The sequence below is a fragment of the Hevea brasiliensis genome, chromosome 8 (assembly GCF_030052815.1).
Source record: "Hevea brasiliensis isolate MT/VB/25A 57/8 chromosome 8, ASM3005281v1, whole genome shotgun sequence".
Taxonomy (NCBI): domain Eukaryota; kingdom Viridiplantae; phylum Streptophyta; class Magnoliopsida; order Malpighiales; family Euphorbiaceae; genus Hevea; species Hevea brasiliensis.
Window position 1 is genome coordinate 3,942,259 of NC_079500.1, and position 102,055 is coordinate 4,044,313.

The window sequence follows — 102,055 nt, forward strand, 5'->3', positions numbered from 1 at the left end:
CTGGGTTTATAAGTTGGTGGTTCATAACCCCTAGTGACACGTTTTAAAACCGTGAGGGCTTCAGCCCAGAGCGGACAATATCACTAGTGGGCCGGGCCATTACATTTGTGGTATCAGAGCCGCTCCGCGTGCAACCTTGAACGGTGGTGGGGCAAACCTCAGCGAGGACGCTGAGTCCCATAAGGGGGGTGGATTGTAACACCCTAGGCAAATCCCACATCGACAAAACACGGGAGAGATGCTGGGTTTATAAGTTGGTGGTTTGTAACCCCTAGTGACGCGTTTTAAAACCGTGAGGGCTTCAGCCCAGAGCGGAAGCGTTGTGGGCCCATAACCCACAGGTCCCTGGATCGACCCGTGACATTAGGTATCAGAGCTGGTCTCCCTCTAGTACGGTGTGTGGTGCGAGGACGCACCAAGCGGAAGTTGGTGGGCTTATCACGACCTAGGGATGGGGTTGGGACGTGCTTGTTCAACCAGCTACGCACTGGGGTGGAAACTTCGTGTCCCACATCAGAAACGGGAAGAAAAGATTTGGGCCATATATGTGGGAGCCTTCCTCACCTGGTCAGCGCGCTTTTGGGAATGAAACCTCCCAAGGGACAAATCCGTGAGGCCCATGGGCCAAAGCGGACAATACTAACTGGAGAAGGATCTGGCTGTTACACTTAATAGGTATGGGAATTCCAACTTCACCCACATACCATATTTTGGTCACTAAACTTGTTGGTTTTGGTCATTTTCTCAAAACTTAGGTCTTTTAGGCAAAATTGCCAAATTTTTAGTTTTGGTGTCCCTAATTTTACTGTTTCATTGGTCAGTCTACTGTTGGAATTTGGCAAAACTTTTTTCATAGAAAATGTTCCTTATTGTCTTAAGTTTATTATTCTTTTTGAATCACCCTAATTGGAGGTTTGTAGCTCAAGTTATAAGCAAATTACATTTACTGTTCATGTTGCAGAATTTTGTTCTGGCAGATTATTAATTCCAAATTCGTTTAGCAATTTGATCAAGTTAGGTCCATAATTTGGTCTAACTTTCTTCATATGAAATGTTCTACTATGCCTTAGGTTTCCATCGGTTCAAGAATCACCTAAATTGGAGTTTTCTAGAGAGAGTTATAGCCATTGAAACTTTACTGTTCAAATGGCAAATCTGCAGTCTGCAGATTCAGTGATCCAACTTGGCTCAATAATTTGATTGGGTTAATGGCATAATTTGGGTTAGTGTTCTTCATAAAAGTTTTAGGTCTATATCTCATCTAACCACTGGAAAATTTTCAGGTCATTTTGACCTGCCTAGCTCAAGTTATGACCAAATGAATAAATACTGTTCATTTGGTCAGTTTGTGCAGGGCAGCCTGCGATTTTTCAAATTTGATCAATTTGTTCACTAGGTTTTAGTCACTTTTTGGGCAGGCTTCCTAAATGAAAATTGTGTCATTTAGTGCCTATTTTCATCCCCAATTGGTCCCATATCCATTGGACTTGTAAAATTTCATTTTTGGTCTCTCAAAGGAGATTTTAGTCATGCTGCCAGCACATGACCTTATCCAATCCGAATTGGCTTTTAATTCCAACACTTCTAACACACCTCATTTGGTCACAAATGACCATTTTTCACTTCACATTAGGTCAAAGACACCATTTATAAGTTTTTCATATTTTTGGTCTCTAAACCCTAATGTCCAAACCCTAATTCACTAACCTCATGCATTTACTTGATTCCATGCCTCTAACCATAGTCATTCAACTAACTAAGGTTTATATACCCAATTAAATCCATCAAACCATGCAAATATACTCCCATATACATGCTGGCTGAAAATCATTCATGGTCCCTCAACAAATTTTTATTTCATTTTAAGCATTTTTCTAAGTTAACTAAGTTATAAACACAAGTAATAAACTCATTTGCAACTTAAATCACTAACCTTTGTGTAGCAACTTCTAACTCCCCTTTTCTCCAATTTTCTTTCTTCTTTTCTTCTTTCTTTGATGACCAATCTTCTTCTCAAGTTGCCTAAACAATCTTTAACTATGGTGGCTTACTTTTCTATGGTGAAATCTTATAATATGCAAGCTCAAAATTGAGCTTTAATGGAGGTTTTGGTGTGGGAGAGGGAGAGTGACGTTTTTGAAGAAGACTTTTGTGTTTTATTTTTTTTTTCTTTTCTTTTATGTCTTAAGAAGACCAAAAATCAATTTAAGTAAATTTATTAATTATATTCTTTATGGCATCATGCATGATGTCATGCATGATGTCATCTCCCTACACCTTTTTCATTTTCTCTTCTTTTTTTTTTTTCTATTAGTTCTTTAATTTAATTCTCAATCCCAAAGTTTTCTTTTCTCCAATTTTATTTAACAGTTAGGTCAGGAGTCAGCTCTCGGGGTCAATTGACCAAATTGCCCCTCGCCGGTTCATCCCGGTTTGCAATTAATTTCATATTTCTTCCGGCTCTCTGATCTAATTATTTGACTGGCTTAGCAGTTCTTTTTCATGATTTTCTCTTTTCCACTGTGTTCATAAGGGTCCTAAGGACCGCAGCGTCACTTTTTACGGTTCGAAATTTGAGTTTAAAATGACTTCGTAGTCATTCTCGAGAAGGTCACCCATCGCTGTGACTCTCGGCTCGTTTAACTTCTTATGTTCTGTTTTTCTTGTTTATACTTAACTAATTGGACATTACTAATTATTTATGTTTATAGCTTCTCTAGTTGTCTTAAGTGTGGCTCTAATCCGCTTAATTGTCTGGATCGACACCGGTCACCGAAACAGTGAAATATACCAGGCTATACAAATACGGGTGTTACAATGCGACGACAGGGAGATCTTCAGATGGTGACGAGGACGACGAAGCAGCAACAGCAGCAGGTGTTTTTCATTTAGTGCGAGCCATAAATGGGGAAATAGAGACGATGAAGAATGGGGAATTCTAAAAATGGTTGTTGGTGCAGTGAGGAATGAAGGAAAAATTAGAGAGATAAGCGTTCTGATGAAAATGGGTTAGATTTGCTGGCAAGAAAATTTGGAGTAATGCCGTAAGCCAATGCAGAGGAGAGAGAGTCAGGAAAAAATTGATGGGTGACGGTTTCGTGTAGCAGTGGTTTAAGTTTCTTGAGTCCCGCGCTTTTCTATTCTAGTGTACCTTATCTGAACTTCATTTTTTTTTCTTTCAAATATGTCTATCTATCTCTATATGCATATATATATATTTCTATATATCTGACACAGCAAGGACAATGTGAATAGGTAAGTGCATTGTTTGACGCGCAGAGAGTTTCAAACACAATCACTTTTTTGTTTGAAATTTGAACGATTACGATCTGACAAACTAATTTTAGTCACGCAACATTAGCATACAACTTAGTAAACTAATTTCTCGAGTACACAAATAAGTTAGCTAATTTTCTTTAGAGTTTTCTCAGCAAATTTATATCACAGCAAATTACTTACACAATGGATAATATGCAGATATATTAAATTACTATGAATTAAATTTCAAGCAAGTGGTTCACTCATGCCAATTTCCCTTCTAATTTTACAAAAGGTTTCCTCATTAAGTGGTTTTGTAAAAATATCAGCAAGTTGATTTTCAGAGGCAACAAATTCTATTTTGATATCTCCATTTTGAACATGATCTCTAATAAAATGATGTCTGATCTCAATATGTTTTGTTCTTGAATGTTGGACTGGATTTTTGATCAAGTTTATGGCACTTGTGTTGTCACACCTAATTGGAACAAGATTATATTTTAAACCAAAATCTTCCAATTGTTGTTTCATCCATAAAATTTGAGCAACACAACTACTAGCAGCTATATATTCTGCCTCAGCTGTAGATAGAGCTACTGAAGTTTGTTTCTTACTGTGCCAAGAAACTAGTACAAGACCAAGAAATTGACAAGTACCTGAAGTACTTTTTCTATCCAATCTACTTCCAGCAAAATCAGAATCACTATAACCAACAAGATTAAATGATTCACATTTTGGATACCATAAACCAATTGAGTGCGTGCCAATGAGGTATTTGAATATTCTTTTAACTGCACTTAGATGGGATTCTTTTGGACATGATTGAAATCTTGCACACAAGTAAACACTAAAGTGTATGTCTGGTCTAGATGCAGTAAGGTACAAAAGAGAGCCAATCATACCTCTATAAAGCTTTGTATCTACTTCTTTACCTTTTTCATCATTGTCCATTTTAATTGTTGAACTCATAGGAGTGCCCATGCTCTTCAAATCTTCCATTTTAAATTTCTTCAACATATCCTTGATGTACTTTGATTGATTTATGAAGATGCCATCTTTCATTTGCTTAATTTGAAGTCCAAGGAAGAATGTGAGCTCCCCCATCATGCTCATCTCAAATTCATTCTGCATAATCTTAGAAAATTTCTTGCAAAGAGATTCTTTAGTAGCATCGAAAATTATATCATCACCATAAATTTGCACAATGAGCATATCATTATGATGCTTCTTAACAAAAAGTGTTATGTCCACTTTGCCTCTTTGGAAATCATTTTGTAAAAGGAATTTGCTAAGCCTTTCAAACCAAGCTCTAGGAGCTTGTTTTAAACCATATAAAGCTTTAGTAAGCTTATAAACATGATTCGGATGCTCATGATTTTCAAAGCCTGGAGGTTGTGCAACATACACCTCCTCATCAATATAACCATTTAAAAATGCCCTCTTGATATCCATTTGATAAAGCATAAAGTCCTTGTAACATGCAAAGGCACACAACATTCTAATAGCTTCAATTCTAGCAACCGGAGCAAAGGTTTCATCAAAATCAATCCCTTCCTCTTGGTTGTAGCCTTGAGCCACTAGTCTAGCTTTGTTTCTAACAACATTGCCATTTTTATCCATTTTGTTTCTAAAAACCCATTTAGTACCAATAATTGAATGATCTTTTAGTTTAGGCACCAAATTCCAAACTTTATTTCTCTCAAATTGATTTAGTTCTTCTTGCATGGCAAGAATCCAACTTTCATCATTTTGAGCTTCTTCAAAACATTTAGGTTCAATTTGTGAAACAAAGGCAACATTACCAAAATATCTTCTCAATTGTGCTCTAGTCATCATCCTTTGAGATGGATCATCAATAATGTCTTCTTGGGGATGATTTCTATGGAATCTCCATTCTTTAGGTAAATCTTCATGTTGGGGCTCATTCACTTGTAATTCTTCCAAATTTGGCATTTCTTCGTTGATTTGATCATTATTGGCGTTATGGACATCTATTGTGGTATATCCTTGAGTTTCTTCATCTTTGTCATTAATTTGTTCCATTTCTTGACTTGATATTATATTTTCTTTTCCAAACACCTGCTCATTATTATCATCACAAAATATTTTTCCTTCTAATAAAAGGGTTAGTCTCATCAAACAAAACATGAATAGTTTCCTCAATAACTAAAGTTCTTCTATTAAACACTCTATAGGCTTTACTCTTTGTTGAATACCCAAGAAAGATTCCTTCATCGGATTTAGCATCAAATTTCTTTAAGTTATCCTTCTTATTGTTTAAAATATAGCACTTACAACCAAATGCTCTGAAATATGAGATATTTGGTTTTCTTCCTTTCCACAGCTCATAGGGGGTCTTTTTCAAAATTTGTCTAATCAAAATTCTATTCAACACATAGCAAGATGTATTAATAGCTTCAGCCCAAAAGTACTTTGGCAAATTATTTTCATTCAATATAGTTCTAGTCATTTCTTGCAAAGTCCTATTTTTCCTTTCTACAACCCCATTTTGTTGTGGTGTTCTAGGAGCTGAAAAATTATGGTTGATTCCATGTTTATCACAATATTTCTCAAATAAATGATTTTCAAATTCAGTTCCATGATCACTTCTTATAGATGTGATGCAAAAACCTTTTTCATTTTGAACAATTTTACTAAAAGAGGTAAATTTCTCAAAAGTCTCATCCTTGTGAGCAAGGAAGAATGTCCATGTATATCTTGAATAGTCATCAACAATAACTAAAGTATATGTCTTCCCACCAAGACTAGTAAGAGATACGGGTCTAAATAAATCAAGATGAAGCAATTCTAATGGCCTAGTGGTAGACACAATATTTTTAGATTTAAAAGATGCTCTAGTATGTTTTCCTAGTGCACATGCCCTAATTGAAATTTATTTTCATAATTAATCTTAGGAAGACCATTAACCAGTTCTTTCTTAGACAATTTTGAGAGTGTATGCATGCTTGCATGACCTAGTCTTCTATGCCACAAATAACTAGAGTTATCAAAAGATACTAGACATGTACCATGATTAGTTTCAAAATTATTCATGTCAAGCAAGTAAACATTATTAGATCTATTTGCAATGAACAATGTGTCATTATCTAAGTTATTGATTGTACAAAGAGAAGAAGTGAACTTTACCTCAAAACCTTTATCACAAAGTTAGCTTACACTTAGCAAGTTATATTTCAAACCTTCAACAAGCGACACATATTCAATGCAAGGTTTGGTTCCAATTGTGCCATTTCTAATTATTTTTCCTCTTCCTTTATCTCCAAATTTTACATGTCCTCCATCTTCCATTGTGATTTTTGAAAACTTGTCCTTTTCACCGGTCATGTGCTTTGAATAACCACTATCTATATACCATTTTTCACTTTCCTTCATCCCTTTGAAACATACTTGAAATTTAATCATTGAGCTTTAGGTACCCAAGCAACTTTGGGTCCTTGGGGGTTAGTGACCTTAGGTAAGGTTCCCTTTGGCACCCATACCTTCTTTACCTTATGAAGATCCTTCCTAAGTGCACAAAAACTATTCATATGACCTCTTTTATTGCAATAATAACATGTGATATTGGGCAAAGAGGATGCAGATGCTTTAATGAAATAATTCTTGTATTTGCCATAGTTCATGAAACCATCAAAACCAATTCCATATTTTTCATTTGAAATTCTTTGGTTTCCAAGAAGTACATCTAGAGTTTCTTTTCCTTTTATAAATTTTGCCAAATCATTTGTCAAAGATACTATTTTAGCTTCAAAAACTTTATTTTTCTCAATAAGCATTTCACAAGTTTCTTTTGAGATTTTCAACTTTAAATCTAGTTATTTAAACAAGGCAATTTGTCCTTTGTAAAATTCATTTTCTTTATACACATTGGACATGGCAATATTTTATGATCTCAATGATTCAATTTCTAAATTCATTTTAGTGTACTTTCTCTTGTAATTTCTATACTCATCATATACTTTAGCAAATGCAAGCTCAAGTTCTTCTACATTAGGAGATTCATAAGAGTTTACCTCATTGTCACTTTCTTCTTCCTTTTGTGAACTCTCGAATTTCTCTTCAAATGCCATCATACAAAGGTGAGCAGTCTCCTTGTCACTTGATTCATCATTTGAAGATTCTTCATTGTTGCTCCATACTACTTTCATAGCTTTCTTGCTCCTATCTTCTTTTCCTTTCTTCTTTTTGAGTAATGGACATTTGCGCTTGATATGTCCAGGTTTGTGACACTCATAACATACAATTTCTTCTTTTGAATCCCTGAAATGTTTATCCTTGGGAGTATACTTTTTCAAGAATTTCTTGTATTTGCTTCCTCCCTTCTTGAAAGCTCTTTTGAATTTTCTTGCAAGCATAGCCATTTCATCATCATCATCACTTGAAGCACTTGAGTTGTCACTTGAGTCAACTTTGAATGCAACTCCTTTCTTCTTATCTTCATCCTTGTTTGACTTGAGAGCAATGCTTTTCTTCTTCTTTTGCTCATTTTCAACTTCATCTTTCTTATATACCATCTCATGTGCAATGAGAGATCCAATGAGTTCATCATAAGTGAATGTTTTAAAATCCTTGGTATCTTGGATAATTGTTGTCTTTGCTTCCTAAGATTTTGGAAGTGATCTAAGAATTTTCTTCACAAGTTCAGCTTCCTCAAATTTTTTACCAAGTGCTTTGAGAAGATTTACAAGATCGGTAAACCTTGTACTCATATCTGCAATTGATTCTCTTGGCTTCATTTCGAAAAGCTCATAATCTCGGATAAGGAGGTTTGCTTTGGACTCTTTGACGACATCAGTTCCTTTATAAGTGACCTCAAGCTTATCCCAAATTTCCTTAGCAGATTGACATCCTGAAACACGATTGTATTCATTAAGGTCAAGTGAGCAATGCAAAATATTAATAGCTTTAGCATTTATAGAAATTTTCTTCCAATCATTGTCATCATATTCATCTTCATGTTTTGGTACTTTTGTAGCTCCTTGACCATTCTTTTGAGGAACATGTGGACCATTTTTAATAATTCTCCATGCATCAATATCTACAGATTGTATGAAATTTCTTATTCTTACTTTCCAAAATGAATAATTAGTGCCATTGAAGAGTGGTGGTCTAGTGATTGAGTAGCCTTCAGCTAGTGGTGCGGGTATACCGGCAGTGTTGCTAGATGAACCAGCCATTATGGATCACTCCAAGGTTGTAACACCCTAAGCAAGAGAGACAGGCTCTGATACCAATTTGTTGTCCTAAAATAGTTCAAGAGGGGGGTGAATTAGACTTTAACAATTTTTCGGCCCTTGCTTGTAGCCTAATGAAAAAATGTGGCTTTGTTTAACTAGGTGCTCCTTTATATATAATGAAAGTAATATGTGTTTCAATAATGTGTCCCTAAATTGCAATTCAATCTTTAATCAATATTTATAGCAATTTTTAACATAACATGCATCACAAAATATTCAACTAATTTCTCAACTTACTCAATATATCCTCAAGTATATCAACTCAATCTATTCAATCAACATTCAATATCATGTACAAAAATTAAATTGCACAAAAGTAAGGAGGTCAAGGTTAGAGAGATCAAACACAATGATTTTTATAGCGGTTCGGCTTAACTAGCCTACATCCACTCTCTCAAAGAACACTTTTTGAGTCTTCTCTCCACTATTTGCTCTTTTAAAGGCAAGAGACCAAAAGCCCTTTACAACTTTTCAACACCAAGCTTTTACCAAGGTAACTTGAACCCTTGACAAGTGCTATCTCAAGCACTCACACTCTCAAGCTTCAATAGGTGCTTGTACAACCTCTTTTAAATGCAACTTAATGTTTTAACACTCACTCTTACTCAATACAAATCAAACTATAAAGAAGAGATGAGTTGATTTGCCAATGGTAGCTCAAAGACTTTAAAGCTCTTGAATGAAAGTAATAAATAAAAAATCAAGGTTGGAGTTCAAATGTAAGCTTTCATCAAGTGTAAAATGAAGTAAAGAAAGTGTATTTATAGTCCCAAATCATTTTAAACCGTTTGAAACCTTTTTGGAACGTTATACACTCTGTTCTAGGCGAAATAGCCGTTATTTTATCTTTTTGTATGAAGATAAGCAACTCTAATCATTTAGCAAACTAATGAAATTTTGGCAACAGTAGTAAACTAGTTAGTAAACTAATGTTTTAGCAAACACATTAGCAAACTAATATTTTAGCAAACAGGTTAGCAAACTAATTTACCATATGCCTGTTTCAAATTGTAATCTTAAACAAATGATTTTAGACCATAAGAAAAATATATATATACTCCAATAGTAATATCCAAGGTCATGATGAGAGAAAAATTTATAAAATAATTAAAAGATAAAATTTCATTTTTGAGCTCCATTCGACTAAACTTTCATCTATTCTTTTTACACAAGTCTTAAGACTCAATTTCTAACTCTATGACTTTCATACCTTTACTTTGAGTCTTGGCTTACATAATCTTGTTCTTTCTCATCTTGGATTTGTCTTGAGATGCCTTTGAGTATTCTTCCTCCTTAGATGCAACTTCAAAGATTCTTTATGATTTTTATTGCTCTTTGGAAGCAATTAACATTATCGGGATTTTTTATGATTACTTGTTGTATTTTAAGTCTTAATTAATTTTTATCAGTGCCCAAGAAACCTATAACAAATTATAAAAGCTGGATGCACTGGTGTATACTGGTTAGATAGCCATATGTCTATCCAGCATACGTCTGTCAAGCACGAGGCCAGCTGTCGGGCACGAGACCCGCTATCAGGCTTGTAAAGCCAGAAATAATGTAGGCATAATGGCCAGTAAGTAGGCATATAGCCTGTAGAACAATCATACCAAACATATATTGTCAGTTCATGATTTTATCGGTAGGCAGTACTGCTATCTGTAGTCCCTAATTGGTATACCAATTTATCTAAACTAAATAAATACGTCTAGATATACTATGGGCAATTAAACATTTTTAATTATTTTAGCACTATTTACTGTTACTATTTTCTGGTACTGTTCATTAATACCATTAATTTCATATTAATAGGACATTAGTCCCAATTTACATATTCATATCATTTTTAATATTTAATTATCCTTATGAGTATTTTAATTATCATATATAGCATTTTTCCCATGAACCTTTCTTTAGGTTCATGTTACTGTATTATTTTTATCTAGGAATTTGACTAGGTTAGGGTGTCTATTTAGTCACACCTCCTTCATAACAATTTCTCCTCTATGTTTAAACTTAAAATTTATTTTTTTGAATCACTGAATTTGGGGTTATAGAACTCAAGTTATGGTCAAAATACCATAACTGGTCCCTGTGCCTCTAAGCTGTCCAGAATTTATAATTCTTGGTCAATAAACTTTGACCAGTCATTTGATCATTTTATGGTCATTTTTAGACTTAGGTTCCTTCACAAGATATGTTCCTCTATGTCTTAGGGACTCCCAGGTACAATTTCATAATTTTTCAAGTTGGTATAGTGAGTTATAGTCAATGTATTAACCTGGACTCTCAATCCTATAAAGGCAATAACCAAACTTCAGGACAGTATGTCTGACCCTCTTTTTAGGGTCTTTACACTTAGAATTTGGCAAAGGTGTCTAAATCAATGTTGTAGCCCTAAGTATCATGTTTCCATATCATATTGGCACATCTCAAATGGAATTTCCTAGTGGAAGTTATGGCCAAATGAACACACGGGTATCAAATGACATTCTGGGTTCCACTTAACATTTTCCAGATTTCAATTCCTAATTTTGGCTAATATTTTCCCTAGGATGCAATGGTTTCTAGAGCTTGGTCAAAACAAAAAAATTGTTGTGCTATGTCTTATAAAACTTTTGGCACTAGTTTCACTCAATTTTCAGCTTTGGAGACCAAGTTATGGCATTTTTACCAAAACTAGTCAAGCATACCAAAGGAATAGTATTTTGGATAATTTCTGGGTTGGCAGTTTTAGTGACCCAACTTGTGCTAATAATTTGATTTGGTTAATGGCAAAACTGGGTCAAGTGGTCTTCATGAAAAGTGCAGCCCTATGTCTAAGCTTTCCATTGATATAAATTTTAGGTCATTTGGACCAGTATAGAGAGAGTTATGACCAAATGTTCATTTGGTCATTTTCTGAGTTTCAGTATTTGGTCATCCAGGTTTGGGCAGAGAATTTGTCATGATTTTGGCAAAATTTAGGCATGGTGTCTATATGAAAAATGGGCTATTTTGAGTCTATTGTCACCTCCAATTGGCCTCATACCAATTGGAGTTACACATTTTCAGTTATGGGTCAATAAATCCAATGGACTCATTGAGTCCAAACCTACAGAAAATTGAACACTCCCAATATCTTAATTCTTTCAACTTTCTTACTTCAATTTACATGCAATACACTTCTATAAGCAACAATCTCAACTCAATAGGTCAATTTCAATATTTACACCAAGTCCTCAAGCATTTACACAAACCCTAGTTTTTAAAGTTTTAAATTTTCAAAAACACTACACAATCAAACACTCAAACATTTTAACTCATCACACATTCTCATGGAACTATTTTTCATCACTTAAAAGCAACAAACTTCAAGTTCCATGACTGCCAAAAATTCAAGGGTTCTTTCCTCAAGATTTTCTTTTTGTTTCATGCACATTTTCACTTGATTTAGCATGATACTCATGCTTAAAGAATAGATTAAAAGTTTAAAGCACTAACCTTTGTGGTGACCCAACTTCAAGCTTCCTAAACTTCAACTTTTCTCCTCTTTATGGGTATCTATAGCTTCCTTAGGGTGTGGAGAATATTTTTTGTGAAGTGGGCTATGCGTTTTGGGTGGATTAAGCTTGAGAAATCAAGCTTTGAAGCTTGACATCAATGGAGGAAAGAAGGAGCAAAGGTGCCAGCTCCAAGGGGGAAAGAGAGAGAGAAGAAATGGAGGAAAAAGATGGAAGTGGGTGGGAGTTTGTCCTCTAGTGCCTATTTATAATTTTTTTTAACTTTTGTACTTTAAATTTTTGAATTTTCCTAAGCTTTTTCTTTTCTTTTCTTTTCCTTTCTTTTCTTTTCTTTTCTCTTCTCATTTTTCTAATATATTTCATAAATTTTAATTAATGTTAATTATTTTATTCTCTAAATTTTTATTTTGATATTTAGGTCAAAATTCACCTCTAGGAGTGAAAATGACCGAAATGCCCTTCATAATGCATATCGAGTCATTTTTATTATTTTTGTACCAATTTATAAATCCTCTAAACTTTAATTTATTTTTTTCTAAATTTTTTTTATATTTTCTTAACATTTGTTTCTTCAATTTATGCCTCCTCACTATAGTTTAGTGTAGTTCCAGACATTTTTGACTGTCCGAACAGACATGAGTCGTCGGAACAGTAAAATGTATGGACTATCTATGGTGAGGGCGTTACACTTTAGATCATTGCACCACAACCTGTAGCCTTTCACTCCAGATGCATACCCTAGAAATATGCATTTTCTTGCCCTCAGCTCAAGCTTACCATCTCTCACATGAGCATAAGCAGAGCAACCAAATACTCTTAGCTGAGAGTAATCAACAGGTGAACCGGACCAGATCTCAAAAGGAGTTTTGTACTCAATAGTTGTAGAGGGAGATCTACTAACCAAGAAACAGGCTATATTAATTGCTTCAGCCCAGAAATCCTTTCCCAATCTTAAATGTGAGAGCATGCTTTGTCACAAAGCGTCCTATTCATGCGTTCTATAATACTATTCTATTGTGGTGTCCTTGTGCAAGTGCTATGTCTCACTATACCTTCATTGCTGCAGAATGCATCGAACTCACGTTTGCAAAATTCCAACCCGTTATGAGTTTTAAGACGCTTGACCTTCTTTTCTGTCTGCTTCTCAATCATCGTCTTCCACTTTACAAAGGTTAAAAATGCCTCATCTTTTGTTTTTAGAAAATACACCCACACCATTTGAGAGTAATCATCAATCAAAGTCATGAAGTACCTGGCACCGCTCTTGGAAGGGATTCTGTTAGGACCCCATAGATCTGAGTGGATATAATCCACCGTTCCTCTAGTCTTGCGCACTGCCTTTTTATCGAACTTCACCCTGGTTTGTTTGCCAAACACACACTATTCACAAAAGTCCATAGATTATGTTTTCTGCCCGTCCAACAAATCCTGCTTGCTTAACGCAGATAATCCTCTTTTACTCATATGACCAAGACACATGCCACAATTGAGTCTGATTCTGATTATTGCTTCCGGATGCTACTGCAGCTTCCCTTGAAACTTTACTGCCCTGAAAAAAATATAATTCTGAAACCAAACTACTCTTCATGAGTACTATAGAGCCCTTGCACACTTTGAGAACTCCATTCTCTGTATGGTATCTGAATCCATGAGAGTCAAGTGTCCCAAGAGAAATCAGGTTCCTCTTTAGTCCTGAAACATGCCAACACTCTATAGTTCTGACAACGCCATCAAACATCCTCAATCTGATGTTACCAATTCCTTCAACAGATAATGCACGATCATTGCCCAGAAACACCTTGCCACTCATTTGTTTGTAAGTGACAAACCAGTTTCTATGGGGACACATGTTATAAGTAGCACTAGTATCAAGAATCCAGGAATTTTGTCCATGATTTGAACTCACGGATAAAATTTCTCCAGCATTGTCATCACCATCAGAATCAATAAAACTATCAACCACATTCGCAAAACTTTCTAGTTGCTTTCCCTTTTTATTTTTTAACTTGGGACAGTCTCTCCTGTAGTGACCTTGCTCCCCACACTCAAAACAGTTAGCCTTTTTCATTCTCGACTTAAATCTAGCCTTAAATTTCTTCCTGCTAGAAGAACCCTCCCTTGAATGTGTTTTTCCCCTGCTCACCAAACCTTCCCTCTCAAATCTTTCTCTATTATCTGAAAATTTCTTTTTTAACTCTTTCAATTTTAGAGAATTACTAACATTGTCTAGTGAAATACTGTCTTTCCTATACAACAGAGTATCAACAAAAGTTTCATAGGAGGGTAGCAAAGAATATAACACAATAATGGCCTGATCCTTACTATCAATCTCAATATCAATATTCTTCAGGTCGATAATGATTGAATTAAATTCATCCAGATGTTCATTAATGGGCGTACCTTCGCTCATTCTTATATTGTAAAGCCTTTTCTTCAGATACAGGCAGTTGGTCAGCGATTTGGCAGAGTATAACTCCTCTAATTTCTTCCATGCAGCAGATGCTGAGCTTTCACCAGCAATCTCGCATAGGACATTATCAGTTACGCTCATGAAAATCGCACTCAAGGTTCTCTCCTATAGATCAGCCTTCTCTGCCTCTTTTATACCTTCTGGAAAGTTATCCTCGATTGCCTTCCATAGACCTTGTAGGATCAAAGAAGATTTAATTTTAATCTTCCATAGATTGAAACTCGATCCACCATCAAACTTCTCCATCCCATACTTCGTTGAAGACGACGCCATCTGTAAACCCTAGGTTTTGTGCACAAAGCTCTGATACCGGTTTGTTATAATAAGCACGCAAATCTAAGGCACACACACAAATCGCACAATCACACAATATTGAAAAGAGAAGAAGAATAACACAGGATTTAACGCGATTCAACCGTAAGGTCTACGTCCATGGGCAAGATAAGAGAAAAAAAAGTTCTACTATGATGAAAAGAGTAAGATACAATCAATCAGAACTCTCAAACACTAACCCCAGTGTATTTCCCGAATATCTCACAACTCTACCACAAAGGGTAGAATATTACAATATTTATACTGGTCCATACCGCAAGAGTATTGCCTCCACACCCCCAAGGAGATCAAAGGTGGGCCTCGAGCCCGAGCCTATCAGCCTGTGCCCTCTACTACCACCACAGATCTCACTTTTTATCCTAATCGGGTCGCAGCGTGAAAACTTTCGGGTTAGATCACAATTCGGGTTCATGAAAAAATATATCCAAAATTCAACGCCCAAAATTTCTGTATCAAAGATTTCTTCTGTCTTTGGATCACAGAAAACTAGCTCTCCACCTCCTTATGCCAATAGAATCATACCATTTAGCCTATAAGCTACTAAATTTTGTATCCCTTCCAAATGTGAAATCTTGCAAATAAGCTACTTTCACCAACTTATAATCATCAGTAGTGGAATCAAAGCCAAACCCAAGTGAGTGTATATAGGGTCCATGTGAGATAAATGTAACATTAGGACCAGGAATGGCAACAACCTTTCTAACACTAGCGTTCCATAAAGCAGCCCCGTCAGTGTATTTGCCATCAACATCATAGATAGACAAAAGACCCCATTACAAGCACTCACTATATTAACAAAACGCTTTAAGCCTTTAAACGCTTTAACCCAATGGAAAATTTTCGTTCTTGCTGCGTCTACTCTGTTTCATTGAGCCATGGATCTACTGGCTTTGAAAATATACTGGGCCTCAGATAAGAGGTTGCTGGGAAGTCGCAAGCCCATCCAGTTTAACAAATTGGACATTTGAGTTTCATCTTTCTAATTTGATTCTATTTTCAAATTTCTTTTGCTCATTTTAAAAATATAATGGAATTTAGTTCATTACCCTTATGAAAAGAAATTGAATTAAAAAAAATAAAGAGAAAAGAAATGAAAGTAAATCTAATCTCTATGATAAATTATTAAAATATGATAGAAATACAATTTTTTCAAAAAAAATAAAAATATAATTACACTCTCTTTTCTCTATTTAAAGACATTTAAATAAATATAATATAACACATTTATTATCCTATTTCTCTCTATTTTACTCCATTTGGAAGAAAATATTTTAGGTCAATTAAGAGGATTTGAGAAATGAAAATTTTCTTTTATTCTGTTTTATTTCTCCTCTTTTCTCTTTTCTTTTTATTTTAATATCTAAATAAAAGATAAATATTAGAGAAATTAGATTTCTTTTCTTTTACCTTCCATTCATATTTCTCAATTCAAACAAAGGGTTAGAGTTCAAATTTCACATATTAAGAAACAAGCATAAAATAGAAAAAAAAAAAATCTAATTTCAAGGATTAAAATCTCAGTATCTAGTCTAAAACACCATGCAGATGTACATTCTAACATTTGAAGATAGAGTATGTTTCATAACATTCAAAAATCAAATGGGAAGACCTAATCATTTGAAAATATGCATATGACATGTTGTATTTGGGACTAGCTAATGAAGATTCAAGACACAGAGCTATGTTTTAAGAGTCGATATATTAAAATGTAATGCTAGAACTAAATTTGCAATAACAAAGGCTCGTTAATGCTCCACTGAGCTTATGCACGGTACTACTACTTCTGGTCCATACTAGCACAAGAAGACCATTCGAATATTCAGTTGCCGGAATTTGTACAATGTTTGCAGCAGAATCGTGCTCCCCAAGACACCATTTGCTTTATTCTGTAGAAATGGACTCTCCCTGTGCTTCTTCCTTCGATTCTTCATTTGCTTCATCAATTACTATTTGTGAATTAGAAGTAGATGCAACCTCCTCGAACATTTTATTTGCTTTATTCAGGATAATAGGACTGTTGGCATTCTTGTTTCCTTTACTGTTGTTCTGCAAGTCCTTGTCCACACCATTAGGAGAAGAAGAATCCTCCTTTGAAACTCCATTTGTGCCATCATCCTCAGAGGGTTCCTCCTCTGCAAATGCATATGCTTCATCAAGTAAAACAAGACTCTCCACTAAAGCGTCCAAATAAAAGGAGTTCTGTAGCCGAGATTTCTTTTGTAGAACCTTACCATTTTGCCTAAATGCAACTAACCTTCGTATTCATTCCAAATGTGAAATGTTGAAAAGTTTGGTCCAAGGAATAAAGACTACAATGTAGGAAAATTATTTCTAAAAAGTTAGAAAATTGAATGAAAATATTTGAACAATTGAAAAAAGAAAAGTGTATTTAAATTTAGTCTTTATACAATAAAATTTTAATTTTCATACTGAAATATATTTTTCATAATATTATGTTTTTCAAAAGATGGAGACCAACTAAATAGTAGTTTGATTGGTATTAAAATATATTAACTAAAAATTTGATGAAAAAGCTAAATAGTTTAGTGAAATCAAAATATAAAATATGAATAGTATATTTTTAAAATAGAAAGATTAAATAATTAATTTTATTAAAATAAAAAATTAAATAGTAAATTTTGTCATAAGATAATGATTATGTATTTATCAAAAAAGATCACACATTTATTTTTTAAAATAAAATATTGAATTGAAAATTAGTTTGTCAAAAAAATAATATTATTATTTAGTAAGGTTGCCTTCAGAAACGTTGTTGTTTATGGTTTTTTATATTGTTTTTGAGAGAAAAACATAAAATTTGTTGAGTTAAATTATTATTGTTTTCTCTTTTAAGTATTCTCTCGTAACTGCATTTCATTTTGTGGTGACTTTTTTTAAGTGAGAGCCCTTTCTATGGAGTAATTATATGCTATTATCCTAATTTCACGTAGGATATTCTACCTAAAAAAGTAAATCAATAATATAATAATAAATTAGCAGTGGTAGGTCCCATTAAAAAGTATTTTCTGATGTATTAAAAACAATTTTTTCTTAAAAAAAAATTACAACTACTTTTTTCATCTAGTTGTAATGTTTTAATTAGTTTGTCATTCCATGTGTTAATCCTACATGGAATAACAGAGCTATAATATAATTTTTCTTTTCTATCTCTTATGTACATATTTATGTGCAGACAGCTAGGAATTTTCTAAGAACTCAGATGTACATCCTGAGAGGAAAATAACATTCAAAAATCGTCAAATGTGAAGATCTAATCATGTGAAAATATGCAAATGATGTGTTGTATTAGGGACTAGCTGATCAAGATTCAATACACACAGCTATGTTTAAAAGTTGATATTAAAATGTAATGCTAGAACTAAATTTGCAATAACAAAGACTCGATAAATGCTCCACTAAGCTTAGGTACGATATTGCTACTTCTGGTCCAAACCCGCACAAGAATACCATTGATTAGAACATTCAGTTGCTGGACTTTGTACAATGTGCGCAGCAGAATCATGCTCCCCAAGACATCATTTGCTTCATTCTGTAGAAATGGACTCTCCCTGTGCTTCTTCCTTTGATTCTTCATTTGCTTCATCAATTACTATCTGTGAATTAGAACTAGATGCAACCTCCTCCAATATTTCATTTGCTTCGTTCAGTATAGTAGGACTGTCCGCAATCTTTTTCCCTTTACTGTTCTTCTGCAAGTCCTTGTCTATGCCACCATGAGAAGCAGAATGCTCATTTGAAACTCCATTTGCTTCATCGAGTAAAACAAGACTCTCCACTAAAGTGTCCAAATAAAAGGAGCGTGCATTGCCCAAAATTTCAGTGGCCGAGATTTCTTCTGTCTTTGGATCATAGAAAACTAGCCCTCCAGCTATGTTTGCCAATAGAACCTCACCACTTTGCCTAAATGCAACTAACCTTCGTATCCCTGCCAAATGTGAAATATTAAAAAGATTGGTCCAAGATCCTGGAACACCATATTCTTTCATCTTCCAAACTGAAAAGCAGCCTTCCTCAGTCAATTTCGTAATAGCAACCAGCAAAAGTGATCCATCAGAAACTGCAACATCAATAAAGTGATATTTCTTAACCAAACAATCTGGTACCTCCATTTCCCCAAACACCTCTTCTCCCAAAGAAAACGACACAATCGCATCGCATGCACCAGGCCCATTAGGTGGCTTAGTGGCAACCCAATGACAAGTTCCATTCAGAAAAGCAGACGTTGACAAATCAGCGATGACATATTTCAGATCATTATTATCAACCTTTCTCCAACCCCTACTTCTCAAACTGTAAATCTCAACCAAAGGCGGAATCTTATCAAATTTAAAATTACTATCTGGCAAATACACTATTCTCACAAGCTTATAATCATCAGTAGCGGAATCAAAGCCAAACCCAAGTAAGTGTTTATAGAATCCCAGTGAGGTAAACGTAACATTAGGACAAGGAATGTTAACAATCTTTCTAACACTAGGGTTCCATAACGCAGCTCCATCAGTGTATTTGCCATAAACACCATAAGATAGACAAAAGACCCCATAAGTGTATTTGCCATAAACACCATAAGATAGACAAAAGACCCCATTACAAGAACCCACTATATCAACAAAACGCTTTAAGTCTTTAAATGGGTAATCAAGTTCTTCAATAGGGTTTGCAGGGAAAGACTCATCTGGGTATAGCAAATAACGCACATTTTCTTTAAATGGCCAAACAAGTCCTCTGGTGCTGTAACTAAAGAAAAGTATTCCACTGTTTCTTACAGCGGTTTTCTTGAGATGGTGGGCTATGAAAGAAGGGTTGGTGATTAAAGAGTACCAAGTCTTGGAAACGCACCTGCATATGAGGATTGACTTCACTCGCAATCTTGACAAAATTTCTTCCAGCAATTCTCGAGTCAGATGATCAGACATTTTTCTTTTTGTTCTTCTTGCTGCGTCTGCTCCGTTTTATTGAGCTATGGATCTACTGGCTCTGAAAAAATACTAGGCCTGCTGAGAAGTGGCTTGCCCCGTTCAATTTATGGAATTGGCGGGAACAGTTATCGAGCTAGAGTGTTGAGCTGGCAATGTAGTTAGGCAGCAGTTATATCTTTCTTTGTATATAAACAATAGAAGATTCTGGAATAGAGGCCGTTACTCTTTCTTTCTACACATAATTTTTTTTCTTCTAGTAATTTCAAAATATTCTTTCATAATTTTTCTACACAAAATATTAAATTGAATATTAATTCCAAAATAAAAATATTATTTAATATTATTATTAAAATATAAAGATTTTCTTTTAAGGAATTGAAGAAGTAGAAAATTCAAATAAAACTGAGAGAAATTCTAGAATTGTAGTACGTTACTGCACATATTCTTAATTATTAAATAAATTTTAAAGGCTTACGATTAAATAATTAAACAAATAAAACCCTCATTTTATTATTTTATATATTTGTTTTTGTTAATTTAATATTTAAGAAATTTTTAAATAAAATGAGGTTTTTTTTAGATAGAATAAATTAGTATTTAGTTCTGTATTTTAATAAAACTAATTATTTAGTTTTTATATTTTAAAAAATATATTATTTAGCTTTTATATTTTACTTCCGTTAAACTATTTAGTTTCTCCATTAATTTTTTTGTTAGTTAATACTGATTAAGTTACTTTTTAGTCTCTTTATTTTAGTAAAATTAATTAATTAATCCTTATATCTTAGAAAAACATATTAGTTGATCTCTATAATTTGACTCTATTAATTATTTACTCTTATAATTATTTTTTATTTCTAAATTACCCTAATCATTTTCCTTCTTATTCTCTCTTCATAAAAAATAGTATGAGCAACCTACATAAAAAAAAAAATCAATTTTCTTAAATTTTTAAATAATTAAGAAAAATTATTTCCCATCAGATAAGCACACAAAAAAGATGTCCAAAAAATTAAAAATTTAATTTTCACGTAACAAAATTTAAATTTTTATTGAGGAGTATATTTTTTAAACTATTGTATTTTTCAAAATATATAGAAAAATTAATTAGTTTCACTAAAATAAAGAAACTGAATAGCGATTTTTTAAAATACAAGATCAACTAATTGATTTTCTTAAAATAAAAAGACTAAATAATAATTTAAATAGCATAAATATTAAAAAATTTAACAAAATGACTAAATAATTTAACAAAAAAAAGTAAAATATATGATCTAAATAAGTGTGTGCATTAACTTTATACAAAACAGGCTATGAGTATTCTGAAACTCGGTATTTAGTCTAGAACACCATGCAGATGTAACACGTATGTTACATAACATTCAAAAGTCCAATGGGAAGACCTAATCATATGAAGATATGCACATGACATGCTGTATTAGGGCCTAGTTGATCAAGACTCAAGACACAGAGCTATGCTTCAAAATGCTAGAACTAAAGCACAAACTTAGGTGCTAAATATTTTCCTTACCATAATGAAACTTTAACATCCCGTCAAAAGGAATTAATTTACAAATAACAGAGACTTGTTAAAATGCTCCATTAAGCTTACATAGGCTGCTGCTACTCTGGTCCATATATGCTAGCACAAGAAGACCATTGATTTTGAATAATGTTTGCAGTAGAACGATGCTCCCCAAGATACCGTTTGCTTCATTCTGCAGAAATGAACTCTTTCTATGCTTCTTCCTTTGATTCCATCATTTGATTCATTAATTAACATGTGTGAACTAGAAATAGATGCATCCTCCTCCAAGATTTCATTTGCTTTACTGTTCTTCTTCAAGTCCTACTTGTCCACACCCTCAGGAGAAGAATAATGATCCTATTTTCAAGTTTCTTTTGCTGATTTTAAAAATATAATGGAATTTAGTTCTTTACCCTTATGAAAAGAAATTGAATAAGAAAAATAAAGAGAAAAGAAATGAAAGTAAATCTAATCTCTCCAATAAATTATTAAAATATGATAAAAACAATTTTTTTTTGGAAAAAAAAATATAATTATTCTCTCTTTTATGTTTAAAGATATTTAATAAATATAATATAAGTAATACATTTATTCTCCTATTTCTCTTTTTTTTACTCTATCTAGAAGAAAATACTTTAGGTCAGTTAAGAGGATTTGAGAAATGAAAATTTGAGAAATGAAAATTTTCTTTTATTCTGTTTATTATTTTGTAATTGTATTTGAGTGAAATTAATTATTAAAATTAATTATATTTTTAACTTATGAGTTAAATTAAAATAATTAATTTTTTTTGGTAAAATTATGTAAAAATAACTTTTAAATATTTAAGTATGTGATTAAAAAGTATTTATATTTTTTATTTTATTAAATAATAGTTTTGAAATAAATAGATAACTTATAAACAAGGCATCCTCATTTATGACTTTTGACTTATTTTAATTACTTTTTTTAATTTATAAATCAAATCAAATGCTAATTTACATATAATTTTTTATTTATAAGTAGTTTTGATCAATTTTTTCATTGGTTAATAGATTTTAATTCCAATGAAATTATTATTTAATTTCTTTATTTTGGTGAAAATATTTAGTAAGTTCTTGTATTTTAAAAAATACATTAGTTAATCTTGTTATTTAATTCTATTAAAACTTTAGCTCTTCCCATTTTTTTATATTCAAATTTCTCATATTTTCCCTTCTTTTTTCTCTTATCTCTGCTTTATTTTTCTCCCTCCATGCTTATTTCTCTCTGCAACCACACTTTTTTTTTCTCTCATTTTATCTTTATTTTTCATCTTTTCATAAATGCTATGAGCTTTCTGCTTTCAATGTAAAAAGATTAATAAGTTGTCTTAGATCTCCAAGGAATAAAGGCAATAATACAGAAAAATTATTTCTCAATAGAAAAAGCATAAAAAAAATATCTAAAGAATTGAATGAAAATATTTGAATAATTAAAAAAAAAACACTTGTAAATTTAGTCTTCGCACAGCTTTTCATTTTTATTTATAAATATGTTTTTTATAATATTCTGCTTTTCAAAAGACATAACCTAATTAATTAATTTTATTAAAATAGAGAAATTATATAATAATTTGATTGGCGTTAAAATTTACTAAGTAGTAGAAACTTTAACAAAAAATTTCCAGAGAGACTCATTTATTCATATATACAAGTATCTATGCATGCAATTATTAGGACCTAAATATGTAAGATACTGCTACTTCTGGTCGAAACTAGCACAAGAAGACCATTTCCTTCATTGTGTAGAAATGGACTCTCCCTGTGCTTCTTCCTTTGATTCTCCATTTGCTTCATCAATTACAATCTATGAATTAGAACTAGAAGGAACCTCCTCCAAGATTTCACTTGTGCCATTATCCTCAGAAGCTTCCACTTCTGTAAATTCATCTGTTTCATTGAGTAAAACAAGACTCTCCACAAAAGTATCCAAATAAAAGAAGTGTGCATTGCCCCAAATTTTTGTATCAAAGATTTCTTCTGTCTTTGGATCATAGAAAACTAGCTGTCCAAATAATTTTGCCAATAGAACCTTACCACTTTGCCTAAATGCAACTAACTTTCGTATCCATTTCAAATGTGATTCAAAATCAGGAATATCGAAAAGCTTGGTCCAAGATCCTGGAACACCATATTCTTTCATCATCCAAACTGTAAAACAGCCTTCCCCAGAAAATTTAAAAGATGCAGCCAGCAGAAGTGATCCATCAAAAACTGCAACATCCACAAACTGGTATTTCTTAACCAAACAATCTGGTACCTCCATTTCTCCAAACACCTCTTCTCCCAAGGAAAACGACACAATCGCATCGCATACACCATGCCCATAACCTCGCTTAGCGGCAACCCAATGACAAGGTCCATTCAGAAAAGCAGAAGTTGAGCGCGCAGTGATGACATATTTCAGATTATTATCAACCTTTCTCCAACCCCTACTTCTCAAACTGTAAATCTCAACAAAAGGCCGAATCTCACCAAAGTTAAAATGCGAGCGCACTATTCTCACAAGCTTATAATCATCAGTAGTGGAATCAAAGCCAAACCCAAGTGAGGGTATATAGGGTCCATATGAGGTAAACGTAAAAATAGGACAAGGAATGTTAACGATCTTTCTAACACTAGGATTCCATAAAGCAGCTCTCTCAGTGTATTTGCCATAAACATCATAAGATAGACAAAAGACCCCATTACAAGAATCCACTATATTAGCTAAACGCTTTATGCCTTTAAATGGGCAATCAAGTTCTTCAACAGGGTTTGCAGGGAAAGACTCATCGGGGTATAGCAAATAACGCGCATTTTCTTTAAATGGCCAAACCCATCCAGTTTAACGAATTAGACGTTTCAGTCTCATCCTTTTAATTTGATTCCATTTTTAAATGTCTTTTGCTGATTTTAAAAAATATTATAGAGTTATAGTTCTTTACCCTTATGAAAAGAATTTGAATAAGAAAAATAAAATGGGAGAAATTAGATTTCTTTTCTTTTATTTTCCATTCATCTTTCTCAATCCACACAGTTCAAATTTCACATACTAAGAACAATAAAAAAATAGAAAAAAAAAATTAAAAAATAAAACGTCAAATTTCATTAATTAAAATCCCAGATAATTGATGCAACTTGCTTGTTTTTTGGATCACTACTAACCCAAAGGTAACGTGATGATTATATTTGCCCTTAAGGACGTAGTATGCTAAAGGAACCTTGGAACTGATTTCCAATGCCAAAATGAACCATCAATATCCAAACAAAAGTAACAAGCTCTCCACCTTTGGTTAATTGTCGAACATGGGAAGTCGCAGTGCAATGATTTCCAGCATATGACATCATCTCCACCCACACACTGCTCAGTATCTTCCATTTCTGTTATTTCAATTTTTTCAGTTCTTTGGCTAACGCACTTGCAGTGAACAATACAGATTTGCTTCCATCTCCCTTCACTTCTGTTGACTGAAACTCTGTATTCACTTCAAGAATCATTTGACATGCTTTCTTTAGTTTATATGATCTTATGCCTTTCTTTCTAAAAAATCTTTCAGCATCAGCACAGGTATCTTTAAACCTTACCTTACAAATTCCTGCCACAGTAGCCATCATTGTCGACTGCATAATTAGAAGATACAGCATGTAATCTGGCAAAATCTTACTGAATTCTTTTTCATCACTCTGATTTTCCCTCTCCTTTTTATCATTGATCAAGAGCTTAGTTGCAATGTGCCACATCAGGATGCTCTCGTCATAAGGGACAGCAAGAACATAAGATATTAACTCGTCATTCCTTTGTTTATCCGAACAATTAGTTTGAAGAACCCAGTCACCTCTAGCTGAAAATATTTTCCTGACAGTTTCTGAATCATCTATCAACCGAGATTTCTTTTGCAGCTCACTGAAAATATATTCCCAGAGCTCCATTGTCAGTGGCTCGCTGGAAACACATGTTATCTCATCCAGAAAATCCTTGAGGCCCACACGATCGATGAGTCCATCCTTGAAAGTATTCAGGCCCTGGATGGCCTTATCAATTCACAATAACTGAGTGAACTTTCTGGGTCTAGTCTTTATGCATTGACAGAAATTGTTGGTGATGCCATATTGACGAAAAATTTTATCAATTCCCAAATAGGAATGATTGAGATTATGGATCTTGCTTGGACATTCTGTGAAACAGTATCTTGTCAAGTTATGGCCAGACACAGATTCAGGCCACCTGCGAAAAGGAAGGGGCGCTGTCAAATTTTTATGTTTGTCTGGTTCAAGGTCAACCTTCTTTGATTTCTTTAGACTGAGGAAGTTTCTGAAGAGATTCTGAAGAGATTCAATGCCCAATGAGGTGATCTTTCTCTAGGCCAGGTGAATTTCTCCAGGACAGTCATCACTGTCCAGTTTGAGAAAATGGCCATGAGGAATGATAATGTATCGAGTCCTATGGCACCAAACAGCAGAGAATAAGTAAGCTCAACATCAAACTTGTCAAAAGCATACTTCTTTACCTGGAAATGGAAGATGGCAAGGGCTACCACGACTTAACTAAATGATATGAAGCGGAAAAACATGCCCACTTTGAGTGAAAAATGACTACTTTCATGTAGAGAACTTCATAGAAGAAGCTGAGCTCTACTGCTATTACTTTGAGAGCATCTTCTGCAGATATGCTATTGAAAAAGTTTCGGCTCTCATCGCGCTCCTTGGAGCTGAGGATGAGATCAACAATCAGTCCCTTGAAGATTTTGAAGAACTCGCAAGCGTCCTCCACCACTTTGACATCGTCTAAGCCTCTTTTTTCCTGACGCATATCTGTAACCTCGGTTTCTCCTTCAGGTTCAGACGTTTTCTTTTTTCCGATTTCGTCTGGTTTCTCTTAATGTACCTCCGAAAGCTTGGCATAATTGACACCAGGATCCGGATTTTTGAGCATGGAATCTCTGAATTTATCCTTGCTCGCAAAATACAAAGAAGTAGTGCCCTCCAAATATTTGATTATCCCTGCCAGAAACAGGAGTACTGTTGGGATCATAACCCTGTTTCTGGGAAGTGTTTTAATGAACACTTAAACAGTAGCAACGGCCTTGGTTATGAATGCAAGCGAGTGCCTGAGCCACAATTGGTTATCCTCAGTAGAAAAAGCAATGATAGTGTCCGGGCCACCAAGATGCACCAAAAGAAAAGGAGCCCTAAACGCCAAGAGATCACCATTTTCATAAGAGCCAAGATAATCATCAGAAGGGTTGCTTTGGCTGTTGAATATGGTTCCATTAAAACTTTAGCTCCTTTGTTTTTTTTTTTTAATTTATTTATTCAAATCATCCTGATCTTCTCTTCATTTTTTTCTTACCCTGCTTTGTTTTTCTCCCCCCATGTTTATTTCCCTCTGTAACCACACTTTTTTTTTCTTCTCTCATTCTGTCTCTATTTTTTATCTTATGATAAATGCTATAAGTTGTATGTGCAAAAAGATTAATAAGTTGTCTTAGATCTCCAAGGAATAAAGATGACAATGCAGGAAAATCATTTCTCAATAGAAAATGCATAAAAATAATACTTAGAGAATTGAATGAAAATACTTGAATTGTTAAAAAAATTTAAATTTAGTATTCATATAGCAAAATTTTCATTTTCATTTGGAAATATGTTTTCATAATATTGTATTTTTAAAAGGATATAGCCCAACAATTAATTTTATTCAAATAGAGAGATTATATAATAATTTAACTAGTATTAAAATTCACTGACTAATAAAAAATTTGACAGACTGATACATTTATTCATATATGCAAGTATCCATACATGCAATTAGCAGGACTAGAATATGTACGATACTGCTACTTCTGATCGAAACTAGCACAAGAGACCATTTGCTTCATTGTGTAGAAATGGACTCTCCCTGTGCTTCTTCCTTTGGTTCTCCATTTGCTTCATCAATTACTAGCTGTGAATTAGAACTAGAAGCAACATCCTCCAAGATTTCATTTGTGCTATTATCCTCAGAAGCTTCCACTTCAGTAAATTCATTTGTTTCATCGAGTAAAACAAGACTCTCCACAAAAGTATCCAAATAAAAGGAGTGTGCATTGCCCCAAATTTTTGTATCAAAGATTTCTTCTGTCTTTGGATCATAGAAAACTAGGTCTCCAAATGATTTTGCCAATAGAACCTTACCACTTTGCCTAAATGCAACTAACTTTCGTATCCATTTCAAATGTGAAATATTGAAAATTTTGGTCCAAGATCCTGGAATGCCATATTCTTTCATCATCCAAACTGTAAAACAGCCTTCTCCTGTCAATTTAAAAGAAGCAACCAGCAAAAGTGATCCATCAAAAACTGCAACATCCATATAGTGATATTTCTTAACCAAACAATCTGGTACCTCCATTTCCCCAAACACCTCTTCTCCCAAAGAAAACGACACAATCACATCCCGTACACCTGGCCCATTGCCTCGCTTAGTGGCAACCCAATGACAAGCTCCATTCAGAAAAGCAGACGTTGAGCGCGCAGTGATGAAATATTTCAGATCTTTTTTAACCTTTCTCCAACCCCTACTTCTCAAACTGTATATCTCAACAAAAGGCCGAATCTCATCAAAGATAAAATGCGAATACACTATTCTCACAAGCTTATAATCATCAGTAGTGGAATCAAAGCCAAACCCAAGTGAGGGTATATAGGGTCCATATGAGTTAAACGTAAAATTAGGACAAGGAATGTTAACAATCTTTCTAACACTAGGGTTCCATAAAAAAGCTTTCTCAGCGTATTTGCCATAAACATCATCAGATAGACAAAAAAACCCCATTGCAAGAACCCACTATATTAACAAAACGCTTTACGCCTTTAAATGGGCAATCAAGTTCTTCAACAGGGTTTGCAGGGAAAGACTCATCTGGGTACAGCAAATAACGCACATTTTCTTTAAATGGCCAAACAAGTTCTCTGGTGCTGTAACTAAAGAAAAGTAGGCCACTGTTCCTTGCAGCGTTTTTCTTGAGATGTTGGGCTATGAAAGAAGGGTCGGCGATCAAAGAGTACCAGGTCTTGGAAACGCATCTGCATTTGAGGAGTGATTTAACTGGCAATCTTGACAAAACTTCCGCGAGCAATTCTTGAGGAAGATGATCAGACATTTTTCTTTTTGTTCTTCTTGCTGCGTCTGCTCTGTTTTATTGAGCTATGGATCTACTGGCTTTGAAAAAAATACTGGGCCTCAGATAAGAGGTTGCTGAGAAGTAGCAAGCTCATTCAGTTTATCGAATTGGCGGGAACAGTTTATTGAGCTAGAGCGTCGAGCTGGCAATGTAGTTAGGCACCAGCTGTCTGTTTCTTTGTATATAAACAATAGACGATCCTGGAATAGAGGCAGTTACTCTTTCGTTCTACACAAAATTTTTTGTCTTCAAATCCAAATCTATTTTCAAATTTCTTTTGCTGATTTTAAAAATATTATAGAATTTAGCATCCAGCAAGTCATCAGCAACATAAAGAACTTCTTTCAGTTCTATGAGCCAGTCCTTGACCTCATTATTCAAGGCAGACTTCTCCTCTGCATCAAGAAGAATAGCATGGATTGAGGAGACTCCTTTCTTGACTTTCTCGAGTTCATTCTTGACACCCCACAACAGCCAAATCTCTTGGAGAAAGATAGAATCCAGTTTGTTAATGATGTCTCCAGCAAAATTGAAGAGAACCATTTCAGTCATTTTTGGAAAAAAGGGTAGACGGATGTGTTTTGTGACTGCAAAAAGAGGCAAATGTTGTCGTGAAGAGATAGAGACTAGTGCATTACATCTGAACTCTATGCCTTGCGTCGACAAGTCATCAAATGTTAAGGCTCACCATTTTATACACACACACACACACATATATATATGTATACGTGTTTCTTTAGACTTTAGCCATAAAAATATATCAAGTGATATAAATTTATGTCAAAGTATATAATAAATAAAATACATTAATCTTATTTTATGATGTAAATGATTTTTTTTTAACTCAAAGTTTTTGTAATTAAATTTATTATTTACAAATTATCATATTATTTTTTAATAAAAATAAAAATATTAACATTTTTATTCAATCTTGAAAGAATTTCTGTAATCACATCTTGAGGAAGATGATCTGACATTTTTGTATTTGTTCCTCTTGCTGCGTCTGCTCTGTTTTCTGTGTGACATAACACAAAACAAAGCTACGGATAATAATGGGCTCGTTCCAGTTTGAGGCCTGTCTTTAAAAGCCCTGTTCAGATGAATTTTATTATTAATAACTATTTATCAATGAAAATTATTCATTTATTATAATGTTATCAAAATATATTTAAATTATATTATAATTTAATTTAATTTTAAAATTAAATACACAAGTATTTTATATACAAATATTTTATTAAAATTAATAAAAAAATAATTTTAAATTTATTAAAATTAATGTAAATAATTTATTTAAATTATCAGAGAAAAATAAAATTTTTAAAGTGAATATAATAACAAATACTAATAAAAATTTATAGTGTAATTATAAAATTAAATGAGTTCATACTAACTAATACACTATTTTCAATTGAAATTGCCATCTCCTTTCCACGCTTCCAAATTCCCTAGGTTTTTCAAATGATCCAAAGCTATCTTCCATGAGTTGGTTTTCATCAATCTCGGTGAAGACATTGTTAGAGTTTGATGGGGAATTAGCAACAGAAAGCTTCCATGACATTGAGATCCCATTGGAGCTTCTTAACATCGTGGATTTGAGACCCCATTGTCGACCTGATTGAAAATGATTCTTATGGTTTGTGCACATCCTGCTGCACTACTTGCAGTTTTTGTCAAATGAATAATTAAAAAAATCAATGTGGAAAAGCATATTTCTATTGTTCCACTGGAGCTAGTTAGTGCATATTAGGTAAGTTACTTTTTTTCTTAAAATTATTACAAAATTTAACTCTGTTTGGTGATCACTTATAATGTAGCGTTTAGTATTTTAATTTAGTCAAAACATTATCGACATATTGAGAAAGTATTTTATGAAATGTTACCCTTATAACTTTTAGAGATTTAGAGACTATTTTGACTATGATAAAAAAGATAATACCGCTATTTTCACATTTAACAGCTAATCAAACAGTTATTTTTATCGAATATTTCTGTTTTAAATCATTATATAAATAATTAACCACTAACCATTAATATTTAACAGCTTATAGCTATTAAAACAATTAACAGTTACTAAAATAGTTAATATCGGTGAATTCAAAAGATAATGAAACCCAAAATATGCTTAACATAATATGCAAAAAAAGTATCTGGTTGTGCATAAAAATCACTTGAATGCGAATAATTTATTTAAAGTTGAATTCAAGTTAGTATAATTCAACTTAAAATTGATTTATTTAAATTAATTAAAATAATGTTATTTTAATTTAAAATTATTTTTTAAAAATTAATGTTTTAATTTAAAAACAAACTCAAAATCACATATTGGTTCAAATATTATTTAATTTTTTATTTTGATGATACTTTTTTTTAAAAAATTAATTCCTTGCCTTCAAAATTAACAAAATTTGTAGAATATTAGAATAATTAACTCAATAGACAATTATCAATTAAAAAGTAAATTTAGAATAATATAATAATGATTTTAATATATTGAAATATTATGTACTAAAATATATACAGTGACTATGGAGGGACGGAATGTGAGGCTTCTTTCTCTTTTCAATTGTCATTCAATAACTATGAGACAATGGCAATGGTGAGGGCCAAGATTTATCATTTTAATTAAGTTTAATGGAAAAAAAATTAATTTCTTTAGCAATGTTAATTTGATTTCAAAAATTTATTGTATTGATGATTAACTATTAAAATTAATTTACATTATGTTTTTAACGGTTTATCTCTCCAATTTTAACAATTGATTTCTCTAATTTCAAATTGTAGTTATAATTATTATTGCAGTCCATGAAAATTTATTGTGGACATGAACTTGCAAAATATAAAATAAATGGGTCATAAGTTCACTGGGTATAGACCCGGTAAGATAATCCGACGCTTAAGTTAGAGCAGATACGAGTGAATAGTATATTGGATTGATTAAGGAGAAAGAACATACCCCTATAGATGATATGATCTCTTTACATAGGATATAAACAATAGTTGATTATAGTAAGTCAACTATATAATTATATGGATATTATTAGTTAGTATAATTATAGGATTACATTTCTATTTATAGTGCATAATTATAGACATTGCTATATTTGACAATCTTATCAAGATTGCTTATCTTTAATCAATATTCTTTTATTTTATCGAGTGGGTCTTACAGTGATTGAACTAATTGAACGAATCTCATGATTGAATTATTAAACATCATTAGGCTCATGGGCTATCTAAAAGCTCAAGTTATTGAATTAACTATTTTTATTTTGAGGAGTTATATCAATTATAAAAAAAAATTATTAAATTCAATATATTAATTAAATATATATTAATTAAAAAATAATTAATTATAAAACATATAATATAAATAAATAAATATAATCAAGAAAATTTTAATTATTTATAATCAAACTTTTAACATTTATTAAATTATAAATTATTTTTAAATTTTAAATAAAAATATTCAAATAATATAATACATAAAAAAATTTATAAATGTGTAAATATATTTTTAATACCTATTAAATATTAAGATATATTAAAAAATAAATAAACATATTACTTTATAAAATATATTATATTAATATAAAATTATATATATATATATATATATATATATATATATATATATATTAAAACAAAAAACATATAACTTTCAACCTTTGAGTTCAATTCTCCTTATAAATATTTAAAAAAAAATTACTTCTATTAATTAATCGAATTGATTGAATGGCCTGGGTCACATTGAATATTTTCTTATCTAGTTTAATTATAAATTTAAATTGATTTAAAGTTCAATTCACTAATTCATCAATTCGATTAGTAGATTTAATTTGTATTTAATAATTATTAAAAAAATCAAAAAATTTCAATTTCTTTTACCACTATACCTTTTAAGTATCATAAATTTGTTCCTAATCTATTAATCTAGAATTAGTAGGGTAATTTTTAAATGAGGAAATTATAAAAAAGTGTCCTATGATTTTACCTCATTTTCGCTTCAAGGTCTATGATTCACTTTGTGATAAAGCGGTACTTTATGGTTTCGCACTATTATCAAAATGTAACTTTCCGTCTCTCTTCCGTTAGTTGCTATTGATGTAGACATTATTGACCGACATAGACGTCTTTTAGTGGTTGATGTAGATTAAAATAATATTATTTAATTTTCAAAATTTTAATATTATTTTTTTAATATTCTCACGTTAAAAAAAAATAATAAGTGATCTTATTTAGCCTAGCCAAAGAGGAATTTGAGAAAAGTTTATTCTCCTCAAATAACATTCTCATCCAAATTATGAGTGAATAATCTCAATTGTGTGAAATTGATCAAGGCTCAGAGATTGAATTAGTTGTTCAAACAACTTTTTATCTTTTTCTTTTATTTTCTTAATTTTTATTCATTTATAAATAAAATAAACTTATTAAATAATATTATTTTAATCCACGTCAACCTTTAAAAGCCGTTTACATTAATCATTATTGTCCACATTAATAGCAACTAATAGAAAAGAGCTCACGATTGCACTACTTTGCATCGTGTCACATCGCGGGCTGGACCGATCTCCAAGATTCTACGCGATGGAAAACCAACGCACTAAGCATAATACTTAGTGGTGCATAATTTATAATAACAATAATTTAACAATTGAAACAATATATACAAATCATAATTTCTGGGTCTTTTATATTTTTATTGCTCTTTGGAAGCAATTAACATTATCGGGATTTTTTATGATTACTTATTGTATTTTAAGTCTTAATTAATTTTTATCAGTGCCTAAGAAACCTATAACAAATTATAAAAGCTGGATGCACGAGTGTATACTGGTTAGACAGCCATATGTCTATCCAGCATACGTCTGTCAGGCACGAGGCCAGCTGTCGGGCACGAGACCCGCTGTCAGGCTTGTAAAGCCAGAAATAAAGTAGGCAAAATGGCCAGTAAGTAGGCATATAGCATGTAGAACAATCATACCAGACATATATTGTCAATTCATGATTTTCTCGGTAGGCAGTACTGCTATCTGTAGTCCCTAATTGGTATACCAATTTATCCAAACTAAATAAATAAGTCTATGTATGCTATGGGCAATTAAACATTTTTAATTATTTTAGCACTATTTACTGTTACTATTTTCTGGTACTGTTCATTGGTACCATTAATTTCATATTAATAGGATATTAGTCCCAATTTACATATTCATATCATTTTTAATATTAATTATCCTTATGAGTATTTTAATTATCATAAATAGCATTTTTCTCATGAAACTTTCTTTAGGTTCATGTTGCTGTGTTATTTTTATCTAGGAATTTGACTAGGTTAGGGTATCTATTTAGTCACACCTCCTTCATAACAATTTATCCTCTATGTTTAAACTTAAATTTTAGTTTTTTGAATCACTGAATTTGAGGTTATAGAACTCAAGTTATGGTCAAAATACCATAACTGGTCCATGTGCCTCTAAGCTGTCCAGAATTTATAATTCTTGGTCAATAAACTTTGACCAATCATTTGATCATTTTATGGTCATTTTTAGACTTAGGTTCCTTCACAAGATATGTTCCTCTATGTCTTAGGGACTCCCAGGTACAATTTCATAATTTTTCAAGCTTGGTATAGTGAGTTATAGTCAATGTATTAACCTGGACTCTCAATCTTATAAAGGCAATAACCAAACTTCAGGGCAGTATGTCTGACCCTCTTTTTAGGGTCTTTACACTTAGAATTTGGCAAATGTGTCTAAATCAATGTTGTAGCCCTAAGTATCATGTTTCCATATCATATTAGCACATCTCAAATGGAATTTCCTAGTGGGAGTTATGGCCAAATGAACACATGGGTATCAAATGACATTCTGGGTTCCATTTAACATTTTCCAGATTTCAATTCCTAACTTTGGCTAATATTTTCCCTAGGATGCAATGGTTTCTAGAGCTTGGTCAAAACATAAAAATTGTTGTGCTATGTCTTATAAAACTTTTGGCACTAGTTTCACCAATTTTCAGCTTTGGACACCAAGTTATGGCATTTTTGCCAAAACTGGTCAAGCATACCAAAGTAACAGTATTTTGGATAATTTCTGGGTTGGCAGTTTTAGTGATCCAACTTGTGCTAACAATTTGATTTGGTTAAAGGCAAAACTGGGTCAAGTGGTCTTCACGAAAAGTGTAGCCCTATGTCTAAGCTTTCCATTGATGTAAATTTTAGGTCATTTGGACCAATGTAGAGAGAGTTATGACCAAATGAACATGTTCATTTGGTCATTTTCTGAGTTTCAGTGTTTGGTCATCCGGGTTTGGGCAGAGAATTGGTCATGATTTTGGCAAAATTTGGGCATGGTGTCTATATAAAAAATGGGTTATTTTGAGTCTATTTTCACCTTCAATTGGCTTCATACCAATTGGAGTCACACATTTTCAGTTATGGGTCAATAAACCCAATGGACTCATTGAGTCCAAACCTGCAGAAAATTGAACACTCCCAATATCTCAATTCCTTCAACTTTCTTACTTCAATTTACATGCAATACACTTCTATAAGCAACAATCTCAATTCAATAGGTCAATTTCAATATTTACACCAAGTCTTCAAGCATTTACACAAACCCTAGTTTTCAAAGTTTTAAATTTTTACAAACACTACATAATCAAACACTCAAACATTTCAACTCATCACACATTCTCATGGAACTATTTTTCATCACTTAAAAGCAACAAACTTCAAGTTCCATGGCTGCCAAAAATTCAAGGGTTCTTTCCTCAAGATTTTCTTTTTGTTTCATGCACATTTTCACTTGATTTAGCATGATACTCATGCTTAAAGAATAGATTAAAAGTTTAAAGCACTAACCTTTGTGGTGACCCAACTTCAAGCTTCCTAAACTTCAACTTTTCTCCTCTTTATGGGTATCTATAGCTTCCTTAGGGTGTGGAGGATATTTTTTGTGAAGTGGGCTATGGGTTTTGGGTGGATTAAGCTTGAGAAATCAAGCTTGGAAGCTTGACATCAATGGAGGAAAGAAGGAGCAAAGGTGCCAGCTCTAAGGGGGAAAGAGAGAGAGAAGAAATGGAGGAAGAAGATGGAAGTGGGTAGGAGTTTGTCCTCTAGTGCCTATTTATAATTTTTTTTTTAATTTTTGTACTTTAAATTTTTTAATTTTCCTAAGCTTTTTCCTTTCTTTTCTTTTCTTTTCCTTTCTTTTCTTTTCTTTTCTCTTGTCATTTTTCTAATATATTTCATAAATTTTAATTAATGTTAATTATTTTATTCTCTAAATTTTTATTTTAACATTTAGATCAAAATTCACCTTTGGGAGTGAAAATGACCGAAATGCCCTTCATAATGCATATCGAGTCATTTTTATTATTTTTGTACCAATTTATAAATCCTCTAAACTTTAATTTATTTTTTTGTAAATTTTTTCTATATTTTCTTAACATTTATTTCTTCAATTTATGCCTCTCACTATAGTTTAGGTGTAGTTCCAGACATTTTTTACTGTCCGAATATACATGAGTCGTTGGAACAGTAAAATGTATGGACTACCTATGGTGAGGGCGTTACACTTTAGATCATTGCACCAAAACCTGTAGCCTTTCACTCCAGATGCATACCCTAGAAATATGCATTTTCTTGCCCTCGGCTCAAGCTTACCATCTCTCACATAAGCATAAGCAGAGCAACCAAATACTCTTAGCTGAGAGTAATCAACAGGTGAACCGGACCAGATCTCAAAAGGAGTTTTGCACTCAATAGTTGTAGATGGATATTTATTAACCAAGAAACAGGCTATATTAATTGCTTCAGCCCAGAAATCCTTTCCCAATCCTGAATGTGAGAGCATGCTTCGTGCTTCATCACAAAGCGACCTATTCATGCGTTCTGCACTACTATTCTGTTGTGGTGTCCTTGTACAAGTGCGATGTCTCACTATACCTTCATTGCTGCAGAATGCATTGAACTCACGATTGCAAAATTCCAACCCGTTATGAGTTTTAAGACGCTTGACCTTTTTTTCTGTCTGCTTCTCAATCATCGTCTTCTACTTTACAAAGGTTGAAAATGCCTCATCTTTTGTTTTCAGAAAATACACCCACACCATTTGAGAGTAATCATCAATCAAAGTCATGAAGTACCTGGCACCGCTCTTTGAAGGGATTATGTTAGGACCCCATAGATCTGAGTGGATATAATCCACCGTTCCTCTGGTCTTACGCATTGCCTTTTTATTGAACTTCACCCTGGTCTGTTTGCCAAACACACACTATTCACAAAAGTCCATAGATTATGTTTTCTGCCCGTCCAACAAATCCTGCTTGCTTAACGCAGATAATCCTGTTTCACTCATATGACCAAGACACATATGCCACAATTGAGTCTAATTCTGATTATTGCTTCCGGATGCTACTGCAGCTTCCCCTGAAACTGTACTGTCCTGAAGAAAATATAATTCTGAAACCAAACTACTCTTCATGAGTACTATAGAGCCGTTGCACACTTTGAGAACTCCATTCTCTGCATGGTATCTGAATCCATGAGAGTCAAGTGTCCCAAGAGAAATCAGGTTCCTCTTTAGTCCTGGAACATGCCAACACTCTATAGTTCTGACAACGCCATCAAACATCCTCAATCTGATGTTACCAATTCCTTCAACAGATAATGCACGATCATTGCCCAGAAACACCTTACCACTCATTTGTTTGTAAGTGACAAACTAGTTTCTATGGGGACACATGTTATAAGTAGCACTAGTATCAAGAATCTAGGAATTTTGTCCATGATTTGAACTCACGGATAAAATTTCTCCAGCATTGTCATCACCATCAGAATCAATAAAACTATCAAACACATTCGCAGAACTTTTTGGTTGCTTTCCCTTTTTATTTTTTAACTTGGGACAGTCTCTCCTGTAGTGACCTTGCTCCCCGCACTCAAAACAGTTAGCCTTTTTAATTCTCAACTTAGATCTAGCCTTAGATTTCTTCCTGCTAGAAGAACCCTCCCTTGAATGTGTTCTTCCCCTGCTCACCAAACCTTCCCCCTCAAATCTTTCTCTATTATCTGGAAATTTCTTTTTCAACTCTTTCGATTTTAGAGAATTACTAACATTGTCTAGTAAAATACTATCTTTCCCATACAACAGATTATCAACAAAAGTTTCATAGGAGGGTAGCAAAGAATATAACACAATAAGGGCCTGATCCTTACTATCAATCTCAATATCAATATTCTTCGGGTCTATAATGATTGAATTAAATTCATCTAGATGTTCTTTAATGGACGTACCTTCGCTCATTCTCAGATTGTAAAGCCTTTTCTTCAGATACAGGCAGTTGGTCAGCGATTTGGCAGAGTATAACTCCTCTAATTCTTCCATGCAGCAGATGCTGAGCTTTCACCAGTAATCTCGCGTAGGACATTATCAGTTACGCTCATGAAAATCGCACTCAAGGTTCTCTCCTATAGATCAGCCTTCTCCGCCTCTTTTATACCTTCTGGAAAGTTATCCTCGATTGCCTTCCATAGACCTTGTAGGATCAAAGAAGATTTAATTTTAATCTTCCATAGACTAAAACTCGATCCACCATTAAACTTCTCCATCTCATACTTCATTGAAGACAACGCCATCTGTAAACCCTAGGTTTTGTGCACAAAGCTCTGATACTGGTTTGTTATAATAAGCACGCAAATCTAAGGCACACACACAAATCGCACAATCACACAGTATTGAAAAGAGAAGAAGAATAACATAGAATTTAACGTGATTCAACCGTAAGGTCTACGTCAATGGGCAAGATAAGAGAAAAAAAAGTTCTACTATGATGAAAAGAGTAAGATACAATCAATCAGAACTCTCAAACCCTAACCCCAGTGTATTTCCCAAATATCTCACAACTCCACCACAAAGGGTAGAATATTACAATATTTATACTGGTCCATACCGCAGGGGTATTGCCCCCACATCCCCAAGGAGATCAGAGGTGGGCCTCGAGCCCGAGCCTATCAGCCCGTGCCCTCCACTACCACCACAGATCTCACTTTTTATCTTAATCAGGTCGCAGCGTGAAAACTTTCAGGTTAGATCACAATTCGGGTTCATGAAAAAATATATCCAAAATTCAACGCCCAAATTTTCTGTATCAAAGATTTCTTTTGTGTTTGGATCACAGAAAACTAGCTCGCCACCTCCTTATGCCAATAGAATTGTACCATTTAGCCTATATGCTACTAACTTTTGTGTCCCTTCCAAATGTGAAATCTTGCAAATACGCTACTTTCACCAACTTATAATCGTCAGTAGTGGAATCAAAGCCAAACCCAAGTGAGTGTATATAGGGTCCATGTGAGATAAACGTAACATTAGGACCAGGAATGGCAACAACCTTTCTAACACTAGCGTTCCATAAAGCAGCCCCGTCAGTGTATTTGCCATCAACATCATAGATAGACAAAAGACCCCATTACAAGTACTCACTATATTAACAAAACGCTTTAAGCCTTTAAACGTTTTAACCCAATGGACATTTTTCGTTCTTGCTGCGTCTGCTCTGTTTCATTGAGCCATGGATCTACTGGCTTTGAAAAAATACTGGGCCTCAGATAAGAGGTTGCTGGGAAGTCGCAAGCCCATCCAGTTTAACAAATTGGACATTTGAGTTTCATCTTTCTAATTTGATTCTATTTTCAAATTTCTTTTGCTGATTTTAAAAATATAATGGTATTTAGTTCATTACCCTTATGAAAAGAAATTGAATTAAAAAAAATTAAAGAGAAAAGAAATGAAAGTAAATCTAATCTCTATGATAAATTATTACAATATGATAGAAATACAATTTTTTCTAAAAAAAAATAAAAATATAATTATACTCTCTTTTCTATGTTTAAAGACATTTAAATAAATATAATATAAGTTAACACATTTATTATCCTATTTCTCTCTATTTTACTCCATTTGGAAGAAAATATTTTAGGTCAATTAAGAGGATTTGAGTAATGAAAATTTTCTTTTATTCTGTTTTATTTCTCCTCTTTTCTCTTTTCTTTTTATTTTAATATCTAAATAAAAGATAAATATTAGAGAAATTAGATTTCTTTTCTTTTACCTTCCATTCATATTTCTCAATTCAAACAAAGGGTTAGAGTTAAAATTTCACATATTAAGAAACAAGCATAAAATAGAAAAAAAAATCTAATTTCATGGATTAAAATCTCAGTATCATTTGAAAATAGAGTATGTTTCATAACATTCAAAAATCAAATGGGAAGACCTAATCATTTGAAAATATGCATATGACATGTTGTATTTGGGACTAGCTGATGAAGATTCAAGACACAGAGCTATGTTTTAAGAGTCGATATTAAAATGTAATGCTAGAACTAAATTTGCAATAACAAAGGCTCGTTAATGCTCCACTGAGCTTATGCACGGTACTACTACTTCTGGTCTATACTAGCACAAGAAGACCATTCGAATATTCAGTTGCCGGAATTTGTACAATGTTTGCAGCAGAATCGTGCTCCCCAGGACACCATTTGCTTTATTCTGTAGAAATGGACTCTCCCTGTGCTTCTTCCTTCGATTCTTCATTTGCTTCATCAATTACTATTTGTGAATTAGAAGTAGATGCAACCTCCTCGAACATTTTATTTGCTTTATTCAGGATAATAGGACTGTTGGCATTCTTGTTTCCTTTACTGTTGTTCTGCAAGTCCTTGTCCACACCATTAGGAGAAGAAGAATCCTCCTTTGAAACTCCATTTGTGCCATCATCCTCAGAAGGTTCCTCCTCTGCAAATGCATTTGCTTCATCAAGTAAAACAAGACTCAACACTAAAGCGTCCAAATAAAAGGAGCCTGCATTGCCCAAAATTTCCGTAGCCGAGATTTCTTTTGTAGAACCTTACCATTTTACCTAAATGCAACTAACCTTCGTATCCATTCCAAATGTGAAATGTTGAAAAGTTTGGTCCAAGGAATAAAGACTACAATGTAGGAAAATTATTTCTAAAAAGTTAGAAAATTAACTGAAAATATTTGAACAACTGAAAAAAGAAAAGTATATTTAAATTTAGTCTTTATACAGTAAAATTTTTATTTTCATGCTAGAATATATTTTTCATAATATTATGTTTTTCAAAAGATGGAGACCAACTAAATAGTAGTTTGATTGGTATTAAAATATATTGATTAAAAATTTGATGAAAAAGCTAAATAGTTTAGTGAAATCAAAATATAAAATCTGAATAGTATATTTTTAAAATAGAAAGATTAAATGATTAATTTTATTAAAATAAAAAATTAAATAGTAAATTTTGTCATAAGATAATGATTATGTATTTATCAGAAAAGATCACACATTTATTTTTTAAAATAAAATATTGAATTGAAAATTAGTTTGTCAAAAAAATAATATTATTATTTAGTAAGGTTGCCTTCAGAAACGTTGTTGTTTATGGTTTTTTATATTGTTTTTGAGAGAAAAACATAAAATCTGTTGAGTTAAATTATTATTGTTTTCTCTTTTAAGTATTCTCTCGCAACTGCATTTCATTTTGTGGTGACTTTTTTTAAGTGAGACCCCTTTCTATGGAGTAATTATATGCTATTATCCTAATTTCACGTAGGATTAAATTAGCAGTGGTAGGTCCCATTAAAAAAGTATTTTCTGATGTATTAAAAACAATTTTTTCTTAAAAAAAAAATTATAACTACTTTTTTCATCTAGTTGTAATGTTTTAATTAGTTTGTCCTACATGGAATAACAGAGCTATAATATAATTTTTCCTTTCTATCTCTTATGTACATATTTATGTGCAGACAGCTAGGAATTTACTAAGAACTCAGATGTACATCCTGAGAGGAAAATAACATTCAAAAATCGTCAAATGTGAAGATCTAATCATGTGAAAATATGCAAGTTGATATTAAAATGTAATGCTAGAACTAAATTTGCAATAACAAAGACTCGATAAATGCTCCACTAAGCTTAGGTACGATATTGCTACTTCTGGTCCAAACCCGCACAAGAAGACCATTGATTAGAACATTCAGTTGCTGGACTTTGTACAATGTGCGCAGCAGAATCATGCTCCCCAAGACATCATTTGCTTCATTCTGTAGAAATGGACTCTCCCTGTGCTTCTTCCTTTGATTCTTCATTTGCTTCATCAATTACTATCTGTGAATTAGAACTAGATGCAGCCTCCTCCAATATTTCATTTGCTTCGTTCAGTATAGTAGGACTGTCGCAATCTTTTTCCCTTTACTGTTCTTCTGCAAGTCCTTGTCTATGCCACCATGAGAAGCAGAATGCTCATTTGAAACTCCATTTGCTTCATCGAGTAAAACAAGACTCTCCACTAAAGTGTCCAAATAAAAGGAGCGTGCATTGCCCAAAATTTCAGTGGCCGAGATTTCTTCTGTCTTTGGATCATAGAAAACTAGCCCTCCAGCTATGTTTGCCAATAGAACCTCACCACTTTGCCTAAATGCAACTAACCTTCGTATCCCTGCCAAATGTGAAATATTGAAAAGATTGGTCCAAGATCCTGGAACACCATATTCTTTCATCTTCCAAACTGAAAAGCAGCCTTCCTCTGTCAATTTCGTAATAGCAACCAGCAAAAGTGATCCATCAGAAACTGCAACATCAATAAAGTAATATTTCTTAACCAAACAATCTGGTACCTCCATTTCCCCAAACACCTCTTCTCCCAAAGAAAACGACACAATCGCATCGCATGCACCAGGCCCATTAGGTGGCTTAGTGGCAACCCAATGACAAGTTCCATTCAGAAAAGCAGACGTTGACAAATCCGCGATGACATATTTCAGATCATTATTATCAACCTTTCTCCAACCCCTACTTCTCAAACTGTAAATCTCAACCAAAGGCGGAATCTTATCAAATTTAAAATTACTATCTGGCAAATACACTATTCTCACAAGCTTATAATCATCAGTAGCGGAATCAAAGCCAAACCCAAGTAAGTGTTTATAGAATCCATGTGAGGTAAACGTAATATTAGGACAAGGAATGTTAACAATCTTTCTAACACTAGGGTTCCATAAAGCAGCTCCATTAGTGTATTTGCCATAAACACCATAAGATAGACAAAAGACCCCATTACAAGAACCCACTATATCAACAAAACGCTTTAAGTCTTTAAATGGGTAATCAAGTTCTTCAATAGGGTTTGCAGGGAAAGACTCATCTGGGTATAGCAAATAACGCACATTTTCTTTAAATGGCCAAACAAGTCCTCTGGTGCTGTAACTAAAGAAAAGTATTCCACTGTTTCTTGCAGCGGTTTTCTTGAGATGGTGGGCTATGAAAGAAGGGTTGGTGATTAAAGAGTACCAAGTCTTGGAAACGCACCTGCATATGAGGATTGATTTCACTGGCAATCTTGACAAAATTTCTTCCAGCAATTCTCGAGTCAGATGATCAGACATTTTTCTTTTTGTTCTTCTTGCTGCGTCTGCTCCGTTTTATTGAGCTATGGATCTATTGGCTCTGAAAAAATACTAGGCCTGCTCAGAAGTGGCTTGCCCCGTTATCGAGCTAGAGTGTTGAGCTGGCAATGTATAGTTAGGCAGCAGTTATATGTTTCTTTGTATATAAACAATAGAAGATTCTGGAATAGAGGCCGTTACTCTTTCTTTCTACACATAATTTTTCTTCTTCTAGTAATTTCAAAATAAAAATTATTAAAATATAAAGATTCTCTTAATTATTAAACAAATTTTAAAGGCTTACGATAAAATAATTAAACAAATAAAACCCTCATTTTATTATTTTATATATTTGTTTTTGTTAATTTAATATTTAAGAAATTTTTAAATAAAATGAGGTTTTTTTTAAGATAGAATAAATTATTATTTAGTTCTGTATTTTAATAAAATTAATTATTTAGTTTTTATATTTTAAAAAATATATTATTTAGTTTTTATATTTTACTTCCGTTAAACTATTTAGTTTCTCTATTAATTTTTTCGTTAGTTAATACTGATTAAATTACTATTTAATCTCTTTATTTTAGTAAAATTAATTAATTAGTCTTTATATCTTAGAAAAACATATTAATTGATCTCTATAATTTGACTCTATAAATTATTTACTCTTATAATTATTTTTTATACGTAAATTACCCTAATTCTTTTCTTTCTCATTCTCTTCATAAAAATAGTATAAGCAATCTACATAAAAAAAATTAATTTTCTTAAATTTCTAAATAATCAAGGGAAATTATTTCCCAGCAGAGAAGCACACAAAAAAGATGTCCAAAAAATTAAAAATTAAAAAATATTAAATTCAAATTTAATTTTCACATAACAAAATTTCATTTTTTTTTCAGGAATATATTTTTTGAAATACTATATTTTTCAAAATATATAGACAAATTAATTAGTTTCACTAAAATAGAGAAACTGAATAGTGATTTTTTAAAATACATAATCAATTAAATAATTTTCTTCAAATAAAAGAACTAAATAATAATTTGAATATCAAAAAATTTAATAAAACGACTAAATAATTTAATAAAAAAAGTATAATATATCAACTAAATAAGTGTACGCATTAACTTTATACTAAAGCACAAACTTAGGTGCTAAATATTTTCCTTACCATAATGAAACTTTAACATCCCATCAAAAGGAATTAATTTACAAATAACAGAGACTTGTTAAAATGCTCCATTAAGCTTACATAGGCTGCTGCTGCTATTCTGGTCCATGCTAGCACAAGAAGACCATTGATTTTGAATAATGTTTGCAGTAGAACGATGCTCCTATGCTTCTTCCTTTGATTCCACATTTGATTCATTAATTAACATGTGTGAACTAGAAATAGATGCATCCTCCTCCAAGATTTCATTTGCTTTACTGTTCTTCTTCAAGTCCGACTTGTCTACACCCTCAGAAGAAAGAATAATGATCCTTTGAAACTCCATTCGCGTCATCACCCTCAGAAGCTTCCTCTTCTGTAAATTCATTTGCTTCACTGAGTAAAACAAGACTATCCACAAAAGCATCAAAGCGTACATCGCCCAAAATTTCTGCATCAAAGATTTCTTCTGTCTTTGGATCATAGAAAACTAGCTTTCGACCTCCTTTTGCCAATAGAACCTTACCATTTAGCCTACAAGCTACTAACTTTCGTATTCCTTACAAATGTGAAATATAGAAAAGTTTGGTCCAAGATCCTGCAACACTATATTCTTTCATCATCCAAACTGAAAAATCCTCTTCTTCTCCAATCAATTTCATAAAATGAACCAGCAGAAGTGATCCATCAAACACTGCAACATCCATAAAGAGATATTTGTTAACCAAACAAATCTGGTACCTCCATTTCCCCAAACACCTCTTCTCCCAAAGCAAACGACACAATCACATCGCCTGCAACAGCCCCCTTTTGTCGCTTAGGGGCAACCCAATTACAAGCTCCTTTCAGAAAAGCAGACGTTGAGCACTCGGGGATGGCATGTCTCAGATCATTATGAACCATTCTCCAACACCTACTTCTCAAACTGTAAATCTCAACCAAAGGCGGAATCTCATAAAAGTTAAAATCACTATCTTGCAAATACACTACACTCACCAACTTAAAATCATCAGTAGTGGAATCAAAACCAAACCCAAGTGAGTGTATATAGGGTCCATGTGAGGTAAACGTAACATTAGGACCAGGAATGGCAATAAACTTTCTAACACTAGGGTTCCATAAAGCAGCCCTACCAGTGTATTTGCCATAAACATCATCGGATAGACAAAAGACCCCATTACAAGTACTCACTATATTAGCAAAACGCTTTAAGCCTTTAAACGCTTTAATCCGATGGACATTTTTCGTTCTATCCTTTTAAAAATATAATGGAATTTAGTTCTTTACTCTTACGAAAAGAAATTGAATAAGAAAAATAAATAGAAAAGAAATGAAAGTAAATCTAATCTCTCCCATAAATTATTAAAATATGATAGAATTTTTTGAAAAAAAAAATTATACTCTCTTTTATGTTTAAAGATATTTAATAAATATAATATAAGTAATACATTTATTCTCCTATTTCTCTTTTTTTAACTCTATTTAGAAGAAAATACTTTAGGTCAATTAAGAGGATTTGAGAAATGAAAATTTTCTTTTATTCTGTTTATTTCTCCTCTTTTCTCTTCTATTTTTATTTTAATATCTAAATAAAAGATCAATATCGGAGGAATTAAATTTCTTTTCTTTTACCTTCCATTCATATTCATCAATTCAAACAAAGGGTTAGAGTTCAAATTACATATATTAAGAAACAAGCATAAAATAGAAAAAAAATAATAAAACATCTAATTTCATTTATTAAAATCTCAGTATCTAGTCCAAAACACCATGCAAATGTACATTCTAACATTCAAAAATCAGATGGGCAGACCTAATCATATGAAAATATGCATTGTAATGGAGTCTAGCTGATCAAGATTCAAGACTCAGAGCTTTTTTTTTAAAGTTGATATTAAAATCTAATGGTAGAACTAAATTTGCAATCACAAAAACTCGATAGAGGCTCCATTAAGCTTATGTACGATAGAGCTACAACCACTACTAGTTCTGGTCCACACTAGCACATGAAGACCATTGATTTGAACATCCAGTTGCTGGAATTTGATAAAATGTGTGCAGGAGAATCATGCTCCCCAAGACACCATTTGCTTCATTCTGTAGAAATTGACTCTCCCTGTGCTTCTTCCTTTGATTCTTCATTTGCTTTATCAATCGTTGAATTAGAACTAGGTGCAACCTCCTCGAAGATTTCATTTGCTTCGTTCAGTATCATAGGACTGTTGGCATTCTTCTTCCCTTCACTGACTTCTGCAAGTCCTTGTCTACGCCATCAGGAGAAGAAGAAGGCTCCTTTGAAACTCCATTTGTGCCATCATCCTCAGAAGCTTCCTCCTCTGCAAATTCATTTGCTTCATCGAGTAAAACAAGACTCTCCACTAAAGTGTCCAAATAAAAGGAGCGTGTATTGCCCAAAATTTCTGTAGCCGAGATTTCTTCTGTCTTTGGATCATAGAAAACTAGCTCTCCATCCACTTTTGCCAATAGAACCTTACCATTTTGCCTAAATGCAACTAACCTTCGTATCCATTCCGAATGTGAAATATTGAAAAGTTTGGTCCAAGATCCTGGAACACCATATTTTTTCATCATCCAAACTGAAAAACACCTTTCCGTAGTAAATTTCATAAAAGGAACCAGCAAAAGTGATCCATCAAACACAGCAATATCCATAAAGATATATTTCTTAACCAGACAATCTGGTACCTCCATTTCTCCAAACACCTCTTCTCCCAAAGCAAAGGACACAATCACTTCGCTTAGACCATCCTCCTTAGTGGCAACCCAATGACAAGCTCCATTCAGAAAAGCAGACGTTGAGCCCTCGCGCATGGCATATTTCAGATTATTATCAACCTTTCTCCAACCCCTACTTCTCAAACTGTAAATCTCAACCAAAGGCGGAAACTCATTATAGTTAAGAGTACTATCTTTCAAATACACTACTCTCACCAACTTATAATCATCAGTAGTGGAATCAAAACCAAACCCAAGTGAGTGAATAAAGGGTCCTTTTGATGTATAGTTAACTTTAGGAAAATGAATTTTAACAATCTTTCTAACACTAGGGTTCCACAAAGCAGCTCTGTAAGTATTAATGCCACCAACATTATCAGATAGACAAAAGACCCCATTACAAGAACCCACTATATTAACAAAACCCTTAACGCCTTTAAATGGGCAATCAAGTTCCTCGACAGGGTTTTCAGGGAAACCCTCATCTGGGTATAGAAAATAACGCTCATTATCTGACTCTGTGTCTGGTTCTGCGGTAGTGCTGTACCTAAAGATAAGTAGGCCACTGTTTCTTGGAGCGGTTTTCTCGAGATGGTGGGCTATGAAAGAAGGGTTGGTGATCAAAGAGTACCAAGATTTGGAAACGCACCTGCATTTGAGGAGTGATTTCACAGGCAATCTTGACAAAATTTCAGTAAGCAACTTTTGAGAAAGACGATCCGACATTTTTTCTTTTTTCTCAAGATGTGACATTTTGCTTCTTGTTGCGTCTGCTCTGTTTTACGGAGCTATGGATCTCCTGGCTTTGAAAAAATTACTGAGCCTTAAGGCAGGCGCATTTAGTTTAACGAATGGAAATAAGAAAAATGAAATTTGGCGGGAACAGTTACCGTTGAGCTGGCAATGGGGTTAGGTACTAGTTGTACGATAAAGAATAGAAGATCTTTCTTTGTATACTTTTAATAATTACAGTACTGACGCTGTTAAAATTAATTATTAAAATTAATTATATTTTTAACTTATGAATTAAATTAAAATAATTAATTTTTTAATAAAATTACATAAAAATAACTTCTAAATATTTAAGTATGTGATTAAAAAGTATTTATATTTTTATTTGATTAAATAATAATTTTAAAATAAATAGATAACTTATAAATATAAGGTATCGTCACTTATGACTTTTAACTTATTTTAATTACTTTTTTTAATTTATAAATCAAATCAAATATTAATTTGCACATAACTTTCTATTTATAAGTAGCTTTGATCAACGTATAAATTAAACTAAATATTCTCTTATTTTTAGTCAATTAAACTATTTATGAAAAGTATCAATTTTTTCATTGGTTAATGAATTTTAATTTCAATGAAATTATTATTTAATTTCTTTATTTTGATGAAAATATTTAGGAAGTTCTTGTATTTAAAAACTTTAGCTCTTCCCCTTTTTTTTATATTCAAATTTTTCAGATTTTCTCTTCTTTTTTTTCTCTCATTTTATTTTTATTTTTCATCTTTTGATAAATGCTACAAGCTTTCTGCTTTCTATGTAAAAAGATTAATAAGTTGTCTTAGATCTCCAAGGAATAAAGGCAATAATACGGAAAAATTATTTCTCAATAGAAAAATCATAAAAAAATGTCTAAAGAATTGAATGAAAATAATTAAATAATAAAAAAAAACATGTAAATTTAGTCTCACACAGCTTTTCATCTTCATTTGTAAATATATTTTTCATAATATTGTGCTTTTTAAAAGACATAGCCTAACTAATTAGTTTTATTAAAATAGAGAAATTATATAGTAATTTAATTGGCATTAAAATTTATTAACTAATAGAAACTTTAACAAAAATTATCCAGAGAGACGCATTTATTCATATATGCAAGTATCTATGCATGCAATTATTAGGACCTAAATACGTCCGATAGTGCTACTTCTAGTCGAAACTAGAACTAGAAGCAACCTCCTCCAAGATTTCACTTGTGCCATTATCCTCAGAAGCTTCCACTTCTGTAAATTCATCTGTTTCATTGAGTAAAACAAGACTCTCCACAAAAGTATCCAAATAAAAGGAGTGTGCATTGCCCCGAATTTTTGTATCAAAGATTTCTTCTGTCTTTGGATCATAGAAAACTAGCTGTCCAAATAATTTTGCCAATAGAACCTTACCACTTTGCCTAAATGCAACTAACTTTCTTATCCATTTCAAATGTGATTTAAAATCAGGAATATCGAAAAGTTTGGTCCAAGATCCTGGAACACCATATTCTTTCATCATCCAAACTGTAAAACAGCCTTCCCCAGTCAGTTTAAAAGATGCAACCAGCAGAAGTGATCCATCAAAAACTGCAACATCCACAAACTGGTATTTCTTAACCAAACAATCTGGTACCTCCATTTCTCCAAACGCCTCTTCTCCCAAGGAAAACGACACAATCGCATCGCATACACCAGGCCCATAAAATCGCTTATTGGCAACCCAATGCCAAGCTCCATTCAGAAAAGCAGACGTTGAGCGCGCAGTGATGACATATTTCAGATTATTATCAACCTTTCTCCAACCCCTACTTCTCAAACTGTAAATCTCAACAAAAGGCCGAATCTCACCAAAGTTAAAATGCGAGTACACTATTCTCACAAGCTTATAATCATCAGTAGTGGAATCAAAGCCAAACCCAAGTGAGGGTATATAGGGTCCATATGAGGTAAACGTAACATTAGGACAAGGAATGTTAACAATCTTTCTAACGCTAGGGTTCCATAAAGCAGCTCCATCAGTGTGTCTGCCATAAACACCATAAGATAGACAAAAGTCCCCATTACAAGAACCCACTATATCAACAAAACGCTTTATGTCTTTAAATGGGCAATCAAGTTCTTCAATAGGGTTTGCAGGGAAAGACTCATCTGGGTATAGCAAATAACGCACATTTTCTTTAAATGGCCAAATAAGTTCTCTGGTGCTGTAACTAAAGAAAAGTAGGCCACTATTTCTTGCAGCGGTTTTCTTGAGATGGTGGGCTATGAAAGAAGGGTTGGTGATTAAAGAGTACCAAGTCTTGGAAACGCACCTGCATATGAGGATTGATTTCACTGGCAATCTTGACAAAATTTCTTCCAGCAATTCTCGAGTCAGATGATCAGACATTTTTCTTTTTGTTCTTCTTGCTGCGTCTGTTCCGTTTTATTGAGCTATGGATCTATTGGCTCTGAAAAAAATACTAGGCTTGCTGAGAAGTGGCTTGCCCCATTCAATTTATGGAATTGGCGGGAACAGTAATCGAGCTAGAGTGTTGAGCTGGCAACGTAGTTAGGCAGCAGTTATATCTTTCTTTGTATATAAACAATAGAAGATTCTGGAATAGAGGCCGTTACTCTTTCTTTCTACACATAATTTTTCTTCTTCTAGTTATTTCAAAATATTCTTTCATAATTTTTCTACACAAAATATTAAATTGAATATTAATTTCAAAATAAAAATATTATTTAATATTATTATTAAAATATAAAGATTTTCTGATCTGAGTCTCCAATTTCCAATCTGATTTTGTTACAGAATTGTAGTTACTGCACGTGTTCTTAATTATTAAACAAATTTTAAAGGCTTACGATTAAATAATTAAACAAATAAAACCCTTATACCAAATGAGTGTATGCATTAACTTTATACTAAAACTCGGTATTTAGTCTAGAACACCATGCAGATGTGACACGTATGTTACATAACATTCAAAAATCCAATGGGAAGACCTAATCATATTAAGATATGCACATGACATGCTGTATTTAGGCCTAGTTGATCAAGACTCAAGACACAGCTATGCTTCAAAATGCTAGAACTAAAGCACAAACTTAGGTGCTAAATATTTTCCTTACCATAATGAAACTTTAACATCCCGTCAAAAGGAATTAATTTACAAATAACAAAGACTTGTTAAAATGCTCCATTAAGCTTACATAGGCTGCTGCTGCTATTCTGGTCCATATATGCTAGCACAAGAAGACCATTGATTTTGAATAATGTTTGCAGTAGAACGATGCTCCCCAAGATACCGTTTGCTTCATTCTGCAGAAATGAACTCTCTCTATGCTTCTTCCTTTGATTCCCCATTTGATTCATTAATTAACATGTGTGAACTAGAAATTGATGCATCCTCCTCCAAGATTTCATTTGCTTTACTGTTCTTCTTCAAGTCCTACTTGTCTACACCCTCAGGAGAAGAATAATGATCCTTTAAAACTCCATTCGCGTCATCACCCTCAGAAGCTTCCTCTTCTGTCAATTCATTTGCTTCACTGAGTAAAACAAGACTATCCACAAAAGTATACAAAATAAAGGAGCGTACATCGCCCAAAATTTCTGCATCAAAGATTTCTTCTGTCTTTGGATCATAGAAAACTAGCTTTCCACCTCCTTTTGCCAATAGAACCTTACCATTTAGCCTACAAGCTACTAACTTTCGTATTCCTTACAAATGTGAAATATAGAAAAGTTTGGTCCAAGATCCTACAACACTATATTCTTTCATCATCCAAACTGAAAAATCCTTTTCTTCTCAAATTGTTATAACAAGCACGCAAATCTAAAGCACACACACAAATTGCAAAATCACACAATATTGAAAAGAGAAGAAGAATAACACTGTAACGCCCCTTACCCGTCTATTGTATAGCCGAGCAAGAAGTGTCACATTCGGTGCCGGAGCACTCTATCTTATCTTGTCATGTCTATTGTAAATTTTAATGTCATTTAAATCAGGTAATTTATGTGTAGAAATTTTTTTTTATATATCTTATTTCTGTGGAGACCCGGACAGATCCTCCTCTGTTTTATTAGCATCTGGCGGGTTCCACTATCACCTGTTAACATATTCATAGTCATCTCACATATTTACATATCATATTCTCTTTTATCATATCATTCACAACTATTTATGAGATCTCAAAATGAAGTGTCATCTATTGCATTCATATGGAAATTCATAGATAATAAATTATAAGTTTTCATTTCAAGTCCAAAATGAAATACATCATAAACTAGTAATTACATCATGACTAAACATAATGAACCAAAATACTAGTCTATACATGAGCCCTACCAAAATACAAAAGACCGGTGAGGTGACTTTGAACAATGGCAGATCTGATCAGAGCTCTGTCGATTGCACTCTTTAGTCTTCTTCTTTGGATCGATCTCCAGTACCTACGCGATGGAAAACCAACGCGCTAAGCATAACGCTTAGTGGTGCATAATTTATAATAACAATAATTTAACATTTGAAATAATATCTGCAACTCATAATTTCTGGGTCTTTTATATTTTTGTTACTCTTTGGAAATAATTAACATTATCAGGATCTTTTATGATTACTTATTGTATTTTAAGTCTTAATTAATTTTTATCAGTGTCCAAGAAACCTATAACAAACTATAAAAGCTGGATGCACGGGTGTATACTGGCTAGACAGCCATATGTCTATCCAATATACGTCTGTCAGGCATGAGGACAAATTGCAGCACGAGGCCGGTATCGGGCATGAGACCCATTGTCGAGCTTGTAAAGCCAGAAATAAAGTAGGCACAATGGTAAGTAAGTCGGCATATAGCCTATAGAATAATCATACCAGACATATATTGTCAGTTCATGATTTTCTCGGTAGGCAGTACTGCTAGCTATAGTCCCTAATTGGTATACCAATTTATCCAAACTAAATAAATAAGTCTAGGTATATTATGGGCAATTAAACATTTTTAATTAATTTAGCACTATTCACTATTACTATTTTCTAGTACTGTTCATTGGTACCTTTAATTTCATATTGATAGGACATTAGTCCTAATTTACATATTCATATCATTTTTAATATTTAATTTTCCTTATGAGTATTTTAATTATCCTATATAGCATTTTTCCCATGAACCTTTCTTTAGGTTCATGTTGATGTGTTATCTTTATCTAGGAATTTGACTAGGTTAGGATGTCTATTTAGTCACACTTTCTTCATAACAATTGCTCCTCTATGTTTAAACTTGAATTTCAATTTTCGAATCATTGAATTTGGGGTTATAGAACTCAAGTTATGGTCAAAATACCAAAGAAATAGTATTTTGAGACAATTTCTGGGTTGGCAATTTTAGTGACTAAAATTGTGCTAACAATTTGATTTGGTTAAAGGCAAAACTAGGTCAAGTGGTCCTCATGAAAAGTGTAGCCCTATGTCTAAGCTTTCCATTGATGAAATTTTAGGTCATTTGGACCAGTATAGAGAGAGTTATGACCAAATGAACACATACTGTTCATTTGGTCATTTTCTGGGTTAGCAGTGTTTGGTCATCCGGGTTTGGGCAGAGAATTGGTTATGATTTTGACAGAATTTGGGCAGGGTTTCTTCTTGAAAAATGAAGGTTTGGATGTCCCAAAACACCTCCAATTGGCCTCATACCAATTGGGGTCACACATTGTCAGTTAGGGTTCAACAAACACACTAGACTCATTGAGTCCCAACCTGCAGAAAATTTGACACTCCCAAAATTCAATCTCCTCCTTCTCCAAATTCCAAATAAGCATACATGTCACTTCTATTATCATCAATCTCAACACAATTAGGTCAAATTCAAAAATGTCACAAAATCCCCACTTTCAAGTGTACAACCCTAATTTCAAACATTAAATTCACATATATAACCATGAAATCAATTCCCACATATCATACCTTGTTAATTAACTTCCCTAACTAAACTAAAACCAACAAAATTCATCATTTTCATGGTTCCTCTAGGGCTGCCAAATTCAAGGGTTTCTGTCCCAAATTTTTCTTTTTAATTTCATGTAAATCTTCACTTGGTTTAGCATGATTTTCATGCTTAAAGAAGAGATTAAGAGTTTTGAGCACTAACCTTTTTGGGTGTCTTGCCAAACTTCAATTTTTTTTTTTTTGCTTCTTTTTGGTATCTATAGCTTCCTTAGGGTGTAGGGACTATTTTTTGTAAAGGGAGCTATGAGTTTTGGTGTGTGGAAGCTTGGAAAATCAAGCTTGAAAGCTTGACAAAAATGGTGGAGAGGGAGCACAAAGGTGGACTGTAAGAGAGAGGGAGAGTGGGGAAGAAGATGGAGAGAAAAGTAGGTGGGTTTTGTCTCTTGTGCTTTATATATTTATGTGTACTTAATTTGTTTTAAATTTTCATAAACCTTTTTCTTTTCTTTTCTTTTCTTTTCCTTTCTTTTCGTTTCCTTTCTTTTCTTTTCTTTTCTTCTCATTTCCCTAATTCAAATTCATAATTTTTAATTTGTGTTAATTATTTTATTCTCTAAATTTTTATTTTGACATTTAGGTCAAAATTCACCTTTGGGGGTGAAATGACCAAAATGCCTTTCATAATGCATATCGATTTATTTTTATTATTTTATTTTCTCAAAATTTTTCCTATAATTTCTTAACATTTATTTCATCAATTTATGCCTCCTCACTATAGTCTAAACATAGTTTCAGACATTTTGACTGTCCGAACAGACATTGGTTGTCGAAACAGTCAAATGTACAGACTACCTATGGTGAAGGTGTTACAATTCTTCCCCTCTAATAAAAATTTCGTCCTCGAAATTTACCTGATGTGAAGAGCTAAGGGAACTGTTGCCTCATCGTCTCCTCGCTCTCCCATGTCGCTTCTTCCATGTTGTGGTGTCTCCACAAGACTTTCACTAGTGGGATCCTCTTGTTTCTGAGTTCTTTTACTTCCCATGCCAAGATTCTGACTGGTTCTTCTTCATATGTCAAATCAGGTTGCACAATTATCTCCTTTGCTGAAATGACATGTGAAGGATCTAATATGTATCTCCTGAGTATCGACACATAGAATACACTGTGGATCTTATCCAACTCAAGTGGTAAAGCTAGCCTGTAGGCTACTGGACCCACACGCTCAATGACATCGTATAGACCAATAAACCTAGGGCTCAACTTACCCTTCTTACCAAATCTTAGCACTTTCTTCCAAGGTGATACCTTAAGAAACACCTTATCGCCAAGCTCATACTCTATATCCTTTGTCCTCGGGTCGGCATATGACTTCTGTCTGTCCGAGACGACTTTCAAATTGTCTCTGATGAGTTTCACTTTTTCCTCTGTCTGTCTCACTAAATCTGGGCCCACTACTTTCTCCTCACCCATTTCTGTCCAGCATAAGGGAGTTCTACATCTCCTCCCATACAACGCTTCATATGGAGCCATTTTTATACTGGCTTGGTAGCTGTTGTTATAAGCAAACCCTACCAAAGGAAGATACTTCTCCCAACTTCCTTCAAAATCAATGATGCAGCTTCTCAACATATCTTCCAATACCTATTATGTGATTCATGTCATTTTTTGTAGTCTTTTAACATTTATAATAATTTACTAGGTTCTAAGGGTTACCTGAATCACCCATTCTAACTATCCATCCGTCTGTGGATGAAAAGCCGTACTGAAGTGTAGTCGAGTGCCTAAAGACTCCTGTAGCCTCTTCCAAAACCTCGAAGTAAATTTCGGGTCTCGGTCAGATATGATCAATGTTGGCACTCCATATAGCCGGACTATCTCATCTATGTAAATTTCTGCTAATCTCTCTAATGAGTAGTTGGTTCTAACTGGTAGGAAATGAGCTGACTTGGTCAATCTATCCACAATCACCCATATAATATCATGCTTCCTCTGTGTCAATGGTAGCCCAGTCACAAAATCCATGGTAACGCGGTCCCATTTCCATTCTGGTATGGATATAGGTTGCAACAACCCTGATGGGACCTGATGCTCAGCCTTAACCTGCTGGCATGTCAAACATCTAGTCACAAAATCACCAATCTCTATCTTCATTCCAGGCCACCAATAATGTGTTTTCAGGTCTTGGTACATCTTGGTACTTCCTGGGTGCATAGCATGGAAGCTACTGTGCGCCTCTTTCAAGATATTCTTCTTCAGTTCCTCATCTCTTGGTACACATATTCTGCCTTTATAGTACAGGCACCCATCTCCTTTCAACTCATAATCAGTCTCCTTCCCCTCTTGAGTTCTGCCCATAACAGTTAGCAACTTTTCATCCCTTAACTGTGCTTCTTGTATTTGCTGTAACAAACTTGGCTTTACACACAACTCAGCCAAAAGTACCCCATCCTGTGCTAAAGACAACCGAGCATTCAATACTCTCAAAGCCATCATGGACTTCCTGCTTAGGGTGTCAGCCACTATATTTGCTTTCCCAGGATGGTAGTCGATCACACAGTCATAGTCTTTAAGGAATTCAATCCATCTCCTCTGTCTCAGACTGAGTTCCTTCTGAGTTGGCAAGTACTTTAGACTCTTGTGATCAGTGTAGATGCAACACTTCTCACCATATAGGTAATGCCTCCATATCTTCAATGCAAATATTATTGCCGCCAATTCCAGATCATGAGTTGGGTAGTTCTTTTTATGTGGCCTTAGCTGTCTAGAAGCATAGGCAACTACTTTCTCTTCTTGCATTAGAATACACCCAAGCCCATTGTGAGAGGCATCACTATAGATCATATAGTCTTTCTCTGACTCTGGCTGTGTCAACATTGGAGCTTCTGTAAGCATAGCCTTCAGCTTCTCAAAGCTGGTTTGACATTTTTCATTCCAGTCAAACTTTGCATTCTTATGCAGTAACTTAGTCAGTGGGGCTGCTATAAGGGAAAATCCCTTCACAAATCTCCTGTAGTATCCAGTTAACCCCAAAAAGTTTCTGACTTCTGTTACATTTCTGGGAGGCTTCCATTCAACTATTGCTTCAATCTTCCTTGGATCTACTCTGATTCCATCTGCTGACACAATGTGTCCAAGAAAGGATATCTCATCCAACCAGAAGTCACACTTGGATAACTTGGCATACAACTGCTTTTCTCGCAGTGTTTGTAGTACTACTCTCAAGTGTTCATCATGCTCCTCCCGGTTCTTAGAATACACCAATATATCATCTATAAAGACCACAACAAACCGATCCAAGTAGGGATGAAAGATGTGGTTCATTAGGTCCATGAAAGCTGCTGGTGCATTTGTTAGCCCAAATGGCATCACTAGGAACTCATAATGTCCATACCGGGTCCTGAAAGCAATTTTAGGAACATCTGTCTCCTTCACTCTCAACTGGTGATAGCCTAATCTGAGATCTATCTTGGAGAATACTTCAGCTCCCCTCAACTGATCAAACAGGTCATCTACCCTCGGTAAAGGGTATTTATTTTTCACAGTCACCTTATTCAGCTGCCGGTAGTCTATACATAACCGAAGGGTACTGTCTTTCTTCTTCACAAATAGCACTAGTGCTCCCCAGGGTGACACACTAGGGCGTATGAAGCCCTTGTCTAGTAGCTCCTGTAACTGAACTTTCAACTCTCTCAGTTCAGTAATTTAGTGTTTAACGGCTTATTTCTTTGAAATGTACATATCACTTTATAGTGGAAAAATAGGTCCCACACACCCCTTTCATGTAATTTAGTGTTTAACGGCTTGTTAGGGTTAAATTCTTACTATAAGATAATTTATCTCATGGACCTTTCTTTGGTTTCAGTTTTTGTGTCTTACTTTTACCTATCCATACAATCAGTTTGTAGCCACTGTTTAGCCACACTTCCTTCATGGAAGTTGTTCCTTTATGTCGTATCTTTATTTTCCCTTTTGAATCATGTCAATTTGAATTTTAGAACTCAAGTTATGGTCAAATAACCATAACTGACTCATTTTTAGATTCAGGTTCCATAACTGGGCAGCTTTTGAACTTAGAGTTTACCTAATTAATGGAATATGTTACAGTCACTTTTAGGCATAGTGATCTTCATAGAAATTGTTGTCCTATGTCTTATGATCATTGAGAAATTTGTATCACAATTTTTCAAGTTTTATGAAATTATTTATGGCCAATTAATTGGGCTGGACTCCTATACCCTATGCCAACAGACCTTCAGTTCAGGTCAGTAACTGCGAGTGACTTTTTGAGGTTCTTAAATTCATAATTTGAGAAAGGTTTCTGAAACAAAGTTGTAACCCTATTTCTTAGGATTCTGTAAAAGTATGTCTCATCTCAATTGGATTTTTCTAGTGGGAGACATGACTAAAAGACTATTCTAGGGTCAAATGAAGTTTGGTCATATTCCAGGTTTGATGTATTGACTTGTTCTAACAATTTGACCTAGTTCTCTTGATTTTTGGGTTTTGGTCAAAATTCCAATTTTGTAGTCCTATGTCTTGTGGACATTTTGCCACTAGTTTCATTTCATTTGGGTTCTTGTAGACCAAGTTATGGCCATTTTGCCAAAACTGGTTGGGTAAGTTTGTGTCTAGCAGTTTCTGGGCAACACAGGTCTGGACAATTTTGTGACCCAATTTGGGCCAGCAATTTGGTTTGGTTTTTGACATTTCTGGGTTCAGTGGTCTTCATGAAAATTGTAGCCCTATATCTAAGCTTTCCAATGGTATTAAATTCAGGTCATTTGGACTTATTTTGAGTGAATTATAGCCAAAAGACTAATTGCTGTTCATATGGTCAAATTCTGGATTCACATTTTAGGCAATCCGGATTTGATCACTTTCTAGGTCACTTTCTAGGTAGAATTTTGGCATGACCTCTGCATAAAAATTAGTCTATTATAGGTCATATTTCACCTCTAATTAGCCTCATACCAATTAGGGTCACACAATTTCATTTATAGCCTAAAATGTATACTGCCCTCAACAAACACAACCTGTACAAAATAGGACTCCCAATAATTCATTTCTCCTCCAACTTCCTTACTTCAATTTGACATTCAAGGCACTTCTAAATATCATCAACACATCTCAACAATCCCAATTGCATGGTACAATACAAAAATACCAAAGTTAGGTCAAACCCTAACTCACAATTTCAATCTCATAAAATGTCAATGTAAATCAACTTCTAATACTTAGAAATGCATCAACCAACATCATTAAATCACTTTATATACATCATAGTCATAAAAAACCCTCACTTACCATGGGTACCGAAATTTACTCCCTTCATAACTCACTAATTTCTTTTAGTTTCTTATAAATTTCACTTCATTTTAACCTTAACTCAAGGATTAATAAAGGGAGAAAAGAAGATTAGGCACTAACCTCTTGGATGACTTATTAAACTTCAACTTTTCTTCTTCTTATTACTATCAATGGCTTCCTTATGGAGTGGGCTAAATTTTTAATGAAGGGGACCATGGGTTTTGGTGACGAGAAAGCTTGGGAAATCAAGCTTTAAGAAAACAAAAATAGAGGGAGAGAGCTCCCATGGTGGCCGGCTCAAAGAGAGAGAGAGAGAGAGAGAAGAGGGAGGAAGAAGATGGAGGCTTGGGGTTGGTGGGATTTTGTCTTTTATCTCATATATATATATATATATATATATATATATATATATATATATATATATATATATATATATATATATTTGTACTTTAAATTTTAAATTGTCATAAGCTCTTTTTTTTCTTTTCTTTTCTTCTTCTTTTCTTTTCTTTTTCTTTTCTCTTCTTCTTCTTTCTAATTAAATTCATAAATTTTAATTTGTGTTAATTATTTTATTCTCTCAATTTTCATTATTTTTTCACTAATTAATTAAATTCTCTAAATTTTATTTTATTTTCTCTAAATTTTCTTTAACATCTTTAATTTTATTTTTTTACCTAAATAAACCTTAAATTTGGTCCCAAATTTATTTCCTATTTTTATTAAATTTTCTTAACATTTATTCCATCAATTTATGCCTCCTCACTATAGTTTAAGTGTAGTTTCAAATATTTTGACTGTCCAAACAGACATTAGTCGTCGGAATAGTAAAATGTACTGACTACCTATGGTGAGGGCGTTACAGCTTCAACCCCTAGAGTGCCTTCCTTTTTCTTGAACACCCATTTGCAACCTACCACTTTTTATCCCTTAGGCAATATTACAAGCTCCCAAGTCTGATTCTTGTGAAGAGATTCAATTCTTCACTCATAGCACCGACCCACTGATCTGCATCTGAACAAGAAATAGCTTCTCTATAATTGCTGGGTTCATGCACATCAACTGTGTCAGCAACTGACAAGGCAAACGCAACTAGATCTGCATATGCACACCTCTACGGTGGTCTAATCTGTCTTCTCTCTCTACCAGTTGCAATGCTATATGGTTCATGTTGCTGTTGCTCAGGTGCATCCTCTTGTTGATCAGGATCTTGCACCTCATCCTCTGAATCACTGGACTGGACTGTTGAAGTATCAATATCAAGCGCCACCTGTTCTCTGACACCGTGATCTGATTCTACTATTGACTTCTCCCTCTGACTATCCAATGAAGTAGACTAATTAAATGTCACATCCCTGCTGATAATTAATCCTAGAGACTTTGGATCATTGCACCAAAACCTGTAGCCATTCACTCTAGATGCATACCCTAGAAATATGCATTTTCTTGCCCTCGGCTCAAGCTTACCATCTCTCACATGAGCATAAGAAGGGCAACAAAATACTCTTAGCTGAGAGTAATCAGCGGGTGAACCGGACCAAATCTTAAAAGGAGTTTTGCACTCAATAGCTGTAGATGGAGATCTATTAACCATGAAACAGGCTGTATTAATTGCTTCAGCCCAGAAATCTTTTTCCAATCCTGAATGTGAGAGCATGCTTCGTGCTTTGTCAGAAAGCATTTTGTTCATGCGTTCTACAATACCATTCTATTGTGGTGTCCTTGTACAATTGCGATGTCTCACTATACCTTCATTGCTGCAGAATGCTTCGAACTCACGATTACAAAATTCCAACCCGTTATCAGTTCTAAGACGCTTGACCTTCTTTTCTGTCTGCTTCTCAATCATCGTCTTCCACTTTACAAATGTTGAAAATGTCTCATCTTTTGTTTTTAGAAAATACACCCACACCATCCGAGAATAATCATCAATCAACGTCATGAAGTACCTGGCACTGCTCTTAGAAGGGATTTTGTTAGGACACCATAGATCTGAGTGGATATAATCCATCGTTCCTTTGGTCTTGCGCACTACCTTTTTATCGAACTTCACCCTGGTCAATTTGCCAAACACACAGTATTCACAAAACTCCATAGATTCTGTTTTTTGCCCATCCAACAAATCCCGCTTGCTTAACACAAATAATCCTCTTTCGCTCATATGACCAAGAGGCATATACCATAATTGAGTCTGATTCTGATTATTGCTTCCAGATGCTACTGCAGCTTCCCCTGAAACTGTACTGCCCTAAAAAAAATATAATCCTGAAACCAAATTGCTCTTCATGAGTACCATAGTGCCCTTGCACACTTTGAGAACTCCATTCTCTGCATGGTATCTGAATCCATGAGAGCCAAGTGTCCTAAGAGAAATCAGGTTCCTCTTTAGTCCTGGAACATGCCAATACTCTATAGTTTTGACAACACCATCAAACATCCTCAATCCGATGTTACCAATTCCTTCAACAGATAATGCACGATCATTGCCCAAAAACACCTTGCCACTCATCTGTTTGTAAGTGACAAACCAGTTTCTGTGTGGACACATGTTATAAGTAACACCAGTATCAAGAATCCAGGAATTTTGTCAATGATCTGAACTCACGAATAAAATTTCTCCAGCACTATCATCACCATCAGAATCAATAAAACTATCAACCACATTCGTAAAACTTTCTGGTCGCTTTCCCTTTTTATTTTTCAACTTGGGACAGTCTCTCCTGTAGTGACCTTTCTCTCTACACTTAAAACAGTTGGCCTTTTTCATTCTTAACTTAGATCTGGCCTTAGATTTCTTCCTGCCAGAAGAACCCTCCCTTGAATGTGTTCTTCCCCTGCTCAGCAAACCTTCCCCCTCAAATCTTTCACTATTATCTGAAAATTTCTTTTTCAACTCCTTCGATTTTAGAGAATTACTAACATCATCTAGTGAAATACTATCTTTCCCATACAACAGAGTATCAACAAAAGTTTCATAGGAGGGTGGCAAAGAACATAACATAATAAGGGCCTGATCCTCACTATCAATTTCAATATTAATATTTTTCAGATCCATAATGATTGAATTGAATTCATCCAGATGCTCTTTAATGGGCGTACCATCGCTCATTCTCAGATTGTAAAGTCTTTTCTTCAGATACAGGCGGTTGGTCAACGATTTGGCAGAGTATAACTCCTATAATTTCTTCCATGCCGTATGCTGAGCTTTTACTGGCAATCTCGCGTAGGATGTTATCAGTTACGCTCATGAAAATCGCACTCAAGGCTCTCTCCTTTAGATCAGCCTTCTCCGCCTCTTTCATACATTCTGGAAAGTTATCCTCGATTGCCTTCCATAGACCTTGTAGGTTCAAGGAAGATTTAATTTTAATCTTCCACAGACTGAAACTTGATCCACCATCAAACTTCTCTATCTCATACTTCGTTGAAGACGACACCATCTGTAAACCCCAAGGTTTTGCGCACAAAGCTCTGATACCAGTTTGTTATAACAAGCACGCAACTCTAAAGCACACACATAAATTACACAGTCACACAGTATTGAAAAGATAAGGAGAATAACATAGGATTTAACGTGGTTCAACCATAAGGTCTACGTCCACGGGCAAGAAAAGAGAAAAAAAGTTTCACTATGATGAAAAGAGTAAGATACAATCAATCAGAACTCTCAAACTCTAACCCCAGTGTATTTCCCGAATATCTCACAACTCCACCACAAAGGGTAGAATATTACAATATTTATACTGGTTCATACCCTATCGGCCTGTGCCCTCTGCTACCACCACAGATCTCACTTTTTATCCCAATCGGATCGTAGCGCGAAACTTTTGAGTCGGGTCACAATTTGGATCCATGAAAAAATATATCCAAAATTCAAGCCACAAAAATAACACCAATCAATTTCATAAAAAGAACCAGCATAAGTGATCCATCAAACACTGCAACATCCATAAAGAGATATTTGTTAACCAAACAAATCTGGTACCTCCATTTCCCCAAACACCTCTTCTCCCAAAGCAAACGACACGATCACATCGCCTCCAACAGCCCCCTTTTGTCGCTTAGGGGCAACCCAATTACAAGCTCCGTTCAGAAAAGCAGACGTTGAGCACTCGAGGATGGCATATCTCATATCATTATGAACCATTCTCCAACACCTACTTCTCAAACTGTAAATCTCAACCAAAGGCGGAATCTCATAAAAGTTAAAATCACTATCTTGCAAATACACTACACTCACCAACTTAAAATCATCAGTAGTGGAATCAAAACCAAACCCAAGTGAGTGTATATAGGGTCCTTGTGAGGCAAACGTAACATTAGGACCAGGAATGGCAATAATCTTTCTAACACTAGGGTTCCATAAAGCAGCCCTATCAGTGTATTTGCCATAAACATCATCGGATAGACAAAAGACCCCATTATAAGTGCTCACTATATTAGCAAAACGCTTTAAGCCTTTAAACGCTTTAATCCGATGGACATTTTTCATTCTATCCTTTTCTTTGCGTCGCTCTGTTCCATTGAGCCATGGATCTACGGCTTTGAAAAATCTGGGCCTCGATAAGAGGTTCTTTGGGAAATCGCAAGCCCATCTGTTTAACTAATTGGACATTTGAGTCTTATCATTTTAATTTGATTCTATTTTCAAATTTCTTTTGCTGATTTTAAAAATATAATGGAATTTAGTTCTTTACCCTTATGAAAAGAAATTGAATAAGAAAAATAAAGAGAAAAGAAATGAGAGTAAATCTAATCTCTCCCATAAAATATTAAAATACGATAGAAACAATTTTTTTTGAAAAAAAAAATTATTATACTCTCATTTATGTTTAAAGATATTTAATAAATATAATATAAGTAATACATTTATTCTCCTATTTTTCTTTTTTTTACTCTATTTAGAATAAAAGAAAATTTAAAAGTTGATATTAAAATCTAATGCTAGAACTAAATTTGCAATCACAAAAACTCGATAAATGCTCCATTAAGCTTATGTACGATAGAGCCACAACCACTACTAGTTACGGTCCACACTAGCACATGAAGACCATTGATTTGAACATCCAGGTGCTGGAATTTGATACAATGTGTGCAGGAGAATCATGCTCCCCAGGACACCATTTGCTTCATTCTGCAGAAATTGACTCTCCCTGTGCTTCTTCCTTTGATTCTTCATTTGCTTTATCAATTACTATCCGCGAATTAGAACTAGGTGCAACCTCCTCTAAGATTTCATTTGCTTCGTTCAGTATCATAGGATTGTTGGCATTCTTCTTCCCTTCACTAATCTTCTGCAAGTCCTTGTCTACGCCATCAGGAGAAGAAGAAGGCTCCTTTGAAACTCCATTTGTGCCATCATCCTCCGAAGCTTCCTCCTCTGCAAATTCATTTGCTTCATCGAGTAAAACAAGACTCTCCACTAAAGTGTCCAAATAAAAGGAGCGTGTATTGCCTAAAATTTCTGTAGCCGAGATTTCTTCTGTCTTTGGATCATAGGAAACTAGCTCTCCATCCACTTTTGCCAGTAGAACCTTACCATTTTGCCTAAATGCAACTAACCTTCGTATCCATTCCAAATGTGAAATATTGAAAAGTTTGGTCCAAGATCCTGGAACACCATATTTTTTCATCATCCAAACTGAAAAACACCTTTCCGTAGTAAATTTCATAAAAGGAACCAGCAAAAGTGATCCATCAAACGCAGCAATATCCATAAAGATATATTTCTTAACCAGACAATCTGGTACCTCCATTTCTCCAAACACCTCTTCTCCCAAAGCAAAGGACACAATCACTTCGCTTATACCATCCTCCTTAGTGGCAACCCAATGACAAGCTCCATTCAGAAAAGCAGACGTTGAGCCCTCGTGCATGACATATTTCAGATTATTATCAACTTTTCTCCAACCCCTACTTCTCAAACTGTAAATCTCAACCAAAGGCGGAAACTCATTATAGTTAAGAGTACTATCTTTCAAATACACTTGTGGAAACCCATATATATTTATTATTTATTATTATTTTATTTTAATTAGCTAATAATAATTTAATATATTTATAAAAAATATATATTTTTTATTAGATGGTCTGCTTATTTATTTTTAGATATATATATATATATTATTTTGAAATTAAATATATATCTGCAATCTGAACAACCTAGTTCAATAATAACTCTTATCCCATCCTACACCTAATAGAACTCTTAAAATATATATATATACCCTAATCATCTCTTCTGCTAAACTTTGCTCTCAAAACCTGTTTGTCACCTCTTTTTTTTTCTATCAAATACTCTCAACATAGAATCCCTAAATTTTTACTTCTCTATGCATCACGTTCGATTCTGTTTTCAAGGTAAAATTCTCATTCTTTATTCAATAATGGGTGAATTTGATTTTATTTTCTTTCATTGATTTGTTACAACTACCCTAAAAATTTACTTCCTTGATTATTAGTATTGAATCGGATTGATCATAATTACTATTAAACAATAATCGATTATTATATATATATATCCTACCTCGTCCCGTTTTCGTCCCACAACCATGCGTCAGTTCTCGTTTTAATATATATATATATATATATATATATATATATATATATATATATATATATATATATATATATATATATATATAACTGTTCACTAAATCCGCACCATGCGTCAGCTCTCGTTTTAATATATATATATGTATATATAAAAGTTATTTTATTTTATTATTATTTAATATTTTTTTTTATATTTTGGGTATGTAGAAGATTCAAATATTCATTCTGTCAACTGAAATTGTCTCTTTTATTGAATCTAGCTATTATTTTGGAGGTTCCAGGTGAGTGGTAATTATAGTACATGACACCGTTTTTGTCCCTTTTAAAAATTTCTTAGCATTAAGTTTGTTATTAAATGAAATTTTAAATCAATATTTTAACAATGATTTTATATGTGATTTTCTATAGTTTTATTTTATTATTAAATTTTATTTCGATTTTGATTAAATAATTGATTTTGTCAACTATCTCTGCATTAGACCCATTAGGATTCCGGGAACAGGTCTTTAATGTATTTATATTGATTGATATTTGACTATAAAATTTACCGATGTGTTACTAAATTGATTTGAGATTGATTTGATTTTATTGAATTGATTTGAGATTGATTTGATTTTATTGAATTGATTTGAGATTGATTTGATTTTATTGACTCTCTGAAACTATTGAAATACACTATTGGAATTGCACTATCAGTTATTATTTGCTATCTGAAATTTTTTATTGATTTTGATTGATTTGTACAAATTAGTTTTCTGTTTTGAATTGGTACCTGTGCCCAGTATTTGTTTCTGTTATCTGGCCCCGCCGTGTGGACTATCACGGTATTAGGTTGCATTGTTGAGTCATGCATCATTGCAGTTTATGGTTTGCATTAGTATCATATGCATTGATATCTGTGAAGGAGGAGGAAAGTATCTGATATCTGGTAGCGCGCTTACCATCTGGCCTTTGGTGATGTGGGGTATCATCACCCTGGTGCACTGTACCATAAAATTTTTATTGAATGAATTTCTTTTATATATATGTTTTATGAAGTTATTTTATTAATGATTTTGACAGCATGAGCATGATTTTATTGAATAGAAAATTTATTGTGAAATTAATCAAGCGTCTGCCTGTTCCTATTCCATTGTGTGCTATAATTATCATTCACTGAGCATCTAGCTCAAACCACGTTTTCTGTTTCAGATCAGTAGAATTCTGCAGCTGATCCAAATATTCAGTCCATTTTCTGGAGAGGGACAACTTTGATTTGTTTTCATGGTATGCCCGAATTCATGTTTTCTCGGGCTAATAATTAGTTTAGTTTATTGAACAGTTTAAGTTTTTATTGAAATCTGTAGAGACTCCGCAGTTTACCTATGGGATATTTATGATGTTTATTCAGCATTTTATTTATTTGGATTTTGTCTATTTTTGGGATTAGTAAGTAACAATATATTTATTCAAGATATTCTGATAAGGCTTGCATGATTTAAGAATACTTAAATTATGCGCCGGTCACGGTTCAGAATTTTGGGTCGTGACAAAGTTGGTATCAGAGCTCGGTTAAGGTCTAGTAAACTTGCGGAGCATAGGATCCTTAACGTCTTTTCAGTTTATCATTGCTTCAGATATCTGCGTCCTTCGTACTTTTTCACCTGTCTTAATTTGGCTCACATTTTCAAATTTAATACTTGTTTATTAAAATGAATAAGTGCCTGAGTCTATTAGATGTAAGAGGAGAACTAAGGCCAAGGGTCTTAATGGTGCAAACCTTGATCCAACAAGGGAGGTACCACCTCAAACTATTAATCAGACATCTGAACAGACGCCTATGGATAAGACTGCGGCACAACCATTCCTTGTTTTCTCCATACTTTTTCATGAGATTTAGTACACTACCTACTTTGTTAGAGTATCCTTTATCTGTATCAACACCTATGGGTAATGCAATAGACACTGATATGGTGTTTAGGGGATGTATAGATCACATTGGAGATAGGGAATTAGTTGCAGATCTTGTTTCTTTGGATATGTTTGAGTTTAATGTGATTTTAGGCATGGACTAGTTAGCCACTTATCACATTTCATTGGATTGTCATAATAAAATTGTGTTCTTTAAAATTCACAGGGAGACAGAATTTCAATTTCAGGGAGATCGTAGTATAGCCTCTAGTAATCTTATCCCAGTAGTGAGTGCTAGACGATTATTGCGAAAGAGGTGTAAAGGGTATCTAGCTTATGTTAGAGATGTTTAGGTAGAAGGTGCAGGTTTGGAGAATGTTGCAGTGGTTAAGGAGTTTCCTGATGTGTTTCCAGAAGTTTATCAGGTTTACCCCCGGAGCGAGTGGTAGAGTTTGGTATAGACTTAGTTCCTGGAACTAAGCCCATATCTATGCCACCTTATCGTATGGCACCCACAGAACTTAAAGAGTTGAAGGAGCAACTACAGGACCTACTAGATAAGGAGTTTATTCGCCCTAGTGTTTCTCTATAGGGTGCTCCTGTGTTATTTGTACGGAAGAAAGATGGATCTTTGAGAATGTGCATTGATTATAGGCAATTGAATAAGGTAACTGTGCGTAATAAGTATCCTCTTCCACGCATAGATGACCTATTTGACCAACTTTAAGGTGCAAAGTATTTTTCCAAGATTGATCTTCGATCTGGGTATCATCAATTGAGGGTCAAGAAAGAAGACATACTCAAGACGGCATTTAGGACTAGGTATGGACACTATGAATTTCTTGTAATGTCTTTTGGTCTTACCAATGCTCCGGCCGCTTTTATGTATCTCATGAATAGAGTTTTCAAGCCTTTCTTAGATCAATTTGTTATAGTGTTCATCGATGACATTCTATTGTACTCAAAGAGTAAGGAGGAGCATGAGCAGCATTTGAGAATTGTCCTTTAGACCTTACGAGAATACAAGCTATATGCCAAGTTCTCAAAATGTGAGTTTTGGTTAGATAGTGTGGCTTTCCTAGGCCATACAGTATCTAAGGATGGGGTGTGCGTTGATAAGAAGAAAGTTGAGGCAGTGCTTCATTGGCCTAGACCCACAACTGTGTCAGAGATTCGTAGTTTCTTGGGTTTAGCAGGGTATTATAGACGGTTTGTTCAAGACTTTTCTCGTATTGCAGCACCTTTAACTAAGTTGACACAGAAGAATGTGAAATTTCAGTGGTCTGAGGCTTGTGAAAAAAAAAAAAAGTTTTCAAGAGCTTAAGACTCGTTTAACTACAACACCAGTGTTAGCCCTTCCATCTGGATCAGGGGGTTATGTAGTATATTGTGATGCTTCTAGGATTGGTTTAGGATGTGTTTTGATGCAACATGGATGGGTTATTGCATATGCTTCTCGTCAGTTGAAAAGGCATGAGCAGAATTATCCAACTCATGATTTGGAAATGGCTGCAGTAATTTTTGCTTTGAAAATCTGGAGACACTATCTGTATGGTGAGACTTGTGAAATCTTCACTGACCACAAAAGTCTCAAATATATTTTTGACCAACGTGATCTTAATCTTAGGCAAAGAAGATGGGTAGAATTGCTGAAGGATTATGATTGCACCATACAGTATCACCCTGGAAAAGCTAATGTAGTGGCTGATGCTCTAAGCAGGAAGTCTTCTGGTAGTTTAGCCCATATATCTACCAAGATGAGGCCTTTGATTGGTGAATTACATGAGTTGCTAGATCGGGGAGTAGAGTTTGAAATCATAGCTGGATCATTCTTAGCACATTTTCGAGTTAGGCCTATCTTGATTGATCGAATTAAGGCTGCTCAAAAGAAGGATTCTCAGCTGTGTGAGATTATAGATAATATTCATAAAAGCCAAGCTCAAGGATTCATGTTGAATGATGATGGAGTTCTTCGTTATGGCACTAGACTTTGTGTCCCCAATGTTGATGAGTTGAGAAGAGAAATCATGGAGGAGGCACACCATTCTGCTTACACAGTACACCCAGGTTCAATTAAGATGTACCGTGATTTAAGGGAGCACTATTGGTGGGGTGGCATGAAGAGAGATGTTGCAGACTTTGTTGCTAAATGTTTGACTTGTCAGCAGGTTAAGGCAGAACATCAGAGACCATCTGGGTTACTTCAGCCGTTGCCTATCCCTGAGTGGAAGTGGGAGCATATTGCCATGGACTTTGTTGTGGGTTTACCTAGTACACGAGGTGGTTACAATGCAATATGGGTGATAGTGGACAGATTGACAAAATCTGCTCATTTCCTTCCTGTGAAGACTACATATGACTTTGCTAAACTTGCACAGTTGTATATAAACAAGATTGTTAGTCTTCATGGAGTTCCAGTTTCCATTGTATCTGATCGTGGTACTCAGTTTACTTCTCGATTTTGGAAGAAATTCCAAGAAGCTTTAGGAACACGAGTAGACTTTAGTACTGCTTTTCACCCTCAGACGGATGGACAGTCAGAAAGGACCATACAGACATTAGAGGACATGCTTCGTGCATGCGTTATGGATTTTGGTAGCTGTTGGGATCATCATTTGCCTTTAGTAGAGTTTGCTTATAATAACAGTTATCAGGCAAGTATAGAGATGGCTCCATATGAGGCATTATATGGTCGAAAGTGTAGGTCACCGGTTTGTTGGGATGAAGTTGGAGAAAGAAGGCTTACTAGACCAGAGTTGATACAATTAACTTCAGAGAAGGTTCGACTAATTCGTGATCGACTTTTGACTGCTCAAAGTCGACAGAGAAGTTATGCTGACCCTAAGCGTAAAGATGTAGAATTTATGATTGGTGATCATGTATTTCTGAGAGTTTCCCCTATGAAAGGAATCATGAGATTTGGGAAGAAAGGGAAGCTTAGCCCTCGTTTTGTTGGTCCATTTGAAATTTTGGAGAGAATTGGGGCAGTTGCTTACCGTTTAGCCCTTCCACCTGGTTTTGCACATGTACATCCAGTTTTCCATATTTCTATGCTTAGGAAGTATGTACCAGATCCATCTTATGTTTTACAACCTCAAACCATGCAATTTAGGGATGATATGTCATATGAGGAGCAACCAGTAAAGATTTTAGATCGACAAATTAGGAAACTCCGATCTAAGGAAGTGGCTTTGGTCAAAGTCTTGTGGCATAATCACTCAAGTAGTGAGGCCACATGGGAGGCAGAATCTGAAATGCGAGCCAAATATCCTCACTTATTTGATTCTTCAGGTTAGAATTTTGTCTATTCAAATTCGGGGACCGAATTTTTTTTAAGGGGGGAAGTATGTGGAAACCCATATATATTTATTATTTATTATTATTTTATTTTAATTAGCTAATAATAATTTAATATATTTATAAAAAATATATATTTTTTATTAGATGGTCTGCTTATTTATTTTTAGATATATATATATATATTATTTTGAAATTAAATATATATCTGCAATCTGAACAACCTAGTTCAATAATAACTCTTATCCCATCCTACACCTAATAGAACTCTTAAAATCTATATATATACCCTAATCATCTCTTCTGCTAAACTTTGCTCTCAAAACCTGTTTGTCACCTCTTTTTTTTTTCTATCAAATACTCTCAACATAGAATCCCTAAATTTTTACTTCTCTATGCATCACGTTCGATTCTGTTTTCAAGGTAAAATTCTCATTCTTTATTCAATAATGGGTGAATTTGATTTTATTTTCTTTCATTGATTTGTTACAACTATCCTAAAAATTTACTTCCTTGATTATTAGTATTGAATCGGATTGATCATAATTACTATTAAACAATAATCGATTATTATATATATATATCCTACCTCGTCCCGTTTTCGTCCCACAACCATGCGTCAGTTCTCGTTTTAATATATATATATATATATATATATATATATATATATATATATATATATATATATATATATATGTTATCTATAACAGCCCAACGAGTCTGCTCTCTTTTTTATATATATATGTATATATAAAAGTTATTTTATTTTATTATTATTTAATATTTTTTTTTATATTTTGGGTATGTAGAAGATTCAAATATTCATTCTGTCAGCTGAAATTGTCTCTTTTATTGAATCTAGCTATTATTTTGGAGATTCCAGGTGAGTAGTAATTATAGTACATGGCACCGTTTTTGTCCCTTTTAAAAATTTCTTAGCATTAAGTTTGTTATTAAATGAAATTTTAAATCAATATTTTAACAATGATTTTATATGTGATTTTCTATAGTTTTATTTTATTATTAAATTTTATTTTGATTTTGATTAAATAATTGATTTTGTCAACTATCTCTGCATTAGACCCATTAGGATTCCGGGAACAGGTCTTTAATGTATTTATATTGATTGATATTTGACTATAAAATTTACCGATGTGTTACTGAATTGATTTGAGATTGATTTGATTTTATTGAATTGATTTGAGATTGATTTGATTTTATTGAATTGATTTGAGATTGATTTGATTTTATTGACTCTCTGAAACTATTGAAATACACTATTGGAATTGCACTATCAGTTATTATTTGCTATCTGAAATTTTTTATTGATTTTGATTGATTTGTACAAATTGGTTTTCTGTTTTGAATTGGTACCTGTGCCCAGTATCTGTTTCTGTTATCTGGCCCCGCCGTGTGGACTATCACGGTATTAGGTTGCATTGTTGAGTCATGCATCATTGCAGTTTATGGTTTGCATTAGTATCATATGCATTGATATCTGTGAAGGAGGAGGAAAGTATCTGATATCTGGTAGCGCGCTTACCATTTGGCCTTTGGTGATGTGGGGTATCATCACCCTGGTGCACTGTACCATAAAATTTTTATTGAATGAATTTCTTTTATATATATGTTTTATGAAGTTATTTTATTAATGATTTTGACAGCATGAGCATGATTTTATTGAATAGAAAATTTATTGTGAAATTAATCAAGCGTCTGCCTGTTCCTATTCCGTTGTGTGCTATAATTATCATTCACTGAGCATCTAGCTCAAACCACGTTTTCTCTGTCTGTTATCTGTTTCAGATCAGTAGAATTCTGCAGCTGATCCAAATATTCAGTCCATTTTCTGGAGAGGGACAACTTTGATTTGTTTTCATGGTATGCCCGAATTCATGTTTTCTCGGGCTAATAATTAGTTTAGTTTATTGAACAGTTTAAGTTTTTATTGAAATCTGTAGAGACTCCGCAGTTTACCTATGAGATATTTATGATGTTTATTCAGCATTTTATTTATTTGGATTTTGTCTATTTTTGGGATTAGTAAGTAACAATATATTTATTCAAGATATTCTGATAAGGCTTGCATGATTTAAGAATACTTAAATTATGCGCCGGTCAAGGTTCAGAATTTTGGGTCGTGACAACACTACTCTCACCAACTTATAATCATCAGTAGTGGAATCAAAACCAAACCCAAGTGAGTGAATAAAGGGTGCTTTTGAGGTATAGTTAACTTTAGGAAAATGAATTTTAACAATCTTTCTAACACTAGGGTTCCACAAAGCAGCTCTGTAAGTATTAATGCCACCAACATTATCAGATAGACAAAAGACCCCATTACAAGAACCCACTATATTAACAAAACGGTTAACGCCTTTAAATGGGCAGTCAAGTTCCTCGACAGGGTTTTCGGGGAAACCCTCATCTGGGTATAGAAAATAACGCTCATTATCTGACTCTGTGTCTGGTTCTGCGGTAGTGCTGTACCTAAAGATAAGTAGGCCACTGTTTCTTGGAGCGGTTTTCTCGAGATGGTGGGCTATGAAAGAAGGGTTGGTGATTAAAGAGTACCAAGATTTGGAAACGCACCTGCATTTGAGGAGTGATTTCACAGGCAATCTTGACAAAATTTCAGTAAGCAACTTTTGAGAAAGACGATCGGACATTTTTTCTTTTTTCTCAAGATGTGACATTTTGCTTCTTGTTCTTCTTGTTGCGTCTGCTTTGTTTTATGGAGCTATGGATCTCCTGGCTTTGAAACAATTGCAGAGCCTTAAGGCAGGCGCATTTAGTTTAACGAATGGAAATAAGGAAAATGAAATTTGGCGGGAACAGTTACCGTTGAGCTGGCAATGGGGTTAGGTACTTTTTGTATGATAAAAAAATGGAAGATCTTTCTTTGTATATTTTTAATACTTACAGTACTTTTTGTATGATAAAAAAATATAAGATTATTATTTTGTAATTGTATTTTAGTGAAAGTAATTATTAAAATTAATTATATTTTTATCTCATCCAGAAAATCCTTGAGGCCCACACGATCGATGAGTCCATCCTTGAAAGTATTCAGGCACTGGATGGCCTTATCAATTCACAATAACTGAGTGAACTTTCTGGGTCTAGTCTTTATGCATTGACAGAAATTGTTGGTGATGCCATATTGATGAAAAATTTTATCAATTTCCAAATAGGAATGATTGAGATTATGGATCTTGCTTGGACATTCTTTGAAACAGTATCTTATCAAGTTATGGCCAGACACAGATTCAGGCCACCTGCGAAAAGGAAGGGGCGCTGTCAAATTTTTATGTTTGTCTGGTTCAAGGTCAACCTTCTTTGATTTCTTTAGACTGAGGAAGTTTCTGAAGAGACTCAATGCCCATTGAGGTGATATTCTGAAGAGATTCAATGCCCAATGAGGTGATCTTTCTCTAGGCCAGGTGAATTTCTCCAGGACAGTCACCACTGTCCAGTTGGAGAAAATGGCCATGAGGAATGATAATGTATCGAGTCCTATGGTACCAAACAGCAGAGAATAAGTAAGCTCAACATCAAACTTGTCAAAAGCATACTTCTTTACCTGGAAATGGAAGATGGCAAGGGCTACCACGACTTAACTAAATGATATGAAGCGGAAAAACATGCCCACTTTGAATGAAAAATGACTACTTTCGTGTAGAGAACTTCATAGAAGAAGCTGAGCTCTACTGCTATTACTTTGAAAGCATCTTCTGCAGATATGCTATTGAAAAAGTTTCGGCTCTCATCGCGCTCCTTGAAGCTGAGGATGAGATCAACAATCAGTCCCTTGAAGATTTTGAAGAACTCGTAAGCATCCTCCACCACTTTGACATCGTCTAAGCCTCTTCTTTCCTGACGAATATCTGTAACCTCGGTTTCTCCTTCAGGTTCAGACGTTTTCTTTTTTCCGATTTCGTCTGGTTTCTCTTAATGTACCTCCGAAAGCTTGGCATAATTGACACCAGGATCCGGATTTTTGAGCATGGAATCTCTGAATTTATCCTTGCTCGCAAAATACAAAGAAGTAGTGCCCTCCAAATATTTGATTATCCCTGCCAGAAACAGGAGTACTGTTGGGATCATAACCCTGTTTCTGGGAAGTGTTTTAATGAACACTTAAACAGTAGCAACGGCCTCGGTTATGAAAGCAAGCGAGTGCCTGAGCCACAATTGGTTATCCTCAGTAGAAAAAGCAATGATAGTGTCCGGGCCACCAAGATGCACCAAAAGAAAAGGAGCCCTAAACGCCAAGAGATCACCATTTTCATAAGAGCCAAGATAATCATCAGAAGGGTTGCTTTGGCTGTTGAATATGGTTCCATTAAAACTTTAGCTCCTTTGTTTTTTTTTTTTTAATTTATTTATTCAAATCATCCTGATCTTCTCTTCATTTTTTTCTTACCCTGCTTTGTTTTTCTCCCCCCATGTTTATTTCCCTCTATAACCACACTTTTTTTTTCTTCTCTCATTCTATCTCTATTTTTTATCTTATGATAAATGCTATAAGTTGTATGTGTAAAAAGATTAATAAGTTGTCTTAGATCTCCAAGGAATAAAGATGACAATGCAGGAAAATCATTTGTCAATAGAAAATGCATAAAAATAATACTCAGAGAATTGAATGAAAATACTTAAATTGTTAAAAAATTTAAATTTAGTATTCATATAGCAAAATTTTCATTTTCATTTGAAAATATGTTTTCATAATATTGTATTTTTAAAAGGAGATAGCCCAACAAATTAATTTTATTCAAATAAAGAGATTATATAGTAATTTGACTAGTATTAAAATTCACTGACTAATAAAAAATTTGACAAAAATTTTACAGACTGATACATTTATTCATATATGCAAGTATCCATACATGCAATTAGCAGGACTAGAATATGTACGATACTGCTACTTCTGGTCGAAACTAGCACAAGAGACCATTTGCTTCATTGTGTAGAAATGGACACTCCCTGTGCTTCTTCCTTTGGTTCTCCATTTGCTTCATCAATTACTAGCTGTGAATTAGAACTAGAAGCAACATCCTCCAAGATTTCATTTGTGCTATTATCCTCAGAAGCTTCCACTTCAGTAAATTCATTTGTTTCATCGAGTAAAACAAGACTCTCCACAAAAGTATCCAAATAAAAGGAGTGTGCATTGCCCCAAATTTTTGTATCAAAGATTTCTTCTGTCTTTGGATCATAGAAAACTAGGTCTCCAAATGATTTTGCCAATAGAACCTTACCACTTTGCCTAAATGCAACTAACTTTCGTATCCATTTCAAATGTGAAATATCGAAAAGTTTGGTCCAAGATCCTGGAATGCCATATTATTTCATCATCCAAACTGTAAAATAGCCTTCTCCTGTCAATTTAATAGAAGCAACCAGCAAAAGTGATCCATCAAAAACTGCAACATCCATAAACTGGTATTTCTTAACCAAACAATCTGGTACCTCCATTTCCCCAAACACCTCTTCTCCCAAGGAAAACGACACAATCACATCCCGTACACCTGGCCCATAACCTCGCTTAGTGGCAACCCAATGACAAGCTCCATTCAGAAAAGCAGACGTTGAGCGCGCAGTGATGAAATATTTCAGATCTTTTTTAACCTTTCTCCAACCCCTACTTCTCAAACTGTATATCTCAACAAAAGGCCGAATCTCATCAAAGATAAAATGCGAATACACTATTCTCACAAGCTTATAATCATCAGTAGTGGAATCAAAGCCAAACCCAAGTGAGGGTATATAGGGTCCATATGAGGTAAACGTAAAATTAGGACAAGGAATGTTAACAATCTTTCTAACACTAGGGTTCCATAAAAAAGCTTTCTCAGCGTATTTGCCATAAACATCATCAGATAGACAAAAAACCCCATTGCAAGAACCCACTATATTAACAAAACGCTTTATGCCTTTAAATGGGCAATCAAGTTCTTCAACAGGGTTTGCAGGGAAAGACTCATCTGGGTACAGCAAATAACGCACATTTTCTTTAAATGGCCAAACAAGTTCTCTGGTGCTGTAACTAAAGAAAAGTAGGCCACTGTTCCTTGCAGCGTTTTTCTTGAGATGTTGGGCTATGAAAGAAGGGTCGGCGATCAAAGAGTACCAGGTCTTGGAAACGCATCTGCATTTGAGGAGTGATTTAACTGGCAATCTTGACAAAACTTCCGCGAGCAATTCTTGAGGAAGATGATCAGACATTTTTCTTTTTATTCTTCTTGCTGCGTCTGCTCTGTTTTATTGAGTTATGGATCTACTGGCTTTGAAAAAAAATACGGCCTCAGATAAGAGGTTGCTGAGAAGTAGCAAGCTCATTCAGTTTATCGAATTGGCGGGAACAGTTTATTGAGCTAGAGCGTCGAGCTGGCAATGTAGTTAGGCACCAGCTGTCTGTTTCTTTGTATATAAACAATAGACGATCGGGGAATTTACCGTAAGGGTGAGTTAGAAATAAAAATTACTAAAAATGGGTGCGGTATGAAAAATTTACGAGATCAGGGTGAGAAAAGTCAAGAGTCCTAAAAATGTTAGTATGCGTTTTAATGTTCAAAACGCTATTAATAATAGCGTTTTATGCGGATGGCATCCAAATTAAAAAAAAATAAAAAGAAAAAGCTGGACGCTACTATAAGTAGCGTCCAGCTTTTATTTTAATTTTTTTAATATTTTAAATAAAATATAAATATTTTTTTAATAAATAATATTATAATAATTAATATTATAATATATATTATTAAATATTATAATTTTATTTATTAAAATAATATTTATATTTTATTTAAAATATAAAATAAAATAATTAAAAATTAAAAAAAAATTAGATGCTACTTATAATAGCGTTTAATTTTTCTTAAACTTTTATTTATTTATTTTTATTTTTTATGTTATTAAATTTTAATTTAATTTTAAATTAAAAAATAATATTTATAATAAAAATATTATAATATATATTATTAAATATTATAATTTTATTTATTAAAATAATATTTATATTTTATTTAAAATATAAAATAAAATAATTAAAAATTAAAAGAAAAATTGGACGCTACTTACAGCAGCGTCCAATTTTTCTTAAATTTTTTAATTATTTTTTTTATTTTTTATTTTATTAAATTTTAATTTAATTGTAAATTAAAAAATAATATTTATAATAAAAATATTATAATATATATTATTAAATATTATAATTTTATTTATTAAAATAATATTTATATTTTATTTAAAATATAAAATAAAATAATTAAAAATTAAAAGAAAAATTGGACGCTACTATAGGTAGTGTCCAATTTTTCTTAAACTTTTTATTTATTTTTTTTATTTTTTATTTTATTAAATTTTAATTTAATTTTAAATTAAAAAATAATATTTTATAATAATAAAAATATTATAATGTATAATATTAAATATTATGATTTTATTTATTAAAATAATATTTTTAATCAAATAAAAAATTAAAATTATTTTTCAATTAAAAATTAAAATTAAATTACATTACAAATTTTTTATATTTTTTTAATTTAATTTTAAATTGAAAAATAATTTTTTATAATAAAAAATTATAATATATGATTTTAATTATTATACTATTATTTATTAAAATAATATTTATATTTTTATTTAAAATGTAAAAATTAAATAATTAAAATTTAAATAAGAAGCTGGACGCTACTTACAGTAGCGTCCAGGTTTTCATTTAAATTTTTTAATTTTTTTTATTATAATAATATTTTATATTTTTAATTTTTATTTAATTAAAATTTAATTTTAAATTAAAAAATAATTTTTTATAATAAAAATATTATAATATATATTATTAATTATTATAATATTATTTACTAAAATAATATTTATATTTTATTTAAAATATTAAAAAAATTAAAACAAAAGCTGGACGCTACTTATAGTAGCGTCCAGCTTTTTTTTATTTTATTTTTTTTTAATTTGGATGCCATCCGCACAAAACGCTATTATTAATAGCGTTTTGGACATTAAAACGCTACTGATACTAGCGTTTTTAGGGCTCTTGACTTTTCTCACCCTGATCTCGTAAATTTTTCATACCGCACCCATTTTTAGTAATTTTTATTTCTAACTCACCCTTGTACGGTAAATTCCCCTAGACGATCCTGGAATAGAGGCAGTTACTCTTTCGTTCTACACAAAATTTTTCGTCTTCAAATCCAAATCTATTTTCAAATTTCTTTTGCTGATTTTAAAAATATTATAGAATTTAGCATCCAGCAAGTCATCAGCAACATAAAGAACTTCTTTCAGTTCTATGAGCCAGTCCTTGACCTCATTATTCAAGGCAGACTTCTCCTCTGCATCAAGAAGAACAGCATGGATTGAGGAGACTCCTTTCTTGACTTTCTCGAGTTCATTCTTGACACCCCACAACAGCCAAATCTCTTGGAGAAAGATAGTATCCAGTTTGTTAATGATGTCTCCAGCAAAATTGAAGAGAACCATTTCAGTCATTTTTGGAAAAAAGGATAGACGGATGTGTTTTGTGACTGCAAAAAGAGATACAGCAAGAAATGGCCTATTCAGATGAATTTGATTATTCATTTATTATAATATTATCAAAATTTATTTACATTATATTATAATATAATTTAATTTTAAAATTAAATAAACAAATATTTTATATACAAATATTTTATTAAAATTAATAAAAAAATAATTTTAAAATTTATTAAAATTAATGTAAATAATTTATTTAAATTATCAGAGAAAAATAAAATTTTTAAAGTGAATATAATAACAAATACTAATAAAAATTTATAGTGTAATTATAAAATTAAATGAGTTCATACTAACTAATACACTATTTTCAATTGAAATTGCCATCTCCTTTCCACGCTTCAAATTCCCTAGGTTTTTCAAATGATCCAAAGCTATCTTCCGGGAGCTGGTTTTCATCAATATCGGTGAAGACATTGATAGAGTTTGATGGGGAATTAGCAACAGAAAGCTTCCATGACATTGAGATCCCATTGGAGCTTCTTGAACATGGTGGATTTGAGACCCCATTGTCGACCTGATTGAAAATGATTCTTATGGTTTGTGCACATCCTGCTGCACTACTTGCAGTTTTTGTCAAATGAATAATTAAAAAAATCAATGTGGAAAAGCATATTTCCATTGTTCCACACAGGAGCTAGTTAGTGCATATTAGGTAAGACGCATTTACTTTTTTTTCTTAAAATTATTATAAAATTTAACTCTGTTTGGTGATCACTTATAATGCAGCGTTTAGTAATTTAATTTAGTCAAAATATTATTTAATTTAGTCAAAATATTATCTACATGTTGAGAAAGTGTTTTATGAAATATTACCCTTACGACTATACTAAAATATATACAGTGACTATGGAGGGACGGAATGTGAGGCTTCTTTCTCTTTTCAATTGTCATTCAATAACTATGAGACAATGGCAATGGTAAGGGCCAAGATTTATCATTTTAATTAAGTTTAATGGAAAAAAAATTAATTTTTTTAGCAATGTTAATTTAATTTCAAAATTTTATTTTATTGATAATTAACTATTAAAATTAATTTACATTATGTTTTTAACGGTTTATCTCTCCAATTTTAACAATTGATTTCTCTAATTTCAAATTGTAGTTATAATTATTATTGCAGTCCATGAAAATTTATTGTGGATATGAACTTGCAAAAAATAAAATAAATGAGCTATAAGTTCACCAGGTATGGACCCGGTAAGATCATTCGACGCTTAAGTTATAGCTGATATGAGTGAATAGTATATTGGATTGATTAAGGAGAAAGAATATAACCCTATAGATGATATGATCTCTTTACATAGGATACAAACAATAGTTGATTATAATAAGTCAACTATATAATTATATGGATATTATTAGTTAGTATAATTATAGGATCACATTTTTATTTATAGTGCATAATTATAGACATTGTTATATTTGACAATCCTACTAAGATTGCTTATCTTTAATCAAGATTCTTTTATTTTATCGAATGGGTCTTACAGTGATTGAACTAATTGAACGAATCTCATGATTGAACTATTAAATATCATTAGATTCATGGGTTATCTAAAAACTCGAGTTATTGAATTAATTATATTTATTTTGAGGAGTTATATCAATTATAAAAAAATAAAATTATTAAATTCGATATGAAAATTGATTCGGGATGGCTCAATGATTTAACTATAGTGGATCAACAGTTTATATAGTAAATCGTTAAAAAATTTAATTAAATATATATTAATTAAAAAATAATTAATTATAAAACATATAAAATAAATAAATAAATATAATCAATAAAATTTTAATTATTTATAATCAAACTTTTAACATTTATTAAATTATATATTATTTTTAAATTTTAAATAAAAATATTTAAATAATATAATACATAAAAAAATTTATAAATGTGTAAATATATTTTTAATATCTATTAAATATTAAGATATGTTAAAAAATAAATAAACATATTACTTTATAAAATATATTTTATATATATATATATATATATATATATATATATATATATATATATATATATATTAAAACAAAAAACATATAACTTTCAACCTTTGAGTTCAATTCTCCTTATAAATATTAAAAAAAAAAAATACTTCTATTAATTAATCGAATTGATTGAATGGCCTGGGTCACATTGAATATTTTCTTATCTAATTTAACTATAAATTTAAATTAATTTAAAGTTCAATTCACTAATTCATCAATTCGAATAATAGATTTAATTTGTATTTAATAATTATTAAAAAAAATAAAAAATTTCAATTTCTTTTACCACTATACCTTTTAAGTATCATAAATTTGTTCCTAATCTATTAATCTATAATTAGTAGGGCAATTTTTAAATGAGTAAATTACAAAAAAGTGCCATGTGATTTAACCTTATTTTCGTTTCAAGGTCTATAGTTCACTTTGTGATAAAGCAGTATTTTATAGTTTCGCACTATTATCAAAATGTAACTTTCCTTCTCTCTTCCGTTAGTTGCTATTGATGTAGACATTATTGACCGACATGGACGTCTCTTAGTGGTTGATGTAGATTAAAATAATATTATTTAATTTTCAAAATTTTAATATTATTTTTTAAATATTTTCACATTAAAAAAAAAATAAGTGATCTTATTTAGCCTAGCCAAAGTGGAAATTGAGAAAAGTTTATTCTCCTCAAATAACATTCTCATCCAAATTATGAGTGAATAATCTCAATTTTGTGAAATTGATCAAGGGTTAGAGATTGAATTAGTTGTTCAAACAACTTTTAATCTTTTTCTTTTCTTTTCTTAATTTTTATTCATTTATAAATAAAATAAATTTATTAAATAATATTATTTTAATCCATGTCAACCCTTAAAAACCATTTACATCAATCATTATTGTCCACGTCAATAGTAACTAATAGAAGAGAGACGAAAAGTTACGTTTTGATAAAGGTGCAAAATTATAGGTACCACTTTATCATAAAATGAACCACAGATCTTAAAGTAAAAATGAGTAAAACCACATTATATTTTTTGATAATTTCTCCTAATATAGAAATTAAATATAAAAGATACATGTTTAGAGTTATATAAGAAACACCATTTGTTAAAACAAAAAGAAAAAAAGTCATCCTATGATATTTTTGGAAAACCCCTCTAGTGGTTTGGAATGGATTTCATAGTGGCAGACTGATCCACAATAAAAAATAATTAATAAACCATTGAAATAAAATTCTGAGAGCCAAAAAAGGGTTATTGTTAATGGGTTAAAGCTTCTATCCTCCCATTAACACGCCACTCTTATCATTACCAAACCTTATAAGGACACGTTCGCCACTTTATCATCAGGAAACTGAACAAACGCACTTTATCCTGATTATTTATTGGGTGTTACTCAATTTGAAGGAATTTTTATTTGTTACAATTGTTATATAGTACACTACAACCATTATAAGGACACTACAACCATTATTAAGAGTTAAAAATTATTTAATACATTTAATCAACTTTAAATCCCTCCATTTTGGTTCATGAATATATATTTGGTTCGATAAATTTACAGAGAAAGAAAAGTGCGGTTGGCAGGATTCAAGTCTCCCAGTGAGTGGGAATGTTCAACAGATAATAATTGATTCCAATTTTCCTTTCACATACATCTTTAAAATGATACTTCGATCCATTTCCAGTATTCTAACAAGTAATTTTTGTTTGAAAAAAATCCAAATTCTCTGCAATTAATCTATAGAGATGTTTCCATTTCTTTGGATTGTTCTTCTTCTCAACTGTTTGATAAGAGGAGAATTCTTTTTTTGTGCACAAGCTCAGCTTGTGGACTGCCATACTTCTGACAGAGAAGCTCTTCTTGATTTTATAAAGGGTCTTGAAAATTCTGAGAAACAACTCTCTTCATGGAAAGGAAGCAACTGCTGTCAATGGTTTGGAATAGCTTGTGACAATATCACTGGAGCTGTAACCAAAGTTGATCTCCACAGCACGTCAGGTTTGTTGAACTTGAGCGGAGAGATTAGATCTTCACTCACAAAACTCAAGTCCTTGACATATCTGGACTTGAGTTCTAACTCATTCACTGGCACAATTCCTGATTTCTTACCCTTCCTGGAGAACTTGCAATATCTAAACCTATCATATGCTGGGTTTAGTGGTGCAATTCCTCCAAATCTTGGAAACCTCTCTAGCTTGAAGTTTCTTGATGTCTCTTCTCCTAGTTTAAATGTTGATAATCTTGAATGGATGAGTGGTCTTCTCTCATTAAAATATTTGGCCATGGATGGTGTAGATCTTTCAAAGGCAGGAGTAGGATGGGTTGATGCATTAAACAAGCTTCCATTCTTGACTGTGTTGCATTTATCTTCATGCCATTTATCCAGTCTCAACTATTCTCTTCCTTTGGTCAATTTTAGCTCACTTGCTGTCCTAAACCTTAGTAACAACTACATCAAATCCAAGTTTCCAAATTGGCTGGTGAATATCAGTAGCCTTGTTTCAGTTGATATCAGCTATAACAGGCTACATGGAAGGATTCCACTCGGTTTTAGTGAACTGCCAAATTTGCAATCATTGGATCTTGGTTATAATCAAGATCTCTCTGCAAGTTGCTTCCAACTGTTGAGAAGAAGGTGGGGAAAAATACAAGTTCTTGATCTATCTATGACCAAATTACATGGAAGAATTCCTGCTGCCCTTGGAAATATAACTTCTCTTATTTATCTTGATTTATCAAAAAATGATGTTCGGAGTAGTATTCCAAGCTCCATTGGTAGGCTTTCTAACTTACAATTTATTGATTTGTCCTGTAATAATCTGACAGGAGGTTTACCAGAATTTCTTGAAGAAGAAACAGCAAACTGCCCTTCCAAAAGTCCTTTGCCTAATTTGAAGAACTTCAAATCCAGTTACAGCAATTTAACTGGTAAGTTGCCAAATTGGATAGGCAATCTTAAAAATCTAGTTGTCCTCGATTTGAGTTATAACTTGCTTCAAGGTCCCATCCCCCGTTCTTTCGAAAATTTGCGGCAGTTGTCTGAACTCAGACTTGGATCAAATAAGCTAAATGGTAGTCTCCCAAAAGGCTTGGGAAAGCTCTCTGCATTGACTCATCTTGATGTTTCCATTAATCAACTGGCCGGTGTTATCACAGAAGCACATTTTTCAGGCCTAAGTAAATTGAAGCAATTGATTCTTTTGAGAAACTCCTTCATCTTGAAAGTCAATTCCAGTTGGATCCCTCCATTTCAGCTCTGTACCTTGGTTATGGGTTCATGCAATCTAGGTCCATCCTTCCCTGCTTGGCTCAGATCTCAAAAAGAGATTGTCATTCTAGATTTCTCAAATGCTAGTATTTCAGGTTCCATTCCAAACTGGTTTTGGGACATGTCAAGCACTCTAAGTTATTTGAATGTTTCTTTGAATCACTTGAAGGGTCATTTACCAAATCCATTAAATATATCTCCCTCTGCAACCAGTGCTGATTTGAGCTCCAACCTCTTTCAAGGGTCCATTCCTCTTCCTCTTCCTCTTCCAAATGTCTCAATCCAAGTGCTTGATCTTTCCAATAATCAATTCTCTGGTTCTATCCCAAACAAGATTGGTAAAATCCTTTCACATTTGCAATTCCTCTCTCTTTCCAATAACCAGCTGGCTGGTCATGTCCCAGCCTCTATTGGAGAGATATCGACTCTTCAAATCCTTGATCTTTCAAGGAATGGTTTGATAGGAAGCATTCCTTTGAATATCGGGAATTGTTCTAACCTCACTGTTCTAGACCTTCAAAATAATAATTTGTTTGGTGAGATTTCAAAATCCTTGGGTTGGCTTCATTGGCTTCAAATACTTCACCTCAGCAATAACAGATTCTCAGGAGAAATCCCATCATCTCTCCAGGAATTGAAGGAATTAGAAACTCTAGACCTTGGAAACAACAGTTTGACAGGAAATATTCCGTCATGGATAGGAGGAGCTTTTCCACGTCTCAGAATACTTAGCCTGAGGTCAAATTCCTTTTCAGGAGAAATTCCCTCTAGACATTCAAATTTGAGTTCTCTACAAGTTCTGGATCTAGCAGGAAACAAGTTGAATGGCAGAATTCCTTCTAGCTTTGGTGCTTTTAAAGCCATGGCTCAACAACATGTAAACCATTATTTGACATATGGAGACCCTGACAGGCGCTACTACCAAGAAAACATAGTTGTGAGCATAAATGGGCAAACTCAAAAATATTCCAAGACTCTTTCACTCCTGACTACCATAGATCTTTCTGGAAATAATCTACATGGTGAGCTTCCTGAAGAACTAACGAACCTGGTTGGTCTTCTAGTTTTGAACCTGTCAAGAAACAACATCAGTGGCCAGATTCCACACAGCATTTCAGAAATGCATCAGTTGTTATCTCTTGATCTGTCAGGCAATAATCTTTCAGGTCCAATTCCTTCAAGCCTCTCTTCATTGACTTTTCTGGAATATTTGAACTTGTCCAACAACAACTTATGTGGTGCAATCCCATATACAAATCAGATGTCAACTTTTAATGAATCCTCCTTTGATGGGAACCCATGTCTATGTGGAAATCCCCTTGTTGTGAAGTGCTCGCATAACAATAATAATTCTGACAATGGAGGGACCAGTAACCATTCAGACTACAATGGGTTGATTGATAACTGGTTTTACTTGAGCATTGGGTTGGGATATGCAGCAGGTTTACTGCTTCCATATTTGTTATTTGCAGTGAGAAGATCTTGGGGTGGTGTATACTTTGCTGTTGTGGATAGGATCGTAAACAAATTGTCAAATGCACCTGCTCTTGTGGATAGGATTGTACACAGATTGTCAAGTGCATCAAGCAGAATAGCAACAAGAACAAGAACTCAGTGCAGTTGCTGAGTTCTCTTTCCTCTTCCAGGTTCTTGTAAAAAATTTTGCCACTGCTGTCAGTTTAAAGTTGTTTGAAGTTAAAAATTCACTTGTTTTCACATAGATGGCTTGTAAAGATATATAAAATGAGACATGGGTTAGCTTCTGCATTCCCATCAATCTTTCAGAGTACAGTCTTGACATAAAAAAAGGGTCTCAAAGATTCTGAGAATTAACCTGCTTCCTTCATGGCAAGGAAGCAGGCACCTACAGAGGAGAAAAGTTCAATTTAATATGCATAAGGTTTATGAGATGATTGTAGTTCTTGAGTTTGTTCTTTTAAGGTTGATTTCTGAGTAGAAACTGTTTCAAATTGTTGCTCTAACATAACCTCCGATATAAAACTGTTTCAAATTGTTGCTCAAACTGTTTCAAATTGTTGCTCAAACTGTTTCAGCCATTGGCCTTATGATCCAGAATAACAAGACATCAGCCCAAACTAGGAGTCGTTTGGTAAAACTACTTGCCGTTCGTATGAAATGATCGGACAGTTATTGAAATACAGCGATATCATTAGCCTGTCTTTACTTAAACGACCTGCCGTCTATCAGTGATTGCTCCTTCCCTGGACAGGGTATGCAAACAGTCGGTTCAGTTGGAACCGAACTGATAAAACTGAAAATCAAAAATAAGAATTTTGACAGCTAAACTAAATCGATCACTAAAGGATAATTGAACCGAACTAAATCGATAAAATATTTGTTCGATTTGACTTTAAACCGATCAAATGAAATTTTGTAAGATTTCATATTTTTAATAATTAAATCTCAATAATAAAACATAAAAAAAATTAGAAATCAGAACTAAAAAAATCTTAGGATATATATATATATATATATATATATATATATATATATATAATTTGATTCAGTTCGATTTTTTTATTTATTATGAAAATAATCAAAACAAACTGATTAACCAAAATTATCAAAATTTATAAATTAAATCAAACTAATTAAATTTTAAATCTAAATCGATTGAATCAAATTAATTCAATTCGGTTCAATTTTTCTATTCAAACCAAAATTTGCTCACCCTACCTCGACTTAAGTTTCCGTGGAAACTTTATTTTTTACCAAATAATTTTTTATTAAAACAAATTTTATTTTGTTAATAATTGTTTTTTAATGAATTAAAAAGATGTAATTTAATGTTAAAAAAATGAAGTAATTAGAAAATATTGCATGGAATGCTCCCTAAATCCTTCCTTTGTTGCACTCAACGGTGCCGTTTCCTACTTATCATATTCCCAATTAAATCTTAGCTTCCCTAATTGTATATAGCCATAGCCCCCGATTTCAAAATCCCTAATTCAAGACTTAGCGAACGAATTGAACTGGATTGGAACTGACAATTCTGCTTTAATATTCAGGAGATTGGAAACGAAATCGCTTGTTTCCGTGAGATATCTAGAGCAGGAGCGATTCTTCGTCTTGGATTCCCTGAACTCGTAGCCAAAAGCAAGAAAATCTCTAACAGAGAAAATGTTCTGCTTTTGCGTGTTCGATATGTCCACCGCGTCAATCATTGAGAGAAGTTTCAAATTGCTTTTATTTGATCAATATTCCCCTTTTATGCTTGATTGCTATTATATCAGTTACATCATAATTGCTTATCTACTACACCAGCAGCCTATCAACAGGTCACTCACTGGCCGTTCATTACCCCATCTAACAACAGCGTTGGCCAAGCATGGCAGGACAATTTTCCATGTATATATGTGACATATTTAAATTAAGAAATCAAACGAAAAACTTAAACTTGAATATGGAGGAGTTTCATGATCCAAATGAGTTACCTGCATGGGCTTGTGTTACACGGAATAATTATGAAATTCCAGAAAGAATGATTAATTATAAGCATTGATAAACCACGGAGAGTTCATATTCAGAAGTGCTTTATTTAAACCGCGTCGGATCCACTTTAAACCTCTGGACGCACCAGTGTTGTTAGTGGGGAAGTAAAGAAACGCACTTATATCCAATACGTGCTTAGAACTGTTTCTAGTCAATTATAGAATTGTTTCTAGTCAATTATATTCTATATGTTCAAGGTTCAGGACAAATTTCAAATTTCTTAGCCAATCAGAGAGATTAGGCCCTGTCAACTTGTAAGGATATTGGATGGTGGTGGTTGTTCTGTGCTTATTATTATCAGAAAATTAACTGCAGAAAATAACCAGATTAATTAGTAAATGTATCAAGTAATTAACCAAAATGATTATGGTTTTTTAATCAAATTGGTACTCCCACTAACTTAACAAATCGTACACTTCCAAAGTAGAAAACGAAAATCCTAGTTGGATGGATTTCTAGTGGGTGATTGAATTCTTATAATTCTATTGATCATCCTCAGGTACATCAATTATTGGAATTACAATAAACTATAAGTGAGCAACTCCTTGCCCATCACATCTCATGTGAGGTTTAATCCTTTACCTAGCCCCTAATGCTCAAAGTATCAGGTACATTCATTATTGACTTATCTTGCATTAGTTAAGTTGATCCCATTGAGCCAGTAATTATGCAAATAATTTTAATGTCATCAGGTACATCCAATATTGGCCACCAAACTATTTACATATTTACAACATCTCATGCTTAACAATTATTCATAAGAAAATCTCTTAAATTAATTGCATCTTATGCAACTATTTAAAATTTCTTAAAATAATTGCCCCAATGGAGGGCCCATGTTATAATTACTTTAATTATAGCATTTCCAACTTAATCATTTGTTTGGAAGATTTTATGGTCATCCTAATTACTATTAAGGTCTCACTTTGCACATTATCCATTTAGCATGCATATATCATATAGTTGCATACATTTCCATACATCTCATGCATTCATGGATAAGCAGTAAATATGGTATGATCATGGACTTTCTAAGGGATTCAATTCTGAGCCACCAAGAATTGAATCAGGGCATTCCTAGGTGCATTTCATTCATTCATTTTACAAGAGTTGCTGAAGGAGTACATAATCAACACTTGATCTTGAATTTCTCCCACTGGTCCCACCAATGCTCTTGACCTCCTTGAACTTCTTGCAATCCAATATTACATAGTAATCCTTGGCATATCAAGGCGAATTTACAAGAACTTAAATAAATGAAATTACAACCCAAAAAATATTACAAACTTAATAATACATGTCCAAAATAAATTAAAATTAATTAATTAATTTACAATCCCAAAGAAACATAAAAGAAATAAATTCAATCATATTGGTCTTTTATAGTTCATGATAATCCATCATGCATATCACTATTTAACAATTAAATAAAACATACATACTTAAATTAAATTGAATATCTCATATTCAACTTAAAAACCCAGATTTGAATATGATTCAAATAAATTTAAAGATTCAAATTTGAATCTCATTCAAACAATTTTTAAAAAATCATATTTGAATCACATTCAAACAATTTTTAAAAAATCAGATTTGAATCCCATTCAAACAATTTTTAAAAATTCAGATCTAAATATTATTCAAACAACTTTAAAAAATCAGATTTAAATATGATTCAAACAACTTTAAAAATTCAGATTTGAATCACATTCAAACAATTTTTAAAATTCTGATTTGAATCAATATTTAATTGTGTGATTGAAATTCTAATTAAACAATTTAATTAGACATAGGAAGAGCTTTTAGATCATACAACAATTGCAAATTAAAAAACCAAACCTTGAGCCACCCATGAAGCCACAAACCTTGCGCACCATGAAGGTGTTCTCTTGCATACCGCCACACATCTATTACAACCAGCAATGAATAAATCATCTAATAATCAAAACACACAATTAAATTATATAATCAACAATCTAAATGGCAAATATAGTGGCTCTGATACCAGTTGAAGGAGCGGAAATGTGAACAACACAAGTTTATACCATTGAATTCAAAAATTTTCACCTAGGGTCACATGCATCATGCAAGATTTATTTTTATCTATTTGATTTCAATGATAAACAACATATTAAAACTCTTTTAATATGTTTTTGGATCTGTATTTGCCATTTAAGATTTTAAAGTTAATCAGATTAGTTTTAGAACCTTAGATTAAATCAAGAACAAACACACTAACCTCTTGATACACTGCAGTGTATTTACGCCTTTGAGATTCGTCTTCAGGACACCAGATGTTGTCCCTCTAGCTTGTCCACACCAAGAACACCTATGGCAGCCCTTGAATAGCTTCTAAAGTTTTTTCTATTATTTAGAAAATCAAGTTCTGCCTTTTAAGAGATTAAAGATGTAAACAGGACACTAGAAACGATTTCTAGTATTTTTAATTCAAGAGATTGTTTGTTAATCTCTTGGAATGGATGAGAGATGAAGAGAAAGAGAGAATATGAGTCTCAAGGGTGGCGGCACACAATGGGAGGTAGCAGCTTGTGTGTTTTAATTTTTCATAACAACACTTATATAGCTAGGTTAACACATTAAACCCTTGCCACATGTCACCCTTTGATTGGTTCTAGGTTTAATTGACCCAATCACATTGTGCCAAGTGTCAAACCTATATTTAATCTTAATTTTAATCATCTTACATGATTAAAAGACATTTTGCAAGCTTATGTGTTATGCCATGTGTCACCATCTCATGGTGCCACATGTCTCCCTGTGAAATGACCAAAATGCCCCTGTGTCTTAATTTTGAGTTCTTAACCCAAAATAATTATTTCTCTTTTTCTAATCAATTTATATCAAATATGAATTAATTAACTAATCTCTATTAATTAATTTCTCATTAATTAAATTCATATTTAAACACTTTAAATATAAATTTAACTTATACTTTACATCCAATAATCTAGATTTGGTTTCAAGTTATGCTAGGGACTTTGTAATCTAATTGCAAACTAAACCTATTTAATTAATCAATTAAACTCTTTAATTAATTAATTAAATCATATTTAATTAGATGATAACTTGTGTATGTGTGTGACTTACTAGGCTCATCACTAATTGGCAATGAGATATGATATCAACTCTTAATATCATCAGAACTCTTTCTTACTATAAATGATTTCTCTAAATCATTTTATGCACCTCATAGACCTTGGTTAACACCTAGCATAGCATGCCATGGCCACCCAATTAGTAATAAGGTTTACCTTAAATGTACTTATAATCATATGTTACCATGCACTGGAATCTCTCTGTTACAAAATCCCAACTCAAGCTGGAGTCATGGTTTATGTCAAACTCCATTTGCTATGAATATTATGTTCTCTTTTAATTTCAGTTCTTGATTAAAAAGATTTTCTCATCAGAAACTCTTTTCTGATTAAATCTATCTGTCCTGGTCAGGAACTTGAAACATCAAGAACAATTAAATGAACATAGGATTTTATCTCTATTTACTTAGAGGAACAGATTCCATCTTGATCAACACCTACCTCCATATATAACTAGTAGGAGCCAACACATGCCCATATACCCATACACAGTATAAGTATGAAAGCAGTATCAAACTCAAACTACCTATATACAAGATAACTGTGCTATCTCAGGTCTAAAGATTATATGCACTGATATGATCTATGACAAAACATTGACAAGAGTAAACTCCATATGCATGTCATAAGTGTCACTAGTTCGGCTTACTTATCATTTATAAGTGTCTATCATGATTGTCATATGGCATGAGACTCACCATTCCATCTTATTTATATCTCATATAAATAACTTGGGAACAAACATGAATACAATCTTTCTGGATAAGTCACGTCCTTATTATGAAGTATCCTCGATTGTGAACCTATTTATGATATTTTATACTAGAAATACTGTCACTCATATTCTTAATAACTTAAGAATAGAATTTCTAACAAAATATCAATAGACCTTTTCTATTACACATAAATATCTTATGTAAACGGAAAAGTGGAAATGCCTTTTATTAATAAAAACATGCACAAGATACATACTAAATGATATGCTCTAGGGCATACTACTAACATTTCAATCAATTTGCAGCTTTGAAGACCAAGTTATGGCATTTTTATCAAAACTGGTCAAGCATACCAAAGGAACAGTATTTTGGACAATTTCTGGGTTGGCAGTTTTAGTGACCCAACTTATGCTAACAATTTGACTTGGTTAAAGGCAAAACTTGGTCAAGTGGTCTTCATGAAAAGTGTAGCCCTATGTCTAAGCTTTCCATTGATGTAAAATTTAGGTCATTTGGACTAGTATAGAGAGAGTTATGACCAAATGAACACGTTTTGTTCATTTTGTCATTTTCTGGGTTTCAGTGTTTGGTCATCCGGTTTTGGGCAAAGAATTGGTCATGATTTTAACAAAATTTGAGCAGGGTTCCTTCTTAAAATATGAAGGTTTGGATGTCCCAAAACACCTCCAATTGGCCTCATACCAATTGGGGCAACACAAAGGGAGATATGGTAATAAAAATCTACTGGATTCAACAACAACACAACCTGCAGAAAATTCACACTCTCAACTTCAATCTCCTCCTTCTTCCAAACTCCAAATAAGCATATATGGCACTTCTATAAGCATCAATCTCAACTCAATTAGGTCAAATTCATGCATTTACACAAGGTTCTCAATCATTTACATAAACCCTAGTTTCCAAAATTTCAAATTTATACAAACCCTACACAACCAACTCCCAACATTCCAACTCATCATACATTCTCATGGAACCATTTTTTTCATTACTTAAAAGTAACAAACTTCAAGTTCCATGGCTGCCCAAAAATCAAGGATTCTTTCTTTCAAATTTTCTTTTCATTTTCATGATATTTATACTTGGCTAAACGTGCTTTTCATGTTTAATAAAGAGAAGAAGAGGGATTAGTGCACTAACCTTACTTGAGCTTCCCAAACTTCAATTTTCTTGCTTCCTATGGGTGTCTGTAGCTTCCTTAGGGTGTGGGGAGTATTTTTTGTGAAGGGTGCTACAGGTTTTGATTGGTAGAAGCTTGGGAAATCAAGCTTGAAAGCTTGAATATCAATGGAGGAAATGGGGGACAATGGGGGACGGCAAAGAGAGAGGGAAGAGATGGAGAATATGACTTTAGTTGGTGAGTTTTGTCTCTTATGTTTTATATTTATATATTTATATGTGTACTTAATTTGTTTTAAATTTTCATAAGCTTTTCTTTTCCTTTCTTTTCTTTTCTTTTCTTTTCTTTTCTTCTTCTTTCTTTTCTAATTCAATTTATAAAGTTTTAATTCATACTAATTATTTTAATTCTCTAAATTTTTAATTTGACATTTAGGTCAAAATTCACCTTTGGGGGTGAAATGACCAAAATGCCCTTAGTAGTGCATATTGGGTTATTTTTATTATTTTTGTACCAATTTATAAATTCTCTAAATTTTAATTTATTTTTCTCTACATTTTTTCTATATTTTTTTAACATTTATTTCTTCAATTTATGCCTACTCACTATAGTCTAGGTGTATTTCTAGACATTTTGACTGTCCGAACAGACATTAGTCGTCGGAACAGTAAAATGTACGGACTATCTATGGTGATACCTACTTCTCAAACTGTAAATCTCAACCAAAGGTGGAATCTCATAGAAGTTAAAATCACTATCTTGCAAATACACTACACTCACCAACTTAAAATCATCAGTAGTGGAATCAAAACCAAACCCAACTGTGTATATAGGGTCCATGTGAGGTAAACGTAACATTAGGACCAGGAATGGCAATAACCTTTCTAACACTAGGGTTCCATAAAGCAGCCCTACCAGTGTATTTGCCATAAACATCATCGGATAGACAAAAGACCCCATTACAAGTACTCACTATATTAGCAAAACGCTTTAAGCCTTTAAACGCTTTAATCCGATGGACATTTTTCATTCTATCCTTTTGTTGCGTCTGCTCTGTTCCATTGAACCATGGATCTACTGGCTTTGAAAAAATACTGGGCCTCCGATAAGAGGTTGCTGGGAAGTCGCAAGCCCATCCTGTTTACAAATTGGACATTTGAGTCTTATCTTTTTAATTTGATTCTATTTTCAAATTTCTTTTGCTGATTTTAAAAATATAATGGAATTTAGTTCTTTACCCTTATGAAAAGAAATTGAATAAAAAAAATAAAGAGAAAAGAAATGAAAGTAAATCTAATCTCTCCCATAAATTATTAAAATACGATAGAAACAATTTTTTTTGAAAAAAAAAAAAAATTATACTCTCATTTATGTTTAAAGATATTTAATAAATATAATATAAGTAATACATTTATTCTCCTATTTTTCTTTTTTTTACCCTATTTAGAAGAAAATACTTTAGGTCAATTAAGAGGATTTGAGAAATGAAAATTTTCTTTTATTCTGTTTATTTCTCCTCTTTTCTCTTCTATTTTTATTTTAATATCTAAATCAAAGATCAACATGGGAGGAATTAAATTTCTTTTCTTTTACCTTCCATTCATATTCATCAATTCAAACAAAGGGTTAGAGTTCAAATTACATATATTAAGAAACAAGCATAAAATAGAGAAAAAAAAAAATAAAACATCTAATTTCATTGATTAAAATCTCAGTATCTAGTCCAAAACACCATGCAAATGTACATTCTAACATTCAAAAATCAGATGGGCAGACCTAATCATATGAAAATATGCACATGACATGTTGTAATGGAGTCTAGCTGATCAAGATTCAAGACTCAGAGCTATGTTTTTAAAGTTGATATTAAAATCTAATGGTAGAACTAAATTTGCAATCACAAAAACTCGATAGATGCTCCATTAAGCTTATGTACGATAGAGCTACAACCACTACTAGTTCTGGTCCACACTAGCACATGAAGACCATTGATTTGAACATCCAGTTGCTGGAATTTGATACAATGTGTGCAGGAGAATCATGCTCCCCAAGACACCATTTGCTTCATTCTGTAGAAATTGACTCTCCCTGTGCTTCTTCCTTCGATTCTTCATTTGCTTTATCAATCGTTGAATTAGAACTAGGTGCAACCTCCTCGAAGATTTCATTTGCTTCGTTCAGTATCATAGGACTGTTGGCATTCTTCTTCCCTTCACTGATCTTCTGCAAGTCCTTGTCTGCTCCATCAGGAGAAGAAGAAGGCTCCTTTGAAACTCCATTTGTGCCATCATCCTCAGAAGCTTCCTCCTCTGCAAATTCATTTGCTTCATCGAGTAAAACAAGACTCTCTACTAAAGTGTCCAAATAAAAGGAGCGTGTATTGCCCAAAATTTCTGTAGCCGAGATTTCTTCTGTCTTTGGATCATAGAAAACTAGCTCTCCATCCACTTTTGCCAGTAGAACCTTACCATTTTGCCTAAATGCAACTAACCTTCGTATCCATTCCAAATGTGAAATATTGAAAAGTTTGGTCCAAGATCCTGGAACACCATATTTTTTCATCATCCAAACTGAAAAACACCTTTCCGTAGTAAATTTCATAAAAGGAACCAGCAAAAGTGATCCATCAAACACAGCAATATCCATAAAGATATATTTCTTAACCAAACAATCTGGTACCTCCATTTCTCCAAACACCTCTTCTCCCAAAGCAAAGGACACAATCACTTCGCTTATACCATCCTCCTTAGTGGCAACCCAATGACAAGCTCCATTCAGAAAAGCAGACGTTGAGCCCTCGCGCATGACATATTTCAGATTATTATCAACCTTTCTCCAACCCCTACTTCTCAAACTGTAAATCTCAACCAAAGGCGGAAACTCATTATAGTTAAGAGTACTATCGTTCAAATACACTACTCTCACCAACTTATAATCATCAGTAGTGGAATCAAAACCAAACCCAAGTGAGTGAATAAAGGGTCCTTTTGAGGTATAGTTAACTTTAGGAAAATGAATTTTAACAATCTTTCTAACACTAGGGTTCCATAAAGCAGCTCTGTATGTATTAATGCCACCAACATTATCAGATAGACAAAAGACCCCATTACAAGAACCCACTATATTAACAAAACGCTTAACGCCTTTAAATGGGCAATCAAGTTCCTCGACAGGGTTTTCAGGGAAACCCTCATCTGGGTATAGAAAATAACGCTCATTATCTGACTCTGAGTCTAGTTATGCGGTAGTGCTGTACCTAAAGATAAGTAGGCCACTGTTTCTTGGAGCGGTTTTCTCGAGATGGTGGGCTATGAAAGAAGGGTTGGTGATTAAAGAGTACCAAGATTTGGAAACGCACCTGCATTTGAGGAGTGATTTCACAGGCAATCTTGACAAAATTTCAGTAAGCAACTTTTGAGAAAGACGATCCGACATTTTTTCTTTTTTCTCAAGATGTGACATTTTGCTTCTTGTTCTTCTTGTTGCGTCTGCTCTGTTTTGTTGAGCTATGGATCTCCTGGCTTTGAAAAAATTACTGAGCCTTAAGGCAGGCGCATTTAGTTTAACGAAGGGAAATAAGAAAAATGAAATTTGGCGGGAACAGTTACCGTTGAGCTGGCAATGGGGTTAGGTACTAGTTGTATGATAAAAAATAGAAGATCTTTCTTTGTATATTTTTAATAATTACAGTACTGCCGCTGTTAAAATTAAAAATATAATTGTGATAGAATAACGGGGAAGATTATTATTTTGTAATTGTATTTTAGTGAAATTAATTATTAAAATTAATTATATTTTTAACTTATGAGTTAAATTAAAATAATCAATTTTTTGATAAAATTACTTAAAAATAATTTTTAAATGTTTAAGTATTTAATTAAAAAGCATTTAAATGAAAATAATGTTGGTATTTTTAAAATTTATTTGGATAATATTATCTTTTATTTGGTTAAATAATAGTTTTAAAATAAATAGATAAGTTATAAATAAGGCATCCTTAGTTATAACTTCTGATTTATTTTAAGTATTTTTTTTGCTTATAAATCAAATGCTAATTTACACATAACTCTCTATTTATAAGTAGATTTGATCAACTTATAAATTAAACTAAAATGTAACAATCTGGAATTTATTTCATAGATAATAATAATAATAATAATAATAATAATAATAATAATAATAATAATAATAATAATAATAATAATAATAATAATAACAATTTTAATATTATTCTAATATTATTTTATTGATTTAAACATTTAATTAAGTGGTACTTGATCTTATTATTAGCTAGGAATAAATGATTTATGTATTTAATTGCTTAAAATTTTTTTAGTCATTTTAATACATTTTATAAAATTATTTTGAAGTTTTGGATTTAATCCTTTGGATTATGGAGTTTAGATCTATAATTTTATGTTTAATATTTTTAAATTTAGTACAACTACTACTACTATGATTAATAATATTATTATGTTTAATTAATTTATTAAGTAAGAGTTTATTTTAAATTTTATTTTAAATATTAATAATAATTAAATATTATTTTAAATTAAGGTTTAATAAAGTTATTTTAATAAAATATTATTTATTTAAAAATTAAAAATATTATATTATGATTATATATATATATATATATAAAAGAAAAAAAATGAAAATGATGAATGAAATGAAGAGTTGATTGAAGTGACATTGCTGCAGCTTGGGCAGCGTGAAAAGCAAGGAAAAAAAAAAAGAAATGAGAAATGAAACAAACCCATGCAATCCACACCCCCCCCCCCCCCAACACTCTCTCTCCCCGACAATACTCTTTCCCTCATTTTCTCCCTTCACATTTTAGTCTGACCAGCCAGCATTAGTGCCGACGAGGTACCAACGACCTTCCCCCATGTTAGAACAACCACTGCATTGACGCAAAGACCCAAAGAAGAGGCATGTAGGAGAGAGGAAAGAGAGGAGACAGGGAGAGAGAGCGCGACAGGGGTCCAACTTTGTAGCGTTACCCTGGCCGACTCCAGCGGCCATTTCAGGTGATTTCAAGTGCCACGTACTCCCAATATGATGAAATTTCAGATGAGACCAGTGGTAACCCGTTTGGTGGCCGGAGGAAGGAGAACCGGCGACGGAAAGTTAGAAGAAAATCAAATGGGTTCCGCTGGTTCTCGACTACTTTTCTGGCAATCCGACTATTGGATCGAAAATCTGAGACCACCGATGGACTCAGAGTGACGAAATCTTCAAAATGGGATCGGTCCCACTTCGATCGGACACCATTTGAAAAAGGCATAATCGGACGGTCCAGATCGCTTAGTAAGATTTTTGAACTTTTTCGATTCTCAAAATTTACAAATAATTTTATGATAATTATTAACAAAATTTGAACTTAATCTAGATGCAATTGGATCGAGATCAAGGATAGGTCATCAGCGCCGGAACCTCATTTTTAGCCAAATCCGGCTGTCTGATGGCCCGTCTTGGAACGTGATCGATATTATAGTCAACCCTAGCGTTTTCAGATGTTCTAGATACGTTTTAGGTGTCAAATTTGGCATAGGTAAATCTGAACTCAACATTTTTTTAATTTTTACCTTGTACTGGGTTAGAATAAAATTCATAAAATATTCGTGGATGATCAGAAAATTACGATTCCTTTTGCAATAGCCTTATAATATAATTAACGACTGCAGGGCAAAATTTTAGAATTTTTAGAGCTCGTTTGAGTGGTTTGTGCAAAAAGGTTAATTTCAAAGATTAAAATGTAATTTTTGATTTTGTGAGTTTTTGCTTGGATTGGAGGGCCCAGGAGGAGCCTTGTATTGTTGATGAGATATGGGTTGAGATATGTGATTTTAGAAGTATGATTTGAACCACTTTGCAGATTGGGTATGTCTTAGATACAGGGGAGACTTAGCCGGATTTCCGGCATAAATTAGGAAGTCCTTGTTTTTTTAAAATTCTTAATTTGGGTTAATGCTGATAAATTTATAACATAATTATCTAGGTAATCGAAGTCATTCCTGTGACGCCCCTCATCCGTCTACAGTGTAGCCGAGCGATGAGTGCCACATTCGGTGCTGGAGCACCCTATCTTGTCTTGTCATGTCTATTGTAATTTTTAATGTCATTTAAAACAGGTAATTTATGTGTAGAAATTTTTTATTATATATATCTTATGTAACACCCTCCCTGTAGCAACTCCGTACATTCTACTGTTCCGGTGATCAGTGTCGGTCCGGACAGCTAGAACGTCCGGAAAAATATTTAAACTAAAGTGAGGAACCATAATTAACTCAAATATTAATAAGAAAAATTTAGAAAAAATTTTAGAAATAAAATACAACCAAGTTAAACGAGCCGGTGCCCTAACGATGGGTAACCTAGTGAAAAGTTACGGTTCTCGCAACTAGGAGCCCTAGACCCGAGAGAAAATTCATAAAATAATTTTTGGGACTCCAGAGAAGGGTTATTGAGGTTCCTATGGCATTAGAATGCCAAGAAAATATTTAGAAAAATTTTTCAATCGGTACAGACAATTTTGGCCCGTTAAGCCAAACGGAGGGCATTTTGGTCATTTCGCCCTCAGAGGTGATTTTTGACCAACTTGTCCAATTAAGTACATAAATTATATGACATAAAATATGAATTAATGTTGATGAAAAATTAATTTGAAGTTAGTAGAAAAGAAAAGAAAAGAAAATGAAATATAATGTAAATTATGACATCATTATGATATCATTTAAAAATCCCCACCAATTACATTTAAACAACCATTTAATTAACTAATAAAAAGAGACAATTGAGACCAAAAAAATCAAAAACACTATCTGCCTTCTTCTCCCTCAAACCAGCCGAATTCTTCCCTAACCCAAACCTCCATTAACACTTCATCAAGCTTCACACCCCATTAAGTTTCACCATAAACTCACTTAATCACTTCACAAAAACTCTTCCTTGCATCTTAAACTCTCTCTAACCAGCAAAAAGAAGAAGGAAAAAAAAGTTTTTACAAGTTTAGGAGTTAGCTCCAACAAGGTTAGTGCCATCTTTCTCTCTCTTCCTTTGGATATTCATGTTAAAACATTAAGTTAGGCTAGGAAATTGTGAAATTGAAGAAAATTAAACATGCTAGGGTAAAAGGTGAATTTCGGCAGCCTATTGGAGGTGATGATTTTGATTGTTTTGATGGGCTTACAGTGGACTAGATATGGTGTTTAAGGTGTATATATATATATATATATATATAATGAATTAGTGTGTTTAACTAAGGTGTGTGGTGTGAATTGATATGGGGAATTAGAGTTTTGGAGAGAAACTTGGACCTTGCTTATGTAATGGTGAATGAACATTTTAATGGTTTAGTGACCATTTGAGGTAAGTTGACCATAACTTAGAGTGAATTATAGCATTACAAACTGATTTGGTATGCTGCCTGGTGAAACTAGCAGGGTGGCTGTGAATCCAGCCTGTTTGGACAGCCATAACTTGGGCTGTGTAGGTTCAATTGGTGTTTGGCCAATTGGACATGAAACTAGACACATAATGGCACAATTTTGGTGAAGAAACCATGCCCAAAAGACCAAAGCAAGTGGACCAAAAACTTGCCCCAATCCGGATGTCCTGCAACCAGATTCTGCAGAATGACCAAATGAATAGTGATTGTTCATTTGGCCATAACTCATTGTAGAATGGCCCAATTGACCTGAAATTTTTACAGAAACAAGTTAAGATATAGACCAACAACTTTCATGAAGAAACCTACCCCAAATTATGACCAGAACCTATCCAACAAGGTAGTTGCAATCACTGTTCATTGCACTATAGATATGGTCAGTTCTGAAATTTTTCAATCCGGCCAGTTGTGGTTTTGGACTATAACTTGAGCTACAAAACTCCAAATGGAGTGATTCAAAAAAAGAAATTCAACTAGACAAAATAAGGAACAACTTTCATGTTTATCATTTTCTCAAATTCCCACTGCAACAGTAACTAATGGAACAGTAAAGTTAGGGTATAAAAACTAAAAATTCTGCTCCATTAGTTTTAAGCTTAGAAATGGTATTGGTGATTAATGCCAACAAGTTTTGAATGCAAAATATGGTATGTTGGGAGTGTTAAAACCAATGTACCTATTTTCTATGCAAAAGTCAATATTTTTGTTGACTAATGAAGTGAATAGTAACACCAAAGCTTGAAATTCAAAAATTACAAAATTTAAAAGTATCAAATGCCCTAGTATACCTAACAAGATTGGTTTGGATAGTTTGGCATGCCAATAGGGTTCAGTTAGCAGTACTGCACACGGCATTATGCCATTCTGTGATTTCATGGCTTTTAGCCATTCTGACATTATGTTGATACTTGGCCTTGTGCCTAATATTATTACAGCTTATTAGCTGTTCTGTTGCACACCGGGAGACACATATGTGACCGATGGTGTGACGGCCTGAGGTACTTGATACCCAAAGCGGTTACCCATTTATCCAAATTACTGCCCAAAGATAGGTTACTTGGGCAACCAAAAATGAAAGTGGATAATTTAACGAAATAATGAATATAACAAGTACAAAACAAGTAAGACATCGATACATTCAATGCATATTTATTTTCTGTTATTTCCTTTTATTTTATTATTGGCACCACTAAGCATTATTGCATAGCGCGTTGCTTTTGCCACGCGTAGGATCTGGAGATACTGACCGAAAGCCCGGTAGACCACAGACTTGGTGAGACCTCCTACAGCTTTGCATAGTGTCCGTGTCAGCTCACCATCTTCAGTGCATTAGTAGGACACTAGGTTCATTTTGGTATTTTGTAACTAACTTTTATTTTCTCATATGTAATTGAACTTATGTAATGTATTTTGATGTTCATGTAAATAATGAAAATTGTGTTTGTGAATGGAAAAGTGAATATTTATCTATGACTTTTACATGATTATCACATGAGATGAATGATTGAGAAATGGAAATGTTGTTGAAGAACATATTGAGATTTTGATATTGGAGTTGAGAATGATTGAATATGATTATTGGAAGTGTTTTTCACAGGTTCCGAAGAACTGTTTTCTCCATTTTTAGCCGGTACTCTGCCGGATTTTCTATAAAATTTTTGGAACCTCAAATAAATTATAATTTCAATAAATGACTTAAATGAATTATATTTCACAAGTTATATTCAAAACCATGATAAAAGTTAATTAAGAT

The 102,055-nt window shown here is 33.2% G+C and overlaps 7 protein-coding genes and 3 pseudogenes across 7 annotated transcripts; 1 reads left to right on the forward strand and 9 right to left on the reverse strand.

Annotated features, from left to right (window-relative positions):
* Positions 1-18,364: 18,364 nt before the first annotated feature.
* On the reverse strand, positions 18,365-19,756 carry LOC131182431 (F-box protein At4g22390-like). The gene has a single exon (XM_058151983.1). It carries the CDS (start codon positions 19,754-19,756, stop codon positions 18,365-18,367), a length of 1,392 nt encoding a protein of 463 aa, XP_058007966.1.
* A 3,358-nt stretch (positions 19,757-23,114) lies between these two features.
* Positions 23,115-24,668, reverse strand: LOC131182432 (F-box protein CPR1-like). The gene is made up of 2 exons (XM_058151984.1): positions 24,542-24,668; positions 23,115-24,109 (listed from the first exon to the last, which is right to left on the reverse strand). Exons 1-2 carry the CDS (start codon positions 24,666-24,668, stop codon positions 23,115-23,117), a joined length of 1,122 nt encoding a protein of 373 aa, XP_058007967.1.
* A 2,496-nt stretch (positions 24,669-27,164) lies between these two features.
* Positions 27,165-28,434, reverse strand: LOC131182433 (F-box protein CPR1-like; annotated as a pseudogene).
* A 13,259-nt stretch (positions 28,435-41,693) lies between these two features.
* LOC131182437 (F-box/kelch-repeat protein At3g23880-like) lies at positions 41,694-42,920 on the reverse strand. The gene has a single exon (XM_058151989.1). The coding sequence runs from the start codon at positions 42,918-42,920 to the stop codon at positions 41,694-41,696; it is 1,227 nt and encodes a 408-aa protein (XP_058007972.1).
* Positions 42,921-46,284: 3,364 nt separating this feature from the next.
* LOC131182438 (F-box protein CPR1-like) lies at positions 46,285-47,538 on the reverse strand. Its single transcript, XM_058151990.1, has one exon. It carries the CDS (start codon positions 47,533-47,535, stop codon positions 46,285-46,287), a length of 1,251 nt encoding a protein of 416 aa, XP_058007973.1. The 5' UTR covers positions 47,536-47,538.
* A 1,213-nt stretch (positions 47,539-48,751) lies between these two features.
* On the reverse strand, positions 48,752-49,963 carry LOC131182439 (F-box protein CPR1-like). The gene has a single exon (XM_058151992.1). The coding sequence runs from the start codon at positions 49,961-49,963 to the stop codon at positions 48,752-48,754; it is 1,212 nt and encodes a 403-aa protein (XP_058007975.1).
* Positions 49,964-63,949: 13,986 nt separating this feature from the next.
* LOC131182441 (F-box protein CPR1-like) lies at positions 63,950-73,231 on the reverse strand. The gene is made up of 2 exons (XM_058151994.1): positions 72,708-73,231; positions 63,950-64,790 (listed from the first exon to the last, which is right to left on the reverse strand). Exons 1-2 carry the CDS (start codon positions 73,229-73,231, stop codon positions 63,950-63,952), a joined length of 1,365 nt encoding a protein of 454 aa, XP_058007977.1.
* A 2,247-nt stretch (positions 73,232-75,478) lies between these two features.
* Positions 75,479-76,793, reverse strand: LOC110673655 (F-box protein CPR1-like; annotated as a pseudogene).
* A 6,053-nt stretch (positions 76,794-82,846) lies between these two features.
* LOC131182445 (receptor-like protein EIX2) lies at positions 82,847-86,039 on the forward strand. The gene has a single exon (XM_058151998.1). It carries the CDS (start codon positions 82,847-82,849, stop codon positions 85,994-85,996), a length of 3,150 nt encoding a protein of 1,049 aa, XP_058007981.1. The 3' UTR covers positions 85,997-86,039.
* Positions 86,040-94,916: 8,877 nt separating this feature from the next.
* On the reverse strand, positions 94,917-98,187 carry LOC110664188 (F-box protein CPR1-like; annotated as a pseudogene).
* Positions 98,188-102,055: the final 3,868 nt, after the last annotated feature.

What these genes read in the sequence shown, in the direction of transcription:
- LOC131182437 (XM_058151989.1), bottom strand. Translation starts at nt 42,920, where the DNA reads ATGTCTGATCATCTGACTCGAGAATTGCTGGAAGAAATTTTGTCAAGA.
- LOC131182445 (XM_058151998.1), top strand. Translation starts at nt 82,847, where the DNA reads ATGTTTCCATTTCTTTGGATTGTTCTTCTTCTCAACTGTTTGATAAGA.
- LOC131182438 (XM_058151990.1), bottom strand. Translation starts at nt 47,535, where the DNA reads ATGTCGGATCGTCTTTCTCAAAAGTTGCTTACTGAAATTTTGTCAAGA.
- LOC131182432 (XM_058151984.1), bottom strand. Translation starts at nt 24,668, where the DNA reads ATGGAAGATACTGAGCAGTGTGTGGGTGGAGATGATGTCATATGCTGG. An exon ending in CTTTTGTTTGGATATTGATG is followed by an intron (nt 24,110 to 24,541) that starts GTTCATTTTGGC and finishes GGCCATTTAAAG; the next exon opens with AAAATGCGCGTTATTTGCTA.
- LOC131182439 (XM_058151992.1), bottom strand. Translation starts at nt 49,963, where the DNA reads ATGTCTGATCATCTGACTCGAGAATTGCTGGAAGAAATTTTGTCAAGA.
- LOC131182441 (XM_058151994.1), bottom strand. Translation starts at nt 73,231, where the DNA reads ATGTCCGATCGTCTTTCTCAAAAGTTGCTTACTGAAATTTTGTCAAGA. An exon ending in AAGTTGGTGAGAGTAGTGTT is followed by an intron (nt 64,791 to 72,707) that starts GTCACGACCCAA and finishes TTTGAAAGATAG; the next exon opens with TACTCTTAACTATAATGAGT.
- LOC131182431 (XM_058151983.1), bottom strand. Translation starts at nt 19,756, where the DNA reads ATGTCTGATCATCTGACTCGAGAATTGCTGGAAGAAATTTTGTCAAGA.